At 46.2% G+C, this 110,094-nt stretch overlaps 4 protein-coding genes across 7 annotated transcripts; 2 read left to right on the top strand and 2 right to left on the bottom strand.

Moving 5' to 3' along the window:
• Positions 1-23,831: 23,831 nt before the first annotated feature.
• Pop5 (POP5 homolog, ribonuclease P/MRP subunit) lies at positions 23,832-25,540 on the top strand. Its single transcript, XM_038344720.2, has 4 exons — positions 23,832-23,866; positions 23,941-24,083; positions 24,837-24,986; positions 25,163-25,540. The coding sequence occupies exons 1-4, from the start codon at positions 23,847-23,849 to the stop codon at positions 25,357-25,359; spliced, it is 510 nt and encodes a 169-aa protein (XP_038200648.1). The 5' UTR covers positions 23,832-23,846; the 3' UTR covers positions 25,360-25,540.
• A 149-nt stretch (positions 25,541-25,689) lies between these two features.
• Positions 25,690-67,223, bottom strand: Rnf10 (ring finger protein 10). 4 transcript variants are annotated; one of them, XM_038344701.2, is made up of 17 exons: positions 66,607-67,223; positions 49,394-49,590; positions 45,223-45,422; positions 43,410-43,500; positions 41,206-41,390; positions 40,987-41,123; positions 39,471-39,631; positions 38,671-38,796; positions 38,152-38,428; positions 37,821-37,954; positions 35,341-35,458; positions 35,061-35,162; positions 33,810-33,965; positions 31,720-31,820; positions 28,101-28,158; positions 27,859-28,020; positions 25,690-27,535 (listed from the first exon to the last, which is right to left on the bottom strand). In XM_038344701.2, exons 1-17 carry the CDS (start codon positions 66,761-66,763, stop codon positions 27,459-27,461), a joined length of 2,439 nt encoding a protein of 812 aa, XP_038200629.1. In that variant the 5' UTR covers positions 66,764-67,223; the 3' UTR covers positions 25,690-27,458. The 4 variants fall into 4 exon arrangements, with proteins under 4 accessions (XP_038200629.1, XP_038200631.1, XP_038200632.1 ...); XM_038344703.2 differs by having other exon boundaries at positions 25,690-27,532; XM_038344704.2 differs by having other exon boundaries at positions 25,690-27,532; positions 38,152-38,425.
• A 5,023-nt stretch (positions 67,224-72,246) lies between these two features.
• On the top strand, positions 72,247-91,166 carry Coq5 (coenzyme Q5, methyltransferase). Its single transcript, XM_038344714.1, has 7 exons — positions 72,247-72,468; positions 75,982-76,131; positions 78,891-79,112; positions 83,689-83,795; positions 89,041-89,129; positions 90,290-90,401; positions 90,480-91,166. Exons 1-7 carry the CDS (start codon positions 72,267-72,269, stop codon positions 90,579-90,581), a joined length of 984 nt encoding a protein of 327 aa, XP_038200642.1. The 5' UTR covers positions 72,247-72,266; the 3' UTR covers positions 90,582-91,166.
• Positions 91,167-93,570: 2,404 nt separating this feature from the next.
• Dynll1 (dynein light chain LC8-type 1) lies at positions 93,571-95,841 on the bottom strand. The gene is made up of 3 exons (XM_038344724.2): positions 95,700-95,841; positions 95,400-95,537; positions 93,571-93,890 (listed from the first exon to the last, which is right to left on the bottom strand). Exons 2-3 carry the CDS (start codon positions 95,529-95,531, stop codon positions 93,753-93,755), a joined length of 270 nt encoding a protein of 89 aa, XP_038200652.1. The 5' UTR covers positions 95,532-95,537; positions 95,700-95,841; the 3' UTR covers positions 93,571-93,752.
• Between the last annotated feature and the right edge of the window lie 14,253 nt (positions 95,842-110,094).

Below are 110,094 nucleotides of genomic sequence, written 5' to 3'. Positions count from 1 at the left end.
CAAGCAAGAATTACAGTTGCAATATTTAGTCTATTTGTATTTGACAAAATTAAAGAAAATATTCTATCATCTATTGTATCTATCTTTGTCAGTCTAAAGTTTCATATCTAATTTATCTTTTATCATAACTAAGGAAAACTATAATTATAACTATCTAGTTTTCAACTTTATCAAAGACCCCAGAAGGGTAATAGTACCTAAATAAACAGGAAGCATATTGTAAGCAATTTCAAATACTCTAGAAATGACAGAGATATCTGACTACCCGGACAGTCACCCAAAGTTTTTCTATAACATTGGAGCATCTAAAGGCCTAGACCACCTGGCAGGCTCCTCAGTGATGCAGGAAATTTGAAACTATCTTGCCTATATTGGCAGTTTGTCAGTCAATTTTCTTCTATGTCCCACAGAATGTCTGGCAGACTCTTCCATGAAGCAGGAAATTTGAAGGACTGTCCCACCTATTTTGGCAAAATTCATCAGACGCTTTCTTTTGTGTCGGCAGAATGTTTGGCAAACACTTTCGTGAAGCAAGAACCCTGAAGGACTGTCTCACCTTGTTTTGGAAAGTTCAGCAGTCATTTTCCTGTGGGTTCTGCATGTTCAGTTCATGCAGCATATTGTCAAGTGGTCCAGGAAAGAGCAGTCTCTTGCCCAAATGGATAGTCTTGAAACATTTAACACAAACTCCATAAGAAGCCTCTTCGATTCCCATTATACTCTTTTTTTTTTTTTTTTTTTTTTTTTTGGTTTTTCGAGACAGGGTTTCTCTGTGGCTTTGGAGCCTGTCCTGGAACTAGCTCTTGTAGACCAGGCTGGTCTCGAACTCACAGAGATCCGCCTGCCTCTGCCTCCCGAGTGCTGGGATTAAAGGCGTGCGCCACCATCGCCCGGCTCCATTATACTCTTGAAGCTATTGGTACCATCAGGAACAGACACATCTCATTGATCAAACTGTATCAGCTTAGGAGGAATCCACAGCTTCTCATCTTATGTGTCAAGGCAATCACATCTTGCTTCTTCTGTGGCTGGGTCAGGACTGCAGAGGAATGGGCTTTCCTCTTCCCAGAATTCTCCTGTTCTTGTCGACCTGCCTCTACTTCCTGTCTCTAATCATTTTTTTAAGTAGGCAAAATGACTGAACAAACAAGAGCACCAGAAAAGATCTCAAAACCTTGAGCTGGCAGGGAAGTGCAAGTTAAAACCAAAATAAGACAGCCCTGCTCACGCTAGAATGAATTTCTCAGATGAACAAAACTTCTAAACACACAGTACTGGCAAAGAATACGGGGTGTAAAAGAGCAGCTCTGCTGGGAAGACTGGCAGAGCAGCTAGCAGTACACCTGTCTACGGACCCTTGATTAGTCCTAGCCATTTACCTGAGAGAAACGGGATGTATATTCATACAAAGGCTGACATGTGAATTTCAGAGCTTTATTCTTTTTTAAAAAATAAGTTGATGTATATATGTGTGCACCTGAGCATGTATATATGTGCACCACGTGCATACAGGAGCCCAGAAAGGTCGGCAAAGGGTATCAGATTCCTTGCAACTGGAGTTACAGGTGGTCGTGAGCTACCATCTGGGTGCTGGGAACTGAACCTGCATCCTCTGTATGACTGACAAAAGCTCTGACCCCTGAGCCACCCCACCAGCCCCTCTGGCTACTCGACACAACCTAGAGTCACCAGAAGAGCAAGAAACTCAGCTGAAGACTCGCTCAGATCAGATCAGCCAGTGGAACTCTCTGTAGACCAGGCTGTCTTGAACTCAGGGGTTTGCTGCCTCTGCCTCTCAAGCGCTGAGATCAAAGGCGTGCACCACAGCAGCTTGTGAGACGCTGTCTTCACTGGACATTGATGAGAATGGTCTTGAACTCCTGGTCCCTCCTTCTGATACCTACTGAGTGCTGGGATTACAAGAGCACGCTGCCGCGTCTGGCTTGTCTGTTGTTGTTTTGTTTAGAAGACCTTACTATGTAGCCTTGGCTGGCCTGGAACTCTCTGCATAGATGAGGCTGGTCTCAAACTCACATAGAGATCTGCCTGCCTCTACCTCCCATGTACTGAGATTAAAAATGTGTATCACCATGCCTAGCCCCTGCTTTTGAGATGGGGTCTTGCTGTTTTGCTCAGGTTAGTCTAGACTCCAGCGATCAAGCAATCTTTCTGTTTCAGCCTCTCAGCTAGCAGGGATTACAGGCAGACACCAGTTGTATCTGTGTCCTCAGTTTTTCAAAGTAGGTCTTGGATGGGTCCTGCCTTTCTGATTCCTCGGACCTTGTGGAACTGGCAGTCTGTAGGTTTTTAGATAAGTCAGCTATGATGGAGGACTCTCATTGGTTAATAAAGAAACTGCCTTGGCTTTTTGATAGGGCAGGATTTAGGTGGGTGGAGTAGACAGAACAGGATGCTGGGAGTGAGGCAGATGCCTCAGGCAATCGTCATGCCTCTCCTCTCTGAGACAGACGCAATGGAGCCAGCCGCCAGGTCAGACATGCTGAATCTTTCCCAGTAAGACACCACTCATGGTGTTACACAGATTATTAAATATGAGTTAAAGCAGATGTGAGAATTAGCCAATAAGAGGCTGAAACTAATGGGCCGGGCAGTGTTTAAAAGAATACAGTTTGTGTGTTGTTATTTTGGGGCATGAGCTAGCCATGCAGAACATAGCCCACCGCTCGACACTACACGGCTAGACACACCAAGATCTTTGCTCTTGGATGGGTTTTTCTGTAGAAGCCAGCTCAAGCCTTTAGAACACATGTGACCACTCACAGCCTCATGCACCACAGCACCCAGCCCCGTGGTTTCTGCTTCCTGATTCAAAGAAACCTCGCAAGGTGCCAAGTGGTGATGGCACACACCTTTAGTCCCAGCACTCAGGAGGCAGGGGTGGTGGAGCTCTGAGTTCAAGGTCAGCCTCTTCTACAAAGCAAGTTCCAGGACTACCGGGGCTACACAGAGAAACAAAAGCAAATAAACAAAGATTGACCGAAGGAAAAGTAGAAACCATGCAAGGTAATCAATGTTCTTGCTCAGGCCAGGCTCAGTACCAAAGTTAGTCCCAACTGCTAGGGAGGCTGAAGCAGGAGGATCCATTGTGCTGGGGAGTTCAAGGTTAGCCAGGGCAGGGTAGCAAGACCGTGTCTCATAAATAAGTAGCTGCTGCTGCTGCTGCTGCTAGAAGCCATTACACTGTGGGTAGTTTGTTCTGCAGCAGTAATGACATTAGCTAAATCACAGAGCACCTACCACGTGATTTCTGTCTGCTGCCTGTTTGCCTGTCTAAAACCACTTTCTCCAGGTATGGTGGCACACACCTGCACTCAGCATCGGTGGAAGCAGGTGGTGGAAGCAGGTGGCTCTCTGAGAGTGCCAGGGCAGCCAGGGCTTCATAGTGAGACCTTGTTTTAAAATAAATAGGAGCTGGAGGGTTGGCTCAACTCAACTGCCAAGAACACGCACGGCTCTTCTACGGGACCTGAGTCCAGCACCCAAGTCAGCTGACTCACAACCAACTATAACTCCAGAAGGATCCATTGCCTTCGGCTTCACATGCACATCGCCTACAGACATGCACACTGAGACTGTCAGGATGGCTCAGTGGGGAAAGGAGCTTGGCACCAAGCCTGATGACTAGAATTTAAACCCGGGACACTCGTGTGGTGGGAGGAGAGAACTCACTCCCGAAGATTGTCCTCAGCCCTTCCCATGAGCCCTGTGTCATGTGCACGCCAACGCACAGAGGAAGGGATCTCTGTGAGTTCCAGGCTAGCCACAGTAACTAGTGAGACTTTGTCTCAGAATAAATAGGAGCTGGCCACACAGCTTTGAGAGAAGAGAGAAGGCCAGACATGGTGGCGCGTGCCTTTAATCCCAGCACTTGGGAGGCAGAGGCAGGCAGAGATATCAGTGAGTTCAAGAACAGCCTGGTCTACGAAGTGAGTTCCAGGACAGTCAGAGCGGCTACACAGAGAAACCCTGACTTGGAAAACAAACAAGAGAGGGGGAGGAGAGAGAGAGAGAGAGAGAGAGAGAGAGAGAGAGAGAGAGAGAGAGAGAGAGAGAGAGAGAGAGAGAGAGAGAGAGAGAGAATTCAATTATATCATCTCCAGCTATGTAACAAGTCTGAGGCCAGCCTGAGCTACCTAAGATCCTGAGGGTACAACACTCAAGAGGCAGAGGCAGGGGAATCTGTGAGTTTGAGGTCAGCCTAGTCTCCATAACAAATTCTGGGTTAGCCAGAGTTAAATAGTGAGACCTTGTCTCAGAAGTGGGAGGAAAAAAGAGACCTTGCAGAGGGAGTGGAAGAAGATAAAATGGGGGGAAAATCCCCTATTTTAGATAGGGAAGCAGATATTTAAGAGAAACAAGGAGAAAACAGCTAACTGGAACCAAGAGCAAGTTCCTACGTGAAAGCATGATCTGTTGGGACCGAGGACATCCGCCTGTCCTTCCTCCTTGACGGTTAACAGTGGCCACAGTAATACAAGACCTACTCTAGCGGACGCTGATGTTCATCGGCCGGGCCAGAGTCAAAGCCGGTGAAGTTCTGCACTGCAGGGATCAGCACAGCCCCGGGACACCCAGGAAGCAGCCCCGGCCTCCGTGAGAGACTCGAGTTATTTTTGAAAAGCAAGCGAGGCCTGCAGGCGGCCCTGGCAGAGCTCGGAGCTGGAAGATGGGCGAGCCAGGAGCAGAGGGAAACAGACAGACAGCTACTGCAGAACCCACGCCGGTCCCTATGACGTCAGCCCCACGCATTGTGACATAAGACAGTAGCGGTGGCGGCAGGGGATGGGGGGAGGCATCCTTGCACCCTCTTGGGTGCACTTTTATAAATTGTGGTAAGATATTCATAACCTAAAATTCATCCTTGGTAATTTTTAACAACTCTCCCCCTGAAGGGGGGTGCTGAGTGACATTGAAGACTGAGTTCTTGCTGGAACAGGGAATGTGGATGCCAGCCAAAAGTATTGGTTCACCAAATGGTGCAGGGAGGTTTTGCTCTATTGGGGAAGAATTCTTAAATTGGAGGGCAGGTCATTACTCTGGGGCAAAGCTGGGGCCAGGGATCAGGGTAGGGTTAAGGGAAGCCGGGTGGGGAAGGGAGGAGGCAGGAAGGCAGGTGCTCTGGGAGCTGACAGCTGCAGGGGGGCAGAAAGCGGCAGAGCTGCTTAATGAAGCGTGCACTGTCAGGGAGAGGTGTTTGCAACTGGGCAGGGGGGTCATGGGCAGCTAGAGGGAGCCATCAAGTCCCCAAAATAACTCACGGCTTCTGCGGGAGAGGCTGGGATGAATCAAGGTGGGAATAATCCAGAAATCCAGCCGAGACTGCCGGGAGCATTGGAACGGAAGCCGAGGACAATTAGTGAAAGATGTATTTGCCCCCGCGAGGGGTTGTGGTCCCAGAAAACTGTGCCGAGCTAGCTGGAAGATCTTCCTAGGGTTCCATCAGAAGGGCCCCAGGGGCTGGCGCGCTTTCTTACTGTGTTGCCCTGTGCTGTAGCATATGGTTAAGCGTATGGGCTCGGAAGCCAGGCTGCTGAGATGCGAATCTTATCCCTCGCCCACCGCCCCCCCCCCTTTGGTTTTCTGAGACAGGGTTTCTCTGTGTAGCCCTGGCTGTCCTGGAGCTCACTCTGTAGACCAGGGCTGGCCTGGAACTCAGAGATATAAACTCAGAGACTAAAGGTGTGCGCCTCTGGCTATGGGTTCCTCACTCCGAGCCTCTGTTTTCTCACCTGGAAAATGGGATTCAATGCATATTTGTCCCACAGGGTAGTTGAGAACAAGAAGTAGTGTTTGTTTTTTGTTTTTTGTTGTGTTTATTATTATTATTATGAATCGACCTCTGGGGCAAAAGGAGTCTCTATCGGGAATGGACAAAGGCCTGCAGAGATGATATAGAAATATAAGTCTTGGGGCTGGAGAGATGGCTCAGAGGTTAAAAGCATTGGCTATTCTTCTAGAGGTCCTGAGTTCAATTCCCAGCAACCACATGGTGGCTTACAGCCATCTGTAATAAGATCTGGTGCCCTCTGTATACATAAATAAATAAATCTTAAAAATAAAAGAAATGTAACTCTTAGGTTTCCAGTTCAGTTAGATGCTCGACAGATAATGGTGCTTGCTGTATAACCTGAGTTTGATCTCATAACCTGTTGTGGGAGGAGAGAAGAGAACCAAAAGTTGTCCTCTGCTCCACTGCTTGCATGCTGTGGTAAACAGCAACTCCCAATTAGAACGAGAGGTGGCTGGGGAGGTGGCTCAGTGGTGAAGAGCACTTGCTGTTCTTGTAAAGGACCCATGTTTGGTTTCCAGCGCCCACCTGAAGAACTCACAACTCCAGAGTACCAGCTCTGTGAGACACAATGCCCTCTGCTGGCCTCTGTGGCACCTGCACACATATGGTGCACATAAACTCAGGTGGGCACATAAAACTATACATAAAGAAAAATAATAAATACATGTATAAAAGAAGTTTAGATTTTGATACAGCCTAGCTGTCCTGGCCCCTCCCCCACAGCCGCTCTCCAGGCCTTGCAAAAGGCAGATCCAAATAAGGACAATGGAAATGGCCTCAGGTCTCAAGTGAGACATTCAGGGCTCATTGAGGACACTTTGCTATGGACTCACTACAGTCCTTGGTCAAAGCCTTTCATTTCTCTGAGCCTCAGTGGGAGAATTTTCCTCTCAAAGGTAGCCGGTTGAAGGAGGGGCTCATCTGTTCTGATCTCTCTCTTCACCTTTGTGCCAAGTGGCCAGGTGAGTCAGATCATGACGCTGAGCTCCAGCCCTGGCACGAGACACAGTCACCACATGCAGCAAGTATGAAAGACAGACGTCAGCTTGGCCATGTGCGCTTGCTAGTCTGCTTGGGGTCCCCCCCCCATTTTTACACCTGGCCGAGCTGCTCTGACTTTTTGGGTTCCCTTGAGAGACAATGACCATGAGGGAATTCTTTTTCCACACTGTTTCCCTGGCTGCTGAACAGGGGGCAGTAGTGGGAGAACTCAACCCTGGGGCATCTGCTTTTGTTCCCTGGCTATGGATATTGGGGGTAGAGAGTGGAAGAGGGATAAACGTGGAGCCCACCACCAGCAGGCAGGTCCCCTTCTTCTTCCCCCTTCTCCGGGGAAGAGCTCCAAGTAGAGGGAACAGCAAAGGCCAGGGAGTGGATAGGCTGTAAGCAGACAGCCGCAGCCTGTCATTCTCCTCCCTGCCAGGCCCTGTCCCGTACAGCAGGAGTGACAGCAGAGATGGCAGAGACAGCAGAGACGGTACTGCACAGAGCACACCAATGTCTTGTCCTCCTAGGACTCTTTTTCTAATTGGAGGAAACAGAGAATCAAGTAATAACAACTCAACAGCAGAATGATTTCAGGATGGGAAAATTGTTCTGTGAGCAAAATCTCACGTTGTTAAGACAGGATCTCACGTAGACCAGGTTAATTTCAAACTATTATCTTGTTGAGAATGACCTTTATCTCCCATTCTGTTTCCATCTCTTAAGTGTTGGGAGGGATACAGTCATATGTCACAACACTGTTCAAAAAAAAAAAAAAAGGTCAGATCTTTACAAAGCACATCCTGTGAACCAGTCATTGCTAACAGAAGTTAAATAATGTAACTCCTTATGACAGTCCTATGTGATTCGAGGTAATATTGCCACTCTTATTTTATACCTGGGGGAATGGTAGCAGAGAGAGGTGAAGTCATTTTCCTAACGTCACACAGCCATTAAGCAGTAGAGCTGACCTTTATACCCAGGCCATCTGGCTCCGTGGGCTGGCTGGTAGGGGCAGCATTAAGTAGGGCAATTTGTCCAGAGAGAAGTCCTGTGAAGAGGCTGACATCTGAGCTGAGATGCAATAAGACAGGAGAGTCCAGGAGGCAGAGGGTTCCAGATGGTGAGAAAACTGGGCGCAAAGGCGCCAGGCTGAACCGCAAGGAGACTAGCTTTAGCTGTAGCGGAGGACAGACAGGTTGGAAGGGGCTGGCACCGACACATGGGGGCCATGTGGCACCTCCTCCCGCCTCTAGGGTGTTCTGGATCTTCCTTGCTGTTCTGAGGAAAGCTCAGAAGTGTGGCCTAAGAGCTTTTGACACAGCAAGGGCGCTTTTCTCCACAGTCAGGCCAATTAAGCCCAGGACAAGCTGACCCTCTGCCCTGTACTGTTAAACAGTCTTTGTCGGTCGCACGCCTGCTGTCCAGCCTCTGCCCACAGTGCTTCCAGATGATGGCCTTGCTGTCTGGCGGGGTGGGAAGTGGCTCTGCACTCCCTCACCGGGACACAGGAACACAGAGGACTCCTAGCTTCTGCCCTGGGGGTGCTAAGGCCAGAGTCCAGTCATAGCTCAGCGAAGAGCTTCAGCATCCCAAGACCGGCCTTCCCGGATGTCAGGAGGACTGGCAAGGACACCCTCATGCTTTAGACTGACCCTGCGGTTGTCTGCAATGTGGCTTCCCTTCTGTTAGTATCAGGAAAACTAAACAGAACATGTGTGAGAAGGCACAGTCTGGGGGCTGAGAATGTTCTAGAGCTTATCTGGTATGTAAGATGTGATGAGCTGTGTGTCCTACTGTATATGCATATATAAAGAGAAATATATATATATACTATGGCTCAATTTTTTTCAGCATGCAAAGCCCCTGGCCCTTGGTTAATACCACATAATGTTAGCCAGCATTAGTATGGAATGTTCCATAAATATTTGTTGAGAAGACCCAGGGCCTTTCCACACAGCACTTATCATTTATTTGATCCACAGTGCTCTTGAAGCCTCCCACTCAGCACTGTGTCTGGGATTGAGTTCTTCTGTTTAGCTTCCTCTTCCTCTTTCCCCAGGCTGTCCTAGCCGCACGGCTTCAGCTCAGAAAGGATGGCTCCCAGCACTCAGGGGGCAAGTGAAGGTGGATCTCTGTGAGTCTGAAGCCAGTCTGGTCTGTATAGTAAATTCCAGACCAGCTAAGCCAGCTAGCCAGCCCTACAAAGTGAGACCCTCAAAAAGAAAAGAAGAAGGAGGAGGAGGAGGAGGAGGAGGAGGAGGAGGAGGAGGAGGAGGAAGAGGAAGAGGAAGAAGAAGAAGAAGAAGAAGAAGAAGAAGAAGAAGAAGAAGAAGAAGAAGAAGAAGAAGAAGAAGAAGAAGAAGTTGTGGAAACGTGTGTGTATGTCTCGGCATAGCAGCCCACCCCTCTGATGCCAGCCCTTGGAAGGCTGAGGAGATCTGCCTTCCTCTGCTTCCCAAGTACTGGGATTAAGGGTCTGTGCCACCACATTTGGCCCTAACTCTTTTATTTTATTTATTTGTTTATTTGTTTATTTATTTATTTATTTATTTATTTGGTTTTTCGAGGCAGGGTTTCCCTGTAGTTTCTAGAGCCTGTCCTGGATCTAGCTCTTGTAGACCAGGGTGACCTCGAACTCAGAGATCTGCCTGCCTCTGCCTCCCGAGTGCTGGGATTAAAGGCGTGTGCCACCACCGCCCGGCTCGGCCCTCTTTTAAAAATTAAAGATGGGACTGGAGAAATGGCTCAGGGGTTAGGATCCACTCTTCTGGCAACTAGGGGAACCCCTAGAACCCCCACAGATACATGTAAATGATCTTTTTTTTAATTAAAAGAGGTCTGTCAAGATGGCTCAGTGGTTCAAAGCCCTGTGACTAAGCCTGAGGATGCAAGATGAATCCTCTGGACTGTGGTGGAGACAACTGGCTCCTAAGGCTGACCTCTGACCTCCACATACATGCAATGGCATGCAAGTCCTCCCTCCCCAAAATGCAGATACACACACACACACACACACACACACACAAATAGAATGTTTAGAAAAATAGTTCGGGGCTGGAGAGATGGCTCAGTGGTTAAGAGCACTGGCTCTTCTTCTGGAGGATCCGGGTTCAATTCCCAGCACCCACATGGCAGCTCACACCTGTCTGTAACTCCAGCTCCAGGGATTCTGACACTCTCACACAGACATACATGCAGGCCAAACACCAATGAACATAAAATAAAAATAAATCAAGAAAAACAGTTCAATATTACTGTTCATTAGTTAATCTCAAGATTCTTAAAAGTGGGGAGAGGGTGATAGATAAGCATTGGCAGGAGGGGGAAAGACAGGGACTGCTGTCACCCTGACCAGTTAGAACGGCTGTAACAAAGCAGGGACTGTTGTCACCCTGACCAGTTAGAACGGCTGTAACAAAGCAGGGACTGTTGTCACCCTGACCAGTTAGAACGGCTGTAACAAAGCAGGGACTGTTGTCACCCTGATCAGTTAGAACGGCTGTAACAAAGCAGGGACTGTTGTCACCCTGACCAGTTAGAACGGCTGTAACAAAGCAGGGACTGTTGTCACCCTGACCAGTTAGAACGGCTGTAACAAAGCAGGGACTGTTGTCACCCTGACCAGTTAGAACGGCTGTAACAAAGCAGGGACTGTTGTCACCCTGATCAGTTAGAACGGCTGTAACAAAGCAGGGACTGTTGTCACCCTGACCAGTTAGAACGGCTGTAATAACTGTAGGGCTGGGAGGAGTGGCTTCTAGACTACCGCTAGGTCTAGAAACTAGAAGTCTGAGGTGAAAGTGTCCCCTCAGCCCATTTCTGGCAAGGGCGGGCTCCTGAGACAGACCACTGTCCTCACATGGTAGGGAGACAGAGGGAGAGCGCCCAGGCGCCATGTTTTAGTCAAGAGTTTCTACGGCCATGATACAGCAGCATGGCTCAAAGCGATCTGAGGGGAAAGGATTTGTTTCATCTTACAGTTTAGAGTCCACGATACAGGGATGTCAGGCAGGAACTGAAGGCAGGAACCTGGAGGCGGGAGCTGATGCAGAGGCCATTGAGGGGTGATGTTCATTGGCTTGTTCCCCGTGACTTGCTCAGCCTTTATTTATATATCACCCAGGACCACCTGCCCAGGGATGGCCCCACCGGCAGCGAGCTGGCCCTTCCCCATCAATCACTAGTTTAGAAAATGCCCTACAGACTTGCCTAAAGGTCAATCTGAAGGGGACATTTTCTCAATTGAGGTCCCTCTTGCCAGATGACTACAGTTTGTGTCAAGCTGAGAAAAGACTTGCCAACACAGGGACTCTAAGCTATTATTAATGGTTTGTGTGTGTGTGTGTGCATGTGTGTGTGTGTGCGTGCCACAGAATGTCTGTAGAGGGCAATTTTGTGGAATTAGTTCTCTCCTTCAATCTTTGCATAGGTTCCGGGGTGATCAGGATGCCAGGTTTGAATAACAAGCACCTTCACCCTCTCGGTCACCTCACCAGCCCCGAAGTCTCTCATTTTGTAAATTTTATTTCATGTATATGCTGTTTGCATGTGTTCATGTCTGTGCATCACTCGTGTGCTTGAAGGAGGCCTGCAGAGGCCAGAGGAAGGTGTCAGATTCTCTGGAATTGGAGTTACAGATGATTGTAAGATGCCGTGTGGGAATTGAACCTGGGTCCTTTGCAACAGCAGCAAGTGATCTTAAGCACTGAGCCATCTCTCCAGCGCCACTGAGGGCTTTTTGTTTGTTTGAAGCAGGGTATCACTAGGTAGCTCTGGCTGTCCTGGAACTCACTATGCAGACCAGGGTAGACATCAACTCGCAGAGATCCGCCTGCCTCTGCCTTCCAAGTGCTGGGATTAAAGGCATGCGCCACCACTCCTGGCTCCACTGAGGCTAAGGTCTTTTCTTTTCTTCTCTCTTTTTTCTTAGACTTCTTTATTGATTCTTTGGGAGTTTCACATCATGCACCTCAACTCTGCTCACTTCCTGATCCCCCCCATCATCCCCTCACCCCTGCAGTGCCCCCTACAAAAGAAAACAAAAACAAGAACAGCAAAACAAAACAACAAAAACCCCTCTTGCTTCTCCTTTCCCGCCTCTCCAATACCTCTTCATTCATCCTGGTGACACTGGGGGCCTCCGTGTGTGACACAGTACACCCTCCTGTCCTATCAGCTTTACTAGTAAATGTTCATTGCAATGAGTCGCTGGTCTGGTCAAGACCTCTGGTTTCTGGTACACCATCATCAATGGATCCTCACCGGAACTCTTCTCTGATATCCTGTTGCTGCCCCGAGTCATGGAGACCCTGCAGGTAGTGTTCCACAGGACCAGTCCCTTCACGAACCCCGGCAAGTCCTAGATGCTAGGATGGGCCAACCCAAGGCTTGGCTGTGGGCCTGGGTGGTAGCTGAGCTAGTCACTTGGGCCACTGGGACCACCTACCCCAAGCAAGGGGGTGGAGTCAGCTCCCCTTCACGCATGTCTTCAGGGTCAGTTCACCCTCACTTGTGGTGAGGGGTAGGGGCCAGCTCTCTTGCTGTAGTGTGCAGCGAGAGGCAAGGCCGACTTTCCCAGGGCCGGTGAACAGTGGGCCAGCTCAGCATGGCCCTCTGATTTCATCTTGCATAGTTCCTAAGGCCTCCTGAGGTGACATGGGCCACAGACCTCAATACAGACTCCAGCTGCAGCTGGCCCACGGATTCAGACAGGGCCCTTGTTAGCGGCCTGGGTCCAGATGACACCCTGAACTCAGGATGGTTTGGGCAGACACTATCAAGGCCTCAGGTTGTGGCCCAAACCCCGGGCTTCTATGTGACCTTTGGTGGCAATATGGGACTCAGACTTCAGCCACTGAGGCCTTAAGGGTACTTATCCCACTCAAGAAGGCTGGAGAGCAGCTCATTCTCCTAAGATCTACCTCCTCACTGTATCAAGCTGGGTGTTCAGATCTTAATAAGTGAATTTAGTCCACTACATTCGAACATTGCCAGTGGGTGTATAAAATGGTGCAGCCACTGTGAAATGGTCTGGCGTTGCCTCAAAAAGTTAAACATAGAATTACTATACAACAATAACTCCATCCCTAAAAGAATTGAAACAGGAACTCAGGCCCTTGTTCACCGCTGATGATCGGGCTGTCCACACAGCCAGTTGTTTACAGATGGATGGATGAAGACACCCCAGGGGTTAAACTGCAGGGGTGTCACACACCTTCAGCCTCAGCATCCAGGGGGCATAGGCAAGTGGATCTCCTCTGGTAATTTTGGTTGTTTTTTTTTTTTTTTTTTTTTTTCTGAGACAGGGTCTCACTGTGTAGCTCTGGCTGTCCTGGAACTCACTCTGTAGACCAGACTGACCCTGAAGTCACAGAGATCCACCTGTCTCTGTCTCCCCAGGTGCTGGGATCAAAGGCGTACACTACTACACCAGGCTGATCTCTGGGAGTTTGAGTCTAGCCTAGTCTACATAGCAAATTCCAGGACAGTCAGGGCTACATGATAGAGATTAATTATTATTAAAAATAGAGATTAATTATTTAATTAAAAAAGAAAGAAAATGGAAAAAAAAGATACTGTAGTCTACAGACATACAATGAAGCATTATTCAGCCCCCTTGCCCCCTGCTGTGGGATAATCCTTCTGTATGCTATAAATATGTATTCCTTTAATTGGCTGATAATAAAGCTGATTTGGCCTATAGCAAGGCAGAATAAAGATAGATGGGAAATGCAGAGAGAAAGAAGGGTTGAGTCAGGAAAGATCTGAGCCAGCTGCTAGAGGAACAAGACATGCCATAGGACAGATAAAGGCACAAAGCTGCGTGGCAAAACGTAGATGAATAGAAACGGGTTAAACTGTGAGAGCTACTGAGTAATAAGCCTGAGCAACAGGCCAAGCATTTGTAATTAATATTAAGCTCCTGTGTGATTATCTGGGACTGCATGGTTGAAACAGAAAAGCTCTGCCTCCACTTACACCCCCCAAAAAGTAATAATGGGTCAGGTGGTGGTGGTGCATGCCTTTAATCCCAGCACTCGGGAGGCAGAGGCAGGTGGAGCTCTGTAAATTCCAGACCAGCGTGGTCTACAGAGTGAGTTCCAGGCCAGTCAGGACTGTTACACAGAGAAACCCTGTCTCCAAAAACAATCAAACAAAGGTAATAATGGTATGTCTTATAGAGTGGTTGAACCTTGTGAACCCTGAAGATACTAAGCTAAGTGAGAGATGCCAGACACAGAAGGTCACATAGGATTTCTTTTATATGAAATATTCAAAATAGGTAAAGCCGTGGAGACAGAAGCTGGATTAGTGGTTGTAAGGGCCTGAAAGCAGAGTGATTGCTTCACGTGCATAGATTGAAAAAATTGTTTTGAAACTAGGAAGGTGGTTATTGAATTCCCCAAACCACTGCAAATGTACCAAATGTCATTTAGTGGACACTGTGATCAATGCATACACAGAACAATCATAACAGAGTTTATGTCCCCTGGCTTGAGTCAGGCTGCTTTGGGGACTGTTGCTGGTGATGAGGCTACACAGAAGTGGTCTTCTGAGACCAGATTGGAAAAGACATGGTAGTTGCTTCTGGGGTGTGTGTGTGTGTGTGTGTGTGTGTGTGTGTGTGTGTGTGGCGCGCGTATGGGTGCATGCTGTAATACATGTGAGTGTGTGTCCTTGTACACATGCAGAGGCCAGACTAGGATGTCTGGATTCTCCTTCCCTGAACTGAAAGTTCTCTGTTTTGACTAGTGTGTCTGACTCTTGAGATCTGTCTGTTTCTACCCCAAATGCTGAGGTTGCAGGAATGCAAGCCATACCCATCTTCCTATGGGGGTGCTGTAGATTTGAACTCAGGTCTTCAGCTCAGCTTCCTATGGGGGTGCTGTGGATTTGAACTCAGGTCTTCATGTTTGCAGGACAAGTGCTTAACTACCGAGACATCCTCAGCCCGTGTTTTGTTTTTGGTTTGAGGCAGGGTCTTGCTATGTATGTAGCATAGGTTGGCTTTGAACTCTTGATCCTCCAGCCTCCACCTCCCAAATGCCAGGCTTGCCAGCATGTGCCACAGTGCAGGCCCCATTGCTTCTGGGTTGGAGAGGTCACATGGAGGTGTACTGAGGCTGAACTGTCCCAACCAAGGGTCCAGCTCACAGGATGACTCTCCCTACGAAGGGAGCCATTCCAGCCAGCTCAGCATCCCATGAGACCACTGTGCAGATCCATACTCAGTACATGCAAGAGAAGTTGCTGTTTTAAGTCACAAAGTTTCTGGGTGACCTTTGGTACTGCAACATGTCATCAGTGCTAGCTATCCAAAAATCACTTGTAAGCTGGGCATAGTGGCACACACCTTTGATCCCAGCACTTGGGAGGCAGAGGCAGGCAGGACTCTGTGAGTTCAAGGCCAGCCTGGTCTAGAGAGTGAGTTCTAAGTCAATCAGAACTACATTGTGAGACCCTGTCTAGGAAAAAAAAAAACACAAAAAATTACGTGTGTGTGTGTGTATGTACGTGTGTGTATGGGTGTGTATATGGGTATCTGTGTGAGGGGTGTGATTGTATATATGGATGTGTGTGCATGCATGTGTGTATATGGGTGTCTGTGGGGGGGTGTGGTTGTGTATATGGGTGTCTGGGGGTGTGGTTGTATATATTGGTATGTGTGTGTATGTGAGGGGGTGCATGGATGAGTATATATGGGTGTCTCTGTGTGTGGAGTGGTTGTGTATATGAGTGTCTGTGGGGGTGTGGTTGTGTATATGGATGTGTGTGCATGCATGCATGTGTGTATATTGGTGTGGGGTGTGTGTGTGCGTGCATATGTGGAGATCAGTTCCAAGAGTTGGGTCCCGGAGATTGAACTCAGGTCTTCACACTTGGCAGCAAGCACCTTTGCCCACTGAGCCATCTCACTGGCCCCACCAGAGCCCCTGTTTCTGTCCCCACTTCCCTGGTCTGTCTCTCTTCTCCCTGCAGGCTGCTGAGCTTTCCTACCAGCTCCCCATTCCTAACGCAGCGTCCTGAGCTCTGCCCTTCCCTGCAACTCGTCTGGGAAACTCATAGAAGGAAACGTCTAGGCCCGTTCTCAGTCCTGCAAACAGGAAGCAAGCCCCTTAGTGTGGGCAGCAAGGTCCCGAAGGCCTAATCCCTGGCCATCTTTGGGGCCCAGATGCCCTTACCCGCTTCCACCCTATTATTCGGTTTCTGGAACTCCGTCCTTTCCCTGCCTAGCAGATGCTGTTCCGCTACCCATGTGGTTCCTACCACCTTTCCTCAGCTGAGACACTGCCAGCTTCAGGAAGCCCGCTCTGATGTTGCAGGCTGATCCAGTCTCCAGACTTCTCAGCAGCCAGTCTCTTCCGCCACAGATGGGGCAGGGACAGTCATGGAGGCACGCGAGGGAGGCAGAGACTGGAGCTTCTGGCTGGGGTTACCTCATCCAGGACACTGTGAGAGACACGAGACTGGGGCTTCCCGCCCCAAGAGACTGCAAAGCATTCAGACCTGGGCAGAGGCCTGAGAAAGCAGGGCAGAGCGGTAGCGAGCGCAAGCCCTTCTCCACGTACATGACACCTAGCGCGCACTAACAACACTAACAAAGGAGCCGCTTGTCCGCCTCCGCACAAAGAGCGCTGGACAGGAAGCCTTTCGCGTCCTGCCTCTTCTAGCTTCTGGCTGTGTGGCTTGAGGTGAGGATTTCAACTCTCTGATCCTTTCTCCCCACTTGTGTAAAAAGGGAACGGTGGTAATGGCTCCTCAGGGGAGATCGTGAAGAATAAAATGAAGGAATGTGTCTAAGAAAAACACTGAGGACCCACATGATAGCACAGGCTTTTAATCCCAGTCCTCAGGAGGCAGAGGCAGGGGCATCTCTGTGAGTTCCGGGTCAGCCTTATCTACCCTGTCTCGAAACACAAGTAGCATAGTGGCTGGTTCAGAAGAGGTTTCTGTGTGAGCTACATTAATACAGGCTTCATAGTGGTACCCAGCACATAATAGATGCTCACCCAATGCCTTAAGATTGAAAAGTGTGATAAGAAAACACTAGTCACAATGACATTGGCATGTCAACTCATCTGGCCGCCACAACCGCTCTAGCAGGCGGGTGTTTATTTTTATTTTATTTATTTATTTTTTTTGGGGGTTTTTTTCGAGACAGGGTTTCTCTGCAGCTTTAGAGCCTGTCCTGGAATTTGCTGTGTAGACCAGGCTGGTCTCGAACTCACAGAGATCCGCCTGCCTCTGCCTCCCGAGTGCTGGGATTAAAGGCATGCGCCACCACCGCCCGGCTGCAGGCGGGTGTTTATTGTGCTCAATATTTTAATATTGTTTGGTACGGAAGGGATAGGGTCTTCCAGGCTAGCCTTGAGCGCCACAATTCTCCTGCCTCAGCCTCCCACGTGCTGGGATTATAGCCATCCATCACCACATCCAGTTTATTCTACTCACTTTACAGGTCAGGAAATTGAGGCCCAAGGGCATGCAGGACACAGGATGTGGAAGCTGGCGATAGACCAGGCAGGTCCCTGTTCCACCTCTCTAAAGCCAGGAGGCTACTCCACCATTACTCTGGTCTCTGCCTGACCATGTGACCTCAGTCATGTGACCCTGGACGTCTGCTACACGAGGACTGCAGGAGGCAGCGGTAAAAGGCACTTGGAACCCACCAGGCTACGGCTGTTGTCTGACCAGGGCTAGTGACTGACCAGTTGAGACAGAGGAGCACCTCTGACGCTTGGACTGTCACAGACAGGTTACCACATGAAGACACTGACATAGCATGCTAGGGGAGGGGTCTGGCCTCTGCCTATTCCCAGCCCCCAAAGGCCCTGAGGGAGGCTGAGGCAGCCACCCCCAGATGTCTATTCCTGTCTCTGGCCTAGCGCCGGGCTGGGGAAGCAACAGCTATTTTGAGGCCCTTCTCCCTCCAAGCGTGAACGGTGGGAAGGTGCTGGGAACATCCCGAACCCGGAGGCTGTCCATCACAGACGTGCCCTGGATGTTGGCCACCCCAGGCTTCCGTGACTCTGCCGCTTTCTCCAGCTGAGGCGATGGACCAGCTCTGCACACAGCCATCACGCTGGGGTAAACAGAGAGGAGAGATTCTAAGGAGGTTCTGCTGGAGTCTGGAGCAGTGTGACTGGCCCTGCCCTTTGGAGCAAGAATGGGAGTTGGCTGGACCTGCAGGTCTCCAAGGGCTGCTCTGAGCTTACACTCAGAAAAGATGCAATGGTGAGCCATGCGCCTTCTCAGGGATGACAGAAACTGTGTAATCATCATAAAATAAAAAAAAAAAAAAACAGATTCAGGGAAGACAAGGGAGCAGCAGGGTGTCTTGGCTCATCTGTAATCCCAGCATTGCCTTTGCCAAACCAGTCAGGTCACCTCAGCTGAGGTGAATATTAATGATAATGTACTTTGGGGGACTGGGTCCAGGAACTTCTTTAACTTAGGAAACCGACCTATACATGTGTCTAGCCATCTGTTCAGACTGTCGTGGCAAAATACCACCTTGTGGTTTAAACAATGAGTGTTTCGGGAGGGGAGAGGCAGTGAGGGGAGCAGAGAAAAATGGAGAGCTCAATAAAAATTAATAAAAAAATTTAATCAACAGGAAAAAAAACAATGAGCGTTTTTTTTTTTGTTGTTGTTGTTGTTGTTCACAATTCTGGCAAGTCCTACTTGGTATCTGATTAGGACCCACTTCCTGGTTTGTACCCAGCTGTCTTCTTGGGGTGTCCCCTGCACTAGCTCTCTGGATTCCTCTCACAGGGACACTATTTCCATTCATGAGATCCCAACCTCATAACCTGATCATTTCCAGTAGCCTCCAAAGCCCCCCCGCCAGGCATCCTGGCGAGGTTAGGACTTTAACAAAGGGAGGCAATGACCACACAGAGCCCAGCATCAAGATAAAAAGTACAGAAGGTCATGGAGCTGAAGGTAGTGGCTCCTATCTGCAATCCTAGCGAGAAGTCTGAGGAGTTCCAGACCAGCCAGGACTATGCAATGAGTCATTGTATGAAAACACATATGAAGGTCAGCCTGAGCTACAGAGTGAGACCCTGTTTCAAACTAAGAGGGAGTTGGGGGGCGTGGATAGAGATGTAGCTCACTGAGCAGAGTTCAATCCCTAGCCCTGCATGATGTGTGTGTGATGTCATACACCTGTGATTCTTTCACTCAAGTGAAGGCAGGAAGATCAACACAGCAAGTCAAGGACAGCCTGGGCTACACAGTAAGTCAAGGACAGCCTGGGCTACACAGCAAGTCAAGGACAGCCAAGGCTACACAGCAAGTCAAGGACAGCCTAGGCTACATAGCAAGCCAATGACAGCCTGGGCTACACAGCAATTCAAGGACAGCCTGGGCTACAGGAGACTTTAAAAACAAATCACAGGATAAAAAGCAAATCTCTCTTCCTACTTAACACTTCTAATTCCTCTCTCCAGAGGCAGTCACCATCAGCAGCTTCCTGTGTCACCTTCTGGAAATTTCTCATGCAGATAAAGACAGAAAGGCTGTATGGATGTAGATAAACATGCTATCTGGAGTTGGAAATGTCCATCCAGGTCTTTAATCCTGGGACTGGGGAGGCAGAAGCAGGCAGGTTGAGGCCAGCCTACCCCCGAGTTCCAGGCCATCCAGGGCTATTCAAAGAGACCTTTTCAACCATTCCCTTAAAAAAAAAAAAAAAAAAAAAAAAAAAACAAGCACACCTTCCACCAGACTTTCTGGATCAAGCGCTGTTCCTGAGCCTGCCTGTGAGCAGACGGGCAGGTCGCTGTTCTCCCCGTGCCCAACCTCGCTGTAAACTAGGATTGGTGACACCAAGCGCACACCTTATAAGGCAGCTGTGATGGTTCAGTGATTCAACCTGTGCAAAGTATTTAGCCCATCCCTGGCCCACGGCTGCCCAATCTCACAAACACACATCGACTCTTTCAATAGACACTGAGGTGCCTTTTGCCAGGTCAAATGAAGAGTATAATAATCACTGTATGGGGGCTGGAGAGACTAGTCAGCACTTAAGAGCACTGGCTGCACTTCCAGAGGACCCAGTTCTGTTCCCAGCACCCACATGGTGGCTCACAACCATCTGTAACTCCAGTTCCAGGAGAGCTGATGCCCTCTTATGGCTTCCCAAAATACCGCATGCATGCGGTACTCAGATACTCACAGGCAAAACACTTAAAAAAAAAAAAAAAAAAAAAACTCTGTGCTATAAGTTCCTGGTGGAGAAAAAACTAAATGAGAGTTCTGCACTTGGGACTTTACATTAATCTGGGGAGTGACTTCTAGTCCCCAAAGCCAGGGACTGGAACAATGTCCACAGGGCATCGAGAACTGGTTCCTAAGACCCCTGGCCAAGCAAATAGGGACTATCTAAACTGTCCCCGTACCGTTGTCTTTTTGTTTGTTTTGTTTTGTTTTACAGAAAATTGGTTGATAGGCTTAGAGGCAGGAAGAAGTGGCACTGTAGAAACTGCCAAGCAGGTTCAAGCCTCCTGGGTCACCGTCCTCCATGGTTGCTCTAGACTCTAAAAGGGACTCCCTCTATACTGAAAGCACCCAAGAGTAACACTGGGACTGGGGATGTACCTTGGCAGCACAGACTTGCTTAGCACCCACAATGCATTCCCCAGCACCTCAAAACAAAAGCACCCTAAAGCTGAGTATAGTAAAGTATGCACTCCTAGCACCCAGGAGGCTGAGCCAGGTGGACCTCTGTGAATGTAAGGCTGATGTGATCTACACAGCGCATTCCGGGTCCGCCAGGGTCACACACTGACATCCTGTCTCAAAGAGGAAAAGGAGCAAATGCTAGGGCTGCGCGCTCGCGCACGCACACACACACACACACACACACACACACACCACACCTTTGTAGCTGCCTTCTCACCTCCATCTAACTGTGCGATTTTTAATTTATTTAGGGGAGGCACGTGTACGCATTTGGAGGTCAGAGGACAACTTTGGGGAGTCCATTCCTGGACTTCCACTATGTGAGTTCCCAAGATTCTTCAGGCTTGGCAGCAAGCTCCTTTCCCTACTAAACCATCTCAACTGACCCCTAACCATCATTTTAGCAACTACCCCAACCACTTCCTAGGGAATTCTCCAGACTTCCAGTCTCACTTATGGGTTATGTGAGTGGTTTCAAAACAGGCTTTTAAAATGCGTTGCTGGAGCTAACCTTCCGTCCTGTCGTCGATCCAGCTTGGGAGTGGGGACCGTCAGACCCGAACGGGAGGGAACCCAAGCTCCACTCACCCTGATCCGATCCGATCCACGCGCATCTGACCATGTGACCTGGTTTTGGGGCCGGTCTCTCCAGGACAACTGTAATAATAGTAAGCGCCAGCACCCCACGGATGCAGGCTGTGGGTGATGAATGGGCTCCGCGCACAGGTTTGGGCTCAGCGGGGATTAGGCTCCATCCCTGCGTGAGTCATGCCTGCGTGCGTCCGCCTCTAAGCCTCAGCCCGTTCCTCGGCCTGACGCTGGCCCACGACTCCCGCCCCCGCGCGGCGGGGACCCGGGTGATTGCAAACAGCCGCCGGCCTCATTAGGAGACGTGTAATTATCGGCTGGCTGATCCGAGAGGGGGGCTAATTACTACCGAGAGAGGCTGCGCCGCCGGCGGCCCACCGGGGGCGTCTGGCCCGCATGGTCCCGGCTGGCCGGGATCGAGGTGTTTTCTCCTGCTGTCAGTCATTCATCACTATTTACTAATTCACTAGGAACTCACTGTGCCGGCCCGTGCCAGTGAATCCTACCTACGCCTCCATCCTAATAATTCCTAATAATCGGGACTAGAAGGGAAGCTGAGCTCTAGGGACTTGGTGTCCTCCCTGACAGCACGTGCTGGCTGTTGTACCAAGACCGGGGATCCGAACCCAGGCCTACGGTTCTGTTACACTAAGTGGGCAGTGGGCACAGGAGTGGACTGGAGCGCACCAGAGCTGGGACTCTGGAGACGAATGATCCCAAGGTTGAATTCTGGGCCTGTTCAGTATTAGGTAGGAGACACTGATCTGGACCTGAACCACACCTATAAAATGGGCTCAGGGTTGGGATTGAGACTGACACCAGGAAGTGTCAGGGACGCTATTTTTAGGGAGGCAGAAGGATAGTGAGGCTGTCGTTCCCAGGCTAGGTTGAACTCTGGCACACTGTGGGTCTCTGGCACTCCCTACTGGCCAAGGAGGACGCTGATCACGGTGGTTCTGGATAGTTGGCTATTGCAGTGTGCGATAGAGAGAGTTCTTTGGTTCCCTAAACCTGTGGAAGATTGCGAATTTATCACGGATCTTGCAAACAGCTGTGAAAGATGTCTTGCTTTATGTTACCACATCCGGTCAGACGAGGCCCGGACAGATACAAATAACCAAGGTCATAAAGGGCTGAGGGCTTTAGCTGCCAAGTCTGAACCCTGGGTTTGATCCCTGGGATGCACATGGTAGAAGGAGAGAACCCACTCTTAAAACTCCAGCCATGCAAGTACCACACCTACACGCTTATACAACAAATAAATAAATCTCATTAAAAAATGACCTTGCTACAAAGTCAGGCACCAAGAACCTCATGACAACAAGAAAATCAGTAAAAAAATGCGTATGTAGTCCACCAAAGAATACTGGCTGACTTAAATACTACAGCACTGGGCAGATGAGGAATCAGTTTGTAGCAGAACATATGGAATGAAAATATAGTCAAGAAGGAGACTTATAGCCACATTGCTTGGAATAGGCATGCTGTAAAATAGAGGATATACCACCGAGGCCAAGGTCTAGCAGCACCTATCCCTGGAGAAGTGGAGAAGTGGTGGTGGCTCCTCCTCACTAAGGACTTTGCGAGGGTCTAGGACCTGACCGAGTGTAGTTATCTATGTCACACAAGTCTACAGTCAGTGGCACCCAAAGAATACGCGCTTTGCCTTTAATCTCAGGGCTCATAAAGGCAGACGACCTCTGTGAGTTCGAGGGTAGGCTGCTCTACAGAGTGAGTTCCAGGTCCGTTTAAGGCCGTTACACAGAGAAATTCTGTCTCAAAAAACAAAAATAACAACAAAAAGAACCTTCACTTTACATCCAAGACAATGAAGTGAACCAAGCAAGCATGGTGGTGCACTCGGGTAACCCCAACCCTTGGGAGGCTGAGGCACAAGTGCTTTGAACTCCAAGCCAAACTGAAGTTAAAGACCCTGATTTAAACACACACACACACACACACACACACACACACAAAGATATTCAAATGAATAATACCCATCCCCCCCCCCCTTGTTTCTCTGTGTAGCCTTGGCTGTCATGGGCTCACAATCCCTATTCTTAACAGAAAACAAAGGGCCTGGGTGTGGTGGCACACGTTGGTAATCCCAGCGATTGGTAGGAAGAGACAGGGAGATCAGAAATTTGGGGTCATCCTTGGCTACACAGTCAGTCTGGGGTTATCTTGGGCACTATGGGACAAAGAAATAAAAGAAGGACGGAGGGGAGGAGATTGACAAACCAATTGATAAAAAACTCCATACAACTGTCAAGGGCCCCTGAAAAATTAGCATATTTGGCTGTATGGGAAAACCTCCGCTCCGACTTCTTTAAAGGCCCCAATTCCCGCGATAGTCTCGGTTGTTTTTTTTTTTTTTGTTGTTGTTTGTTTGTTTGTTTTGTTTTTCCCCGAGACAGGGTTTCTCTGTAGTTTTGGAGCCTGTCCTGGAACTCACTTTTGTAGACCAGGTTGGCCTCGAACTCATAGAGATCCACCTGCCTCTGCCTCCCGAGTGCTGAGATTAAAGGCGTGCGCCACCACTGCCCGGCTAGTCTTGGGCTTTAAGTGCAGGACTGGCCTCAAAGTTCACCGTTTAACGTTGGGGAATACAAAATCAATCCACACCTTCAGCGATTTAAATCCTCAGCGCCCGCCTGAGGCGGACGCATGCGCTCTTACACTCTCCGAGGGAGGCGGGGCGTGGAGATTGACAGGGCACTCGGCCTGTCGGACCCAGTCCCGCCTTCCTCCCGGATCCGGCGCGGACGCCATGGTGCGGTTCAAGCACAGGTAAGCAGCGCCCTCCCCGCGCCCTCGCGGCGGGGCGGGTGCCCGGTCGCGCTCACCGCTACCGTCCGCCGCAGGTACCTTCTGTGCGAGCTGGTGTCAGAGGACGCGCGCTGCCGCCTGAGCCTGGACGACCGCGTGCTCGGCGGCCTCGTCCGCGACACGATCGCCCGGGTGCACGGGACCTTCGGCGCCGCCGCCTGCTCGGTGGGCTTTGCAGGTACAGGGACCCTGCGGCCGGGGCGAGGGAGTTGAAGTTACTAGGCTAAGTGAAGATGTAGAATCCTTGTAAGAGCTATGATTTGACAGGTCACGTTAGCACGTTTTAAAATGTCAGATTTATCCCCTTTTAAAAGTTTAAAGCGCCTCTGACGGACGAGTGCACAGAAATTCTAAGGAAAAGCGGGATGAACTCGAAAGCCTTTTATCTCCGAATGCCACATTTCAGCCCTTTACCGTACGCTTAAACACGGTGGAACTTCTCACTCCATTCTTTGACCTGAGTGATCTAGTGACATTGGAAGGTCTATCCTAAAATTCCCTTTCAAGCTGCACACCGTGGCCATGAATTTGTCGCAGCACTCGGGAGGCAGAGTGGTTGTAGTCCAGCCAGGATGACATAACGGGGCTGTATCGAAGGAAAAACAAAACCTTTCAAGTATGTTTTTTAGTAGGACTGGTGGGACTGGAGAGGGTTCAGCGGTTAAGAACATTTGTGGTTTTCAGTGGACCAGGATTCCATTCCCAGCACCACATGGTGACTGACTCTGGTCCCAGATGACACTCGGCTCATACGTGGTGCATATACATACATGCAGGCAAAACATCCCAAATTTTAAAAAATATTACTCAGTGATGCATACTCCCATAGACTTTTGTCTAAAACAGTCCCTGGGACAAACTAGGGTTTTCCCTGTTTTTGTTTTTAATTCTGTGAATGGGGAGTTTTCCGATCGTTCCCTTCCCACCGTAGTTCGCTACCTCAATGCCTACACTGGAGTAGTGCTACTTCGATGCCGAAAGGAGTTCTACCAGCTTTTGTGGTCAGCTCTCCCTTTCATCACGCATTTGGAGAGCAAAGGACGCCGGTACTCGTGTTTTCTCAACACACTGCACGTGGGAGGTAAGAGCTTGTGTACGGTGGCTGTTTTCTTAAGTAACAGTTCAGAGCTCAGTGGGGACAGTGGCCGAGTCTCCTGCTGTCCCACTGAGAACAAGCTGTCCTTCCACCCGCCCCTGCTCCCGAAAGACAGCGACTGTTTCACAAACTGTTGTCCACAAAAGCTCTTCATGTGCCAGGTACCATTAGAACCTGTCAGAAATTCCTGATTCAGTACAACCGGAGACAGCTGTTGATACTGCTGCAGAATTGCACTGATGAAGGGGAGCGGGAAGCCATTAAGAAGTCTGTCTCGAGAAGCTGTCTACTGGAGCAAGAACCGGCTGAAGAGCTCTCAGACATTGCTGGTGAGGACACTGCGGAAGCAATGGAATGACCCTGTTTCCAGGCCCACTTGTGGGACCAGCACCCCATAGTTCTCCAAACTACGAGCCAGAGCACAGGTGACCAGTCGTCGCTGCCTTTACCATCCATGGTCCTAGAGGCTCTGTACAGACGTTTCCTGTGTAACCACTGAGCTGAGTGGGTGGAATAAATATTCTTGGCTTCCAAAGCAACATTCCTAAACTACAAAAAGTATATAATTCATGCTTGTCCAGGTCTCTGTCCTCTATCACACTGGCCTTGAACGTGCTCGTGTGTGGTACTAGATGAATTTTATATATTCCCAGTCCCTTAATATAAGAATTATTCATGCAAACTTGGGCATGGTGGTACACGCCTTTAATCCCAACACCAGGCTGGCTGAGGCAAGCAGATCTGTTTTAGGCCAGCCTTGTCTACAGAGTGGGTTCCAGAACAGCCACGATTACAGAGAAGTGTGGGGGTGAGGAAGACTCATGTGAAGCAGAAATATTGGTGACTAACCACCAACTACAGTTACATAATCTAAGGTCAGCTCAGTATATTTTGGAACTGCAGACACCAAGATACCCACCTGACCACTGATCAGGCAGCTTGATAAGAAATGTAGCTTTCAGCTGGCTCCAATGAGGCAGGATAGAGTCCTAGCACTTGGGAGATTTGCTGGCTTGGATGAGGATGGTTCCCAGATGGCGGGACTGTTTGGGAAGGATTGGGGGGGTGTGGCGTTGTTGGAAGAGCCTACTATTCCCAATTAGCTCTCTGCCTCCTGCTAATGGATGAAATGTAAGATGCCAGCTACTTCTCCAGCACCATGTCTGCCCATCTACTGCCTTGCTTTCCGTGACTATGGACTCACCTTTTATGGTGGTTTGAATAGGTATGGCCCCATAAACTCCTGTGTTTGAATGCTTGGCCCACAGGGAGTGGCACCATTAGGAGTTGTGGCCTTGTTGGAGGAAGTGTGTCACTGCGGCAGCAGGCTTTGAGGTTCCCATGCCTCAACCTATACCTAGTATGGTTCACAGTTGCGTCTACAGCCTGTGGATCAAAATATAAAATTCACAGCACCATGTCTGTTGAAGCACTGCACCGCCATGCTTCTCACCATGAAGATAATAATGGTTGAAACCTCTGAAACTGTAAACCAGCCCCAATTAAATGTTTTCTTTATAGGAGCTGCTGTGGCCATGGTGTCTCTTCACAGCAATAGGAACCCTAAGACACCCTTTATGCCTCCATTAAACCACTGTCACATAAAAGAAGCTTGGGGACAGAAGCTAAGAGTACTGATCATTCTCCCTGAGGACCTGGGTTCAATTCCAGCACACACTCATTCTCACAAACACATGGGAGGTAACTCCAGTTTCAGGGGATCCAACACACAGACATGCCCGAAGGCAAAAAAAAAAAAAAAAAAAAAAAAAAAAACTTTTTTTGAAGCTATCAGGGGGTGTGACAGGGTCCAGAGCTTTCTTGGTAAAGCTTTTCTTAAAGAATTACCAGGCAAAACTCAAAACTCATATATCTAAGTGCAAAGGCTAAGTTACCCTGGGGCTAGCTGCCAGCTGAGATCTGGTCAGAGTAGTCACTTCCTACAAGAAAAACTTCCAATTCTTTTGCTCTTTTTTCTACTGTAGCCACCCAGCCCTGAGCTCATAGCAGTTCCCTAAGCCTAGGTGTTAACCAGATATAGATATCCTGATTCTGCTTAATCCTAGTCCTTTGGATCTTTGACAAGGAGAATTTAACATATAGGACAGATTCAACTATTTTAACAAACCACAGAATTGCTGGCAAGCCAGGAAGCCCAAACAAGACCCCACACACAGGCTTTGGGTTGAGAAAATTAACATCTGAATCGAAAAGACTAACCTACTAAGCTCAGCAGGAAGGTGTCTCTTGTGAGTGTCAATACTTTATTTTGGTGTAAAGACTGGAAGCTGGAAAATACACTGTATTTAAAATTTTCTTGGTTCCCCTCACATTGTGGAACCCCCCCTCCCGCCCCAAGCTAATCAATCTGTTCAAACTCAAATACTTAAAAATTACAGCAGCAAAACAAAAGCACAGAAAAGAAACCAGATGGAGAAGGTGCCTGGGTGAGTAGTGTCACTTGGTGTGGACAACCGAGGTGCTGAATAGGAGCTTCTGTTTCTGCTTCTTCCGTTTCTTTCCTCCTCTGTCTTCTGAAAGAAACAGCAGTCTTAGCTCATACTGCCACCCCAGCCTGCTTCACTTACAGCTGAGTGAATGCAGGCTTTGGAAATCTCACTGCCACCCCATCCCTGCCTAATGAGCACAGTGTCAGGTGAGCACTGAGGTTAATGTCTGCAATCACCCTCAACCAACTCAAGTGTCTACAGCGTAGGGGCTGGAGGGATGGCCCAGTGGTTAGGAGCACTTGTTGCTCTTATAGAACACACAAGACACCCAAAGCCTCAATACCGGCAGGAACGGCAGCATATGTGGCTAAGCCTGAGCCCAGTGCTGAGTGAGTTTCGGCCCTTACCAGAGAGGGGGTCTGAAGTAGCTGGTGTGTCCAACTTCATGAAGGCTGCTTCAATAGCTTGGCTGAAGGAATTCTGGAAACTGGGCACAGGAACACGGTCAGAGTTATCACTCTCCCCATCGCTGTCCACAGGGGCAGGAGGAACCAAGCTATTATTCTCATCTAAAAAACAAAAGTTAAAATTCTGGAGTTCTTGTTGAAAGGAGTTGGTCCTAACTTGCCGTTTCCTGCCCAGCTCTCACCTTTCTTTGGAGCGGTTTTGGGCCACATGTCTGCTTTTGCTTTCCCGACCCTCAGCATCTGCCAAGTGGGGACAAAAGGGAGAACATAAACGTCTGACCAATACCCTTTCCCAGCATCAACCTCCGCAGACTCTCAGCCCCTCTCTAAAGCGTCATGTCTTCTCTGCCATGACTAAAGACACAGTGGTGTACCCCAAGAGACTTTACTCCTTAGGAAACAGGTGAATACTAAGGATAGCACAAGAGCTGCTTACTCAGTTTTAAATCAGGAATACTATTTCTGAGTTCTTTCCTGTCGTTCTCAAGGCACTTCAAATACACCTGAGCTGGCACTATGGTTCATACCTGTAACCCCAGTATTTGGGTGACTGAGGCAGGAAAACTACCTACAATTCAAAACCAGTCAGGACTATATGAGTTTAAGGCTAGTATGGAGCTAGAGACGCCAACTCAAAAAAACAAAAACAAAAAACAAAATTTAGGGGGCTGGAGAGATGGCTCAGAGGTTAAGAGCACTGGCTGCTCTTCCAGAGGTCCTAAGTTCAGTTCCCAGCAACCACATGGTGGCTTACAACCATCTATAGTAAGATCTGGTGCCCTCTTCTGTGCAGGCAGAACACTATATATAATAAAGAGATAAATCTTTAAAAAACAAAATTTAGCCAGGCGTTGGTGGCGCACGCCTTTAATCCCCGCACTCGGGAGGCAGAGGCAGGCAGATCACTGAGTTCGAGGCCAGCCTGGTCTACAAGAGCTAGTTCCAGGACAGGCTCTAGAAACTACAGGGAAACCCTGTCTCGAAAAACCAAAAAAAAAAAAAAAAAAAAAAATTTAGGGTAAGTAGCATATACAGTATACCTTCCAATTTTATTTTTATTTTTTGGAGGTGGGTGGGGGCAGGTCTCCCTACATAGCCCTGGCTGTCCTGTTCTGGAACTCACCGTGTAAACCAGGCTATCCTTAAACTCACAGAAATCTGCCTGACTCTGCTGGGATTAAAGGCATTTGCTATCACACCCAGCCTACCATCCAATTTAATGAAGCTATATGGATAACTGAGCCTCCTACTCTGTAAAAGCCCAACAGTGCTTTTTACCCTTTGTTACTTTCCAAATATCTCAATTATCGCTGTTTAGATGCGGCCACAGACCGCATCTTAAGTATAGTAAGTCACAACAGTCCCTCTGCCCTTAAGGAATGGTCTTCATTTTACACGGTAAGGCCAGCTCTAACTGTAGTCACTGTATGTATCTCATCTGCCAAGTACACCCTGCAGCTCCTACCAGCATTTGTTCTTGTTTTTATAGCCTGGGCTGAGCTAGAACTTGTACTGGGCTTCTGCATGGCTTCTGCACTGAGAAAACTACAGAGGATCTCTCCACTCCACCCACACCTGGCATAGGGTTCAAGCGAGCCTGCCTTAAGTTAAAGCTTGTGTCCCAAAGCATGACACAAATATTCAGGATAAGTTGTGCTGTGCTGGTTTCCCTGGGTAATTTTTCTTGTTGTTGAGGGTCTTCTATACCCCAGGCTGGTCTTGAACTCTTGATCCTCCTGTCTACTTCCTAAGTGCTGGGATTTCAGGCATGCTCTTAAGTAACCTTTATCTTTTACTGTGGTGATCTTCCTAGAGTTCATAATTTTTAAATCTGAATATTATGACATCTGATTCCACCTTTTTAAAAAATGGTTCAAACCCAGGGCTGGACTCTTATTTTTAAAAGACAATTTGAATGTGTCACCAGTATTTATTCTCCAAGAAATATTTGTGTTTAATCTTAAACTAGTCACGAGTAAACAGACAAATCCAAACTATAGGCTAGGAGTGGTGGTGCACACCTGCAATGCCAGCACTCAGGCTGAGGCTTGAGAATCTGAAGTTCAAAGCCAGCCTGAGTTAGATGGCAAAACTACAAACTGGTCTGGATGTTTCAAAACCATTCATTCAAGGGGAACAAGACTATAATGGCCCAAAAGAGGCTGAAGACGCTTAAAAACTAGATGTAAGGAATCTCTGCGAGCATCCTGAACTGAGAATGAGGAAGGACACTGGAACAAGTGGGGAGAGAGCAATGCCCTGGAGTATTAGATATGGTAACAACTACATTTACTGGATGTGACATTGGTTGTTCAGAGAAAATACTACTGTCCTCAATATGCCTCTTCTGGGTATGGAATGGAATGCCACTGTGGTATCTGCAACTCTCTACACAGAAAGAGACTGACCGGTAACCTGAGCTATGCTGTGTTACAGAATAGCCTGCACTCCTATGCGAGACCTTTCCCAAACAAAACAAAACACCCACAACCACAGGGGGAGAGAAGGGGGGAGAGAAGAAAAAACTCAATTTGTGACTCCAGGTAAAATATAATGTTTGTGATATTATTCTTTCAACTTTTCAATCTTTCAACTTTTCAAAAGTAAAACTGAGAAGTAGTGTCAGTAAAACAGGTTTCAACAACTTAGCTGGCTCACTAAAAACCCCTGAGGCAGGAGGATTCAAAGTTCAAGGTCACTCTTGCTATACAGAGCTAGTTTGAATGAGATCCCAGCTAAAGGAAGCATATAAAATAAAGCAAATGCCTATAATCCCAGTACCAAAGAGGCCATGATAGGAAAATACAAATTCAACACCTCTGTCTGGCTGACTACGCCGTTGAGTTCTGGTCTGTGCCTCAGCACAGACGGCCATTATCAAGTAGACAGTCTCCATCTTTTTCCTTTCAAAGGTGAACTCATAACCATCCTCTTCTTTACTCCAGTGCAGCAGCCAATGGCACGAGGCGTTTACCATCAAATCTATCTTTTTACTTACTTTCAACTTAGGAGTTTACCAGATGTAACCTCATTGTAAACTGAGAAGCATTAGACCATTGGGTCCCAACCTTCCTATTGCTTCGACTCTTTAACACAGTTCCTCATGGTGTGGTGACCTCCAGCCATAACATTATTTTTGCTGCTACTTCATAACTTTAATTTTGCTACTGTTGTGAATTGTACTGTAAATATCTGATCTGCGACCCCCAGGTTAAGAATTAATGATCTAGACTAAAACATTATTATTAAAGATTCTAAGGTCTGGCTTCCTGTGAAGCTGTCCACCCACCTGTCTCAATTACCTGAGCACATATCGACAACGTGTTTGCTTGTTGTCTTCCTACCTGACCACCAAGGGATGTGGCGGTGGCTAGTTACAGGGAAACCAGATGACCTTTCCCACCTAAGATGTAGAGGATTTAGTCTACATTATAGAAATACTACTTACACCCAAGGTCCTAGAACCAGTTGAAATTAACTGATGCAGCTCCTCACCTAGGACTCTGTCCACTTTCTAAGAATTTAATGATCTTAAATAATTAAAACTTGGATTCTCAACAACTAGTAAGAACTCTGTTCTTGAGAAAGCCCCCACACAGTGCATCTGACGAGCAATCCAGCTGGTGGTGGCTGCCCTCTCCGTGCATCTGCCCTCAGCTACTTCTTGCTGCGTCAAGTTCCACTAGGCAGCAAGTTCTCACCCAGCGGAGGCTCTCTGTGCAGCTGTACTAGGCTGAGGGCAGCGATCCCTGGATGAGGGTCCCAGACAAGCAGCAGAGCTCATGTGGGCAAAAGATTTACCTGGGCAAAGGAAAGGAAGGGAGAGTCTTCTTCCAGACTCCCAACGCAGAAGGAGGGACTGCCCTGACTGGTAGTGGGTGACAAAGGGGTCAGCAGAAAGTCTGAAAGGGAATCAGAGACCTCATTACATGAGTTACGTTCCAAAGAATGAGCACCCTCGTAACAACAGTCATGAAAGCCAGGCATGGCGCACATGCCTGTAACCCCACAACCCTGAAGGCTGAGGCAGGAGGGTTTTTGATGTCAGCTCCGGCAATGTAGTAAGTTCCAGATCAGCCTGGCTTGAGAGCGCAACCTTATCTCAGAGAGGGAGGGAAAGAGGGAGAGAAGGAAAGACTAAGTAAGTCAGTGCTAGATAACAAAAGGTAATCCTTGATTCAAATGTTTTTTTTTTAATATTTATTATGTATAAGATGTTGTCTGCACATATGCCTGCAGGCCAGAAGAGGGCACCAGATCTCATTACAGATGGTCATGAGCCACCATGTGGTTGCTAGGAATTGAACTCAGGACCTCTGGAAGAGCAGACCTCTGAGCCATCTCTCCAGTCCAATTCAAGTGTTTTAATTCTGACATGTTCTTACACAACAAAAACATTGTACATCAACCTATACCATGAACAGAGAAGGGGTTTTTTCATGTCACTGCAACACTGGGATGCAGCTCTTCCCCGGAAAGTGTTACACCTTCCACACAGGCTGGCTCTCAAGCTAGGGTTGCTCCTGACTGTAATCCTAGCGCTTAGTAAGTTGAAGCAGGTGCATCATGAGTTCAAAGTCAGAGTGGGCTACATAGCAAGCCTGTCTCAAAATGTAAGAACAAAAGGCTGGCTCTCAAAGATTAGTTGTTAGCTATTGATTGGTTTTATGTGGGCAGACAACTTCAAGAAAAAAATCCATCCAGATCTCCTTTATGGCCAGCCACCATTTCCATGACATGGAAATACTCAGGATTTAAGACACACACCAAGTTATTTAGTCTTCCTCAAGAGTCCTAAGTAGTATTCTTTCCTTTCTCACACATCAGTCTCTCCACTGGCTCGGGAATGCTAGGCAAGGGCACAATGTCTCTCCTAGTAGCAGGGCTTCCACGCTAACCCAACATTAGTTGGCAGTTTCACTCTGAGGATCAAACTATTCTTCCTGATGCCTTAGAAGCCCAGAATTGCAAAACAAAACAAAACCTGTCAGATGAAAACATCCTCTAGCCCTCAGTTAGTTTAACCGGTGAGTCATAGCATTCTTTCACATAGCAATTTCCTTCCCAGTTAACTGGAAAAGCATCATAGACTGTCCTCAAGAACCAAGTTCTAGCCCCAGTTCCTACCACTGAAGTTCCTATATATTATTAGTCTCAGGATCTATGCTGGCTAGTTTTTATGTCAACTTTACACACACTAAGGTCGCCTAGGAAGTAGGAATCTTAACTCCATTGAGGTAATAACCTCCTAAGAATAGCCTATAGGTAAGTCTGTAGGATAATGATGACTGATGTGGAAAAGCCCAGTGTACCACAGCAGGTGGCCCACATATGGCCCATAAACAAATTTTTAAATGAACTATTTCCTACTGCGCATTTAGTAAACTTATTTTCCCCTAATTACAACCAATATTACAACAGAGACAGTAACAAACATGCTCAAACATGAAAACTAGGAGAAGAGGAAAATAAAACAAAAACAAAACCCAGAACAGATGGGTCCAAGGAAACAAACTGCTCCGAGGTTGAGAAGCCGACAAGGTCTAAGCCAGCATAACCAACAGGCAAGGGCAATAAAGTAACAATCAGTGTAACTAACTCAGGACTGTCAAGGTTTTCACTTAAAGTCACATTATGCCAAGTTGGTCAGAGTTGTAAATTCAGACACTAGGACTTTGTTTAAGGTCTAGGGCATGGAGAGTTGGCTCAGTGGTTAAGAGCACTTGTTCTTGCAGAGGACCTGGGTTTGGCTTCCAGTAACCAACCAACCAACCAACCACACACACACACACACACACACACACACACACACACACACAAAGAGAGACACACTTAAAAATCAAACTAAAGCTCTAGCCAGTAGCAGAATTCACTAAATAACAACTCTTTACCTGCATGAGAACCTGGACTTCTGCTAAGAGGAGAAAGGGAGAGGGCCCCATGGCCCTCTGTGCTGGTGGGACCCAAAGCAGAATCAGAGGAGCAGGTATAGGAATTGAAGGCAGGAAACTGCTGAAGGTTCTCTAGGGGAATGTGGACTTCAGGATCTGCAAAGCAAAGGTTAAATAAGTCCATTACACAACTGTTTGGAATTTTTCTAGAGAGGGGCAATCTGGAGGGCCTAGAGGATGCAAACAATTATGAATCTATGTCATGCTTTCATACAATAATCCATGCTATGTGTAATCCAGCATAAAAGAGGCTGAAACAGTAAGAGCAAATTTAAGGCCATCCTAGGCTATATAAACCAAAGCCTTACTACCCCCACTCCCTCAAAAAGAGAAGACTAGCTATGGTACAAGCCTAGACAGCTTCAGCCCTCAAGAGACAGCTCAAGGTCAGTCAGGTCTACACAGTAAGTAGGTTCAGGCTAAACAGTGAGCTGTTGTCTCAAAAACAAAACACAACAATAAACTTTAAATGAAATAAGAAGAGAAAAAAGACAATAAAACTTTTTTTTGAGACATTTGTTTTCTTAACACCCTAAACTTGCTACAAGGTTCTAAAAGCCCAAGCATATACTCACTCCACTCTACCAAGCCAACTTTTATTTGCCATACTGGATGGAACCGGGAGAGCTTAGTCCTTTCCCCAGTCCTCAGCTTGTCTGCCCTCCCCCCCCTTTCTCTGAGACAGGTCTTCTCTATGTGACAGTCCTACCTGTCCTAGAACTGGATCTGTAGACCAGGCTGGCCTCAAACTCAAAGAAACCCACCTGCCTCTTACTCCTGAGTACTGGGATTAAAGGCGTCCGCTACCACGCCCAGCATTTTTTTACTTTATCTCTGCATCTAAGTTTCCAGTCTAAGTCACCAGACCCAGCTCTAGTGCTTGTTTTCTAGTGGATAACGAGGCCTTCAAGTCACATTAATCCCCTGGATTTAGTGACTTATTCGAGAGTCAAATCAGAAGACTGCATCCTGATCAACAGAGCTCTCACGCCCAAACCCTGCACATGTTTTCCACGGGTCTCACAGTGAACACTGCCTTTCAACAATCATGTCTAAGGCAGGCAGCTCCCCAGCACTTTCAACAGCACTCCAATTCCCTGCCATGGGACGGTAGAGCATAAGCAATCAGCCTGGTTTCTGCAAGATTCACACACAGCAAAGCTAAGCAAACACAAGAGCTCTTGAACTTACACCTGCCCTGTCTCTTGTTCTCCTCCATTTCAATTCTGCGCTCTCGGCGTCGCTCCTCTCGAGCCTTCTTTTGGCGCTGACGCTTTCTTTTCTCAATGTCACCTGTGGGTTGGTCACGTTGTAAGAAAGCCAGATCACCCACCATTAACTCTTCCTAGATGACTAGTGGACAGTGGGTCATCTGGCCTAGACGAATGCATCTTGTTTTAGGTTTTAGCTTAAGCCCTCCCTCCCATACTAGGTTCCCAGTACAAAGAGAAGCAAAACAGTTCTTTCTCACCTGAGAACATCTCGAGAGTTTCCTTAGAGACCACAGGAGGCTGCAGAGCCAGTTCACAGATGCTGAACTCACAGGTGAGTGGCAAGTGAGAGAGATACCTATGGCGCTGTCGAACATCCTACATTGAAAATAGAACCAATGCTCAACAGCTCTTAAGAGCAAAGGATCCCAACCCAGCATCCCAACAGTATACACACTCAGCGCTGTGACTCAGAAGAATGCCACTGTTACTGCTCTTTTGAAAGGCAGATACTATGGGCAACCTACAGGTGGAACATCCATTGGGGGCGGGGATGATGGAGAGATGACTGAGTGACGGTTAAGAGCACTGGTTGCTCTTCCAGAGGTCCTGAGTCAATTCCCAGCACCCACACGGTGGCTCACACCATCTGTAATGGGATTTGCTGCCCTGTTCTGGCCTGCAGAGCACTCATACCCCACACCGCGCACAAAAACAAAACAAAACAAAAGAAGAAGAAGAAGAACATTCATCAATTCATCAGACTCAGGGCTCTTTGGATTGAGCTGTAAGTGAGTAAATTGAGTCCGGTAACAAACTGATCTAAAGCTGGCCATTGTCTCTAACTGTCTAGGGTCCACTATCAGAGAGTGAACAGGAAAAAGCAAAGTGTATGTACTCAATGACAATGAAACAAACAAAAGCCTGAAACAGGGAACCACTGATAGAATCAATGACAATGGAAAGGACGAAGGGCAAAGCAGGACCCACCGAGTGGAACACAAAACCAAAGTCTTCGCTTAAGTTTCTATTCTTTTTCTGGATTTATTTCATGCAAAGTTTGTTTTTTGTTTGTTTTTTTGTTTTGTTTTGTTTTTTGAGACAGGGTTTCTCTGTGGCTTTGGAGCCTGTCCTGGAACTAGCTCTTGTAGACCAGCCTGGCCTCAAACTCAGAGAGATCCGCCTGCCTCTGCCTCCCAAGTGCTGGGATTAAAGGTGTGCGCCACCACTGCCTGTCACCCATGGATCCTTTATTTTACGTCTACAGTTCTATAATCAAGACAGGCATATTTACTGAATGACAAAAAATTCGCATATGTAAACCAAACCATAATTCAAAGGTACCTTTCAAAACTAAAAACACACTCGTGTCTGTGTGACCAAGCATAAAACATTGAAGGACTTTGGGGTTTTGAACATTTCTCTCAACCATAAAAAGAGAGAAAAGGGAGGGTGTGGTGGTGCACACTTGGCCAGTCTGGTCTACACAGCAAGCTCTAGCATAGCCAGAGAACTACATAACAAGATCTTGCCTCAAAAAAATAAATAAAAATCAATTTAAGCCGGGCGGTGGTGGCTCACACCTTTAATTCCAGCACTCAGGAAGCAGAGGCATGATGTAGGTGTGTCTTCTATCTATCTGATGATTTCATTGGTTAATTAATAAAGAAACTGCTTGGCCTCATAGGTTAGAACATAGGTGGGTGGAGTAGACAGAACAGGAAGAAGGAAGTGAGGAAGATGGCTCAGACAATTGCCCTGCCTCTGCTCTCTGAACCAGATGCGATGAAGCTCCAGCCCAAGATGGACGTATGCTAGAAACTAAACGGTAAGGCACCACTTCATGGTGCTACACAGATTATTAGATATGGGTTAATCAAGATGTGAGTGAGAGGCTGAAAATAATGGGCCAGGCAGTCTTTAAAAGAATATAATTTGTGTGTTGTTATTTCGGGGCATAAGCTAACCATGTGGGATCCGGGCAGGGCGAAAAGCAGGCCCGCAGCTCCCCACTACAGAGGCAGGTGGATCTTTGTGAGTTTGAGACCAGCCTGGTCTACAAGAGCTAGTTATAGGACAGGCTCCAAAACTACAGAGAAACCCTGTCTTGAAAAACTATTTAAAAAAAAATCAATTTAAAGGGGGGTGGGTGGGACAAGAACAAATGCATATGGAATGAAAAAGAAGAAACCAATACCCCAATCGCAGAAAATGACCCTGAGAAGCAGGGCAGTACACCTGACACTGAGACCTGGCACAATCTTAAAGCAGCATCTAACATTTAACACACTTCACTGCACCATCACTAACAGAGTGCGCCGGCACACACACTGAGTTGTCACCCGGGACTACAACAAGCTTAAACAAACCACAGCACTTCTGCGATAGAGGTAGGAGGGACACAAGTTCAGACAGACATCCTTATCTACAGAGCCTAGGCTGCATGAGACACCCTCTCAAAAAACTAGTAAAGGTCGAGTGTGGTGGCACACACCTGTAATCCCAGCACTTGGTAGGCAGAGGCAGGTGAATCTGAGCATAAGGCCAGTCTGTTCTAAACAACAAGTTTCAGGACAGCCAGGGATATAGGAGAAACCCTGCCTCAAAAATAAACAAACAAATAAACCACAACAAACTTATTAAGGGCCCCAAAGGTCTGTAGTCTTACTCTAGTTAGGCCTACCCCAAAGAGATTAGGCTAATGTCACATCCTGCTATTCCCCTCAACAGAAAGCCTTACCTCAGACATGGAATACCCAGCAATCTCTACCACTGTCGCTGAGATCTTCTCTGGGCTCTGCTCCAGGCTGCCATACTCCCGCACAAGGCAGCGCACATTGACAGGGTGCAGGAACATGTGTTGTCCATCCTCCGCTAAAGACAAGAGCTCTATCACAGGCCAACCTTCAGCAGGGACCTCTCCCAGCTAGGCCTGCCACTCCTACTTGCTGCTGGAAAGCAGTCAGTCAACCCCCAGGATCTGGTAAAGACGCCTCCCCCTGTTCAGAGTGCCAGGTCATTCCTTTCAAATACCTTTTAAGGAAACCCAGCCCTCCTCCTGGGGCCCTCACCTTGGTAGAAGTAGTAACAAGGAGAGCTGCTCAGCTGGGTGAAGCCTGGCATAGTGATGGGTTCCTCCTGGCTTGACTCAGTACAAATGGTCCCCTCCCCAAGATTGTCATCTGCTACCTCTGACTCCTCACAGGCTTCTGGCAACCCCTCAGGTTCTGGCTCAGACACTGCTTCCTCTTCTTCTACCAAAGGGAGAGCAAGAGGACGAGGGGAATCCAGAGAACAAACTTCTGCAGTTTCTTCATCGAAAGCAGACAGATATTCTAGCACACCCTGCTGGAACAAACCGTAGGTCAACAGAAAGTACTATGCCCTGTTCATGAAATGATGTGGCAAAGATAGGCCTAAGATCCCTGGATACTCATCTGAGCTCTCATGGCCATCCCCATCCCTGGAAAAGGCTGACAGACCTGGTCACAAGGACACAGCCAACAGTCTCCATCTCTTCCTCACACCAGCCCCACAGCCCACAGCAGTCTTAAGAATGACAGTCACTCAGTTCTAACAGGCACACTAACCTTCCTGGGTTGGAAAACAGACTCCTTTGCCAGGGGAGCCATCAGCACCAGTTGTTCCAGAGCAGCCACAACTCCAGGGACCTCCCCTCTGCCTCCAGCTACTCCAGACAGAGCCTCTTCCCGAATCTAAGACCACCAGAGAAAAAACCAGAAACATACTCATTTTGAAGGTCAAGCAAGTGAGTGATTCTCACGGCCCAAGTTTAAGAATCCCTGTTTTAAAAGAGGATACAAGAGCTACTGAATTCTTTCTTTGGCTAATTCTACTTACTCCAAATCTTTTTTTTTAAAGATTTATTTATTTATTATGTATACAGTATTCTCAGTGCTCTGCCTGCAGGCCAGAAGAGGGCACCAGATTTCAATATAGATGGTTTTGAGTCACTATGTGGTTGCTGGGAATTGAACCACAGGACCTTTGGAAGAGCAGGCGGTGCTCTTAACCCCTGAACCATCTCTCCAGTCCCAACTTACTCCAAATCTTAACAAGTGTTGCCAAGGCCTGGCAGGCAAACCATAATACACTCTCTGCAATGTCTCCAAAACACGTTCATAACTGTAAGTATTTTCCTAGACAAGGACAAAACTAACTTGCTTATTAACTGAGAATACAGCTCAAAAAGAAACCCATTGTGACAGTGAGTCACAAAAACATTCTGAGCAGTTACTTTTAGCTCTAAAAGAGTCTGAAAGCTCGCAAAGTCAATCCTTCCTTCCTCTTACCACTTAAATAACGTTCTCAATCTCCTGGATCTGCGGGAACTTGGTTTTCATTGGTTTTCCGTTCCCAATGTACTTACCTTAACCTCCTGGATAGCAGCCTCGATAAAGCAGGACTCAGGAGTGTGCTTCTCCTCTGCAAGCTGCTGCTCCAGCGCTATTCTCTCTTCCAGAACTACTCGGTGCAGCACCTGCTCCTTAGAGGCCAGCAGCAACTTGGAGTACTGGCTGTGCTGTTCATCTGCAAGAAAAGCAATGGGTCACAAACAGCTCTCAGGTGCTGTGACTGGACAGAAACTGTCTCACACATACTTTTTTCTGACCTAGGAAAAAACAAGACTAAGTATAACTTCCTGAAAACATTAACAATAATCTTAAACTAAGTTAATTCAAGAAGTCTAAGAAACCAGAAAAAAAGGACTGGGGAGATGGCTCAGCGGGTAAGAGCACTGGCTATTCTTCCAGAGGACCAGGGTTCAATTCCCAGTACCCACATGGCAGCTCACAACTGTCTGAAACTCCAAGATCTGACCCTCTTACACGGACATAAATGCAGGCAAAACACCAATATACATAAGAATAAATAATTTAAAAAAATCAGTCTAATATCTACTAATTAGAACATTAAGTCTAACCATAAGTAAATGCTTAGAAAGATGTTTTCTAAGAATGAGGTACCAGTGATGTGAACAAGCACTGTATCGTCCATCTACTGTGTAAGGGCTGGAGACACCGCAGCAGTTAAAAGAATTTAAATTATTTTAAAAATAAAACACTGGGGCTGGAGAGATGGCTCAGCGGTTAAGAGCACTGGCTGCTCTTCTGGAGGTCCTGAGTTCAATTCCCAGCAACCACATGGTGGCTCACAACCATCTGTAATGATCTGGCGCCCTCTTCTGGCGTGCGGGCATACATGGAGGCAGAATGTTGTATGCATAATAAAAAAAAATCTTTAAAAAAAAAAAAAAAAAAAGAAAAGAAAAAGCAAAATCCTAGAGCCATATAATAAACAACATAACAGCTGTCAAACTAGCATAGCTAACCCCAATCTCAAAAGAATGTGTGAACTGAAGAAGCCTAATATTTTGGGGGTACCTTTAGGAAAAAGACTCATAGATGACTTATTTCCTTACTTCCCCAATACTTTGGTTTTTTGAGACAGTGTCCCATGAAGTTCAAGGTGGCTCCAACTTGCTATGTAGTCAAGGGTGACCTTGAACTTCTTCTGGTCTTTCAGTCTCACCCTCCTAAGTGCTAGGATTACAAGTGTGCATCACTCTGGCTAGCTCTTCCCTTGTATTTCTGCTCTGTCAGTGCCGGGAGTTGAACCTATAGACTTGTGCATGCTAGGCTGCCCCTGTGCTACATCCCCTGTTTAGGGACAGGTTCTCATTATATGGCTAAAACTGGTTTAAGCCAAAGGATGGATTTTTATTGTTGCTGTTGTTTTTGAGACAGGATTTCTCTGTATAGCCCTATCTGTCCTAAAACTTACTCTGTAGGCCAGAATGGCCTTGAACTCAAGAGATCCTCCTGCCTCTGCTGCCCTGAGTGCTGGGATAAAAGGTGTGCACCCTCTAAATGACTCATGCTCACCTCCTAGATGAATAGGCTGGTCTACATTCATCCACTTGGATTTAGGCAAGGCCACCAACACTCCTTTCTCTCTCTTCATCAGCTGCATTGTAATGGTATCACCCACAGCATACTGGCGTGACTCTGTGGCAACAACACTGAGAACAAAGACGTTTAGCAGAGTAAGATGAAGCAGAGTGAGGAGGCAGCAGGCTAGGGTCTAATGACTCTCAGTCTTACCTCTTGAGATCCTTCTTATGCACAGAACTGTAGCAGATGGGACATTTACTCCAGGCTTTCTCACTGAGTGAAAGATAGTGCAGGATGCATGCCCAGCAGAAAATGTGTCCACAGCGGGTTATCTTGGCTGCAGTAGGTGGGTAGAGGCATATTGGGCAAGATGGCACTTCATGGCTACAGATGCGCTGAAACGCAATGACAGCACACCATCACTGCTTTCAGAACTGACTATGGAGAGGCTGAGAAAGTCAGAAGCCTCTCTTCTCTTCTCTTAATCTCACCACTTCTTTACAAGACTGTTTAAAGAGTCGGCTGGAGACCCGGCTCAGCAATCAGAGCACTTGCTGCTCCACTGTGTGGTCTGAATGAGAATGGCCTCCGTGCCATTCCCAGTTAGCTCTGTCTCTGCTTGCTGGTTGTTGGTTCAATGTGTAAATTCTCTGCTACTGCTCTAGTACCATGCCTGCTGCCACGTTCCCCTCCAGGATAGTCATGGACGTATCCTCTGAAACTGTAAGCAAGTGCTCAATTAAAGTTTCTTCTATAATTCATGTCTCGTTACGGCAATAAAAATTGGTCTTGCAGAGGACCCAGATTCAGTTCCCAGCACTCACATATAGCTCATGACCCTCTGTAACTCCAGTTCCAGGAGATCTAACGCCCCTTTCTGGCCTATACAGGTACCAGGCCTGCACTCAGTGTACTTACAAATACATAGGCAGGGGTGGCACACGCCTATACTCCTGGCACTGGGGAGGCAGAGGTAGATGAATCTCTGTGAGTTCGAGACCAGCCTGGTCTACAAGAGCTAGTTTCAGGACAGGCTCCAAAGCTACAGAGAAACCCTGTCTCGAAAAACAAAAAAAGAATAAATAAAACCTGTTTAACAGTACAAGTGTAAGGATACATAACATACTTTAAGCAAATTAAGAAAGCCACAATCACGGGCTAATCAAATAGGACAGTTAACCAGACACTTGGAGGGTCTACATTACGGGAAAATGACATAAATTACAGCATTCCATTTACTTTTTTAGTTTTTCAAGACAGGGTTTCCAGTAGCTATGGAGTCTGTCCTAGAACTCCTTTTGTAGACCAGGCTGGCCTCAAACTCACAGAGATCCGCCTGTCTCTATTTCCGAGTGCTGGGATTAAAGATGTGCAACACCACTGCCCGGCTACAATAATTTATTTATTTTTATTTATGAGCAGTGACTAGTGTTTTGCCTGCATGTATGTCTGTGTAAAGAAGTCAGATCCCCCGGAACTGGAGTTACAGTTGTAAGCTGCCATATGGGTGTTGGGAATTGAATCCTGGTCCTTTGGAGGAGCAACCACTGCTGTCAACAGCTGAGCCACCTCTCTACCCCTAGCTACAATTTTTAAATATATATTTAGTAGAGGCATAAAAATTCACATTTAATTTACTGATCAACTTCCAATAGAGTAGTGAAGACCTTCACTTTACGTGTCTGCTTTTTAACCAATGTATATAAAATGTTTTTTCTTCTAAGGCATTCTATGTCATTCTTAGATGATTGTATAAATTTTTAAAGTAACAGGAGTCCAAATTTGTCAGAATAACATACATAAAAAGTAATAGCACTTATTATTTTAAAGTAACTAGATCATATACCGCTAGAATCAGCAAGGAGACACAAGTTCATAACCTCACCAGAAAAAAAATGCAGGCGTGGCTTTGCAGAAAATGCAACCACCTGATAATCTGATACTACTTACAAGGGGCTGCCAGTAAAGAAAAGTCTATGTAGCTGAGCTCCTCTAACAGAGTCCTGGTTACGACTTCCTGGGCGAGTGACTGATAAAAAGGAATGCTTACATGCCCTTGGAGCAGAGCCTTCCATATCCCAAGTCCACTTGGTAACAAAATAAACTCCAAGAGGAACAAGAAACTGACCTCAGGAAAATATGTGCCGTAAGGCTAATAAAAAAATGATATCCAAGCCAGGTGGTGGTGGTGCACGCCTTTAATCCCAGCACTTGGGAGGCAGAGGCAGGTGGATCTCTGAGTTTGAAGCCTGGTCTACAGAGTGAGTTCCAGTACAGCTAGGGCTTAGGGCTACACAGAGAAACCCTGCCTTAAAAAAAAAAAAAAAGTATCCTAAATTTAACACAGCTTGCTAACAGCTTTTCTTTAGCTCTCCCACTGACAATTACAAACTTGGCAAAGCCGCTTCACTCACCACTTGTTCCACAAAGTCCCAGTTGACTAAGGTGTCAGGGTCAGCAAAATGAGCTGTGTAGTCCTGGTCTTCAGACACCACAAACTGGCAGCTAAAAAGAAAAGGGAAGACAGAGGGTACGGAGACTGTCAGAATCACCAGGGCCTCAGCACAAACTCATCACCTCTCAGAGGCCATCAGGATGCTGGTGAAGAGCAGCTGGGGCTGCCAGGCTGTGGCAGCATGACCCTAGACATCAGCCACAGCTCTGAGCCTTGGCTCCATGAGGAGTCTAGACTGGGCAGATGCCCAAATCCATCAACTATTTCTTCTGCTTCCAAGTCCAGCCAAGTTCCCTGCTGTTCTCCCTTGAACTAAAATTAGCTCAGACTGAGACTTCCTCCCTCAACCCTTGGACCCTATGAATACAGCTCATCTTCCAGGCAGTAGAAAGCTATTCTCGATCATTTGAGAGCAGTCTTGCATTTAAGTACACAATGATGCTTCAGTTTATGCCCAAGAGCCAATCTTCTATCTAATGACTCACAAAAGCGGAAGGGAGGGTTAGAGGCAGCTTTCCTGCCTACTCCATCTTTATCAGTTCCTAGCAATGAGCCTTCCTAGAACTTCCTAGAATGTAACAGTTGGCACACACACACACACACACACACACACACACACGCTGGAGATGTCACCTTAAGAGAAAATACTGCTCTTGCAGAGAACCTGAGTTCAGTTCCTAGCACTCATGTCAGGAGGCTCAAAGCTGTCTACAACTCCAGTTCTGGGGGAACTGAAAGCCTGTCCCACTTTGAACACCAACATTCATGTGCACACACAGTTTAAAATAAAATCTCTGAAAAAGAGGATGCAAACTTTTTTGTTTGCTTATGTTAATTAAATAAAAATAAAGGTTAACATAAATTTGTGTGTATGGGTGTTTCACCAGCCTATGCACTAGCTGAATGCAGTGCCCTCAGGGCCAAAAGAGGGCATCAGGTGCCCTGGAACAAGTTACAGATGGCTGTGAGCTGCTATGTGGGTGCTGGGAAAAGAACCTGGGTCCTCACCAGATGATGACAGCACTCGGGAGGTAGAGGCAAGTTTAAGGTCAATCAGGGTTATACAGAAAACCCGTGTCAAAAAATAAAATAAAACAGGAAGTCTGGGTCCTCTAGAACAGAAGCCAGTACTCTTAAACCTTGCAGCCACCTCTCCAGCCCCCAAAGTGCTAACATTGTGCAACCATTTAATCAAAAGTGTCTGGTAACTTGAGTTAAAGCCTTGAGAGAAAAAGCCAAGGCATGTTTCCCACTCACAATGGTGGCCCCAGATAGAATCCACAGCCTAAGAAACACTGTATGAACTGCAAAAGGGAAAGAACCACAGCACTCAAAGTCAAGTGTGCCCTGCAGAGCAGAGGGTCTGTCCAATTAGAGCTGAGGAAATAGTCTACACCACACTGGCCTGTGCAGGAGAGCTCACCGTGGAAGATCTTTGCTTGCACCTCAGTTCTTCCTCTACTAAGCTAAGCACACAAACACTTAAGTCAAAACTGTTCTTCTTTGGTCCCCACCCTCCCTGGACCCATGATTTCTTCCCAGTCCAATGCACAGCAAGGCTCAGACCACACACCATTCCTAGCCCCAGAAGTAACACCAAGCACTATGTTCTCTAAGTACTGAGAACATTCACTCAGAAACATGACAGGAAAAAAAAAAGACAACATCAATTTCTTTTCTATTTTTCCCCCATAATAGTTTAAAGGAAGTTTCCTTCAGAGTTCAACCCATCTAAGTAGTTTCAATTTCATTTTAGGAGTGGAAATACTCACTTGGCCTGTAAAAAAAGTTCCTTGTTAAAAGGCTTATGTCCCCACTTGTTTCTTTTTCCCCAGCTGCCATTTCCATTGCCTTCAAAGTGACCTGCCTGGCCACGGGGTTCAAAGGTGAAATTCAACAAGTGGTTCAGGTTGATCTTCTTAGGGCCAGAGAACTGGGCAGGGCTAAACTCTGCCCGTTGAGCCTCTGCTACCTAGAAAGAATGACAATATTTTAGATTGAAAGAATTTACCAACTGATAGCAGAAATCAACACAATCCTGCTTCCACATGGCTGAAAACAGTAGAACACTGGTTTAAATGCTTGCCTAAGATATGTATGGAAGTGTATGCCTTTAGTATGATTTGGGAGCTGATTGGTGGTCCCAAAAGAAAAAGCCTGGTATAGCTTGTCTTTCCACCTTTCTAATGTGACAACTAGAAAATCATGCTGCTGAAGCTGGGGACACAGTTCAGTGGTAAAAAACTGACTAGCATGTACAAGGCCCTGGATTTGATCAGTAGATCTGCTAAAGAAAATAATTCCCCAGGTGTGGTGATACATGCTTTTAATACCATTACTGTTCAAGGCCAGCTCCTGGTCTACAAATCTCTAGGCCAGCCAAAGCTATAGAATGAGACATTTCAAAAAATAGCACTTGTTTCTGATGCAGAGGTTCAATTTCTAGCCACTATATAGCATCTTACAACAGATTATAACTCTAGTTCCAGAGGATCTGACACCTTCTTTTGGCTTTTTCCAGTATCTGGCACAAGTACTACTGCACAGACATACATGCAGGCAAAGCACTCACGTACACACACTCACACACACACACACTAATAAACAAATACATGGCTTTGGGAAGGGGGTGTGCAGGAGCACTGCATCTGAGGTAGTCTTGCTGTAGAGCCTTGGATCCATGCTCCTGTTTCCCAAATGCTGAACTACAGGCCTGCAGCTTGCTTTCCACTTAGACAGCACCACTCTAGAGTTCAGACCATGCTGTTGACAAACGTATCTCTTCACTGTCATACCTGAAAATCACTTGAACCAGAAACTCGCTGTGCTCACAATTTTGTTTGTGAGTTGTCTATGTTTGAGACAAAGCTCACTATGTAGTCCTGACTTGCTTGGAACTCTAGAGACCTCAGTCCACCACCCCCACCCCACTCCCATCTCTGTCTCCAGACAAAGTATGATTTTTATGGTATATATGTGCTTCCACACTTGCTTAATTCCAATTTTTTTTACCTCTACCCTCAGGTCACTAAACCAATGATTAAATCTCCCAAATTCCTTTTCCTTATTTGTCTTAGTTCCTAGGGTTCCCTCTTCTATCTGCTGAATTTAAACAACAAAACCTCCTTACCCCTCGACCCCAGCAGCTCCGATGCAGAAACATGAAGAATACAGTCACACAAGGAAGTCTTAATAAAGTAGCCCCTTACATTGCTAGCAGCCATACTGCAATTACACTTCAGCCCATTCATCCTACTCTCCCCCCAAAAAATCCCTTCACCCCTCAAGCTCCCAAACCCACTCTCAGATCACCTTACACTGAGAAAATAAGCACCATGAGTTAAGAACACCACAGCCTGCTGCCACGCCCTCTCGTTACTGTGGCTGAATCAGCAGGGCTCTCATTTATGCCAACCCTGCTGCTTCTTCCTACATGACTAAGTCAAGGGCACTGTGAAGCCCTCAACCATTTTCCTTGAGTGATTTTTGCTCTCATCAGCTGCCCTGTTAGGAGATATGCTGTCACTTCCCTATCCCTCACTAGAAAATCTCTCCTGCACTCATGCTTTAAAAAAAATAAAAAATAAAAAGGTTTTACTAAGCCAGTTGTGGTGGTTTACATGCTAGGTGCTAGTTGTGGTGGCTTACATGCCCATAATCCCAAGTACTCAGGAGATAGAGGTAGGCAGATCTCTGAGAGTCTAAGCCTAGTCTACATATAAGTTCCAGACCAATCAGACAGCTAGCCAGTGAGACCCTGCCTCAAAACAAACAAATGAATTCTAGTAGGTAGTTGAATCTATGTGAGTTCAAGCCAGTCTGGTATACACAGGACTACACAATGAGACCCTATCTCAAAACAAAACAAAAAAACAAGATCCCATTAATATTTTTTAAAATTATGTGTACATGTTTGTGTACATGATGTGTGAATCAGAGTACGGTTGCCAGAGGCCAACAACAATTCCCTGGAGCTGGAGTTTCAGGGACTGTGAGCTAACAAAAACAGCAGAGCGCTCTTCCTGCTACGCCATTTTCTCCAGCTCCTCTCACACTTAAACCACCACCACACCGCTCTACTTCCCTTTATAGCACAGATGGCAAATTCCTGGCCATGCTGCCATTTCTTCTTCCTATCCTCCCACTGTCCCACGACTCTAGGCCAAGCACATTTTTGTCATCATTCTACCCAAATGACCCCAAGGCTAATGACCTACTGACCAACCTTCACATCTTCTAGTCTAGTCTTACTCAACAGCAGTACTTGAGCAAAGTGACAAGCATTTCTCAATGGCTCTCAGTTCTTTGTACCCTTATTTGGCTTCTTCCTGTTCAGAAATCAGTGCTTGAGTCTGAGCAACTTAAAACACCCTGTAATGCTCCCTACAGCACACCGTAGTGCTCCCTACAACACCCCGTAGTGCTCCCTATAACACTCTTTAATGCTCCCTACAACACCCTGTGGTGCTCCTGCATGGTTCTGCAGTTTTAAATTCTAGCAGTGTTCCCTTGCTTCATTCAGCTGTCTCTCAGAATCTACCTCTGCAGCTTGACAGGCCTGTGATCTACAGCAGACCAGGTCATACAGTGATACCTCTCAAAAAGACACTATGAAAATAAAAAGGAAGAAAAAATAAAGTACCTCAAAGAACAAGAGTTCCTCCAGCACTTAATTTTTTTTTTTTAATTCTTTCCCCTTCTCTCCCATCTACACTGTTTAATTCATCAGGTATACAGCATACTTGTGACTGACATACCAGACTAGAGAACTAGCCCCTAGAGGACAAAGAGTGAATACTTTGTCTAATGCTGCACTTCAAACTCCTCAGTTGTTGACACAATTCCAATAAGTAAGTAATCCTTTTACAAGTACATCTACTAAATCTGTCTTGTTCTGTAATGGCTACACAGCATAGACAGTCCAACAACAGGACACTGAGCAGTGTCTTCTCCATTAGTACTTATGCTGCTTCCTAAATCCAGCAGCTAGAACACCCTCCATATCAAGAATCTTTACTCTCGGGCTGGAGAGATGGATCAGAGGTTAAGAGCACTAGCTGCTCTTCCGGAGGTCCTGAGTTCAATTCCCAGCAACCACATGGTGGCTCACAACCATATGTACTGAGATCTGTTGCCCTCCTCTGGTGTGCGGGCATACATAGAGGCAGAATGTTGTATACATAATAAATAAATAAATCTTTAAAAAAAAAAAGAATCTTTACTCTCAACAACAAATCTAAGACTCCTAAAGACAGGTGTCTGAGACTAAGGACACCAGCATTTACTCTACAAAGCAAATATCACTACAGTGACTCATTTTTTTTTTTTTAAATATTTATTTATTCAATTCCCAGCACCCACATGGCAGCTCACAACTGTCTGTAACTCCAGTTCCAGGGAATCTGACACCTTCATACCAAATGCACATAAAATAAAGTTAAATAAATATTTATTTATTTATTACATATACAGTGTTCTGCTTACATGTATACTTGCAGGCCAGAAGAGGGCACCAGATCTCATTGCAGATGGTTGTGAGCCACCATGTGGTTGCTGGGAATTGAACTCAGGACCTTTGGAAGAGCAGGCAATGCTCTTAACCACTGAGCCATCTCTCCAGCCCCCCCAGTGACTCCTTTCTTAAGTAGTCCAAAGGGTAACTAAGACGCAACAGTGATAGTAAAGGACAATACACAGCTGCTTTCCTTTCTCAAAGGTGACTGTCAAGTCTCTCCTCCCAGGAGGTTTTCATAGCCCCTAGGGGAGGAAAAGAGGCAAAGGTTCCAGGTCTGGCTAACCTTCAGCTTCTAAGAACAGCTTGAATACCTGCACACGTGCACTCTCCTCTCCCCTCCCTCTTCCTCCCCCGCCCCCCCCACCCCCGAGGAAGGAAAAAAACCAAACCAAAACAAAGCTCTGTAAGGCCATTCTTGGGTTCCATACCTCATCTCGTCTTCCACCATTAGAAGAAGAGCTAAAGGGTTTGCTGCTGCCACCACCTCTCTGAGGAGGCATCTTGTTAAAAGTTTTGCTTTTCTGTGAATTGGAGCGACGGGACTGGTTGCTAAAATTTTCATTTTTGGGGTAGGAAGGTTCACGCTTGCGACTGTAACGCTTGGATCCATTTGAGTTCTTTCCATCTGAAAGCAAAAAGAAACAGTAATAAGTTTTTATGTTTTTCCACCTGCATGGCTGATTTATCTTCTAGCAAAGTTATATTTATTAATAAATAAGGAAAATGTGCCTTACCACAACCTCTAAAAAAAGCTAAGCTTAGTCCAGAGCCTTGGTGCTTTGAGAAAAACCAACCACAGTAAGGCAGGGCTTTGTCTGGTTTTGGGACAGTCATTCTGTACTAGAGGAATGGATCTGTTCTGGAGACCTGACAGGAAGAAGGCAGACACTGCCCTTGAGTTTACTGTAGTGTAGACTTCTGCACGAACTCTACAGAAGGATGACCTAGGCTTTAGCAGATATATCCAATAAGCATATAAAACAAGGCAAGGCACTGAAAACAGCCTGGTATTGCCATAAGAACAGACAGGAGAACAATGGAACAGAATAAAAGATCCGGATATCAATCCACACATCTTCAAATACCTGATATTTGATAAAAAAGCAAAAAACATCAAATGGAAAAAAGAAAGCATATTTAACAAGTGGTGCTGGCATAACTGGATATCAACATGTAGAAAAATGAAAATAGACCCATATCTATCACCATGAACAAAACTCAAGTCCAAATGGATCAAAGACCTCAACAAAAAGCCAGCCACATTGAACCTTATAGAAGAGAAAGTGGGAAGTACACTTGAACGCATTGGCACAGGGAACCACTTCCTAAATATAACTCCAGCAGCACAGACACTGAGAGAAACAATTAATAAATGGGACCTCCTGAAACTGAAAAGCTTCTCTAAAGCAAAGGACACAGTCAAAACAAGGCCAGGCATGGTGTCATCTGCCTTTTTAATACTATCACTCAGTAGGCAGAAGTAGGGAGATCTTGAGGCCAACAAGGTCTACAGTAAATTATAGGACAGCCAAGGCAAGAGACAGTTTGCCACAAAACAAATTGACAGGCCAAAAGCTGAGTTCTAGGAGAACATCAGATCAGCTCTAATTACTTCCTCTCAAAAAATGTTTCTGGCTTTTTTCTTCAATTACATAAAAGAATTACATATTCATTAACATCAGAAGAATATACACCGAATTATAAAAAAATAAAACAATTGAGAGTACCCATGAACTACTACTTCATTAAATGCTCAAATTTCCTTTCTCCCCTTTTTGCTCTGTGAGCCAGGGCTTTACTCTACAGCCAGACTGTCCTAGAACTCCTGCCTCAGCCCCTGAGTACTGAGCCTGCAGGCATGCCCTCACCATGCCTGGCTTCTTTTTATATACTTGCCACATGTCACATACAAAATATTCTTTTGTTACTTTATAAGCAATTTCATATATCTCTAGTCTTCAGCCAGTCATGGTTGCTCACACCTATTGATCTACCCGTTTGGGAGGCTGAGGCAGGAAGATCATCCAAAAACTCAAGGTCAGCCTGTGCTAGATGGTGAAGTCCAGGCAAATTTTGGTTATATAGTTATACAATGAAATTCTGGATTAAATTTTATTACATGCTATTTATTCTGCATGTGTCTATGTGTCTCTATGCACATGCAACAGCATACATGTAGAGTGAGAAGGACAACTGTGGGAATGGGCTCTCTCCTACCCCTGTGCAGGCTCTGGAGAAAAAGAAGCACAGTCATCAGGCTTGGCACCAGGTTCTTAGTGAGCCATCTCCCTAGACCAAGAATCAAAAGCTGTAAAGGGGCTGAGGAGGTGATTCAGTAGATAAGTGCTTCACTGAAAGCTCGGGAGTTCAGATCCCCAGAATCCATGTAAAAGCTAGGCAAGTAATGACAACGCCTATAATCCCAGGGAGAAAATGGCTGGCTAGACTAACTAGAAATCAGCAAGTTCCAGGCCCTGCCTCAATCTATAATAAACGAGAGCGATCAAGGACGACATTTGACATCAACTTCACACCTGTTCACCTACATACAAACAAGCTTATACACGTATGCATCACACACGTAAAAGCAAAGAACAAAATAAACAGCCAAGAGCTGTGGCACCCCTTATAATTCTACACTTAGGAAGTAGAGGCAGGAAACTGATGTTCAAAGCCAGTCTAAGCTATATGAGACTGTCTCAAAAGAAAGGTGGGTCTGGAGAGATAGGTCAATGTTAAAAGCACTTGCTGCTCTTACAGAGGACCCAAGTTCAGTTCCTAAACTCACACGGTGCCTCACAACTGTTTATAACTTCAGTTCCAAGGGATCTGATGCCCTTTTCTGACTTCTGTGGGCACCAGGCACCAATATGACACACACATATAAATGCAGGCAAGCACACCTCACACACTTAAATTTTTTGAAAGTCACCTACTATTCAAAATCACAGTGAATGGCTACACAGTTGCTTGCCATGAACTAACGGCATAACATAACCAATACATTTGGCAGTGTCTAACTTTCTGCTAGTTTAATAACAGTACTGGAGCTTTTTATAAAGAGGTCTATATGGTCATATCAAATATTTAAAGTGAAATTAGCTTATGAAGTATAACCATAAAAGCCCTTTACATACCCTGAAGTTGCATTGTAGAAATTAAGAACTGATTTATACCCTAACAGCATCATAAAAGAGAATGTCAGCCGGGCAGTGGTGGCGCACGCCTTTAATACCAGCACTTGGGAGGCAAAGACAGGCAGATCTTTGTGAGTTCAAGACCAGCCTGATCTACAAGAGCTAGTTCCAGGACAGGCTCCAAAGCCACAGAGAAACTCTGTCTCAAAAAAAAAAAAAAAAGAATGTCAGCTCACTATTCCTGTTAGTACAATAGCAACTAAATGATTTCCAATTTTATTTTATTTGGATTTTGGTTTCTAATTTTAAACTTGAATTTCTCTAATTAGCAACAATACCTTTTTCAGTCCATCTGCTGACCATCTATATTTTGGGAAAAGAGCCTGCTTGGTTTGTTTTGGAGAGAGGTCTCACATAGCTCCAGGCTGGCCTCAAACTCACTCCACAGGCAAGAATAACCTGGGATCCCCATTCTCCTGCCTCTTGCTAGAATTATAGGCATGCAACACTCAGCCTGGCTGCCCTGTTTTTTGTTTTCCCTAACTAAGAGGATAAACCTCAGGAATTTTGTTGCCAATATTCACAAATTACTAATGGAATTAAACAAAAAACCTGGGTCAGTATACTACATATGCCCATTTAACAGCTTAAAAGGGGGGATGGGACAGGAGGCTCTGCATGAGGACCCAGTGCCCACATAAAAAGCTGCATGCACCAGTGCACAGCTCTAACTGGAGGGGAGGCAGAGGTAGCTGGAGTCCATGGCCTTGATGGATATCCAGTTTACCCAAAAGACAACCTCTAAGTTCAGTGAGAGATACATGCTCAAAAAAAATAAGGTAGAAACAATAAGGATTCTCAACACTAACCTCTGGTCTCCATATGTGCACACCCACAAAAAAAATTAAGGCAAAAGAAAACTTATTTAAGAACCATGAACACTGAACAGGTGAAATAGATCAGCATGTTATAGCCGACCACCAAGTCTGAAGGACCGAGTCCAACTCCCATGACCCACATGATGGAAGGAGAGAACCATAAGCTGTCTTCTGACCTACACATGCACACCATGGCATGTGTACGGGCCCATCTACCTATCCCCCACACATGGCTAGGTATGATGACACAACTTGAATCCCAGTGAATGGAAGAGGCACATAGATCTCTGTGAGGATAGACAGTATGACCTTGTCAAAAAATGAATGAATGAATGAATTATAAGAAAAAGAACCATATACAACTAAATAGATCAAAATCAAACTGTAAAATTGTAACACACACAGCACATACATACAAACTACCTCACAAAAACAGAAAGGTCCCCAAATCACATTGTCATCCTACTGCAATATGGAAACATAGTTTACTGACTTTAAACAGAAAAAGGAAAAACTTAGCTACACATGGTTGCACAGTCCTGGCACTCTGGAGGAAGATGCAGAGGCAGGCAGGTCTCCGAGCTGGAGGCCAACCTCATCTACATAGCCAGTTCCATGCCAACGAGGGCTACATTGCTATACAGTAAGACCCTGACTCAAAGTGCGAACTTTGTTTTTCTTTAATACAGTTATGTGGCTGGGCGGTGGTGGCGCACGCCTTTAATCCCAGCACTCGGGAGGCAGAGGCAGGTGGATCTCTGTGAGTTCGAGGCCAGCCTGGTCTACAAGAGCTAGTTCCTGGACAGGCTCCAAAGCTACAGCGAAACTCTGTCGTGAAAAACAAAAACAAAATCAAAAAAACAAAACAAACAAAGGGACAGTTATGCACAGACTCACTCTGAGTCCCAGGCTTAGACCTCCTGAGTAGTTAAGACTGCAGGTGCACAGCCTTTTGTCCAGCTAATGCTGGGGATGCTCAGACTCTAAGGGATTCCAGCAGGAGCCTCAGAAACCGAGGACTTGGACTCCTCCCCTCCATATATACCTTCATTTTGTTTATATTAAAACATATAACTTAGGGTTGGAGAGAGAATTCAGGGACTAAAGCGCTTGCTACTATTGGAGAACCCAGTTTCTTTTTTGTTTGTTGCTGTAGAATGTCTTCCTGCATGCTGTGAATGTGTTTTATTACCACTAGTTAAAAAAGAAGCTGATTTGGCCAACAGCCAGGGAGAATAGAGCCAGGCAGGAAATCTAGGCAGAGATACAGGGAGAAGTACAGGGTCAGAGAGATGCCAGCAGCTGCGGGAAAAGCAAGATGTGAGGTGACAAGTCACAAGGCTCGTGGTAAGATACAGACTTATAGAAAGGGTTAATTTAGTTGTACGAGCTAGTTAATAAAAAGCCTGGGCTAATAGGCCAAACAGTTTGTAAATAATATTAAACCTCTGAGTGATTATTTTGAAAGGGATTCAGGACTGGGCAGGTCAGAAAAAACCTCCATTTACTGTTTGTTTTTCAAGACCTAGTCTCTTTGTAGCCCTGGCTGTGCTGGAACTAGCTCTGGCTGGCCTCGAACTCAAGAGATTAACCTGCTTCTGCCTCTCAAGTGCTAGAATTAAAAGTGTGCGTTACCACTGCCTGGCTAGGAACGCAGTTTCAATTCCCAGCATGCACATGGGATCAGAATCATCTCTAACTCCAGTTCAAGAGTGTCTGGCACCCTCCTCTGGCCCTCTTGAGCACCATGCATACATGTGGATCAAAGACATACATGCAGGAGAAACAACAAACACTCGTACACAGAAAATAAAAAATTAATAAATCGTTTTTAGAATATATATAACTGAGCTGGGTGGTGGTGGTGCATGTCTTTAATCCCAGGACTTGGGAGGCAGAGGCGGGCAGATCTCTGAGTTCAAGGCCAGCCTGGTTTTCAGAATGAATTCCAGGAAAGCCAGGACTACACAGAGAAACCTGTCTCAGAAAAAACAGGTTCAAATAAACAAAAGTTTTCCAAAGTCTCTGTGTGTGTGTGTGTGTGTGTGAGAGAGAGAGAGAGAGAGAGAGAGAGAGAGAGAGAGAGAGAGAGAGAGAGAGAGCGAGAGAGAGCGCGCGAGCGGAGCATATTGACATGTGCAAAACCTTGAGTTTAGGGACTGGAGAGATGGCTCAGTAATAAAGAACATTTGCTGATCTTCCAGAGGACCCAAATTAGTTTCTCAGCACTCATGTGGCTCACAACTGTAAACCGTAACTCTTACTTAATTCCAAGGGATCCAATGCTCTCTTCTGGCCTCTGAAGGCATCTGGCACACACAAAGGGTTCATACATGTACAGGCAGAACACTCAAATGTGGGGTAGGAGAGATGGCTCAGAAGTTAAAAGCACTTCTTGCTCTTGCAGGACTCAGGTTTGGTTCCTAGCACCCACAAGTATATCACAACCAGGGCAAAGTTCTTCTTCTGACCTCCACAGGCACCAGGTACACATCTGGTGCACACACACACACACACACACACACACACACACACACACACAGGCAAAACACTTGTATACATAAAATATATAATCTCAAAAATCTTGAGCACATATATAAAACTAATAAACCTTAAAAATATTCCGGGTTTGGGGCTGGAGAGATGGCTCAGAGGTTAAGAGCACGGACTGCTCTTCCAGAGGTCCTAAATTCAATCCCCAGCAACCACATGGTGGCTCACAGCCATCTGTAATGAGATCTGGTGCCCTCCTTCTGGTGTGGGTAACATGCAGGCAGCACACTGTATACATAATATATAAATCTAAAAAAAAAAAAATTCTAGGGGGCTGGAAAGATGGCTCAGTGGTAAAGAGCACTGGCTGTTCTTCCAAAGGTCCTGAGTTCAATTCCCAGCACCCACATGGTGGCTCACAGCCATTTGTAATGAGATCTGGTGCCCTCTTCTGACCTGCAAATGTAAATGCAGACAAAACACTGTATACATAATAAAGAAGTAAATCTTAAAAAATAAATAAAAATTCTGGGTTTGCCAAGCAGTGGTAGAGTAAGCTTTTAATCCCAGCACGCGGTAGGCAGAGGCAGGTGGATCTCTATAAATTCAAGGCCAGCCTGGTCTACGTATTGAGTTCCAGGACAGTCAGGGCTACACAGAGAAACCCTGTCAAAAAAAAAAAAAAAAAAAAAAAAAAAAAACCCAAAACCAAACACGGGATGTGGTGCCATACATGAGCAATCCTAGCACGAGCCTGTGATTCCAGCACTTGAGAAGTGGAGAATGAGAAGTTGAAGGACAGCCTGGGCTACAGTATGACACCTTGCCTCAAAACCCATATATACACTTAAAAAGAAACATGCCTGGAAAAAAAATTAAATTCTATAAAAGAAACATACTTATGAAGAAAATATGTGGCTTTCTTTCTTACAAACACCTGTAGTTTGTCTGCTTAGAGTAGTTTTTAAAACAATAAATAAATAAATAAATAAATAAATTTGCATGATTGGGACCCATACTAATCTTTGTTATCACTGGAATTTTAGATCATACAAGCAACCTGACATACAAGCTTTTAGGAGGTTCCTGCACTCAAGACTTACCCTCAAAGATTCTGACTCCAATACAAAAGTATTACTGTTTTGGGCTGGAGAGATGGCTCAGAGGTTAAGAGCACGGACTGCTCTTCCAGAGGTCCTGAGTTCAATTCCCAGCAACCACATGGTGGCTCACAACCATCTGTAATGAGGTCTGGTGCCCTCTTCTGGCCTGCAAGTATACATGCAAGCAGAACACTGTATATGTAATAAATAAATAAATCTAAAAAAAAAAAAAGTATTACTGTTTTAAAAGAGGGGGGCACTTTTTGTTTTGTTTTTTGAAACAGGATTTCACTCTATAGTTCAAGCTAGCCTAGAACTCACTATACTGTAACTCAGGCTGGCCTCAAACCCAAGGAAACCCTCTGGAACAACAGGTACAAGCAACCATACCCAGCTACAACCTGAATAATCTTTTACCTTAAAAGAAACTTTCGCCGGGCGGTGGTGGCGCACGCCTTTAATCCCAGCACTCGGGAGGCAGAGGCAGGCGGATCTCTGAGTTCGAGGCCAGCCTGTTCTACAAGAGCTAGTTCCAGGACAGGCTCTAGAAACTACAGGGAAACCCTGTCTCGAAAAACAAAAAAACAAAAAAAAAAAAAAAAAGAAAGAAAGAAAAAAAAGAAACTTTCTACATAAGACCACGAGCTTATTGTACAGCAGGCTAAATAAATCTAAGAAAAAATATGAATTCTAATTTAACTATTTTTCTAGTGTGTGTATCAGTGTGCACGTGGAGGTCAAAGGACAACTTGCAGGAGTTGGTTCTCTCCTATCTTACAGTCCCAAGGATTTATCAAACTTAGGTTGTCAGGCTTGGTGGTAAGCGCCTTTACCTACTAGCCATCTTGCCAACCCATAAATCCTAATTTTGAAAGCAATCACACTTCATGGGAAGAATGACACACCAGGCGCTCCAAACCTAACCAGCTGCAGCCAAGGGATCAAGACTACAAGATCCAAGAGATGGCAGCAGTAAGAGTAAAGCAGGTCATCACAGAAGACGGCCACGCCACATCCATGCCTTAATTACAGATATTAACCAGGAGCTGGAGTCTGGCTCAGTAATCCAGCACTCATCTAGTAAGCATATGACAGTTAGCCACAGTTATTATCAAGAACAGCAGCAGCGGTGGGTAGCAAGTAGAACTCAAGAGCTAAGCCACCACCTGTTGTGCACACCTATAACCCCAGCACCTGAGAGGCAGAGGACTGAAATAAAACCAGTCTAGACTATAGGATGAGACTATCTCAAAAACAAGTATGTCTGTGTAGCACGTGTATGCCTGGTGCCCAGGGAAGCCAGAGAACGGAGTTCCAGTTCCAGAAACTGGAGTTACTAACAGATATGAGTTGCCATGTAGGTTCTGGGAAATGAAGCTGAGTCCTCTGGAAGAGTATCCAATGCTCTTAACCACAGAATCCTCTTTCCAGATTCAGAAGAAAAAAAAAAGAAAGAGAACGAGAAACAAGGAAAACATATTCTCTAAACCTCCTTATCTGATGCTGACAGAGCATGACTCTTAACTGCTGCTTTCAAAAGACATATGTTCCCACCAAGTGTGGAAACATACAAGGCCCTAGGGTTTGATCTCTGGCACATAAAATAGGGGGTGGGGATCCTATTTAAGAAAGATACCTGGGCTGAGCAGTAGTGGCGCTCACCTTTAATCCCAGCACTTGGGAGACAGAGGTAGAACTCTGTGAATTCGAGGTCAGACTGGTATACAAACAAGCTCCAGGGCAGCCAAGGACGGTTACACAGAGAAACCCTGTCTCGAAAAGCAAACCAACAAAAGATACCTCACGGTATCTTCAAGAATGAAGCCAAAGGGGGCAGGAGAGGTGGCTCAGTGGTTAAGAGCACTGCCCGCTCTTCCAAAGATGCTGAGTTCAATTCCCAGCAACCATATGGTGGCTCACAACCATCTTTATTGAGATCTGGTGCCCTCTTCTGGCCTGCAGGCAGAGCACTGAGAATACTGTATATATATAGTAAGTAAATAAATCTTAAAAAAAAAAAAAAAAAAAAAAAAAAGAATGAAGCCAAATGCTACACTGAGAAGACTTAAGATAAACTGGCACTTGGTAAGACTGTTTCTTCATTTATTGCCACACTCTCAGGGAAACGGTTTCCTAATACTTAAAAACCACTCAGTGATGAACAGCGAACTGCTTATTTCTAAATCAGATTACAACAACTAACTGACCACATAAGAATTCAGGATTTCAGGCCCTAAAATCAACTCCCTTCTCTTGTCTTCCAAACACCTCAAAGCCTGAAGGGAGACATCTCAAGTTAGAAACTGGCTCTTATCTCTAAACCCAGGCAACAGGTAGCCGAGGATTGATGGTACTGTCCTGCCTGGGACTCGAAGATAAAACAAACGCAGAGTGCTATTTTTGAGATGTTTTGTAGACAGCTTCCAGGACATGGGTGAACAACTCAGGGAGGAACTGCCCTCCTCTCTCTGAACAAACAAGAGGATCCACTTTAGATTCTGAAAAACAAGTCAAGTTCCTAGAAGAAACTTTTTTTTGTCTCCTCCATTTTTATTTTTATTTTCCCCATTTCTGTTATTTTGCTTTCTGGTCAAGTTTTAATCCTCAGAATGGTGGTTCCCAATTCCAGCTGTACATGAGGCCACTTCTAGAGTTTATGAACGCTGCCGGGCATTACAGTTCTTAGGGAACTAAGGGCAAGAAGACAGAAAGTCGAGAGTTTAAGGAAGCATAAACAATGAAACAAGGCCAAGACTAAGAAATTAAAAAAAAAAAAAAAAAAAAAAAGAGGTAGGAGGGGGAGGCCAAGCAAGATAGGACTGGCAGCACAGGCCTGTGACCTCAGCTACTCGGGAGGTCCAAGTCCAAGGTCTGCTTGCTTGGCTGCAAACTCAGTTTTAGTCCATCTCAGTTAATTCTCAAATAAAATAAAATAAAATAAAATAGGCTGGAGATGAAATTCAATGGTCAAGTCCTTGCCCAATATGCACGAGATTCTACTTTCTGTACCCAGTACCAAAAATAAATATATAAGAGGGCTAAAGATGTAGTTAAGAGTCTCATGCTCTTGTTCCAGAGGACCCAAGTTCTGTCCCGAGCAACACTGGGTAACTCACAACCATCTTTAATTCTAGCTTCAGGTAATACAATGTCCTTTTTTGGCCTTCTTGTGTGTGCGCACACACACACCCCTACCCTTAAAACAAGGAGTCAGGTGTAGAAGCACATGACTAATCCTGGGAAGGGAGAGGCAGGCAGATCTCTGTGAGTTCAAGTTCAAGGCCAGCCTGGTATACTAGTAAGTTCCAGGTCATCCTGGGCTTTCAGAGAGACCCTGTCTCAAAAAACTAAAATAATTAAAAATAAATAATAAAATAAAAATAAATGAACAAAGAATGCCTAGGACCCAGGGGGGCCAAAATAGACTTAAGAGAATCAGAAAAGGTCAGACAAGGTAGCTCACACCTTGAACCCTGGTCTTCCAGAGGTTGCAGAATTTCTGTGTGCATCTGAGGCTAGCTAGGATTAAATTGCACCACTTGGAGGGGGTGGGGGTAAGAGGCACTGAAGAAACTGGAAGAAAAAGGCCGCAAATCTTTACTCATGTAAAGGTCTTCAAGAGAGTCTGACATAGGGGCTGGAGAGATGGCTCAGTGGTTAAGAGCATTGCCTGCTCTTCCAAAGGTCCTGAGTTCAATTCCTGGCAACCACATGGTGGCTCACAACCATCTGTAATGAGGTCTGGTGCCCTCTTCTGGCCTTCAGGCATATTTATTATGTATACAATACATAATACATATATGTATTGTATACATAATAAATATTAAAAAAAAGAGAGTCTGACATATAGCCAGAGCTGAGAACGACCAAGAAATACTATCAAGACAATAGTCCCGAACTGACAAAACCATTAATTAGATGGTGCAAATCCAGTACCTAAGATCTAAGAATCAATAAACAAGAGACCTAAAACTTTAATCCAGTGCCTTAACTGTTCCTTATTTTCCAAATGGGAAAGTCCCTGCCAAGGACAGCAGACCACTCTCCACCTCTGCTCCCTCACCAAACCAGGGTCAGTTTCTCACAGGTGGGGAAAATCATCAACATTTCCAGGTCCAGTTCTAACAAGTGCGGCACTGCCAAGGGCAGAAAAACAGCCAGAAAGTTTCTGCTGCTGGTTCATGCTGTAATTGCAAGTAAGTTGTTTATCCACCATCCAAGCAGTTGACAAGCGTCTTCAGAGGAGCTGGCCTTAGTTACACACTCAACTGACAACAAACCAGATCCTGCTGGAATGAAATATTCTGAACGAAGGAAGAGAGCCGTATCAGTATCTGGGCCACAGCACGTGCCAGCGAGCTACCTGCTATCACTGCAACACTTGCAACTCTTCATTTCTGTAGGGATATAAACAGCTCATACTATACCCTACTTCCTCAGAGAATCTTAAGACTTGAGAAAAACATCTAAAATATTATCTTCTATAGCAGTGGCACATATGATTAGAAAAGTCTACTATACTAATAACAGACACAATCATTTTCATCAACAGCACCCATTGGAGGCTTGAGAGGTTAAGAGTACTGGAGTTCAGATGCCAGTACCACTCAACAGGCTGGGTGTCCTCACACCTTCAAGCCCAGTTCTGAGGGGGCTTTGTGGGGGGGCAGAGACAGTCAAGTCAGATTACCTACTGACCCAGCTTCTGATCCCAGATAACAGAAGAATGTCAGTCAGGACAAGATTTCACACTACCAACCTCAAAATAACTTCTTCAGAATACCCGACCTTCCCTTAACCTCCATGGCTGCACCTTCCACTTAAGGGGGAGGAACAAAAGCAGGCTTTCAGGACAGGGCTTACTGTTTGCCTGAATCCTTGACCTCTCTCCTTCTAAACTTTTACTTTCTAATATATGGCATCCCCTGCTCCCTAAACTTCCTCTCTCCTCTGGGCAGTATTGTTGGGACAGTCGCTGGTAAACTGTTCTAACAACAGTCTGTCCTACTGGAATAAAGCTGAAGCAATTAGCCAAGGCCAAGGCTGTGAACAGAAAGACCAAGGAGCAGGATCCTGGTAGTCAATTAGTATACTAGTGAAGAGCCCATGTAAGCTAGCCACAGGAGCACAGGAAAACATATCAAGTATATTCATGTAGTTAGAAAGCGGTGGCAGCTCAAGCCTTTAATCCCAGCACTTGGGAGGCAGAGGCAGGAATTCTGAGTTCAAAGCCATCCTGGTCTACAAGAGCAAGTTCTAGGACAGGCTCCAAAGCTACACAGAGAAACCCGTCTCAACAAAAAGGGAGGGAGGGAGGGAGGGAGGGAGGGAGGGAGGGAGGGGAAGAAGGAGGAGGAGGAAGGAAGGAAGGAAGGAAGGAAGGAAGGAAGGAAGGAAGGAAGGAAGGAAAGAGAAAGAAAGCAAATGACTACTTATAACTTACACAGTTTATAGATACCAAGGGGTTCTTTTATATGGGACAAAAGAGAGACAAAAAAGGAACTGAATATTGAAAAACTAAGCTAGTGGTGGTGATGCCCTAGGTTCCAGTACTTGGAAGGTAGAGACAGGAGGATCAGGGAGTTCAAGGCAGAATGGGATTTGGTTTTAGAGACATGACACTGTCTCTAGAAACCAAGTAAGTTGTGTGTGTGTGTGTGAAAGAGATCTGCACTGGCAAAAGAAAGTGAAACCGTATCTTTCATTTCACGCTTCTATTCCAAGTCGGGACTCTGAAATTCAAGAGGTCCTTTCAACAATGAGTCAGCTCTGGAATACTCCTAAAACTAGCCTCTGGGCAGCGCACATCACTGCATCAGTTCTCAACACTGGCTTCATCGGCAGTGCTCTCAAACGCAGTGTTTCTCATCTGGCTTGGTGAAGGGTCTTATGTAACCAGGCTGCCTAGAAGCTTGTTCATTAGCCTAGTGTGGCCATCGAACTCATGGTGCTTCATAGTATTGGTATTTATACACTGTGCCCACTGCACTCAGCTTCATTTACAGTTTGCAATTTATTTTGTTCTTTCTGTAACTTTGGAGCCTGTCCCAGAACTCACTCTGTAGGTAAGACTGTCCTAGAACACAGGTATCCGCCTGCCTCTACCTCCCAAGTGCTGGGATTAAAGGCATCACCACCTTACTTTACTTTTTATGTGTATACGGGTGTTTTGCTTGCATGCATGGCTGTACACATGTATGTTTGTGACTATGGAGGCCAGAACATTGTGGGGCTGAGGACCAAACCCCGAGTCTTCTGTACGGCTGGGCAATGGTGGCACACATCTTTAATCCCAGCACTCAGGAGAAACAGGCAGGTGGATCTCTGTAAGTTTGAGGCCAACCTGGTCTACAGAGCAAGTTCCCTGAACTCCAAAGCTACACAGAGAAACAGTACCTTGAGGAAAAAACAACAACAACAAAAAAAGTCTTTTGTAGTCTCTCCAGTCTGGCGATCATAACTAGGGCCAGTTTTAATTCCAGCTGGTCAAGGGGCTTGCCACCAAGCCTGACCACCTATCCCAAATACACACACGTAGGAAAAAATTTATTATGCCAGTGAGGTAGCTTAATTATTAAAGGCACCCACTGAATATGCTTGAGAACCTGAGACCTGAGTTTGATCACTGGAACCCATATTTTAGAAAAGAAAAAGCTGAGCAGAGCCAAGTGGATCTGTGAATGATAGTAAATAAATAAATGCATAAATAAATGTCCCTCTCATACATGGCATAATAAAAAGGGAGACTAAAACAAGAGGATATAGACTCTCCAGCAAAAATGTACATAACTCTAAATACTGCATATGTGTGTATGTATGTGTGTGTGTGTATATATATATTTGGTTTCTCAAGACAGGGTTTCGTTGTAGTTTTCGAGCCTGTCCTGGAACTAGCTCTTGTAGACCAGGCTGGCCTCAAACTCAGAGATCCGCCTGCCTCTGCCTCCCAAGTGCTGGGATTAAAGGCATGCACCACAACCACCCAGCTAATATTTAAAGTTAAACTATATAAAAACATTTCAGTTGGGCAGGCTAAGTGTAAACCCAGCAATTCCAGGCTGAGGAAGGAGGAGGGTCTGAGGCCAACCTCAGCTGCACAGTACCATCCAAACTAAAATAAGCAAGCAGGTGTGGTGGCACACACCTTTAATTCCAGCACTTCTGAGGCAGAGACAGGTAGCTCTCAGAGTCTGAGACCAGTCAAAGCTATGCTGGAAGACCTTATTTCAAAGAAACAAGAGTTTTGGCAGATCCTTGAGTTCCAGACCAGCCTGGTTTATTGAATGAGTTCTAGGACACCCACGGTTAAATAAATAAACTGTTGACACTTGAAGCAGAGACTCACTCTGTAGCCCAGGCAGTCTGGGATTCCCTGTTTGGCACAAACTGGCCTTGAATTTGAGGTGGTCCTTCTCCAGCAACTGAGCACTGGGATTACAGGTGTGAGCCACTAACTACATTCAGTTGAAATCTTAACTGTGTTTTAAGTGTGTTTTATATAAAGTATTTAACTGCAAGGAAACAGAATGACATCAACACCTGGGAGGCAGTCAAGCAACTAGAGTCCTAGGCAAGCCTAGCCTACTTAGTGAGGCTTTTTAAAATTAAAAAAAAAAATTAAAAAAAAAAATAAGAGAGAGACCGGCAGTGGTGGCACATGCCTTTAATCCCAGCACTTGGGAGGCAGAGGCAGGTGGATCTATTGAATTTGGGCCAGCCTGATCTACAGAGTGAGTTCCAGGACAGCCAGAGCTGTTACACAGAGAAACCCTGTCTTGAAAAACCAATTAATTAATTAATTTTTAAAAAAGGGACAAAGTCAGAATGTCCTGAACCACCACCACTCATCACACTCAGCTCTGCTGAAATGCGACCACTGACAATTACTTGTTTTGGTCCAGCTACAACACCACCAGGTAGCACACTACTGGGTAATTTCAACATTCTACTCTACCGGAACTAATGTCAAAGTCAAGTCAAATTTAACTAATGTCAAAGTTAAAATGTCTTAAACACATCCGCTCTCTAGCTTTTTAATTTTTAAAAATATATCATAATCATGTATGTGCATTAAGTACTCATGAGGGAGAACGTGGAGTTGGTTCCTTCCTTGCACCAGCACAGCAGTGAGCCCTCTTTGGCCCTCTGTTATTTGTTTGGTCTATCACAAGCTTTGGCCTATGGTTCACTAAACAACAAACAAAGCATTTGTTGCAGCTGACTCATGCATGAATGCATTTTAGTGACTTAAATAGGGCCCTAAAAAGTTAGTTGAGAATTCTTGGGTAATCAAGGCTTAACATTACATCTCCAAGCAGGGTGCAAAAGCTAAGTCCATCAATTTGAGATACATCCTAACAGCAGCCAAGAAAAAAGATTCGTGATAAAGCTACATGTTGGCGGAAGACTCCAAAATTAGTTTACGGAATTCCTGACTTGGCCTGAAGTTACACTAATTCCTGCTTAGATATTTAAAACACTAGTATATCATGGATGGTGACAACTGGTCTCCGCAGGCAAATTCTGCAAGCCCTCAACTGGTAAAGGAGTTTGACATACCCTGCAGAAAAACTCCCAAAGTCAGTAAACCTTAAAAATTTGGTGTGTGTGTTTTTTTAATGTTCTTCCTTTTAATTTAAATTGGAGGGGTGGAAAAGATCAAACCCAGGCCCTTGTATACTCTAGGCAAGTACAAGTAGTTCTACCACTGACCCACATCTCTGCCCTACGAGTAGTTAAACTAGCCTTACAGCTTTTTGAATCAGACTGTTAACCACCAAAGGTCCCCTGTCACACACACCTACTCTGAGTCCATATAATGTTACTTGCACTTACGTTTCCCAGGGCTGATTGTTTGGGCACTGACAACCAGTGTGGGGATCACCTCTCCTACTCCCAGTTTTATTAAGTTACCTGTAGTCCTTTGTGTAGGGTTGAGGCCTTGTAGGCTTCCCCCATCTAGTTTGGCATGTTCACTGATATATACGCACACAAAAATATATACATACATACACACACACACACACAAAAATACATATATGCCAGCAAAAACAATTAATGAAAAAAGAGGCCATGAACTTGAAGGAAAGGGGGCGGGTTATAAGGGAAGCTTTGGAGGGAGGAAAGGGAAGGAGAAACATTGGAATTAAATTACAATCTCAAAAACAAACAAAAACTCACATTGCTATTACAGCTAATATGATGAAAGTCTAAAAGAGAACAAGGATTTGTACCTAGTTCTGAAACATGATGGAGAAAGCTGGACTGAGGATTCTGCCAATTCCCAACAACCTACGGTCTCAGTTCATTCTCTAAAAGGGAACAACTCCGCCTTGCTACACTGGATAACAGACGAAAGTTCAGCCCAGTACTTTGTGCATGATCGTTAACTTATAATTACGCTATGTTACTATTAAGCACATATTAATGGCATATCTCCCCGTGAAAGCAAAACACCTATAACCACACACAAATTGGCATAATGTTTTTGGTGCAAGTAGTTGTCAAATACTCCAAGTACTCTGCTCATTTACTTCCTGCACTCTTTTAGGGTAAGGCAAACTCAGGGACTGAACCTAAAAAGACTGAATACTGACTCTGCACGTTTTACCATTCCACCATGAGTCCTCTTAAACCAACAGCTCTGGAGACAGATGTAAGTCTGAAAACCCTCGGGCCTCACCCTCTCTTATTTAATCTGGAATGCTACCCAATGTTAATCCAACACAAACTCAGTGGTTTTGGAGCGTGGACTGATGAGTCACAAAAACCACCTAGGTCTTAAAGCCTGCTGTGAGGTACTTGTTACCTGGATGACCTTAACCCTTTCCAAATCTCAGATTCCTCGTCTGCAAAATGGGGCTAAGAATAGCGCCTACTTCAGCCAGCTGTTTTGAATATGAATGCAAGGGCCTAAATTAACCACGCGGTGCAGATCAGCTTAATCGTACATACTGGACCTCAGGACGAGGGAAGGGAGGGTCGTTTGTCCCCAAGTGACCCCACAGACCCGACCTCCGCCGGCTCTTACCGCTCTTGGGTTTAGACTCGCCGGCCGGCCCCGCCGAGGCGGAGCGGGGCGGCTGTTGCCCTTTGCTGCTGCCCGAGGAGGCGGAGGAGCTGTTGGAGCCGCTGTTCTTGTCCATGTCGGAGGCGGTGGCGGCGGCGCTGGGGGAGCTCTGCGGCATCAAAGGGGGCCTCGGCGGCGACGGCGGTCGGAGCGGAGCGGGCGCGGCGGGGACCCAGGCTCATGGCGTTCAGGGCCGGCGGGGGTCGGCGGCGGCAGCGGTTCTCGGCCTTCATGGCGACATTTTTCCTTGTTTCCTTCCTCAGCTTCTCAAAATGGAAGGAAAAGCGACAGGTGGGGCTTTGGGCCCAGCGGCGGCGGTGACTGGAGGAGGAGGAGGAGGCCGGGGCTCGGAGGTCCGGGCCGGGCCTGGCGGGGCGGAGGCTGCGGGGGAAGGGGAGGTGCGGGAGGGTCGCGAGCCCCGCCGGCCGGCCGGACACGCTCTCCCGCCGCGGGGCAGGAGAGAGGGCTGGCTGTCTCGGTGCCGGGGACCGGAGTCTCCGACACAGCGACCGACACTCGCCTCTGAGCCGAGGCCGAGGTGCTCCTGGAATGGCGACGAGTCGCCAAACAGCATCTCCAAGAACCCGGATGGACTATTTATATAGTCGCCGTGTGCGCGTGGTGCATTCCGGGAAGTGTAGTTTTCGCCAACATCCGGGTCCAGCAATGGGTCCCCAGGGGCGGTACCGCTGTAAGACTTGTTCTTACCATTGATTTTTCTCTCTTCCCTTTTTTTTCCTTTCTTCCCTCACTTCCTCCCTCATTCCTGTTTTTGAGACAGTGTTTCACCAGGTAGCCCTAACAGTACCAGAACTCATTATGTGGTACAGGCTTCAAATTCACAAATTTTCCAGCCTCTGCCTACCAAGGGCTGGACAATCTTTTTTTTAATTTATTTATTAAAAAAAAGTGTATGGGTGTTTGTCTGGTACCAAACAAACACAGATATACATACAGGTAAAATACCCAATACATAAAAAATTTTAAAAAGCCAAGTGGAGTGTGATGGCTCGCCTACAATTCCAGCGCACAGGAGGCAGAGATGGGGAAATCTCCAGAGCAGACTGGCTACCCAGATTAGCTGAAATGGCGAGTCCACCTAGAGACCCTCATTCAGTAAAGAATGTGGAGAGTCATGGAGGAATACACTCAGCATCAGCTCAGATCTCCATACACACGTGCATACGTGTGAAAACATTCATGATGCATGCAAGCTGCATCATATGTAAAAATCAGTAAGAAAGAAATGATATGGTATAGATAAGTGAGGATATGCTAGTTATGCAGAGGACTTCTTAAAAATGCTGCCAAGTGGAGGACACACGACACACAGAAGAACTCCATTTTCAATTTTTTTAATGGTGTTATGGATCAAATCCTGGGCCCCATACACACAATCAAGTTTTCAACCTCTGAGCTACTCCCTCAGAAGATTAGTGGAATTTTAGCAATTGTGTAGAACGATAACCAGATTGGTGCACGCCTGTAGTCTTAACACTCAAGAAACCAAAACAGAAAATATAGAATGTAAGGGTAGCCTGTGCTATATAGTGAGATTAAGTCGTATATAAGAGAGAGAGAGAGAGAGAGAGAGAGAGAGAGAGAGAGAGAGAGAGAGAGAGAGAGAGAGAGAGTAAGTATAGCTTAGTGGAAGGGTACTTGCATGGGCAAAGCTTTGAGTTTGATTGCCAGTATCATGGGGCGGGGGTGGGGTGGGGAGAATAATAATACATGGCTGGAGAGATGGCTCAGTGGCTAAGAGACTGTGCTGTTCTTCAAGAGGACCTGAGCTCTGTTGAGTTAGGCAGCTCCCAGCCACCTGGAACTGCGGCCCCAGGGGATCCAATGCCTCTAGTCTGTAGAGGCACCTGCACACATGTGCACGGACCCACACACAGGTACACAGGTACACATATACATAATTTATAAATAGTAAAAATCCATCTTGAGGCAGAGGCAGAGAGCTCTCTCTAGGTTTCAGGCCAGCCGGGATTACATGATGAGACCCCGTGTCCAAAATAAACAAATAAATAAATAAATAATCAAATTCTAATTTGAAACTCTCTGGTTCCTTATTATCATATAGTAGTACATGAGCTATTATATAGTATGGGAGAAATCACAGTTAAAGTGGAATGCAGACCAAGAGGAGCATACTTTTCAGTTTTCATTTATTTCATTTTTAAGTGTGTGTCTGCACACCATGTCTGGCAGCTTTAGAGGCCAGAAGTGGCATTGGATCGCCTGGCACTGGAGCTACTGCACCATGTGGGTGCTGGGAATCAAACCCAGGTCCTTTAGAAGAACAGCTAATGCTCTTAACTGCTGAGCTGTCTCACCAGCCTCCTAGGCTTTCGGGTCTTTTGTGGGGTTTTTTTTGTTGTTGTTGTTTTTGTTTTTTTGCTTTTTTTTTTTGAGACAGGGTCTCACTTTGTAGTCCTGACTGGCCTGAAACTCTCTCTATAAACAGACCCACTTGGAACCAAAGATGTATGTATACCACCATAGCCAATCTTTAAAGATTGCTGCATTTTTTATGCATGTATGGTGTGTGTGTGTGTGTGTCTGTGTGTATGTGTGAATGTATGGGGCATGTGCCATGGTTCACATGTACAGTAAAAGGGCAACTTAAGGGAATCATTTCTCTTACCAGGATGGAATTCAGATTCTTAGCCTTGGCAGGGAGCACCTTTAGGCTCTGAACCATTTCATTGGCCTGCAAGCATCATTTAGAAAGGTTCTCCGGTAATGGGCTGGAGAGTTGTCTCAGTGGTTAAGAGCATTTGCTGCTCTTGCAGCTGAGATTTGGTTACTGGGTGGCTTGCAACCATCCCTAGTTCCAGTTTCACATGTCGGATGCCCCTTTCTGGCCTCTGAGGGCGCCAGACACGCATGAAGTGCACTTAAAATCACTTAAATACATGCAGGCCAAATATTCATACACATCAAATAAACCTTTCCACCCCTGAAATGCCCATCAGCTCCATTTGTTGTCATGTCCTGATCCTGGAACTTGCTCTGTAGATAAGGCTGGCCTGAACTTTCAAGGATCCTCCTGCCTCTGGCCCTGGAATGCTGGGATCAAAGGTGTGTGACACCATGGCCTGTTTGACCTCACACTTTTTTTTTTAGTTCTCCCTGCAGGCCAGAAGGGGGCACCAGATGTCATTATAGATGGTTGTGAGCCACCATGTGGTTGCTAGGACTTGAACTCAGGACCTCTGGAAGAACAGCCAGTGCTCTTAACCTCTGAGCCATCTCTGCAGCCCCTGGCCTCACACTCTTACTATTCCTGCCTTGGCCTCACAAGCAATGATCTCTCAGTTTTTGTTTGGCTTTGCTCTTTTGTTTGTACGGGCAAGGGATTCTCAGTACTGAACTTAGGGCCTTGGACATGCTGGGCAAGGACTTTACCTCAGTCTTTTTCTGCCTTTTACTTCGAGATAAGGTCTCACTGAGTTGTCAATACTGAGCTTGATTCAGGATTCTTCTACCTCAGCATCCTGTCAAGTGTCTGTGGTTACAGAGCTTCACCATCAGATCTTGCTTTCTTTACACTTTATAGATTCTCTCTCTCTCTCTCTCTCTCTCTCTCTCTCTCTCTCTCTCTCTCTGCCTCTCTCTGTGTGTCTCTCTCTCTGCCTCTCTCTTTCTCTCTCTCTGCCTCTCCCTTTCTCTCTCTCTCTGCCTCTCTCTCTTTCTCTCTCTCTCTGTCTCTCTCTGTCTCTCTCTCTCTGCCTCTCCCTTTCTCTCTCTCTCATTTTCTCTTTCTCTCTCTCTGCCTCTCTCTCTCTCTCACACACACACACACACACACACACACGCACACAGAGCTTCAGTTAGAAAGTGTAATGGGATGTCCAGAAGGAACAACCCCAAATCCTGAGATCCATTCTTACATGTAAGTAGATGTGCTGGGGATACCAAAATTCTGTGACGAAATTTTATTGCACGTAGCAAAGACACGAGAATTATAAGTGTGTGGATGAATAGTTTCTTCCTTCTGCCATTCATAAAAATGGAAGAGAGGGGCAGAGAATCCCAATGCAGTAGGTGTCCATCTGTTGGGCTATATTAAACCAAGAAGAGACTTTTCATTTCAAATTAGTTTCTTAGGATCTTTGGCACTTTCTCCTTGTGAAATATTTACAGAAAATATACATTTGAAAGGGGAATTAAAACAGAAACAAAAATTCAAGAAAAACTTTGCAACCTCTATGCTCGCTTTTGTATAAGATGGTTGTAATGCCCTATCTTTTCCGTTAACAAATAAAAATAGAAGGAAGTCATGCCTAGTGATGCAGGCTTTTAATTCCTCCTCAAAGGAAGAGCAAAAGTTCAAAGCCTGTAGGGTGAAAAAGTGAGTTCAAGGCCTTGCCAACTTAGTGAAATCAATCTCAAAATAAAAGATAAGGACTGGCAAGGTGATCTGCAGGTCGAAGTGCTTGCTGTGCAAGCCCAAGGTTCTGAGTTCAAGTCCCAGAGCCCATGGAGAGCTCACTTCTGAAAATCATCTCCTGACCTCCAGACATGGACCTTGGCATGTGTGTGCATGTGAGACACAAATAATGAAATTTTAAAGATCAAGTACACGGGGTGGTGGTGGCGTTTGCCTTTAATCTCAGCACTCAGAGGCAGAGGCAGGCAGATCCCTGAGTTCAAAACCAGTCTGGTCTACAGAGCAAGTTACAGGACAGCCAGGGCTACACAGAGAAACCTTGTCCCAGAAAAAAAAAAACAACCACAACAAAATTAAATACATTTAAAAAGCACTAGGATGTAGTTCACTGGCACAGCCTTGGCCAAGTGTGCACAAGATCCTGAGTCCAATTCCAAAAGACACTAAAAAGGGATGGAAGTAGCACGGGCTTGTGTTCTCAGCCCTCAGGATGAAACTGAACCAGGGATATTATGAGTTCAGGTCCACTCTGGACTATGTAAGATAGTTCCAGTTTTAAAAACAAAAATCAAAACCAAAACACATAGGCAGTGGAGAGATGGCTCACCTGTTATGATGTGTATCACTCAAGCAAAGCGCAGGAATTCAATCACCAGCACCCAGATCAGTAGGCTCACCTGCCTAGAACTACAGCACCAAGAAATCAGATGCCTCTGGGCTCCACAGGCACCTACACTCACATACACATACCCTCATAGACACACAAGTAATATGTGAGTATATACATACATACATATGTATATGTATATGTATATGTATATATGTATCTGTATATATACAGATACATATAATTAAAGCAAAAAAATTTGATCACGTAATCTTGGTCTTTTAACAACAACATGCCTTAATTTCAGCCAAATTCTGCACCAGAAAACATACAAGTGGAGCATTCTAGCATTCTAGCACGCGGGATGCAGAGGTATTGGTTGGCAGCAGACACAACTAGGGCCTCACTCCGAGATCTCCTCATTCTTGGTGAATTCTAAATTCTGTTAGGGAACACCTGTTGTACACTTGTTCAAGTTTTCAAATCCTAAACCAAACATGACGTCTTAACAACGGGCATTTTCGGGCGCGTTCTACTAATACTGACTCCTGCCGGTCGCCGTCACCCGGCTGGTGACGCAACCCGACGTGCCCTCCGCTCCGCCGGGATATCAAGATGGCGGCTCCCAGAAGCTGTGGTCTATGGCTCTACTGCTGCCGCGGGTGGTCGCGGGCAGCGGGAGACTGCAGGCTCCCCGGGTTTCATAGATTCTGGCTCGGAGCCACGCCGAGTGCGCGGTCCTTGTCCCAAGAGAAGCGAGCCGCAGAAACGCACTTCGGGTTTGAGACTGTGTCGGAGGAGGAGAAAGGGGGCAAAGGTGACCGGGCGAGAGGGCGGATGGAGGGACCTGTCTGTCATCGATTTGGTTTCCTTCACCCATCTGCGGGCGGATGTAACGTCCTGTTAGCCCTAGAGCTGTGGTCCTCACAGTCCTACAGCTCTGACTTCCGCGCAGTACCCACCTCCCAGACTCAACTTCCCACTATTGGAGTCTCATTTTCTGTAACTGGGGAGTGTTTCTTTTGTTTTTGTTTTCGTTTTTCCAGGCAGGGTTTCTCTGTAGCTTTGGAGCCTGTCCTGGAACTGCCCCTTGTAGACCAGGCTGGCCTCGAACGCACAGAGATAAACTGGGAATGCAGACATTTGAGACGCTACACCACGCCACACGCCCCCTTGTGTCCCTCAGTGTCAAGCTTGACGTGTGGAGATCACCTGCCTCTTTGAGTGCTGGGATTAAAGGCCTGTGCCACCAAACCCGACTTGCCCCCCCATGATCCTTAACTGTCATCAATTTCGAGGTTATATGCCAGGCGCCTTGTAGACATCCCCCACCCCCATTTCTCACTTCAGTTTCCCACTAGTGACTAATGTTAATCCCTTTCTTAGGAAACAGTTAAACAAGAACTTAACAGAATTTAAGATAGTAGTCGGGCAGGGAACGGAGCTCAGTCGGTAGGGTGCTTGCCTCTCCCACGCGCGGCTCAGTTTGAACCACAGATCCACGTAAATTGCGTGTGATGGTGTAAACATGTGATCCCAGGATCCCAGGAAGGTGGATGCAGGAGGGTTAGAAGTCAAGGTAATTTTCCACTGTACCTCAGATTTGAAGCCAGTCTCAGATAGTGAGAGCCTGTCTCTACAGAGACAAATTTAAGATTACTATAGTAGAAGAACTACTGTCTTAACACCATTTGGTTTTCTGGCTACAGAGTCCACATTCTTAGTTTCTTACTAAAGAAAGACACCATTCCCTCCCCTTAAAAAAATATACACGTAAGTCTGGCTGTGCTGGCGCATGCCTTTAACCCCAGCATTCCGGGAGGCAGAGGCAGGCAGATCTCTGTGAGTTCAAGGCCAACTTGGTCTACAGAGCTTCAGAACTACACAGACAAACCCTGTCTCGAAAAATCAAAACACACCACACCACACACACACACACACACACACACACACACACATACACACGAGCTAGAGGCAAAGGGATCTCTGAGTTCTAGGATAGCTAGAGCTACATAGTGAGAGACCCTGTCTCAAAAAAAAAAAAAAAGAAAAGAAAAGAAAAGAAAATTAAATGTAGTGCCCATACTTATAATTCCGGCATTCAGGAGGTTTGTGGTAGTATCACAAGTTCAAGGCATCCTGGGCTACAATATCAAGACCCTCTTCAAAAATTAATAAATCAGGAAAAGGGCTAGAGATAGATAAATCAGTCAATCAAGGGTCTAGAGAGATGGCTTATCAGTAAAAGCATTTGAGGACCCAGTTTAGTTCCCAGCGCTCACATGATGGCTCACAACTGTCCATAACAACACAGTCTGTGGGTTGCTATGACCCCTTTGGGGGTGGGACAGCCCTTTCACAAGTGTCACCTAAGGCCATCAGAGAACACAGATATTTACCTTAGGATTCTTAGCAGTATCGAAATTACAGTTATGAAATAGCAATGAGTAATTTTTATGTTTGGGGTTGCCACAGCATGAGGAGTTAGTTGTATTAAGAGGTCACAGTGTTAGGAAGATTGAGAACAACTGGTCTATATCCAGTCCCAAGGGATCTTAGATGCCCTCTTCTGGCTTCCATGGACACCAGGCACTCATGTGGCATATAGACATATACGAGCAGGCAGATACTCATACACATAAAATAAAAAGTAATGTGTTTTAAGGGTCAGATGTCCTAGTGCACACCTTTAATCCTAGCATTCGGGAGGCAGGCGGATCTCTGAGTTTGAGATCATCCTAGTCTACAAAGTGAATTTCAGGACAGCTAGGGATATTACATAGAGAAACCCTGTCTTGATAAAACCATTATACACACACACACATCATTCATATATATATGTGTGTGTGTGTGTATACACAAATATATATATTTAAAAACCCAAAAATGGGATTTAGCTCATATTTTAAAGTTTGGCTTAAAATGTTTAAATCCTAAGAAAAATTCCAAACACTGAGAATAAAATTGTTTTAGCTTAATTAAAAATGCACCAGGAGCAATTTGAACACTTTGCCCCCTTGTCATGGTGTTTACAATAGAAATTAAGCATGGGTCCTATGACTTGGCAAATTGCCATTAACCCCTTTCTAAACTTTCTGTTGGGGCATGAAGAGGTGACTTGTGTTCTCACCATCATGACATACCTCTAAGAACCCCTTTAATGGAAATTCTAAAACAAATTTATTACATCTGTATTGATTTTGTGTGTGTGCGTGTCTGTGGGCTCCAGGGAGGTCAGAGGACAAATTTCAGGAGTCAGTTCTCTCCTTTGCCACGTGGGTCCTGTGGGTTAAACTCACATCTTCAGGCTTGGAGGCAGGTGCTCCACCCGCTGAGCCATCTCCCTGACCGTGTGGCAGGTGCTCCACCCGCTGAACCCTCTCCCTCTCCCTCTAATTTTTATTTTCTATCACTTCTTCTGAGTCATCTTGAACCCGGTTGCCACAATTCTTATGCCTCACCCAGGTTAGAAAGTTTATCCTTACAAAGTTCTCTGCTGTGGATCTAGAGACTCTTGGGCCACATCAGTGTCTGTGTCCCCACAGTCACCCCTTCTGCTTGTGACTGCACTGATGTGCATTCTCATTCTGCTCCACCATTTCTGTGATGTACTCTTTGTTGTTGCTATTGTTGTTTGCTTGCTCCCCCCCCCCCCCCCAGTGCTGGATATTAAATTCAGGGCTTTAGTCATGCTCATTAATCTTTACCCTTATTCCCCTGGTCACTCATCTTTGTTGCTCAATTTCCTCTTTCATTTATTTAAGTATACCAAATGGGTTTGTCACCAAGAGACAAGGAAACAGTAGAAGTATTGTAGTCTGACATGAATGACTGTACGCTGATTAACTGATCCATGATGACACACATCAGCCTGCAGTCTATAAAGTAGATGACATAACTGGTTACTGATTATGACATATACCTCTTGTTTTCATAATGAGTCGTGGAATAAAAACTGCCCAAAGCTTGTATTTCGTGCTCATACTCACAGTTAATCCAGCACTGAGTTTGAATGGGGATGCTGGGCGTTAGGAAATAGGTTGGTTTCTCTTGTGAACCTTTAAGCATTTGATGCAGGGTGGTGTTGGGGTCTGCGGAAATCACTCGCTGGTGGGCTTCTTACCTAGCATGTGCAAGACCCTGGGTTCAATCCCCAGCACCATGAGAAGGGAAACATAATGTTAAGGTGCATCTTAGGTTTAATGTTAAGCATTGTGGCCTAGCATCACCTTGCAAAGACAGACACTTTGAAGAGGGAAAGCATCCCTTTGTTTCTTCCTTTAGATTTCCCCTCATCAGTCCATTGATAACTGTGTCTGTCTCACGCCAGTCTATCAGGTGTTTGAGAGCGTGGCCAGGAAGTATGACGTGATGAATGACATGATGAGTCTCGGCATCCATCGTGCTTGGAAGGATTTGCTGATCAGGAAGATGCACCCATTGCCCGGAACCCAACTGCTTGATGTGGCTGGAGGCACAGGTAATACCCTGATTGGTGTCCTTGTGAAGGCTGAACATCCTTAGACCTGTTTGCTGGTGAAGTGGGCTACCACACCTGCCATTAGACTGGCGGTGGTGACTGAAGGATCACTGTGCGGCTGACTTCTGATAGAGGGCAAGCATGTCGCTCCAGGGCAGCTTTGTGCCTGGTACTTTTCTACGAAAAGATTTCACCAACTAAAAAGTGTTCTGTGACATTTCATTATCTGAATGACTGCTTTATCTTTTTGGATTTTTGTTTTTTGGTTTTTGAGACAGTGTAGCTCTGACTCACCTTAAACTCACTTTGTAACAACCCAAGCTGGCCTTGAAACTCCTTGCTGTCTGTGATCCTCCTGCTTCTGCCTCCCCAGTGCTGGGATTACAGGCCCAGGGCACCATGCCCAGCTTGTTTTTTACTTTGTTCTGTTTTTCCTTCTCAATGCTTGGGAGTAAACCATGGCTTTACAAATACTGTAGACAAATCTGTGTCATAGAGCTTGGCTCCAGCCTGTTATCTTCCGTTTGGCCTTTAATCTCCTTTTCCTTCCATTTGGAGAAAAGCCTTTTCTCACACGACATAAGCTGTTCAGGACATAAGCTGTTTAGGCCTCATCTACTCTCACATCAGGCATCAAAGCATACTGTAGGCCTTTGTTCCTTATTGCACACTGAGCACCTGCAGAGGAAAATGCTAAGAATGTGTACATTAGAGAGCCTTTAATCTCAGCATTTGGGAGGCTGAGGTAGGAGAATCCAAGCCAGCCTGAATTCCATAGTGAATGTGAGGCCAGCCTGGGCTACAAATCAAGACCCTATCTCGGGCTGGAGAGATGGCTCAGAGGTTAAGAGCATTGCCTGCTCTTCCAAAGGTCCTGAGTTCAATTCCCAGCAACCACATGGTGGCTCACAACCATCTGTAATGGGGTCTGGTGCCCTCTTCTGGCCTGCAGGCATACACACAGACAGAATATTGTATATATAATAAATAAATAAATATTAAAAAAAAAAAAAAGACCCTATCTCAAAAAACAAACAGATAGGGGCTGGAGAAATGGTTCAATGGTTAAGAGTAAATATGGCTCTTGCAGAGAGCACTAGTTCAGTTCTCAGCACCTGTGTCAAGTGGCTCACAACTGTCTATAATTTAGCTCCAGGGGTCCAACACCCTCTTCTAGACTCCATAGGCACTGCACTTATGTGCACAAACCCACACACAGATGCAAAAATACACATAATTAAAAACAAAATCTTAAAAATAAATTAATAACCTGGGAGGCGGTAGCACACACCTTTAATCCCAGCACTTGGGAGGCAAGGGCAGGTAGATCTCTTTAGTACAAGGCCAGCCTGGTCTACAGATTGAGTTCCAGGACAGACAGGCCTACTCAGAGAGACCCTTTCTCAAAAAAAAAAAAAAAATGAACACATAAATAAACAAACCTAATAAGAAAAACCAAACAATTAAGAGCTGGAGATGTGGCTTAGTTGGTAGAGAGCTTGCTTAGCATGCATGAAACTCTGGATTCAGTCCCCAGTACCACAGAAACCAGGGCTGGCCATACACACTTACAGTCATATCCTTCAGAAGGTGGAGGCCAAAGGGACAGAAATCACCCTCTGCCACATAGCAAACTTGAGGACAACCTAGACAACATGAACTCCCTTCCTGTCTAAAGGAAGGCAGCAATAATAACATTGACAGAATGCGTGCTGGGGTTGAGGTGTTGCTTGGTGGAAGAGCACTTGCTTAGGCTCCTGCTTCAAACCCTTGGTTGAGCGCAATGCCACCTAGCAGCTATGGATGCCAGGTGAGCTGCTGTTTCACTGTATTGTTTAGGGGATGATGGCAAAGTCTGTGGGCTTGGTAGGCCATAGTCAAATCTGTAGATTGGAACCTATAGATGTAGAGAGCCGTCTTATACTACTTATATTAATTTTGTAGTTTTTTGTTTTTTAGAGAGGGTTGCCATGGCTGGCCTGGAACTTGCTATGTAGATCAGGCAGGCCTTTTAACACAAAGGTCCACAGCCTCCCAAGTACTGGGCATGTGCCGTCATAAGTGGCTTTTTTTTTTTTTTTTTTTTAGACCGGTCTCATGTATCACAGCCTAAATTTAAACTCATTACATAGCTGTGCTGACCTGATCCTCTCTCCTCCACTTCCCAAGTGCTGGATTGCAGGCATGCACAGCCATGTTTGATTATTTGATGTATGCTCTGCTAGGTGTGGAGCCCCTTAATTTGTGCATGCTAGGCAAGTACTCTCCCCACTGAGCCGCACCTGCAGCCCTTAATGTGAAAATTATTTTGAACCCCAGTTGTGTGATATATACATATAATCCCAGCACCCAGGAAGTGGAGGCATGAGTACCAGGACTTCAAAATTATCGTTAGCTACTTGGTGAACTCATGGTCAGACTGGGCTACATGAAACAGTATCAAATGAGAAAATAAGAAAGGAGGGAAGGGAAGGAAGGAAGAAAAGAAGGAAGGAAGGAAGGAGAAAGGTTTAGTGTAACTCAGGCATGGTAGCATGCATCTAGTCCCAGCTCAGGAGGCTATAGCAGGAGGGTCAGGAGCTGAAGGCCAGCCTAGATAACACAGATGCATCCTTTTTGGGGTAAAGGGAGGAACAGTTCTGTTGAAAGGAACAGAAGCATCCTTCCTCCATCACATGTCTCCTGCCTCTGCTCTTTGGGGCTTGGGATACTTTTTGCTTGGTTTCATTCTTATCTTTCCTTCTGTTGGCTTCCTGCAGGTGACATTGCATTCCGGTTCCTTCGTTATGTTCAGGCACAGCATCAGAGGAAACAGAGGAGACAGTTACGGGCTCAGCAAAATTTATCTTGGGAAGAAATTGCCAAAAAGTACCAGAATGAAGAGGACCCCTTGGGTGGTTCACTTGTCACGGTCTGTGACATCAACAGGGAGATGCTGAAGGTTGGAAAACAGAAAGCCGTGGACCAAGGACACACAGCCGGTGAGTCCCTCAGAGTAAAGTGATGCACATCAGTTCTCAAGTGTTTATGGTCCAGCCACTGGCCATGTAACCAGCTAGCAGGGACTGAAGATGGTGGCTGAGCCCAGCTTAGAGGTGTGTTCCAGAATTGGAGCAACGGGCTAAGCTTGGTGAGTAGTGCTGTGTGGCCCAAAGAGCTTAAGGATCTTCTTTTTTGTTGTTGCAGTTTTTTTTTTTTTTTTAAATCTGTATAGTGTTTAGATTGCATCTATGTCTCTGCAGCATCTGGGTGCCTGGTGCCTGCAGAGGGCAGAAGAGGGCATCAGATCTAGAACTGGAGTTACAGATGCTTGTAAACCTGCTGGGTGCTGGGAATCAAACTCAGGCCCTCTGGAAGAACAGCCTGTGCTCTTAACTGCTGAACCATCTCTCCAGCCATTGTTACTTTTTAAAATTATGTTTTTATTTATGGGGGCTAGAGGAGATTATACGGGTGCCATAGCACGCGTGTGGGGGTCAGAAGACAACTTGTGGGAGTTGGTTCTCTCCTTTCACCACATGGGTCCTGGTAACTGGGCTATGTCGTCAGGGTTGGCAGCAAGCACCTCTACCCACTGAACCATCTCACGCCTTAAAAATCTTCTTCAAAGCCGGGCGATGGTGGCGCACACCTTTAATCCCAGGACTCGGGAGGCAGAGGCAGGCGGATCTCTGTGAGTTCGAGACCAGCGTGGTCTACAAGAGCTAGTTCCAGGACAGGCTCCAAAGCCACAGAGAAACCCTGTCTCGAAAAAAAAAAAATCTTCTTCAAGTTGTTGGTTTTGTTGTTGCTTTTTTTGAGACAGGGTCTTAACTGTATAGCCTTGGCTAGCCTGAAACTCACTCTGTAGACCTCGCTGGTCTTGAATTCATAATAGGAGCTTCTTAAGTCACACAGTGTTCTCTTTCTTCCTTTTTTCTTTCGTTTTTAAAAACCTTTTTCAGTACTGGAGATTGAACCCAGGTTCTTGCACATGCTGACTATGCTACCCTGCCACTGATTTTACATCTGACCATTTTTCAAAATACTTGCCCTAGACAACCAGGCTTTGTACCTTTGGAGCCTATCCTGAAACTCACTCTGTAGGCCAGGCTGGCCTTGAACTCAGAGATCCGTCTGCCTCTGCTTCCTGAACCCTGGGATTAAAGGCACGTGCCACCACCGCCTGGCTGCAGTACATACTTTTTTTTTTTTTTTTTTTTTGTTTGTTTGTTTGTTTTTTGTTTTGTTTTTCGAGACAGGGTTTCTCTGCGGCTTTGGAGCCTGTCCTGGAACTAGCTCTTGTAGACCAGGCTGGTCTCGAACTCACAGAGATCCGCCTGCCTCTGCCTCCCGAGTGCTGGGATTAAAGGCGTGCGCCACCACCGCCCGGCTGCAGTACATACTTTTAATTCCAGAATTTGGAAGGCAAAAGCAGGTAGACCTTTGTGAGAGCTCTACGCGGTGAGTTCCCAACCAGTTCAGGCTACGCAGTGAAACCATCTCAAGCAACAAAGCTTGCCCTCTTGACTTAGATCTCCGGGACTGCCAGACTGCCCTCTTCCGTGCCATCAAGGCAGTGCAGGCAGCCAGAGAGACAAGGGCATGTCACAAAGAAGGTCCTCTGTCAACACTCTGGGCAATGTCAGCATTTCTCTGTCCCCCTCCCACTTGAATGTCTGGTTATTTTAGGCCAATTATTCTCTTCCTCCTCCCCACACATCAAGAAGAAGCTGCCTAGACGAACTACAGCCCACTTGGCTTTCATGATAAAGGACTCCTGTTAGCCATCCACGCTAGCCAGAAGGCAGTCTCTAGACAAGGACTACATGTCTTACTCCTACTGATGAACGCATTTCCTTTGTCCAGTGCTCGGCCATAGAGAACGGAGAACAAACAGTGAAATGACAGGGGATGCTCCATCTCTGGAGCCATCTCCTCCAGTGTAGCTGGGAACCTGCTTAGGAACTCGCTGTTGTTCAAGACAAAATGTCACATTATCCAGGCTAGCAGCTCGGGCTGGTCCTGAACCCCTGATATTCAGTTCTACCTCTGCCTGCCTGATTAAGCAATGAAAAGTAAAGCCACTTACGGTCTTTAAGCTAGGGGCTGGAGAGATGGCTCGGTGACTGAGAGAGCGGACTGTTCTTGCAGTGGGTCCCCAGCATCCACTTGGCAGCTTACAACTGCCTAAGACTCGAGTTTCAGGGCTCCAGCATCCTCTTCTGCCTTCTGTGGGCTCCTGTACATGTGTGGTGCACTTACATACACTCAGTCACACATACACACAAAAACAAACAACAAAAATCCTTTGAGCTAAATGGTTGGAATCTGTCCTTTGCTGACATTATTCCAGATGTAGTCAATTAGGTGGAAACTCTTCTGGGAGGAAGTGGCAGGTGGGTCTGGGTTCAAGGCCAGCCTGCTCCACAGAGGGAAGCAAATGTTCTGACCAAACAAAGAGGTTGGTTTTATGGAAAGATAAAGACTGGAGAAAACAGAAGGGAGGAATCAAAAGCCAATTGGCTGCTTCAGTCTCTCTCTTTGTAAATGAGTCCAGAAGGGCATGAGTGGCTATTAGCGGAGTGTTTCCAGTTGTTCCTTTCTTCTTGTAGGAGTAAAGTCGGAGGAGCCGTGCTAGTCCTCAGGTTTCACAGGTCATTTTCCACATGGATGTAGGAACTTGAGCACAAGACATCCACTATGATTTTCAGTCTGGTCTATTGGACCTAGTGCAGGAGCATAGTCCAAAATAGCGGCCTCCCATAATGTTTATTTGACAGTGTTGGAGTTTTTACATTAATTTACATTGTGTGCCTATGTGTGTGAGCATAAACTTGTTTTTGTGGAGGTCAAAGAACAATTTGTAAGAAATGGTTCTCTCCTTCCCCTTCACCATGTAGTTTGGTTTTGGTTTTTGGTTTTTGTTTTTGTTTTGTATTTCGAGACAGGGTTTCTCTGTAGCTTTAGAGCCTGTCCTGGAATTTGCTGTGTAGACCAGGCTGGCCTCGAACTCACAGAGATCCACCTGCCTCTGCCTCCTGAGTGCTGAAGTTAAAGGCGTGCACCACCACCGCCTGGCTCCCCCATGTAGTTTCAAACTCAGGTGTCAGTCTTGGCACCAGCACCTTTTCCTCGGAGCCGCCTTGCTGGTCCTTAGTAAACGGAATCAAAATCACTGTCCTTGAGGACACAGTTACACTGATGAGGAGCCACTGTTGTTTGAATTTAGAACCAGACCAATCACTCAGACCTATAATCCCAGATATTTGGGAGGCTGATGCAGGAGAATCAAAAATTCAAGATCAGCCTGGTCTTGAGTGAGTTCATTTTATGGTCAGTCTTAGACAATTTAGTTAATAAAAAGTTAAAAGAAAGTTGGAGCTGGGTGGTGGTGGTAGGTGAATCTCTGTGAGTTTGAGGCCAACCTGCTCTACATAGTAAGTTCCAGGACAGCCAGGGCTACCCAGATAAACCCTGTCTTGAAAACTATTTTTTAAAAAAGTAATAAGTAAAACCTTAAGACCATAACTCTTTACCACAGTGCTAACTATGAAGCACTTGGTTGGAAAAACATTGCTTTAGGGTAGGGCTAGCTATGTAGTTCAGTGGCAGCATTTGCCCAGCACACAGAATGTCCAGTGCTGAAACAGAAATGCTGGTGGGTAGCTGTCCCCAAGTCAGTTAGTGGGGGTTTTGTTTGTTTGTTTGTTTGAGACAAGGTTTCTCTGTGTAGCTTTGGAGCCTGTTCTGGAACTTTCTCCGTAGCCCAGGCTGGCCTTGAACTCACAGAGATCTGCCTGCCTCTGCCTCCCGAGTGCTGGGGTTAAAGGCTGCACCACCACCGCCCGGCTGTAAGTTAGGTTTTAAACCGGAGGACACCAGTGAAGGCGGCCAGAGTTCAGTGGAGACGGCGGGCGTTTCCGACACCGGATCTGGTCTCCACGACACCAAATCATGCCATGGAGACTCAGTATTAGTTATGAATGCTCGGCCTTTCGCATATGTTTGTCCCACTAGCTCTTATAACTTAGTTTAACCTGTTTCTATTCATCTGCGTTTTGCCTTGGTGCTTTTTACCTTTCTTTCATTCTGTATGTCCTACCCCGTGTCTGTCTGTCTGGTGTCTCCCTCATTTCCTCTCTCATTCTCTCGCTCTTCTCTTCTCCCTCCTACTTATTCTTTCTGCCTGCCTGCCCTGCTTATTGCTCTATTGCCTGGCTATTGGCCATTCAACTTTTTATTAGACCAGTCAGGTGCCTTAGGCAGGCAAGGCAACACATCTTTACATTGTTAAACAAATGCAGCATAAAAAAATGTAACAATCTTTACATAGTTAAAGTTATATTCCACAACAACCAAACAGTTCCCGAATTCTCTCACTTCAGTTCTGGCATTACCCAGACTTTGCATCATGGGCTCTGTGCCACTGGACCCCACCACAAGGCCACACACATTGCTGCCTAGGGCACTTACACTTTTATTTGACTTCCTACAGAATCCTCAGATTCTCTACTTCTCTGGTGCAGTGGGAAACAGCCACCTAGACTTATACCCAGAACTGGTTTTGTCTTCCAGGACTTGCATGGGTACTGGGAGATGCTGAAGAACTGCCCTTTGATGATGACAAATTTGATGTTTACACCATTGCGTTTGGGATCCGGAATGTCACACACATTGACCGGGTATGAATAGATGCATCCTCGGGATGCATGGGATTTTCAGGATAGCAGTTCCCCTGGAGTGGACCTATCCCAGGTGAAGACAGGGAAGATTCTTTTCTGGGCCCAGTAATTAAGAGGAGTGACTATTTAAACTTAGAGGTTTCGTCCTCCTCTTTCTCATCTGTGTGTGTGTGTGTGTGTGTGTGTGTGGTGTGTATGCTGGTATACTGGCCCTGAGAACCATGGCTTTTTGAGGATTTGAACTTAGGTCCTCTTACTTCCATAGCAAGTGTGCTTACCCACTGAGCTATCTCCATAGCTCTTCTCTTAATGTATGTATGTATGTATGTGTATATATATTCTTTATTGATATATATATGTATGTACCTGTGTGAGTCTTTGTGCACTGTGTCATGCAAGTGCCCTTGGAGACCAGAGAGACCAGAGAATGTTGGATCTTCTGGAGTTGGAGTTACAGGAAGTTAGAAGCCACCTGATATGGGTACTGCAAACTTTAACCTGGGTCTTCTGTGTGAGCAGTAAATGCTCTTAACCACTGAGCCATCTCTCCAGTCCCAGGGCTTTTTTGTTTCTTAGTTGCCACGATGTTAAGCCAGAACCAGTTCTTGGTTGCTCGGGTTGACACTTACATTCTCTTCATGGTTGGACTTGCCATGGTATTTCCTGTTTCCTTTTTTGAAGTTGTGTGAGTTTGCAGGTCAGAGGCATAGTCAGACACAGAAAGAGGCACTCGGATGCTGTCCAGGCTAAAGGGAACATCATAGTTCCAGTACAGCGGGAAGAGATGCTCATAGCTCAATAGGATTCAGCTCTTCATTTCCTCCTGAACATTCTTTCAAACATTTAAAGACCACATGCAAGAAACTGGCTTCTTTTCTGTGTTGTGGGCCCCCACTGTCTGACTCCTCTATTTCTAGGCAAGACTTTCTTTGTAGCGATTGCTCTGGTCTGAATATAGGTAGTACTCTCCAAGAGACCTGAGGGTAACACTGTTGAGAGGTGCTGTGGACCTTTAGATGGGGCCTTGTAGAAACCCCGTCGGTTAGTTGAGTGTGCTCATGCCTCCTGGCGGTTAGGGGCCTTGAGCTGTCTAGCATTTCTCTAAGCCTTCTTCCTTCCCTGCCCTTCTCTCCCTGTCCTGTTTTTATTTTTCTCTCTCTCTCCCTTACTTCCCCCTCTCTCTGCCACCTCTATCCCTTTCTCTATTTTATTACTTGGAAACCAAGATCAAAAGTGCCAGGTAAATGCACTTGCTACCAGACCTAACGGGTTGAGTTTAGTCCAGGAAATACACAGTGGAAGAATCAACTCCTGCAAGTTGTTCTCCACATGCATGCTCATGTGCACATACACACATGCACACACACACTAGATATACAGGTGTAGGTATAGATATATAGATATAGAGTGTGTGTGTGTGTGTGTGTGTGTGTGTGTGGTTTTTGAGACAAGGTTTCCATATGTAGTCCTGACATAGAACTTATTGTCTGTGACTTCATGTGTAGACCAGGCTGCCCTTGAATTCAGAGCTTCACCTGCCTCTGCCTCCCAGGTGTTGGGATTAAAGGCATGTATCACCACACCCAGCTGTATATTTTAATTAAAAAAAAAGCACTTTGTAGGCAGGTGTGGTAGCATATGGCTGTATTTTCAACACTCCTGCAAAGGCAGGAGGAGTGCTTTAAGTTTGAGGCCTGTCCTACATAGTGAATTCCAGGCCAGCAAAACTCATGTAACAATATCATGAAGAAACAAATCCTCATTTTGTTCTTTTGAAGCAGGTTCTCACTCTATAGCCAGGCTGACCTAGAATTCACTGTGTAGCCCAGGCTGTCTTTGAACTTGCAGCAATCCTGCCCCAGTTTCCCAAATGCTAGAACTACAGACATGAGCTACTACATCCAGCTTAAAAACAAAAATAAAATAAACAAAAAAACCCTCTCTCAGGCTGGAGAGATGGCTCAGAGGTTAAAAGCACTGGCTTCTCTTTCAGAGGTCCTGAGTTCAATTCCTAGCAACCATATGGTAGCTCACACCCATCTGTAATGAGATCTGTGCTCAGAACACTGTACTCATAATAAATACATCTTTAAAAGAGAAAAGAAAAGAAATGTAAACATAGGGAGCTGGAGAGATGGCTTAATGATTAAGAGCACTGGCTGCTCTTCCAGAGGACCTGGGTTCAATTCCCAGCAACCACCTGGCAGCTCACAATTGTCTGTAACTCCAGTTCCAGGGGATCTAACACCTTCACACCAATGCACATAAAGTTAAATAAATTTAAAAAAAAAAAACAACTCTCTGAAGAGACAAATTAATCCTGTAAATAATTACTTTGCTACTATGAAGGGAAATTTTTCTGTCTTTTCCACACTCTGCACTATTTGTGACACCAGTCATGTGGGCACATAAGCCTCTGCAAATGGCCACGTGATTCCCCTCCAGTTTAGTTATGATACTAGCTACTGGAACATCCATAGATTCCTCCAGGCTAAGGGTTCAGTCCACTAAACTGCACTCCAGTTCAGATATAATTTCTCCCTGGCTACAGGCCAGAGGGTCTTTGCCACCCTCTCTCTGGGTTTGATAATTTGCTAGAATGTAGTTTCCTAAACCAGGCTTGTCAACATATACAGCAATTACAGGACCTGGGAGGCTGAGCTAGAGTTGCAGGCCAGTCTTGGCTGTAGAGCTAGAGCCTATCTTTGTTGCCATTGTTTTTTTTTTTTTTTTTTGTGGGGTGTTTTGTCTGTTTTGGAGAAAAGGTCTCATGTTGTTACCCTGGCTGGCCTTAGACTCACTATGTGTGCTTCTGGCTGTAGCGTGCTAGGATTAAAAAAGGCACATGTCTCCTGGCCTGACAGATCCTATTTAAAACAACCAAGGCCAGGTATTATTGGTTCTTGTATGAGAGTTTGTCTCAAAAAATAAACCAAAAGCTGACCTTATTTGTAGTTGGAGGCTGCCCATACCCAAAATAATCACACAGAAACTGTATTAATTAAAACACTGCATGCCCAATCACTTAGGGGGTATTGCTAGCTAGCTCTTACATCTTAAATTAACCCATCTTTATTAATCTGTATCACCATGAGGTCATGTGTAGAAATAACCAGGCTAGCTAAGGATAAAACAATTATATTGTATTTATTATAAGGGGGGAAACACGAAATAGGAAACGAGAAATCCAAGCACAGTCCTGCGGGAAAAGGTGTAGGGAACATGCACACAGAGGTACACACCTTTTACCCTGGTTCCCAGTGAAGCCATTCCTTAACTAAGACCCACCTCTTAAGGATGGTTGGCTAACAAGGTTCCCCATTAGTCGTGGCCTACTGGCAAAGTTCCACCAGGCTCTGGGGGGCATCTTTTTCTTGTAGCTACATGGCTTCTCTCTGATGCTGCCTACTTTCTCCCACCATTTAGTTTAGTTTTCCTGCCTAGCTCTATACTACCCTGCCTTTGCCCAAGCAGCTTCTTTATTCATTAACCAATAAACACAAAACATATACAGAAGGACTTCCCACATCACTTCTTTGTTGCTTCTTGACTTTGGTGTGAAGGTGAGCAGTTTGCCATCCTGTGCCTCTTCACCAGAGTCTGCAGGCAAAGGTCTACCCTGTCCCAGCCTGGAGCCTACCAGATTGTAAGCGAAAACGAGCCCTTCTCTATGCTGCTCTGTGCAGTTTGTAGTGATGCTAGGCAGCCAGCACCCACTCTGTAGCTTGGTTTTTATGGCCATCCCTTTATCTATAAAAGGTTTATTATATGCTCTGATTGAAACGTGTTTTGCCAGTTGTTGTGGCTCACACCTGTGATACGGCACTCAGGAGGCAGAAGCAGGAGCATCGTCGCAGGTTTAAGGCTACAGGAGTCTTATGTGATGAGTTCTTGTCCTGTAGCCAGACCCAGTAACAACTGTATCTCACAAAAACAAAAAAAAGTAAGATTAAAATGAAATACTTTTGAATAAGATCAAAGTTGAAGATTGTGTCAGTGATAACCTCACACTCACCTCCCAGCATTCGGTGCCTCTTCTCCCACACAGTCTCCAATTCCTTGTGTATATTTGTAAAGATGTTTTGTGCCTTTTAAGTGTGTCTATTAAATTGGATGTGCTGGCAATGCCTATAACCCCAGTGCTTAGGAAGGACTGGGGAGATGGCGCACTCAGTAAAGTGCTGGCTACACAAGCAGGAGGAGCTAACTGTGGGGCACACGTTTTCAGTCTGCACTCAGGAGGCAGAGGCAAGCGCATCCCTGATTTCGAGACCAGCCTGGTCCATAGAGAAAGTTCCAGGGAAAAGGCCAGGTGTGTACTGGGGTTGCAGTGGCAGAGGACTTGTCTAGCATGTGCAAGACCCCGAGTTCAGTCTTCAGCATTCTAAAGAAACACATATGCACACAAGTACACACACGCACACACAAATCAGTGACTTTGTATGTGTCTGTGTTGCTTAAGAGCTTTTTATAGATACTCATTAATAGTCTCATTAAGTTAAGCTGGCCTTCAAGTCATCCTATAGCCTACGCTGGCCTTGTGTGGTCTCCCAAGTAGCTGGGGTTATAGGCCTGGGCCATTGGTTGGGCTTATGTGGTGATTTTTCTCCATGTTATCACATAAAACTCTTAGTTCTTCCTTTGACAATAGCTAAGTAGGTTGTATTTGTGCAGATTTCCCATGATGTTTACCAGGCTCTCGATGGGTAATGTTGTGTTGCATTCTGTGCCATATAAAATGAATTATCCACATATGTGTCATTTTCTGTCATATTCCTTTAATTAAAATTGTTATGTTGGAGTCTGGAGAGATAGCTCAATGGCTGCTCTCCCAGAGGACCCAGGTTCCAGTCCCAGCATCCACATGGCAGCTTACACCTGTGTCTGACTTTAGTTCCTGAGGATATGATGCCCTCTTCTGGCCTCTGCAAGCACTGGCACACAAGTGGTGCACAGATACGCACTGTGGTTCTAATGCATGATTCTAAGCTTCATCTTCATGGAGCTGTGCCCGTCTGCCTGCATCAGCAACTTTCTCTAGTCACGGGGCAGCAAGTGCCTGAACATGGGGTAATTTCTGCATATAAATCATAAGGAAGTAAAAGGGAATTTATGGGGAATGTTTCATTCAGTGCACATAGAAACTCAACCGGCCTCTGACCCTTGGAACTGTGGAGAGGTCGCTGAGGATTTCCTTGGAATTGTGGAGAGGTTGCTGAGGATTCCTTCTCGCTCTTTCTCTCAGGCACTCCAGGAAGCCCATCGGGTCCTAAAGCCAGGAGGACGGTTTCTCTGCCTGGAGTTTAGCCAAGTGAATGATCCCCTCATATCCAGGTTAGCACTGATAACAGAGCTTTATAAACTTGTCTAGCAAAAGGTTCCCCACCCCAAAATAGAAAATAGCCAGTAAGCTACAGGCATCTGACTTTGTAAGTTCAGAGGCTCCAAGGGGCAGGGATTCTTGAAGAGGTCAGTGAGTTCTTAGTGAAAATGCTTGGTCCAGAAGAGCCTCAGCAAACACCCAGAGGCCATGCTAGCCCACACAGTTTGTTTTGTTTGACTCATATGGTATTTTAAAAAATTTAATCCTAGGTGTGGTGACTTATACCTGTAATTCTAGCACTCAGGAAGCTGAGGCAGGAGGATCACTTCAAGTTCAACCCTTGCTTGGGTCTGTATAATGAGTTCAGGCCAGACTAGTCTACACAATGAATAAAACTATCTCAAACCCACCAGCCAGCTAAAAACGTGAAATCAGGAAATTAACATGAGAACCTGGATTTCCAACTTCACTGGAAAAATCAGATGGGTCACTGGTAGGGCGAACTCCTCCGCGCAGGCATCAGAGGCAGAGTTAACTGCCTTTCCTCCAGTTTTACGCAGCCGTCAGTCCCTGTGGGCCTTGCTCTTGGCCTACTTGCCTTGTTTCAGTCACTTGCTTGACCCCTGTAGACATCTGAGTCAGTGACTCCTGGCTTACACTGTCCCACTTACTATCTCTCCCCACCCCCGCCCCCCAGACAGGGTTTCTCTGTGGCTTTTGGGGTCTGTCCTGGAACTAGCTCTTGTAGACCAGGCTGGCCTCGAACTCAGAGAGATCCACCTGCCTCTGCCTCCCGAGTGCTGGGATTAAAGGTGTGAGCCACCACCGCCCGGCTCCCCACTTTATATTAAGGGATTGATCCAAACACATTTTTGTAAAGATTTATTTGTTTGTTTTGAGACAGGGTCTCACTATGTAGCCCTGGCTGGCTGTCATGGAACTCTCTATATAGACCAGGCTAGCCTTAAACTCAAACAGATCTGCCTGCCTCTGCCTTCCAAGTGCTGAGATTAAATGTGTGCACTACCATGCCTGGCTACGGAGAGCATTCCTAACCGCTGGGCTATCTCGCCTAGCCCCACACTTTTATGTTATTGGTACAGGGAATACACCCAGAATCCACTCTAATCTTAATCTTTGCCTTTGTCACTCTTTGTTTTGTTTTTTTTAGGCTTTATGATCTGTACAGTTTCCAGGTCATCCCTGTCATTGGGGAGGTAATTGCAGGAGACTGGAAGTCCTATCAGTACCTTGTGGAAAGTATTCGGAAGTTCCCAAATCAGGTACAGAGCTTTTGTAATTTACAGCCAATGCCCTGAGATCGCAACCCAAGCATCCCATGTGCTTCTCTTGTGTTTCAGGAAGAGTTCAAGGAGATGGTTGAAGATGCAGGCTTTCAGAAGGTGACCTATGAAAACCTGACAACAGGAATCGTGGCCATTCATTCTGGCTTCAAACTTTAGCTCCTTTCTGTGTGCAGCACAAACCAGTCGTTTCAGCGGAGGTCTGGAACTGGAATATAATCTCCCTGATGAGACAGTAGCGGAGCATCTCTCTTCTCTTGAATCAAACCTTGGATTCATGTTCTGCACTGACCAGTCTCAAAAAGGAAGAAACAAACCCCTGCTGGTTTTTGCAGCTCTCATTAGTAGCTGCCCGGGCCACCAAGGCCTTCTCCCAGAAGTGTCTGGTCTGGTTTTGCTGAACTCCTGCTAACACTTGGCTGTGCAGTGTGGAGTCAGGTAAAACCAGCACTTACACAGTGCTGAAACTTCCTCATGGCTCGTCTGTCACAGATGCCTTCCAGAGGGATAATGGATCATGGGAACTAGTGTTGAATCTAGGGCTAAAAGCCCAGGTCCACGTCAGAACGCTGGCAATATTAGAACCCTGGGCTGGTGAGGTGCTCAGCGGTGAGCACATATTAGACTAACCAGGGGCTGAAGGTGCGGTTCAGTGGGAGAGCACATGCTTAGCCTGTTGAGGCCAGTAGCAAACAAACAAAAGTAGGATTTTGTAAAGCAGTAAAGTTTACATTGTGGGTGCTATTTGTCCCTTTTTCTTGGGGGAGGTGACAAAGGCAGTGCATGTCACCATCCGTGTCAGTCTTGTCACCAGGCACCATCCTCGTGTCCATCATCAGGAAAGCAGTCTTAGTAAACGGGGCCTGTCAGAATACACTATACATGTTTATAGTAAAAAGAAAGAACAGAGAGTAGGGAAGGAAATAATTTATATCAGGGTTGGGGGATGACTCAGTAAGTGCACTCGCTACGCTTGCACACCGAAGTTTGGTTCCCAGCACCCACGTGGTGGTTCACAACCATCTGTAACTTATGCTAGGGGACCCATTGCCTCTTTTGACCTCTGTGGGCACTGTGCACACACATACATGCAAACAGTGATACACATAAACAGTAAAACAGATATAAATCTAAAGAATACATGTACTTATGAGCCTTGAATGATGGCACAAAACTGCAGGCTCAGCACCCAGGTGGCAGGAGGACGACTGTAGGCTGAGGCCAAGTCTGCACAACAGGCTCCAGGCCAGCTAGGGCTGCGCCCTGAGCTCATGCTTACCTCAGAAAACTTAAAACAACAACAGACCATTACTACAGGCTGCCCCTTTGGTATTCCAGAACGGGCCTAGGCAGAGCATGTACTGTACAGTCCAGTGTGATGCTAAGAGGCTTCACGTGTATTTTGAACATGACATTTAGTACCAAGTCTTGCTAAGAAACTGCAGAAGCTGGGCGGTGGTGGTGCATGCCTTTAATCCCAGCACTTGGGAGGTAGAGGTAGATGGATCTCTGTGAATTCAAGGCCAGCCTGGTCTTCAGAGTTCTAGGACAGCCAGGCTACACAGAAAAACTCTGTCTCCAAAAACAAAAGCAAGACAACAACAAAATAAATAGGGCTACAGCACACTAGGAGTCACTAACAGATCACGTAAGACCTTGTCTGTCTCCGAACGGCTCCCAGACAGCCAACTGCAGATGTCTCAGAACAGCAGGAAAGAGCAGCTGACATGCTAAACTACATTTTTCTTTTCAGCCAGCTGGAGACTACTGGCTTTTACATTAACAGGAAGGAGCAGGAACTGATAATCCATAAACCATCCAGCCAAATTTGTTTCTATGGCAACATGTTTTCTCACATCTGAACCTGAAAATGAAAGTTAAAAGCTACCATGTATTGACAGAAAGCACGAGCCAGATCAAATAGATCAAACCCTCAGTGTCCAGGCCTAGGACTGCTGATGGGGACCGTCGTCTGCTTGGTGAACTACAGATCTGATGGCCAATTTCAGTTGGGTTTCAAATATACAGCTGGTCATCAAGAGGGAAAGGGACATAATTTATGGAGACATTTCTACCTATCTAAATAGATACAAATCTGAAATACCCTAACTGTAGGCTCCTACTCCAAAATACCCCATCTTTTCATGCCAACTATCACAAAGCAGTAAAACGACCTAGAGATGGTGTACATCTGCAACCCCAGGGCTTGGCAAGTGGTTAAAGATTACTTCGAGGTTATCCTCAACAACAGAGCAAGGGAAGTCAGTCTGGGCTTCATAAAACAGTCACAAAAAGCCAACAGGCCTGCAAGATGGATTATGATAGACTTGCTGTTGAGTCTTGGCACCCACATGGTAGAACCTACTGCCCAGCTGCCCTCTACCCTCCACAGGCATACATCAACAGTAAAGCACTTTCACACGCCTCGAGCGTCTAACAGCAAAGCACTTTCACATGCCTCAAGTGTAACTTCAGGCACAGAAAGTGTTTTAAAGCTCTAACTTACCTGATGCTACCCCTAAGATCGGGGTCAGTTCAAGTCTGCATTCTATTCTGTGAAGCAGCTTTCTGGCTGCTTAATGTCAATTACATCTAAAGCAAAAAGGCTTTATCTTGTGAAAATGGAAACAGGCAACCCTGTTGGGACCCTCGTACTTCCATAAAGTGTGGGTTAGTTCTCAGCCTATAAGGAATCTCATATATGCTTTTCTCTGAAGTTAACAGGAAGCTCTTGGTGACCAAACCCACAGCTTTAATCAGGTTGTTTACTGATTTCTGAGCACAGCCCAGTGAGCTAAGTCCCACCAGGAATCTACAGCGAGGCTTTAGCCTCTGGAGTGCTGGGATGACAGGGATGGGTCCTCGGACCTGCAGCTAATAGCCCAGAGTGGTCAGTCAAGCATTAACACTTCAAGGGCACTAAAATGTATAATCCTACACACAGTGAGTCCTCAACCCTACAGTCCCGGTGATTTATCACCTGGTAAGCTACTCCAACCCTATCTTACTTGAACAAACTAACACACACACACACACATACACACACATCTTAAACAGATTTATTTTTAAAGGAATGGCCTAAGGGAGGAAAAAAAAGGGGGGGGGAGGGTACAGAAGTATGGCCTAGAAAATAAATACAAATGTAAGCTGTTTTACTAATTATTTTATAACCACAAACTCATACAGAGGATGATGCTCCGCACAAAACACAACAGATTCAAACGAGGTGTTCCCTTAGCAAAGCTAAAGAGTCAGTCTCTGGTATTTGGAATTTAGGATGCAGTCCTTGTTTTTGGATGGATCACTGGGTGTTTGGCACAGTCCATGCTTTTAACCAGATTTGAACAGAAGGATGGCCACCTGACCCAGGTAGAAGTAGATGAAGTGTTTGGTTTCGTGTGTCACATAACTACCGAAGTTCCGCCCCACAATGCAGTGCCAGGTGGGGTTGTACTTCTTGTCAAATTCCTGGGAAAGAATAAAACAGAATTTTAGTGGTGTACATGGAGAATTCACTTTCTAGAAAAACCAGAGCCTGTAGGACCAGGAAGGGCAAGCACTGGCATTTTCAATTGTTTTCACACTTGGGACTGAATCCAGGGCCTTGGGCATGCTAGGAAAGAAAGCGCCCTACCACTGAGCTATACTCACAACCCTAGCAAATTCCTAGGGTAAACAATGTTCCCCGACTCCAAGTCACCTACAGAGAACAGAACTGCAAACATGCTTGCAGTCTGCGGTAAGACGGAATGGGATCTGAGATCAAAGGCAGACATTTTCCAAGACATTTCTGTCAGTGATTGCACCTGACTTCTTGGGGGGTGGTGGTGTCTTTGTACATAGCCCTGACTGTCCTGGAACCCCACATGTGGACCAATTGGGCCTGTAAGTCAAAGAGATCTGCCTGCCTCTGCTGGGATTAAAGGCGTGTACCACCATGCCTAGTGCACATGACTTCACATATTCAATGGTGGTAGATGACATCAGCGCTTGTAGTGTATCTGGTTATTCCTGGTAACTATCCTACCATTTACCCGAAATCTAGGACGACCAGAAAGACCTTAATGACACTTGTAGAAAGACCAAAGGACAAAGCTGGACTGAAAAATAAAAATGCTAGCAACAGAATCCAGCAGCTAGCTAGGCCAGACTCTAGCCTTTAAAATTGCTCTCCTCTCTACAGCTACTACCAGGTTTTAAAGATTAGCAAGTTAGAGAGCATCTGCTCCCCACTTTCCCCATCCCAATGGGCACTAGAACTGGAAACGTTAATTTCTTCACTAGTTAGATCGAACCAGGGCCAAAGACGATGTAAAATTCTTTAGGGCTCCTCATATCTCATTCTGTATGCAGTATGAAAACCTTGTCTGTTAAGCCGAATGCCTTTCTTACAATCTAGATGCACATACTGCTGCGTTTGTCAAAAAAGGTATTCATTTCTGTTCCATATGAAGCCTTTCATCTTCCCATTCCCCACTGGAACCCTCCCACGGCTTCGGTTCCAGTTTCCTTTCCTTCCAGCAAACACAGCTTGAGAAGTTGGCAGTCTTGCCAGCTTTCTACAAACTGCCATTTACCAAGCCTCCACTCATGCCCCCAACCACCACTGCCACCCACTTTCCCTGAACTGCCGACTAACTCCCGGCTGGAAGGCTGGCAAAATCTCCTCCTAGCCCGGCTGGAAACACCCACGCAGCGGACCCCCCCACCCAGATGGATCCTCGGAGCAGGAATCCTACAGTAGGGGGAACTGCTCGCTGCTCCCTAGTCTTGGAAACCGTTGCTAGGTGGCGCTTTCCCCCCAAGGAGATGGGATTTAAAAAAAAAAAACAACTTCGGGCGTTGAGGGTCTGGTCTTCCCAAGAGAAACGCAAAATCCATTTACGTCCTTTCTAGAACAGTCTATACCGAGCCGCCCTGCGTGCCACAGGAAACGCAAAACAGGGGAGAAGGAACTGTGCGGTGCCAGGTCCTCACCTTCTTGATATGGGCCGCAATATCCTTTTCTATGTTGTACTTCTCCAACGCCTGAGTAGCGCACTCCACCGAGTCCTGTTGCATCTCTTCCGACATGTCTGCATTTTTGATCACCGCCTTCCGGTCGCACATGGTCGCCTGTGGAACGAGGCGCGGGAAAGGTAAGGGTCAGGGTGCAGGCCGCGCTGCCCTCCGGACCGGCCCCTGAGGACGACGCCCCCACCCGCTTCCAAGGTGTAGCTCCCATCCCACGGCCCACACCGCAGGCCCCGGGCCGGGGGACCCCGAGCCCTCACTCACCGTGGAGCAGGGGCCAGCCGGCTGCTGCGAGCTCCTGAGGAAGGTGCTGGCGCCGCTCAGGCAGCAAAGGAGAGCCGGTCACTACCGAAGCCGTGGCGCATCTAAGGAGCCCCACGCCAGCCGCCGCCGCCTAATCCCTAGCCCCGCCCTGCGCCCGGGGCCCCGCCCCCGACACACGCCGCTATTGGCTGAGGGCTGCCAACGGCCTCCTCCTATTGGCTCATGCATTCAATGGTTCCTTCAGGATCTTTCCCCTGCATTTTGTTGCAGACCACAATGCTCCGCGCACAGCGTCGGTTGCCCAGGCGATGCGCCGCACGCGGGCAGGCCCACACACCCTGAAGGCGGAGCCCGGGTGGAGAGGCCCGCTCGGACCACCCAGCTGTCTGGAAGGGTGCGAGGGCGGCCCTGCTCACCGAGGGTAGCCTAGGGTGTGTTCTCGAACCGCAGTTTCTAGAAGACGGGGAGTCGCCGCCCCAGGTGCTCTCAACTTGCACCCCACCCGGGGTCAGCACACTTTACGGCTTTTGACAAGTGGCCTCTGGCCTCGAGAGATTCTCCCAAGCACGGGCGAGCCACGGATTTAGTTGCACTGAGGGTCGTGGACTTGGTTTAAAGCTCTGCTGTCTCATTCTTGAAGTTTGTGCGTGCGTGCGTGCGTGCCTGAGGAGGCCTTGGCCTGAGATCTAGTGCGACGATCTCCCACAGAACCCGTGTTTTTCTGTCCTCTCCACCCCCACCATAGCGTGGTCTCCCTAGGTAGCTCAGGCTGGCCTGAAATTCTGTCTTCCCCAAGCGTTATCACACCAGCTAAAAATTTTTTTCTTGTTTTTTTTTTTTTTTTCGAGACAGGGTTTCTCTGTGTAGCCCTGGTTGCCCTGGAACTAGCTCTTGTAGGCCAGCCTGGCCTCGAACTCAAAGATCCGCCTGCCTCTGCCTCCAGAGTGCTTGGATTAAAGGCGTGCGGCACCATCGCCCGGCTGTAAATTCCTAATTTTATAACATAGCACTACATGTTTATTTCATACTGTAGACCCTGTGTAGGAGCATTTCGGGGAGGGTCGAGTCTGTGTGCCAGCCAGTGCAGATCTATCTCAGGAGTTGGAATGTGGGTGGCTGTGGGGTGTGTACAGGTGAGGCTTTTTCTCAGATATGTTGTCCATTTTGGGGAAAACCTCTTAATTTAAGATTTATTTCTAGAAAGGAAGAACTAGCCGGGCGGTGGTGGCACATGACTTTTAATCCCAGCACTCGGAAGGCAGCGGCAGGTGGATCTCTGTGAGTTCGAGGCCGGCCTGGTCTACAAGAGCTAGTTCCAGGATAGGCTCCAAAGCTACAAAGAAACCCTGTCTCGAAAAACCACAAAAAAAGAGAAAGAAAGAAAGAAAGAAAGAAAGAAAGAAAGAAAGAAAGAAAGAAAGAAAGGAGGAAGGACTATCTTAATAGACAAAAAAAGTGATCCTCAAAGATATCTTCTCTGGCATAGGTACATTTATGACTAATGCTACCTAAATAAGTAAATTGATAAATAGATAATAAATAAATAAGGTCTCTCTAATAGGGTGATGGCAGAGCTCTTACCTAACATGCGCCATAACCTGATCTTGATACCCAGTGCCTCAGAACGAAACAAAGGTAGTCAAAAGCAAGGTGTTAGGGAGTGGAGTCATCCCGGCACCTCTTGATAGATGTGTGGGAGCACTAAATGAAGGAATGCTTGTAGATTCTCAACACAGTTATGTACGGCTGATAGTGCTGAATGAATCTTACTGGTTACTAGTGTTGAACCATCAAACCCTAAATGCCTGTAGCTTATCTTTCAATCTCCTTAAATAATTTTCGGGTTGTAGAATTTCAAGTTTTCTGCTTCCATTTCTGCATTTTTCTCATCACCCACACTCATTAACCTAGAACCTTTGTTTTGTTTTGTTTAGAGAGTGTCTTTTTGTCGTGTAGCTCTGAGCCTCAAACCACAGAGATCCTCTTGTCTCTCTCTGTCTCCAGAGCACTGAGATTAAGGGCCCACCACCACACAGGGCTAACCTAGAACCCTTTTACACTAAACTGTCCAGAGGCACACTGCTCCAAAGAGAAAAAGATCAGAGTAATGGAGACCCTTACCTAAAATGTCTGTGTATCAATCAAAAGCTTCTCCAGCTCCTCCTTGATCTTAGCTAAAAGGCCATGGAGTCAGTCCATCTCCGTGTTTCTAATGGCAGGACTGGAGGCTTGAGGAGCTAATATTGAGACAGAATATTTGACCGGTTTGTCAAATAAGACTGGTCAGGGTATTTTCTGCCTTTGCCCTCCCACTCATCCAACACTGTGGCATTACTGACAACCCCGGAACCTGAGCTGCTCTGCGGATACAGTCATGCTTTTCTCCGTTCTGTGGCTGGTCTTGTTTACACTAAAGAGCTGAGAATCTAAAGCAGACAAAGTAGGAGGGGGTGGGGGGGGATGGAGAGTAGGATGGGGAGGAGTAGGTCGTGTCAGTGTTTGCCTAGTAGGCATGAGCCCTTATCTTCAGTCTTGACCACTGCAAATCAAATAAATAACAGAGAACGGGTTATCACTACAGCACTTGCCTAGTATGAGTCAGGCCAGAGACCATATAATAGATTCCTAGCAGGCTAAGGGAAGGGAGTCAGGCACATGTAATCTCAGAGCGTTTGGAGATGGGGGTCATGAGGATCAGAAATTCAAGGCCACCTTTGGATAGATGGTTCCAGGGCCAGCTTGGGCTAGATGGACCCTGTCTCAATATACCTCCAATAAATAAATAAAGTAGAGGAGGTCGGAATAAGAGCAGCAGTGAGTGGGTGCTGAGCACGGGGCTCAGCACTTGCAGTCACTGTCTCAGTACCCCTTATGTCTGCTGTGTTTGAGACCCTCTCCTTCTCCTTTCTCTTTCTTGTCATTTGTGTATCTGTGCATCACATTTGTGCCTCGTTCCCACTGAGGTCAGAAGTGGGCACTGGATCCCCTGGGTCTGAAATTCAGAGAGTTGTAAATTGCTGTGTGGGTGCTGAGAGCTGAACCTGGGTTCTCAGAAAACTAGCTAGCGCTCTTCACGGCCGAGCCATCTTTCCAGCCCCAAGGGGGCCCTCTTTATCGATTTAACAAAGCTATGTAGCTAAGGATGACCTTGGATTTGTGATCTTCCTGTTCCCACATCTCAAGTGCTGAGGTTTTAGTCATGTGCCATCATACCCAGTTTTTGCTGTTTTGTTTTGTTTTTCAAGACAGGCTTTGAAGCCTGTCCTAGAACTTGCTCTGCAGACCGGGCTGGCCTCAAATTCACCATACCCAGTTTTATGGGATACAAGGAGTTCAAGCCAGGGCCTTGTGCATGCTAGATGAGCACTCTACCGTTGCCCCAGCCCTGTCTCATTGATACCAGCTCAAGTGTCTCCTTCCCCTGAACTCTTCTTTGCCTCTGTCACCATCATACCATTAAGTTCTATGACACTCAGATTCCCTTTATGATATCTGCATCATGTATTCCTTCAGAGGGATTATTAGCTCACGGATTGCCCTTCTTACTTAATGTCTCTGTGTTCCTCCCTCTTTGGTTCCCTGTTCCATCTTCAGCATCAAGTCACTACCTAGGGTTAGGGACGCAGCTCAGTGGTAGAGTCGTTGCCTAGCATAAGCAAGGCCGTAGGTTTTCCTCTGTTCCAGGATAGAGAGCGTACTTAGTAAATATGACTGAAGTTTTAAAACCACTAGGTCTTATGCCCCCCTCTACCTTACAAGATCAGGAGATTTAAGAGGGGCCAGCAAGAAGGCTCAAGGGTAAAAGTACTTGCTTTGGGAACAGCACTTGGGAGGCAGAGGCAGAGGCAGAGGCAGATGAATCTGAGTTGGAGGCTAGCCTGGCTTACAAAGTTAGCTCCAGGGCTATACAGAGCAACCCTGTCTCAAAATAAAAAAAAAAAAAAAAGCAACTCCTACAAACTGTCCTCTGACCTATGTGAATACATGCACACACAAAAAGAAAAAAAATGGATTTTCCCCCTTTGAGACAGGGCCTCACTATGCACCTCTGGCTGTTCTGGACTAAGTACTCAGCCAGGTTGGTCTTGAACTCACAAAGACCTGCATGCCTCTGCCATCTGGGTGCTGGGATTAAAGGTATGCTCCACTATGTGTGGCTAGAAAAAGGGTCTTAAAGCCAGGTTTGGTGGCAGCATGACTGGAATGTTAGCACTGAAGCAGTGGAGACAGGAGATCAGGAGTTCAAAGTCAGCCTGGGCTATGTGAAACTTGTCTCAAAATAAAACTCGCTTCACAGACATGGACTGAGTCTGCACGTTCCTGACTGTCTCGGATCTCACACCCATGCACAGGCCACAGAGCAGGCAGACAGCTCTAGTTTCCTTTCTGTTGCTGTGATAAGTAGTTACCAGGAAAAGGGTTTCTTCTCTGCACAGCTCCAGGGAAGTCAAGTCAGAACATGGAGTGGTCACATCACACCTACAGTCCAGAGCTGAGAGGACTGTGCATGCTTTACTTGGGTGACTGTGTTCAGCTTGATCCCTCTACTTCAGCTTAGAACCCCTGCGTAGAGCATGGTGTTGCCCAGAACAGGCTGAGTCTTTTCACTTCAGTTAAGACAATGCCCACAGATCACATTAACCCCAGCACTGACTATGGGAAGAACCTGTAGTCAGTCTACGGTAGGTGCCTAGGGGCCCAGATGACTTAATAGGTGACCTTAGTATTTTTCTCTAATTATATACAAAGTGATTCTCAGTCAACCTAATTATTCTAGGATTCTAAACAATGGAATAGGTACTTGGACTCTGATTCTGGCATCTCTATTCTGATTCATTGGGAGAAAATCTGATTCTAGAGTAGTTCCTAAGACCTTCAATCAGGATGCCTGGGAGGTGTCTAAAGGGACTTGGTACCAGGTACTCTTCTCTATGCTACAGAAATCAAGAGAACTGCTGGACACAGTGGTTCGTGCCTTTAACACAGCACCTGGCAAGCTGGGGCAGAAAGAATAACCATAAATTCGAGGTAAGCTTGGGCTGTACCTGAGGGTGGAGCTGATTTGCTGAAGAGCTGTAGGGTGTGCATAAGGGAGACAAGGCCCTCAGAGATGACTCCAGCTGGGCATGTGGGTCACACCTGTGTCCCAGCTGCTGCTGCAGAGAGTATGGGATTGCTTGTGCCCATGAGGAGATTAAGACTAGCATGGGTCACATGGTGAGACCCTAAATAAATAAAGATAGCTTCAGCGACATGGCTTGAACAATAAGAAGGAACTGAGGTGAGGAGGGCTGGCAGAGGAAGCAAGTTCTGTTTTACCGTGTGTAGCTAGAGATGCTTCCTAGACCTCCACAGGAAGTGCCAGTGTGCAGCTGGATGTGTGAGTTCTGGGGAAAGGTCCAGACCAGAGCTATAATCTGGGGAGTCACCAGTTTATCATAGACACTTAAAGCCATGGGCCTGGATGAGGTCACCTCTAAGGGAGGAGTTTGTGTAGATGGAGCAAGTGCAGGATACAGCTGAACTTCATTTGGCCCCTGTCCAAAACAAACTCCATTACTTTCTGATTTGTTTCCCCTGCCTAAGTGCCTACTGTATTTAGACGATGGGCCTCCGGTGTTTACCCGGCCACTTAGTCCTTCCATCCCTTTAATTTTGGGTGGTGCTGGACACTGAATTCAAGGCCTCCTTCATGGTAGGCAAGTGTTGAAACCCTGGGCTCTAGTCTCATCCCTTCGTGCTTTATTTTTGCTTTGTTTTTTTTTTTTGTTTGTTTGAGATATGATCCGAAATAACTCAAATTGGCCTGAACTCTGTGAATTCTCTATATAGCTGACACTGGCCTTTAACTCTTTAATTTTTTATTATTATCTTGTTTTTTTTTTTTCTTTTTTTTTTTTTTTTCTTTTTTTTGGTTTTTCGAGACAGGGTTTCCCTGTAGTTTCTAGAGCCTGTCCTGGAACTAGCTCTTGTAAACCAGGCTGGCCTCGAACTCAGAGATCCGCCTGCCTCTGCCTCCCGAGTGCTGGGATTAAAGGCGTGCGCCACCACCGCCCGGCTTTATTATCTTGTTTTTTAATTATTTTTATTTTATTGGTGTTTTGCCTGCATGTAAGGGAGTCAGATCCTCTGGGACTGGAATTACAGGCAGGTGTGCTGGTGGGAATTAAACCCATGGTCCTCTGGGAGAGCAGCCAGTGCTCTTAACCATAGGCCATCTCTCCAGCTCCTTATTTTGGTTTTTGAGACAGAGTTTTACTAGGTAGCTCTGGCTGGTCTGGAACTGTGTGGAGAAGGCTGGCCTCGAACTCACAGAGATTCTCCTGCCTCTGCCTCCTGAGTGCTAGGATTAAAGACGTGTTTCAGTACACCCAGCTGAACTCTCTCTCTCTCTTTTTTTAAAAAGAAGCGTGATGATTGGGTGCGTGTGTGTTTGTGCACTTTGTGTGTGTGTCCGTCCACACACATGTACACAGCATGGGTGTGGACAGAGCACGTCAAGAGATTAGACGGCTTGGGTGATGTGGTTCTTTCCACCATGTGGAACCTGGGGCTGAAACTCGTCATCAGGCCTGATAACAAGTACCTTACAGTGGAGTCATCTCATCAGCCATGCCTCCAACCCTTTATCTTGCTGCCTCCACCTCCTAACTGCTGCAATGGCATGTATGTGACACCACACCCAGCTTTATTAATTCTTTTCAACATCTCTTAAGCACCTACTTGGTATACGCTTCCCACTGAGGCATCCAGAACCTAAAAGGACAAGACCGAACAGTCCCTTCCTTGGGGAGGGAGCAGCAACTGAACCCGGGTGTGCAGTGGATGTGGCTGTCACCAACAGAGACAATGAAGGAGAGGGCAGGCTAGTGTGGAAGCCAACAGTGAGGGTTCTGCTCTACCGTGGGAGGCAAGGAAAGCTGTTCTAGGAAGTCTGTAGCGTCTGCACTACAGGACGGTACACTAGCCAGGAACTAGGCTGGAGATTTAAACACATAAAGACACACAGACGAGACACAGGGACATAGGTCATCCTTGATACAAGAGTGCCAACTTTATTGCGCTCCAGGGAAGCTTATATAGGGATCCTTAGCTGATAGCCACATCCCAGCTCCTGGGATTTTCAGCTGTAAAATCCACCAGAAACCACTACCCTGCCATCAGGATGTCATGAGGGTCTCGTGCTCAGGGCAGCTTCAGGCACAGGGAAACAAGTTGTTTACTCCGTTCGCTCCAGCAGGCAAAGGGTCTGAGGCAGGCAAAGAAACTCAAGGGGCCAGGGGTCTGCAGCCCCCAACAGAAGTCTTTCTAGAGAAGCAACCAGAGCAGGGAACCAGGCTGAGGGGTTGTACAGAGAACCTTCTGGATGGAACGGTATATCCAAAGGCCTGAAGGTGAAAGGAGGGGAGGGCTGAATAAACCACAGTAACTGCCACTGTATGTGTGGTGGGGGAGAGATGAGGACGGAGGGGCGGACATCAGTGACACTTGGGGGTCTTGGGAGTCTGAATAAGATATGTGGTCTCCGTCTTCAACCACCAATGATTCTAAAAGGCCAGGTGAGCAATTCAGAAGAGAGTGGGCCACCGGAGCCCAAGAGGGCAGCCAATTTGCTACGGAGGCTCTTGTCTCATTCTCTCAGTTCCCTCATTATATTTCTTTTTACTTTTTTTTTTTTTTTTTTTTTTTTTGGTTTTTCGAGACAGGGTTTCCTTGTAGTTTCTAGAGCCTGTCCTGGAACTAGCTCTTGTACACCAGGCTGGCCTCGAACTCAGAGATCCGCCTGCCTCTGCCTCCCGAGTGCTGGGATTTAAAGGCGTGCGCCACCACCGCCCGGCAAGACAGGATTCCTAATGGAAGGTGGAATAACTCCATCTTACAGGGAGCCCCTTAAACTTGGCCAGAAACAACTCAAAGCTTCAGGAAGTCCTTGAGACGGACAAGACTCACTGGGTCCCTTCCTCCTGAGCATACAGAAGCTGTGAGAACCGCTGAAAGGTATTCTCGGAGGAGCTGAGCTGTGTAGAACAAGCGGAGACCAACCTGGCTACCTGGAAGAAGGTAAGCCCAACTTGCCAAGCTGCTAGCAGGCTGCGCACATACCGAGTCCCCGGCTTTGGTGAGTGATCTCACCGCTGCTCAGAGGACTTTGGTGAAGCGGCTGTCTTTACGTCGTTTCTGCTCCTGTGAATGACCCTCTCCCATACTGCTCTAAGCAACCCCAAGAAAACGCAGTCGGTCGCTGACTTCAGTGGTGTTTTCCCTTGGGTCTGTGGTCGGTTCCCTGCGTGGGGTGAGCTGATGTTTTCTCGCATCTCCTCCCACTTGAGGTTCTCCTGCTTTAGCCTCCCACGTGCTGAGACTACGAAAGCATGCTACCATGCCTAGCTACATCCTCCATTTTAAACATCTGTGTGTAGAGTCCCAGTCCTCTCCGAAGGCAAGGAAAGGGGTGCATGAGGTTCTTGGGCAAGAGTAGAACTCCTGGCCCCCTCAAACTTGTCATCTGGCCAGACTGAACTACTCTTACTGTACTGCTTACCCCGCTGAAGTGGCGAAGATGCAGTATTACTTCCTTAAGCAGGTGTCAAGGAATTCTGAACAGAACCTCTGTGACCCCGTTCTAGCTGGGTTGATATAAATCAGCCTCCCAGGTTACAGTCCCTCCACTGGCAGGCCATAAAGTAAAATAATGTAATTAGTGCGGCCAACTGGGGTCATTCTCAGATTCAATGTCATGACCGTTCTACATACGGAATATTTATTGGGGTTTTAACCAGTTTTCTTTCCTGAAATCTATTTTTTTTATTAAAAATTACGAAAGTAGGGGCTGGAGAGCTAGGTCAGTGATTGAAAATAATAGAAAGTCTTGCAGAAAATGTGGGTTCGATTCCCAGCACCTACGTGACAGCTCACAGCTGTCTGAAACTCCATTTCCAAGGGATCTGATGCCCTCTTCTGATCTCCCCAGGCACCAGGGATGTACATGGTGCAGAGACATATATTCAGGCAAAACACTCAGACACATAAAATAAAAAGGCTGGAGAGATGACTCCGCAGTTAACAGCTCTTACTGCTCTTGCCCAGGATTGGGGTTCAGTGCCCAGCACCCACAGAGTGGCTCAGAACTATCCATAACTCTAGTTCCAGGGAATTATGCCCTCTGTGGCACTAGATATACACACACAACACAGACATACATACAGGCAAAACACTCATATACATAAAACAACATTTTTAAAAAAACTTAAATTGTTATAAATTTTGTCATTTGAGAACACAATGGCACACAGTACCAAATACACAGGGCCAAATGTTGCAGTGAAAAATTTCAGTCTCAAGTTTCAGGTTTTGCGTGTGTGCATGAATGTACATGCACATCTGTGTTCATGTGTGTGGGTGCCTGTGTGCACTTGTGTGTGGAGGTCAGAGGACAATCTTGGGTGCTATTCTCAGGCTTCCAACCTTTTGTAAAAAGTTTCCCGGTAGCTTGGACCTTCCACAAGCAGGCCGGGCTAGCCAGAGAGCATCAGGGTCTCACCTGTCTTCATCTCCTCAGGCAGGGATTACAGCAAAAGCTGTAGCACCTGGCTTTTTAAAGGCTATAGTTTATTTGTAATTATATGTCCTGTAGCTGTGAGTGCAGGCTATCCATGGAGGCCAGAGGCATTGGATCCACTGGCCTTGGGGGCATTTGAGAACTCCTGATGTGGGTGCTAGAAATTGAACTCAGGTTGGGGAAAGCAATAGGTGTTCTTAACCACTGAGCCATCTCTCTAGCCTTATCATCTGGCTTCTCTGTTTGTTTGTTCTTAAAAACCAGGTTTCTTTGTGTAGCCTTGGTAGACCAGGCTGACTTCGAACTCACAGAGATCTGCCTGCCTCTGCCTCTGCCTCCCAAGTGCTGGGATTAAAGGTGCGAACCAAGCCGGGCGGTGGTGGCGCACGCCTTTAATCCCAGCACTCGGGAGGCAGAGGCAGGCGGATCTCTGTGAGTTCGAGACCAGCCTGGTCTACAAGAGCTAGTTCCAGGACAGGCTCCAAAGCCGCAGAGAAACCCTGTCTCGAAAAACCAAAAAAAAAAAAAAAAAAAAAAAAAAAAAAAAAAAAAAAAAAAAGGTGCGAACCATCACCATTCAGCTCTTCTGGCTTATTTTTAACCTGGGTTCTGGAGATCCTGGGAGGTACTGACTGAGTCATCTGAGCAGCCTATAATGTTAGTTTCTACTGTGTTGGGTATTGATTGAACCCATGGCTTTGGGTGTGCTGAGCAAACCCTCTATGCTGAGCTATGTCTCCTGCTCTAATTTAACATAGGTTCTCACCTAGCTCAGGTCACATAATCAAGGCTGGCTTCAAACTCCTGATCCTCTGGCCTCCAAAGTGCTGGAATTACAAGCTTATGTTTCTACACCCAGATTTCTGGCTTTTGTTTTGTTTTTAGAGACAGGGTTTTTCCTAGAACTCATGATTTTCCTGTCATAGCCTCTAAAGTGATGGGCTTACTGCCCTTCACCACTGTGCCCCACTCCCAATTTATATGTTTAATATCATTTACTATCAACAAAATGCCACAGAGAACTGGGCAAGATGATTGTGTTAGATAGGAAGCGTTTAGAGAAATCAACGGGCAAAAGTGCTCAGGATAATAAAGGAACAAGACCTTCAGAGATACAAACGTGGAGAACAACTTTCAGAGTGGGCCATACAGGTCTGGCCACTAGGTCCAGGACCTAAAGACCGAAGAGAGCTTGGTCGGGCAAGTACTGGGGAGACAAAGACGTGCAGAGTGGGAAACCAGCTGCTGCAGAGATGCATCCAGCACAGTCACTCAGAGAAGCTGGAAGGGAGGGGCAGGCGATGGGGAAAAGCTGCCAGAGGCGACTTAAGAATGCTAAGGCAAGCATGTGGAGATCGATGGGGTCCTCTCCAGGGAACAGGCACTCCTCTCCTCTGCTGGGTCCCTAGAATCTAGCAGTGCAAAGAGACTTCCATAAATATATTGGACATCTTTTCACATATTCATATATGGCCATGGTCTTTCTGAGGTCCACACACTTCCCATTTACGAAGGGTTCTCAGGGTCCTCTCTCTATGGACCCTAAGGTTTCTTCCAGTTTGGGGTGGATCACAGTTCCTAATCATTAATAGCATTGAGCTCTCGCTACTCTAGACTTTTGGTCAGTTTGATTTTGCTCTCCTCTGGCTTCTTCTAAAACAAGTACCCTTTTGCTATTCACTGCTCCCTTTGCAGACTCTGAGACCAGACTCCAGTCAGGCTTCTTCCACCCCCACACCTCCAGCCTAGGCCTCAAGTCCCCTTTACAATCATCCTATTCAGAGATACACAATAAACATTTGTATGGTAAAGGCAACTCACGCTGACTTCTACTGAGTAGCTGAAATACTTAAGACTTACACATATAATCTACCCCAGCTGGGTTCTCATTTGCATAAGGGAGTTCACCATAAAACACGCTTGTCTCTAAGACTGATTCCCCCCCTCCACTTTAGGGACCGCTTAGCGTCCTCGGGCGTGAGGCTATCCTCCATGTCTCAGCTTCCTTTGTGGACATTTTCTTTCTATCTGGAAAGCTTCCCCTCTGCCCTCATTTCCTGCCTAACACCATCTGGTTGTTCTGGTCTCCAGGAGAAGCCACTCCCTCCAAGAAGCCTTTCTTCCCTGTCATTTCCCTGCAGCCAGGGTGAAGACCTATATACTCCATTTCTTGTCATGACTATTTGCTCTGATTGACTTTCTAGTTGTCTGTGAGCAGGGTGAGGACAGACATTGGGCCTTAGCCACTGCTGTATCCCCAGCATGCAGCACCCGGCCAGGCGTGATGCTGGGGCTCAATGAATGTTGAGTGAGTGTTGAACGGGCAAGGGTGGAAGAGCCACTCACATCCCAGATGCCATAATCATACCTGGGCCTCTTGGAGCTGGGGCCACAGCATGATACCGGAGAAATTTCTCCTGCGTTTGCCACACCTCCGAGTAATGTTGCCATAGCAAGAGAAACCTGAAACCGCAGAGGACAGAATAACAATCAAAAACCTAGGTCCCTAGCTACCTAATTCCAGGGAATGTTTGTTAGTGTGACAATCACAAAAGCCCTGCACACATGTCATGTGCCTGAGGAAGAGGAAAGTTAGCCAGTTAGTCTCAGCTAGACACAAGCCAATTCAGCCACTATTCATATGTTCCTGCCCTCCGACCCCTGCCACCTCGTGTGTGTGTGTGTGTGTGTGTGTGTGTTTGCCCATGTTAAGTTCAGGTACACGCATGTGTGTATCCTAAAAGCTTGACTTTGGGTTAACTTTTTTCTTAAAAAAAAAATTCTTGGGCTGGAGAGATGGCTCAGTGGTTAAGAGCACTGACTGCTCCTCCAGAGGACCCGGGTTCACTTCCCAGCAACCACATGGCAGCTCACAGTTGTCTGTAACTCCAGTTTCAGAGAATCTGACATCGTTATACCAATGTGCATGAAATAAAGTTAAAGTTTAAAAAAAAAATCTTAAAATCCCAGTTGGTAAAGCAACCTGCCACCAAGCCTGAGCATGTGAGCTCAGGGATCATCCCTGGCACCCACATGGTAGTGGGAGGGACCCCATTCCCACAAGTTGTCGTCTGACCTCCCCATTCGAGCCATGTCATGCCCAGAGGTGAACACACACAATAAATTAATTTTTAAAAGAGTAATTTTATACTATTGTTTGTTACTATTTTATTATTATTTTTTTCAAGACAGGGTTTCTTTGTGTAGTCCTGGCTGTTCTGGAACTTACTCTGTAGACCAGATTGGCTTTGAATTTATAGATCCACCTGCCTCTGCCTCAGTGCTGGGATTAAAGGCTTGCACTGCAGCTGCCGCCACCACCACCAGCATTGTGCAGCAAAAATGTAATTTTAAAACAGTCTTCAGAGTAGCTGGGGACACAGCTCACCAGGTGGAGCATTTATCCACAAAGTCCCAACTTCGATCCCATCACAGAATAAAACATGTATGGTGGCCTAGGCTGAATCCCTAGGACTGGGGGGGGGGGGGGGGGGGAAGGGCGGTAAAGGAAGAAGGGTCAGAAGTTCAAGGTCATTCTCAGCTCTACAGGAATTTCAAAGCTCAAAGCCTAGGTTAATGATCTAGTTTCAAGTCAGCTGGGGCAACAAAGTGAGCTCTGTCTCAAAAAACTAAACAAAAAACACATAAACAAAACATGCTGGGGAGATGACCGCAAGGAAGAGCACCAGCTGCTCTTCAGAGGACCCGGTTCCGTTTCCAGGATCCATGTGGCAGCTCACAAGCATCTGTGACTCCAGGGGACCTGAATGCCCTCTGACCTTGACACTGGCACAAGCATGCATGCAGACAACACACACACACACACACACACACACAAAATAAAATAAAATAAAAAAATATAAAATAAAATCTCAAATTAGTTATGTACAACTAGGTATAATATAAGGCTAACGGTTGACTTTAGATGTCTTCCTCAGTCATTCTCCACTTGAGTTTTTGAAGCAGGGGCTCTCCTATTGGAGCTCATTGACTAGGCTGAACTGGCTGACAGATAAGCTCCAGGGATCCTCCCATCTGCACCGCCCCAGTATGCCACACAGGAGCTGTGGTTACCTGAACTAAGGTCTTCAACCCTCGGGGGCAAGCTCTTCACCAACTGAGCCAATTTCTCTGTGTCGGCTACATCTTAGATGCTCAGTAACTAGTGACTACCTTACAGAACTCAGAACATTTCCATCACTGTGACGTTCTAGGCTGGGGATGTAGCTCAGTGGGTAGAGTGCTTGCCTAGCAGGCAGAGCCCTGGGCCAATCCCCAGCACGGCATAAATGAGGCATGGTGGCCGCATGCCTGTAATTCCAGCACTTGGGATCAGGAGTTTAAATTCAACCTCAAGTGCCTATGGAGTTGGAAACCAGACCAGGTTACAAGAGAACCTGCATCAGAAATAAACACTCGAGCCAGTGCACTGGCTCAGCAGACGAGATCTCCAAAGGTTCCCACTGCACAGACGCACAGATATGGCGACATGAGTCCAATCCTCGGAACCCACAGAAAGGTGGAAGGAGAGAACCAACTGCATAAAGTTGTCCTCTGGCTGCCACATGTGTTTATTATTTAAATAACAAATACAATTTAAAATAAAAGACCAGGCATGGTGGCACATGCCTTTAAACCCCAGTACTTGGGAGTCAGATGAATCTCTCTAAGTGGGGCCACAGTTACATACTGTCTATATCTAATCTATGTAATGAGTTCCAGGTCAGCCAGTGTTACATAGTGGGTCTCTGTCTAAAAAATAAATAAAAGTCAGGTGTGGTGGCCCTCGCACTCCAGAGGCAGAGGCCAGCAGATTTCTGTGAGTTACAAACCAAC

This window comes from Arvicola amphibius, chromosome 10, assembly GCF_903992535.2.
Source record: "Arvicola amphibius chromosome 10, mArvAmp1.2, whole genome shotgun sequence".
Taxonomy (NCBI): domain Eukaryota; kingdom Metazoa; phylum Chordata; class Mammalia; order Rodentia; family Cricetidae; genus Arvicola; species Arvicola amphibius.
Note: the sequence above shows the minus strand (reverse complement) of the source record. Positions and strands in the feature narration are given on the sequence as shown.

Bases quoted from the DNA above. Each gene is read 5' to 3' on its own strand.
- Pop5 (XM_038344720.2), top strand. From the start codon at position 23,847: ATGGTGCGGTTCAAGCACAG. The intron at 23,867-23,940 runs GTAAGCAGCGCC...CGTCCGCCGCAG, and splicing joins ATGGTGCGGTTCAAGCACAG to GTACCTTCTGTGCGAGCTGG. The intron at 24,084-24,836 runs GTACAGGGACCC...TTCCCACCGTAG, and splicing joins CTGCTCGGTGGGCTTTGCAG to TTCGCTACCTCAATGCCTAC.
- Rnf10 (XM_038344701.2), bottom strand. From the start codon at position 66,763: ATGCCGCAGAGCTCCCCCAGCGCCGCCGCCACCGCCTCCGACATGGAC. The intron at 38,429-38,670 runs GTTAGTGTGCCT...GGTTTGTTCCAG, and splicing joins CTGTTTTCCAACCCAGGAAG to CAGGGTGTGCTAGAATATCT. The intron at 33,966-35,060 runs GTAAGTTCAAGA...TTTGCTTTGCAG, and splicing joins GAACAAGAGACAGGGCAGGT to ATCCTGAAGTCCACATTCCC.
- Coq5 (XM_038344714.1), top strand. From the start codon at position 72,267: ATGGCGGCTCCCAGAAGCTGTGGTCTATGGCTCTACTGCTGCCGCGGG. The intron at 76,132-78,890 runs GTAATACCCTGA...GGCTTCCTGCAG, and splicing joins TGATGTGGCTGGAGGCACAG to GTGACATTGCATTCCGGTTC. The intron at 90,402-90,479 runs GTACAGAGCTTT...CTTGTGTTTCAG, and splicing joins TTCGGAAGTTCCCAAATCAG to GAAGAGTTCAAGGAGATGGT.
- Dynll1 (XM_038344724.2), bottom strand. From the start codon at position 95,531: ATGTGCGACCGGAAGGCGGTGATCAAAAATGCAGACATGTCGGAAGAG. The intron at 93,891-95,399 runs GTGAGGACCTGG...ATTCTTTCCCAG, and splicing joins TTGCGGCCCATATCAAGAAG to GAATTTGACAAGAAGTACAA.